At 36.6% G+C, this 133,290-nt stretch overlaps 4 protein-coding genes across 10 annotated transcripts; 1 reads left to right on the top strand and 3 right to left on the bottom strand.

Moving 5' to 3' along the window:
• The first annotated feature begins 11,813 nt into the window (after nucleotides 1-11,813).
• On the top strand, nucleotides 11,814-27,945 carry LOC149827717 (protein ROOT HAIR DEFECTIVE 3-like). 6 transcript variants are annotated; one of them, XR_016434559.1, is made up of 23 exons: nucleotides 11,814-11,921; nucleotides 12,867-13,015; nucleotides 13,449-13,515; nucleotides 13,752-13,854; nucleotides 15,451-15,521; nucleotides 15,592-15,655; nucleotides 15,734-15,799; nucleotides 15,885-15,932; nucleotides 16,004-16,066; nucleotides 16,186-16,242; nucleotides 16,440-16,598; nucleotides 16,688-16,756; nucleotides 16,847-16,938; nucleotides 19,827-19,905; nucleotides 21,221-21,383; nucleotides 24,744-24,868; nucleotides 25,006-25,268; nucleotides 25,392-25,496; nucleotides 25,581-25,742; nucleotides 25,818-25,922; nucleotides 26,957-27,051; nucleotides 27,146-27,242; nucleotides 27,527-27,945. XR_016434559.1 is itself a non-coding variant. In XM_090018223.1 (23 exons), exons 2-23 carry the CDS (start codon nucleotides 12,868-12,870, stop codon nucleotides 27,647-27,649), a joined length of 2,316 nt encoding a protein of 771 aa, XP_089874349.1. In that variant the 5' UTR covers nucleotides 11,814-11,921; nucleotide 12,867; the 3' UTR covers nucleotides 27,650-27,945. The 6 variants fall into 6 exon arrangements, 5 of the variants coding, with proteins under 5 accessions (XP_089874349.1, XP_089874347.1, XP_089874348.1 ...); XM_090018223.1 differs by having other exon boundaries at nucleotides 25,392-25,488; XM_090018221.1 differs by having other exon boundaries at nucleotides 16,186-16,245; nucleotides 25,392-25,488.
• An 11,889-nt stretch (nucleotides 27,946-39,834) lies between these two features.
• Nucleotides 39,835-52,626, bottom strand: LOC149827716 (uncharacterized). 2 transcript variants are annotated; one of them, XM_090018219.1, is made up of 7 exons: nucleotides 51,807-52,626; nucleotides 51,525-51,616; nucleotides 46,032-46,103; nucleotides 45,751-45,869; nucleotides 45,592-45,647; nucleotides 43,185-43,293; nucleotides 39,835-40,440 (listed from the first exon to the last, which is right to left on the bottom strand). In XM_090018219.1, exons 1-7 carry the CDS (start codon nucleotides 52,617-52,619, stop codon nucleotides 40,082-40,084), a joined length of 1,620 nt encoding a protein of 539 aa, XP_089874345.1. In that variant the 5' UTR covers nucleotides 52,620-52,626; the 3' UTR covers nucleotides 39,835-40,081. The 2 variants fall into 2 exon arrangements, with proteins under 2 accessions (XP_089874345.1, XP_089874346.1); XM_090018220.1 differs by having other exon boundaries at nucleotides 40,297-40,435.
• Nucleotides 52,627-62,795: 10,169 nt separating this feature from the next.
• LOC149827715 (serine/threonine-protein kinase Nek2-like) lies at nucleotides 62,796-88,414 on the bottom strand. The gene is made up of 16 exons (XM_090018563.1): nucleotides 88,155-88,414; nucleotides 86,774-86,899; nucleotides 86,600-86,666; nucleotides 84,118-84,183; nucleotides 82,556-82,602; nucleotides 82,404-82,449; nucleotides 82,213-82,293; nucleotides 82,054-82,096; nucleotides 81,907-81,956; nucleotides 80,690-80,771; nucleotides 80,544-80,593; nucleotides 73,131-73,204; nucleotides 72,385-72,436; nucleotides 65,195-65,347; nucleotides 64,305-65,009; nucleotides 62,796-63,696 (listed from the first exon to the last, which is right to left on the bottom strand). Exons 2-16 carry the CDS (start codon nucleotides 86,857-86,859, stop codon nucleotides 62,932-62,934), a joined length of 2,367 nt encoding a protein of 788 aa, XP_089874689.1. The 5' UTR covers nucleotides 86,860-86,899; nucleotides 88,155-88,414; the 3' UTR covers nucleotides 62,796-62,931.
• A 32,625-nt stretch (nucleotides 88,415-121,039) lies between these two features.
• LOC149827714 (trihelix transcription factor GTL1-like) lies at nucleotides 121,040-123,926 on the bottom strand. Its single transcript, XM_090019568.1, has 2 exons — nucleotides 123,183-123,926; nucleotides 121,040-122,481 (listed from the first exon to the last, which is right to left on the bottom strand). Exons 1-2 carry the CDS (start codon nucleotides 123,644-123,646, stop codon nucleotides 121,242-121,244), a joined length of 1,704 nt encoding a protein of 567 aa, XP_089875694.1. The 5' UTR covers nucleotides 123,647-123,926; the 3' UTR covers nucleotides 121,040-121,241.
• Nucleotides 123,927-133,290: the final 9,364 nt, after the last annotated feature.

Below are 133,290 nucleotides of genomic sequence, written 5' to 3'. Positions count from 1 at the left end.
TCTTGTCTCATGCTGGTCAAAGGAAGATACTCAGCTTTGTCCTTTCCAAATGCCTTCAATCAGGGTGAACAGTTGAGCTTTCCACTAGATAATATCCCAGCTGTTACTCCAACTTGAATAATGCTCTCAGCAGGAGTTACTGTCAAAAAAATTTGCCTGTTTACAGTGTTAAGAATTTCCCGACATGTCTGTCTGTCGAGAAGATAATACTCAGATACCTGACCATCTAACTTGACCTCATGACACACTCCCATAATTCTCATGTGGTAACAAAAATAAAACTGAAGTTACCACTGTGAAAATCCCATGGTCATAATGCCACTCTTGGCATGAAGTGAACAGGTATGTTTGGCATGATATGCTTCCGCTTTCATTGCATTTGATGTTCAGGGTAGTCATCATAGTCTCACATCTCTTACTTTCATTTTCTTATTTCAGTATAATATATTTTCTCATCTTATTTTGACATAAAGAGGGGTTGGATATTGATGTTTGTCCATATGATTATGGTTTCACAGTCTACTTTCACAATAAGGCTGTTGTAATGAATGGGAAGGCCTTTAGCTAAAAGAGTTTGAGTTTCTAATATGATACGTTCAAGCTCTCTACCATTGATTGCCTTATACCATACTTTTGCAAGAAGTCCTAGCTCCATCATACAGACCCTGGCTCTTTAAAAGCGTCACCTGATTTCTTAAACTCCTCTTCCTGAAAATCAGACATACCAACTGCATCACGGCAATTCATTTGGGTTTGAGTCATTTGACTCTCTTCATCCTCAGTATGTGGACTTTGAGAACTCGATCTCAAACTTAATACTTTAGTTGCATTTCAAAGGATCACACTTTCCTACCTCTGTTCATCAAAGGAGCATCAGTATCTAATCCATTATCCTGGCAACTTGACAGTAGTGAATTAATAATCACAAGCATGAAGTAATACATTCTGAAAGCATCTAGGTAATTGTGGCAAAATCTTCTAATACCTACGACTGGACTCAACTCACAAACCCTCTAAATTAAACCAAATAAAAAACTTCAAAAGATGTTCGTGTATGCCATACATAAAAGAATCAACTTTGAGAAGATTTGGAATAACGGAACAGGAATCAGCTTCAAACAACTCAAATATTAGATAGAAACGGGCTCAAATGAGATAGCTGGATGGTTAACTCGACCTTGAATTTGAATTTTACGGTTCTAATCTCCCAGCAGCTTGCCTATAGAGGGGGCAAGGAAAAAAAGGTAGACAGAAACCAAACTTGCCAATCCCATTAAGAAAAAAGCAAGAGTATTATGCCTCGCATGTGCATGCGTGTACACAGTTACACACACATACAAGCACATAAATGAGCAATGGACTCTATGAATAATGAGTATGCAAAAAAATGACTGTAGAGAAATTGGCTATGACTAACAGAGAGCGAAGGAGAAACCATAACAAACCAGTTGACTAACAAAAGCCAAAAATAAATCAACCTCTGCATGGCGCTCTCACAAAGAAAGAGAGTTCATTCTCTTGATTTTGTTTAATGTTAATGAAACTCTCTGAAAAAATGGTAGCTAAAAAAATAGAGGAATTGCCCCTACTAGGTCAACTTGGCCATAAGCTGCTGATACCTCATGTGGCCCCCTGAAATTCCAAGTTTTCATCTTTTAGAGATGAATTATATCAACTCTGATCCAATTGCTTTCAACAATTGATCTTTTTTCATACTTGAGTATTTTGGTCATTTGTGGACATTGGGTTCATTGAGACACAGTATTGCCACAACATTAGACCTATTTGAGCTCTTGATTTTTTCTTTTTTTGACAGTTTCATTCTGGATTTGTCACTCGGAAATTTCTGCATCATGTCCTACATCAAACATGGTCACTCATAGCACATTGCAAAGCCACAAGAAATAAACCTCCCTCTCAATAAACAGTACATCAATACCTGAAACAGTGTCCTAGTGCCTTTAAAAGGCTCTTGCTTTGAAACCCTTTTTCACAGTACATAGGATAAGGCCACACATAACCTTTTGTTAAAGGTCAAACCACATCATAAAACAACTCCAAAACAACTGTGAGAACCACCAAACAAAACCAAGATGTTTGGATTAGAACTAAAAAGTTGAGAAACTAAAGCAACATCATTTCCTATTTTAAGATTTAAAAAAATGTCATGTAAAATTTAACAGGCTTCAAAGGAAAACTATCAAACAGTTATTGATCAAACAAAAGAGGAGCACAGATCAATGAATGCAGATGGATTGCAAGTTGACTCAATAAAATCACTCTCCACACCAACCCCATTTCTCGGTCAAGTGAACCCCTAGAATCACACCGGATTGCAATATCCACCATTCTTATAAAGAAGCAACATGAATAGGGATGTGAACGGGTTGGATGTAATCCAATATCTGACCCGAATCTAATTTGTCGGATTCGGTGGCCAAATCCAGATCCGATTAATAATCAGATCAGACTCAGCATTGAGTTTTGCATCCGAACCCATGTTTGAGTCTGACTAAAATCAGAATCCGAATAGAATCTGAATCCGATTAAGTGTAAAATATCAGATTTAAGCTAGTCGGATCCAGATTCACTTTTATCTTATGCCATCCAACTGTGAATCCAATTAGGTCAGATCCGATTATGTAGGACTCAGTAATCCCTGGATCCGACCCGTTTACATCCCTAACATGAAACACCCCATCATTTAGTCCCCATTGCCCCATGAAAAACCTTAAATTTTGAATCTTTAGAAAGCCAACCAAGGAGTTGCACTCTTCACCAGTTCCACCATAGTTGCCTTGGTACTTGGTGCACCATAGTTTACTTCATCTAGTACTTGATACTGGTAGGGAACTCATTTGGGAACCTTATAAAGAGTACCAATATCCACTTGAATGGTCCTATTAGTACCATATCGGCCAAAATTAACACAAAACCGAGCTGATTCAGTTTATTTTTAAATATTTTTTAAAATGGTTTAAAATGATTTTTATATTTTAATATTATTTTTAATCTTTTGTGACACTTGTCATCTGCTGGTTAAAAATTAAAGTGTGGAGGACGCCGAACATCAAACCATAGTTATTGGAAGTGCCCCCTAAGTGAGAACCGTGCTTCTCATTTTAATTTGTCTTTTATGGTTTTGCTGATTTCTGCTTATCGTACCACTACTCCATTAGTCTGATTTTTTTTTTTTTAAGATGTGAATTATTCATTTATTCTGTGGGTTTGACAGTCATGATGAGTGGACAAAGGTTTATTTCTTTTTTCCATGAGTTCTCATAAATTCTCTTTCTTTTTTGTTTTCTTGACGATGAAGGAACCCTCATTGACAATCGAGTCACTTATTGGTTTAGCCTTCCTGTTAGGTAAAAGTCCGGGTTAAGTACACGACCTTCCAGCCTTACGTGCACCAACCCTGAATAAATTCTTTTTATTGATAATGATAATTTATTCTTGAAACCTCATTAAACAATGGCCATTTTCATCATGAGGTTGCATAAATGAGCAATAAAATATATTTTTCTTTATCTTCAAGGGCAATAAGTTTTAAGTTTTATGTTAAGTCATAATGATGAACCATTTAAGTTAATCTTTTTTTAAGAATATTATATGAAAATCATGGTGAGTCAACCCAAAGGTACATCAATCTACGCAAAGTGAGCTTTATAGACCCGTGTTCTTTCCTAAGTAAAACATGTGGTACTTTGAAAATATCCTGATTTTATCGTGGTATTTCAAAAGCTAATATAATCTTGAAAATGCACAATATTTTCAAAATATCACGTACTTCAATAATATTATATATGTTTTATCATGATATTAATGTGACAAAAGAACTTTGTTATATGCTTTCAGATTTTGTAATTTTTTATATGTTTTTATAGTTTTAGCTTTTCATATATCCCCAAGAATTTCCTAAAAAATTATTGCCAGTTTTTTCCATGTTTTTGACAATGTTCTCACTTAGGAGTACATGTGCTTCTGATTAATTAAACATTTTAGGATATATTGAATTCTATCATTTCATATGCAACATTTTGTTGGGTAATTGTCTCAAAATTATAAAATGATAAAAGGACCTAGTATTAATTAGCTTGAGATGATTTTGAGTTAGGTCCTTAATTGACTATTTGATGTGCTTATAACCTATTCAACACCCTTGCATTTCCCTTTTAATGGTCACAATGGTTCAAAATTTGTCCTCGACTCCTAGTGTTTGACATCATAGTTGACCATTAACCATTCTTTTTCTGAACTTTTTTAGTCTGTTCATGGCCATTTTTTTTATCCTATGACTACTTTTTTTTGGTCCTTTGATTAACCCTTTAACCTATTAAAAGTCATTTATTCTTAACTATTGAGTTCATTTAAAATTACTTATTAAAACTTTATTACTGGCCCTTGCAACTTTATTACTAGCCGTTAGAGATTTATTTTTAACCGTTGGGCCTATACAGATCCAAAGCCCCCTCTCATTCTCTCCATCACAATCACTCTCTCAAACTCTCTTCTCCTCTCTCTTGTTATCTCGAGCTCTCTTTCTCTCCCATATAGGTCTTGACTTAATCAAGGATCAGCTTATATTGAGCCTAGGGTCTACTTAACCAAGTCAATAGGCTATTTAAGGCGGTCTATGTTGAGTTCTTCAGTCTCACCCAGTGTAGGGTGTGAGCCGACCTTTTAGAGTAGGTGAAAGCTCTCGATTGTATCTTACAAGCAAAGTTGCATGAATACCCTTGTCATGGACTTGATCCTAAGTGAGGTAACTATTGCTTTAAAGATATCACATCTAACGTGTGTCGATGAGCGCACTTGGTTCATGATCAGTTGTCATACCCACTGAGTTAATTTTTCAACAATTTTAAAGCAATGGACTCGAACATGATGACTACATTGAATATTGAAACAAACGGTGTGAGGTACACTTTTAATTTTATATTTAATTTGTCTTATCAACTTTGATGCTTAAACAAATGCCTAGTGCTTTGGGTGGTCGTATGCTTAGTCTGCAGATTAAAATCATTGAAAATATGTTAATATATTTCCATATTTTGAAACCACTATTATATATAGAAAAAATATGCATGTTTGACATAGTTAATAGTTAAAAAATGACTAAATACATGATCTTTTATTTGAACCCTACAATGGATCTGAATTGTGTTTGAATATTATCTTAGATCTAGATTCATATCTATATCCACTTTAGGGTTTTCAAACTTCTTGAAATTATAGTTAATTTGTTTGGTTGTTAATAACAATGAGAGCTGATTTTTAAAAGTGATGTACTCACTTGAGGTCATTACTTAAATTTGACTTTGAGATATTGTTTTTTTTATCTTATCTTGAATCAGTATTCATTTTCAAATTAGATTTTGGATCAATTTGAGAATGAAATTCATATTGCTTTATTTTGTAGTTAAACATGTAAATTGATGCATTGTATTATGGCCTTTATCAGATCTTGCATTAAGTCTATTTTGTTTTGACCTATTTCTCTCATGTTTTTGGATTTGAACTTGTGATTTTTGAGTTTGCCTATCAGATCTATTTCGGCTTGAGACCATGGCATGAGCATGTTTGTGTGTAGATACTTGTTTAAAAGTAGATTGGACCCTACCATGACTCATTATTGTTGTATTTGGATCTAATTTAGATCCATTTATCTTTGTCTTGGATATCAAATATCATATCATATTTAAATTAATGTTTTAGGTTAGACACACATATTTTTATGGCTATGTGTAACTTTACTTGGTTTAATATGTTAATTGCTAATCTTATGTGATAAACAAACAATCTATGTTTGGATTAAACAAGTACTGTAATCTCTTTTGAGTAAGGATAGCAGATCCATATCTAATTGAAAATGTGTTTTCAAATGGTATATCTAAAGCCTTTTAATATATATGCTTGAATGATTTTTAAAATATTTATTTTTAAGAGTTTATTTTTTGGATGTATTGATCTAAAAAGACATTTTGCAAGATATATATGAACTTGTGAGATCTTAGGTACATTCCTAAAAAAATGTGATATTTGTATGCTTTTTTAAATTCATTGATTGAGTTATGATGTTTTTTGTATTAATGATTTCATCAAATTCATGGGAGTATGAATCTTGATTAATATTTTAAATATTTAATTGAATGCCTCAATTCTAAAGAATTTATGCATCTTAAATAATTAATTGAATGCTTTAATAAACTCAAGTGTGAAAAAAAGATAAAAAATAAATAAATAAAATCGAGCATAACCCAAGATTCAAACCCAATCTTAAGATTAATAATAACCAAAGGTCCATCAAAAGAAAATAAAATTTATTGTTATGGCAAACTGGATAGCCTCATTAAAAGTAAGCTCATTCTGATTGAATGGAATCAAAGCAAGCATACCTGATGACATCAATGATTCGAATAAAGGGTGGTATATAGATTCTGGATCTATAACCCAGTTGTGTATGTGTGATACATATGAAATCATTAGAGGACTATCTTGAAGTCAATTTATATGGTAAAGGGAATGTTGAACTTGGTTTTACCTCCAAGTTATGTCCTACCTTCTAAGATGCATATCATGTAACCACAAAGATGAATTTGTTAGCATATCTATTAATTTTGATTTTTTTTAATTCAATAGTTTTATATTGTCGAAGAACATTGTGTTTGAAAGCAAGTGTTTACTTGCTAACAATCAATTAATCATTTTGAATCTAGATAATAAAGTTAATATTATTTGTAAATATGTTTAATTCTTTTGACTCATGACGCTGCTAATATAGTATGCTAACTTTTGTGGCATGAGTTTTCTTGGATTATTTTTAATAACATATGTAACTTAGCATTGTATTCTAATTATAAAATAAATTGAGACTAAAAGTTATCAAGATTTGATCCAAGTTAAAATTTTATTAATGAAATGCATAAGTTTAGACACTCTATACCTAAGATAATGGATAGATGTTTGTGATGAGTTTATTTATTTGGCCAAATTTTATTTTGGACCAAATAATGACTATCATTTCTAATCATATGAGCCAAGTTAAATTTGAAAACATGTTGAAATAAAATACTATTAAAATAATTTATTGAGGTTGAAATTTGTGTATCATTATAGGTGATAGAAATTTGTTAAAAATAATCATTTGTAATGTGATAGTATTTTTAAAATTCTAAAACTCATTGAGGTAACTATAAATTTTAAACAAAATCATGTTTAAATTTTCTTTTATTAAAAAGTGAATCTTATGGTTGTAACTGGCGAGTTGTGAAAATTCAAGGCAATAAATTTTATTATTAAAGAAAAATATTTTTTTAAGAGATCCATTATTTTTACATAGTGATGAAATCCAAGTTGGATTCTTTTTTAGCTACTTTTTGAAAGAATGTTTGACTGGACAAAAGTTTTTATGACTATGACATAATTCTCAAAGTTTTATGAAAATTGATAAAAAAGTTGACTTAAGATTCCAATTAAAATCTTGAGAGAATATTATTTGTGAAAGTCTCGATATATTGAGAAATTTTTGAGAAAAAGTTTGATTTTTCAACCATAAATTCATTGCAATTATGTAATAACTTGGTACTATCTCCTTATAAAAATATATTTCAAGTAGAGCATACCAATATTGTAATCATTTATTTATATGTGGATGACATGTTAATTATGAGCAATAGTGTAAAATGTATGGATAATACCAAATATTTTTATTCATGAAAGATATGAATTAAGTTGATGTTATATTTGGTATTAAATTATTTAAACATGAGTATGACCATGCATTTACATAATCCCTCTACATTGAAAAGATAAAATTATTATGATTGCAAACCTCTTGTAACTATGCTTGACCCTACTATTAAACTAACTATTGGCATTGAAACAAACATATCTCATACGATTATCATTATTTGTCCCATGTATTCTATGAATGATATTGTTGTGAGGGTTAAACTCATGCACACTTATTTGCAGAAAATAACTTGTTCCATAATAAAGTTAAATACATATATTGAAAACTCATGACAAGAGCATTAAGATGTTACATATCAAATCCTGAAATACTTCAATTCAAGTATATGAGAAAAACACATTGTGCATGATAGACACAACGATGAGAACTAGAATTCCAATTTCAATGAATCAACAAGAGGATGCATGTTTAATTTTGGATTTGAAGCAATTGTTTATGAATCTAAGAAGCAAATTGTGATAACTCATTCAACAATGAAAGCAAAGTTGATAACACTAGTTTTAGCTAGTATAAAAGTTGAATGACTAAGAATCTCTTGATAGATACCTCAAAAAGTGTGATTGCTAGTTAAGCAAGTTATGTGCACACACAAAAGAACATTTAGAGTGAACCTAGACTTGTAAAGTCTAAAACACATTTGTGTATAAGGAGTAATATCAAAGAAGTAAAATTTTATCAAAACTTAGCGAATCCATTGGCAAAATAAATTTCTCACGAAATTGGCTATAAGATATCAAAGAAAATGAGACTAAAGCCTATAAAAACAATCACTTATGATAGAAACTCAACCACATGATATGAGTAAAACCAAGTTTAGTTGTTCAATGAGAAGAATAAGTCATTATGTGATTGTTTTGAGCACTTATAAAAATTTTTATTTCTAATGTCAAGTGCTCAAAACATGTGTATGATAGTTGAGTTTAAATTGAACTCTTAATGAGATCCATAAGCCTTTCAAACAAGTTTACATCCTTGATGGACTCATCTATGTGAGTGTAAGTGTGGAGATCACTTTTTATGAGACTTGAGTTTTGTCTCTAAAACATTTATACAATACATGACCCTTAATATGCGGCTTCTATATATTGACAAACACACTATGATTACTTGAAGTGAAAGTATGTGTTACTATGTCTATAAAGTCAATTAAGATTCTCAATTCAAAGCTAACACTATTGGGGTCCCACTATAACTAAATAACACTAACGTGGAGGTTCAAACCTAAAAGGTACCTTCGTTTATGCACTAGATCTTCATGAATAATTTTTTGAGTCTTTTCATAATTTTAATCCACATGAGAGATTGTTAAGTAATTGTCTCAAAATTACAGAGGACCTAGTCTTAGTTGACTTCAAATGATTTTGAGTTAGGTCTTTGATTGATAATTTTAAAATTTTGACCTATCCAACTTTGACTATTTGACCTGATCATCCAACCTTTAGTGATCATAATGGATCAAAATTTGTCCTAGTGTTTGACCTCATAGTTAACTGTTGATCATTCTTTTTTGTAAACTTTTTTAATTTTTTCAAAATCATTTTGGACCGTATGATTTCCCTTTTGGTTCATTGAGTGCACCTAACCTATTTACTTCTATCGACTAGCTGTTTAACCAATTATAAGTTATTTATTCTTAGTTGTTGAGCTCATTTAGAGCTACTTATTGTTAGTTGTTATAACTTTATTACTAGTTTTTAGAGATTTATTTGTATCCGTTTGAACTTGAGCTTATATAAACTTAATCCCTCTCTCATTCTCTCCATCATAGTCACTCTATCAAACTCTCAGTGCTCTAGCTCCTTTAAGCCCTCGAGCTTTTGTTTTCTCTCTCTCATGAGTATAGGTCTTGACTTAGTCAATGATCAACCTAAGTTAAGCTTAAAGTCTACTTAACTGAGTCAAGAGGCTATTCAAGGTGGTATGTGTCGAGTTGCTTGGTCTCACTAAGTGCAAAGTATGAGCCAACTTTTGTGAGTAAGCAAAACTTGATTGTATCATGAGAGCGGAGTTGCACGAATGCCCATTGCACCAAGGACTTGGTTCTAAGTAAAGCAACTATCACTTTAAAAATAATACATCTAACACGTGCCTCTAAGTGCACCTGATTCAAGCTCAGTTGCCATACCCACAACGTTAATTTTCAAACACATTTTACTTTTAATTCCTACTGCACAAAACATAATTGCAACTTCTTGGGCTTTGTTCTATACAACTTGCACTACATTTTTCAGCAACTTAATTTTTAGATTCAATATGCAGCTAATTTGCCTTTGTTGATCTAGCTTATAAAATAGATTTATTAAGCTTATAAAATGGTTATAATTGTGTACATCATTTGGCATATTGGTGCCAGTCGGGGTCAAAAGTGAAAACTGGATTGCATCCTACAACCAAGGGATCTTGATTTTGAAACCCACCAGGGGGCTGTTCCCAACATGGTTATCACACCAAACATTTGCCTCATATTAGCTAACTGTTATATATTTGCATCATTCAAAAAAATTTAGTGCATTTTAAGCTTGAGTGAAAACATTGGAACTCATAAACCAACACTAAACTAATCTGTGTTTATGTATATCATATAGCACAGTGACAACATTCTAGAATTTTAGATCCAACAATTTAGCCCACTCTTCCATATAAGTAGGTGGCATCCAAACTAAACACAAAATACCTTACTTCTATGATATGTCTCGTGAAGTTGAAGAATAGCTGTTGAGAGAGAGAGAGATTGAGGTTCATGAAAGCAAAGAATATTGTACGAACTCATTGAGAACCACTTTCATGAACAACAGTTAAGAAGCTTTTGGGTTGAATGACACTGTTTCATTACTGACAATACCATCATTCCCAGCAAAATCTGGGTCTAAAAATGGATCCATTAGAATGTGAGAACTGAAAATATAAGTATCGTGTGAATTGAGTTTTTTTATAGATCTTTTTTTTCTTTTCTCTTAAATTTAACCATACTAACGTGATTTACATGCTTAGTTTTTACATATAATGACCAGCTCTTGAATCATTCAAGCATGATGCATAGACAAGATTTTTTAAGGCTTTAAAATCAACAGCTCATAATTTTCATAAATATTCAAATATCAAAAAAACCAAATTTTTTATATCCAATAGTTGATTCATAACAAATTCACCATGCTAAACACATCTACATGGTTGGATTTGCAAAAAAAAAAAAAGTGTTGAAAATGCTCGGCTCATAGGATAATTCTCATATTTCTACTCAATTCTTTTTTTTTTTTTATGAAAGAAAACCTTCATGGAGAGCTGGGTCAATTAATTGTCCCACCTCACTCCAAGGTAAAACTCTGGGTTGAGGATATGACCACCCAGCCTTACGTTCCCCATGCACCATTCGGATTCGATCTAGTTCTCATATTTTATTTATTTATTTATTGATGATGAAGGAACCCTCACCGAGAATCGGGTCACCCAAGGGGCCCTGCCTCCCTGCAAGGTAAAACTCCGGGTTGGAGATAAGACCACCTAGCCTTACATGCTCCAACCGTGTAAAAGCAACAGCAGCCCCATGTGACAGTGGGGTTCGATCCTTGGCCTTCAGCTTAACACAGGACCCCACTTACCACATGGGATACCACCTCAGCGTGGAAACAGGATAGTTCTCATATTATATGGCGTATATAGAACCCAGTAAAATATTACCTTTATATTTTTCATATTGACAAATAGCAAATCTTTATCAGGTCTCGGTCAGGACACAGGTCTAGTTTAAAGTTTCATAAACCAGGTCCATATATTTCTCGAATATATATTTGGATTCCGATGGAATCCGATTCATTTGTGCTTCTTTGTTCCATTCTTCTTTTACTGGATATAATATCGCCATGCCCATTTTAATTTTGGATTCAAACCTATTTTTTGGATCTCATCCGGATCCGGATTCACACACGAAATCTTTTGCATGCAAATTGGATTCGGATCAAGCACAAATCGGATTTTATCCGATCCGTTTTGCAACCCTGGACTGCCTGGTGCCTACACTTCTACAAAGCACTGGGTTTCACACACGCGCACACACACACACACACAGAGAGAGAGAGAGAGATTGCCGCCTTGATCCTCTCGGAGAGAGAGAGAGACAGAGAGATTGCCGCCTTGATCCTCTCGTCCGCACGATCACTACGCTAAGGTTGGTTCTCCGTCATTAATCTTTTCTCCATTTCTTGATCACGACCGTTGAATTATTTCTTCGATGTGTTCAAGTTTCTTAATTGTTTTTTTTTCGACAAGAAGTCCGTGAAGCAATCGTCCTCCAAACTAGGGCGAGGAAATCAATTGATCGATCTTCTGATACCAATATTCGTAAATATCCATCTAAATTCTTACCTTCTTTTTGCCTTTTGAACTCGATGGATTAAACAAAGAAACATTCGGGTCTTATTCGAGAATTTTTGGTGTAATTCTTGAAATTTGCTCTTATTTTGATTTATTAAGATGGGGTGATGAGTATCGAACTGAAAATGTTTACAATTAAACGATCTTACCGTCACGCGTTCGATTGAATTTGAGAAGGAAATAGGATTGGCTTCCATGTGAATTATCAGAGAATAAAATTCTGTCCAAATTGAAGGAATTAGAAACAATTGGTTGTGAAATTGCGTGGTACAACGCTGTTTTGGTTGCTGGATTTTTATTTTTTGGGATTTATAAGAAAGACGGAATCAACTAACTGTGTTCAAGCTCAGTGTGGTTTGGAATTTTGGGGTATATATCTATCTGCATATGAGCTTATGTGCTTGTCCGCTCATTGCTGCAATATCTTGTCGATGTCTCGCCATCGTTTGAGCTTCAGCCTGATAAACATGAGCTTGCTGAATTGTATGTTTGCTATGATCTGTTTACTGATGATGACGCGGTGAATTGCATTTTGAAGGTGATATTTTTCATTTAATCTCCTTTATTGGTGCTTGAATGCTCCGTTTTATCCAGAAAAATTGGGATAAGCTGGGACATTCTATTAGAGTATCAGAGCCCAATATCTCAACTTTTCTTGATAAGTGGCTTAAACCGTATTAGTTAGCTTTTGGGTTTTGGTATTTGAATTTGCTGTGAAAATGTGAATTTGTTGTTCCAGGATGAGTGAGGGGTGCTGCTGTACTCAGCTGATTGATGGTGATGGTGTGTTTAATGTTTCTGGGCTCGAAAATTTCATGAAAGCTGTTAAATTGGGGGAATGTGGAATTTCTTACGCAGTGGTTTCCATTATGGGCCCTCAAAGCAGTGGTTTGTATGCATATGTTTCTTTATTTGATTATCAATTAGGCTAGTGAATTTAACTTGTATATGGTCTAAGTTGTAGGCCCATCCGTATTCCTATTACGGTATTACCTATATGTGAATTGCCATGATGCTTGGTGGAGTAGTTTCCTGATCATTTTTTAGTATCAATTATTTGTTTTTATATGTATTTCTGTTTTTTTGGTGTTGAGTGGGTGGGGCATGGGGAATGTGGAGTTCAGGTTGATCGAAGTCAGAAGGAGAGTATATCAAATGCATGTGTGTAGGAATGCAAGCGTACAACAACAACAAACAAACAACAACATAAAAATGTGCTTATTTTTTGCATATATCCATATTTTTGTGGTTATGACTCAAGATCATACCTTGTGAAGAATTTGCATCTCATGTTTCTATTAAGTAATTTCTTTCTGATCAGGGAAGAGCACGCTGTTGAACCATCTTTTCCACACAAACTTCAGTGAAATGGATGCTTTGAAGGGAAGGTGGGCTGATTTTCATCTTTCATTGTCAAAAAGTTGGTGGTTGGATGACTAAGTTTTTGGTTCTTTCTTATATATATTTTTTGGTTTGGACTATATAAATCTTCATCTTTTGTTCACCATAAAAGATAAGTTTGAATATTTTTATCTGTTTAAGCATGATTACATTATAGTTGTAGATGATGTCCTATCTTTCACATTAAGCTTGCATTCCATGAATGTACTTGCTTTTCTTTCAGGAACCAAACCACCAAAGGTATATGGATAGCCAAATGCGTGGGAATTGAGCCTAACACAATTGTGATGGATTTGGAGGGTACCGATGGGAGAGAAAGAGGGGAGGTAATTCTCTCTATATAAGTATTTCTTGGAAGATGCTTATGGAAAAGGGCTTAACAAAACTAAATTGTGTAACATTTTTGCAGATTCAATGATATTTTGGAAATGTCTGGACATTATCCTGATATTATGAAAGAATGATTAGATAGAAAAAATATCACTATTTTTAAATTGTAACAGAAAAATGTTGTGATAACATCGTGAGATTATCACAATAATATCATGATTTTCTGCTCTATTTAATTTTTATCATTCTTCTGTATTTTACACATGATTTTTCTTCTTTCATTTAGCATTTTTATATGTTAAACTCTTCTATATCTTTTATTCACAGTTTTGCAAACAGATAAATCATCTAAACCTATTATTTCTTATTTGTCGTGTTACTCATTTCTTCTTCTTCTTTTTAAGAATTTCAACTACCGAGATTTTTCTGAGATTTATCAAAAAAATTATATCTCAAGATTTTGCCTTGCCAAGATATGTCCATGACCAATATATCTGACTATCTTCTGAGATATGTTCTTTTTAGTGGCTATGAATTTTTTGGGACCAAGTAAAATAAAATCAATTGGCTGACAAACTGAAATAGATGTTAGAGGAGTTTCATTTTAACTATTTGAATTATATTTACCATGTACACATACCAATAAATTCCATATTGTCAACATCATCATTTCATCTTTTTCATCTTTTCTGCTATTGCATGAATAAGGAAGCAAAGAATGTTGGAGAAAAAATTGTTCAACTTTCATCATAAATTATTTGGTTGTTCTTCTTATATCCAAAGTTTATTGAACAAAATTTTCCTGTTAAAACCTTTCTGAAAGTAATGAGATGGTAATACCAATATTGCACCGAGTTAAACTCATAAAAAGTCACAAATTTTGTTCAAAAATTTTGAGGGGCTCAAATATCCAAATTAATGCAAAAAATTAAAGAAAAATCTATTTATTTGCTCCAGAAAGCAAACCAGGTCTGTTAAATTTTTTCTTCCTTTTAAAATATAAGATGAAAATATTGACTTGACTCTTAATTGCTGTTAAATCATTTGATTTCTTAAATCTACTGTGTTGGAAGAATGTCGGTAAATTTGGGAATGCCCTAAAACAAACTGATAGGGACCCTTTGGGCATATTAAGGCTTGTTTATAACTTTCTAATTTATACTAGGAAATAGAGGTGCTTTAAACATTCCTTTTCTGGAAATTTCTGAGGTTTTCCTGTTCTTCTCCAAGAAAGGCCATTATTTTTGTGTTTTCCTGCAGGGTCACCTCATTGATACTGTGCTCATACTAATATTGGTGGCCATGGTTCCAAGATAATTAACATGCATTATATAGAGTGAGCTAATTAAGGGCTACAAAAGCCATTATGATGGTGTAGTTTTTTCAGTTGGTGTATTTTCACGGGTATACGTGTTATTCTTCTTCAATCTTTAAAAGCTAATTGTTACTAAAACATTACATCAACTTTTTTTTTTTGTTGTAATTTGAGCAAGGTTGATTGATGTACAGACAGGTTTACATTTAATGATTGTTATGTTCTTTCTTTGTAAGGATAAAACTACAGATGGAATAAGTTTTTCCTTGCATTTCAGGATGATACAACATTTGAGAAGCAGAGCGCACTTTTTGCATTGGCAGTTTCAGATATAGTGTTGATTAATATGTGAGTCTTATTTGTACATTATTTTTAGATTAAATATTTTAATTATTTGTAATTTGTGGTTCATATCCAGGTGGTGTCATGATATTGGTCGAGAGCATGCCGCAAATAAGCCTCTTCTAAAGACAGTATTTCAGGTAATTTATTATCCATATAGCACATAACAGCTTTCATGGCACTGGTATTGTATAATGAGAAAGTTTCCCATTCAACAGGTTATGATGCACTTGTTTACTCCTCGTAAGACTACTTTACTGTTTGTCATTCGAGATAAAACAAAGGTGTGCATTTCTATCATGAATTTTAGATGTCTCTGACTTGCACACAATTAGTTGTTTAAATCTTTTATTTATTTTTTTACTGCAGACACCATTGGAACGTTTAGAGCCTATCCTTAGGGAAGACATTCATAAGGTATCTTCTAATATCATGTAAAATGGTTTTTGCTTTCCTCTTGGAAATAAACATAATATCCATCTATGCAGATCTGGGATGCTGTTCCGAAGCCACAAGCTCACAAGAACACTCCACTCAGTGAATTTTTCAATGTTAGTTGTTCAATTCTACTGATACATTTTTACTTTCAAAGTTTTTTTAACTTTTAAAAAACTCTATTGATGTATTTTTAATTCATTTTTGGTATAATTTTATAGTTCATGTCATGCAGGTAGAGGTTACAGCTTTGTCTAGTTATGAGGAGAAGGAAGAGCAATTCAAAGAGCAGGTAGTGTAGTACTTCATATCTATCTGAATATTGGTTTTCTAAAATGTGATTCCATGGCTTATTCATGTGGATAACTCCATAACTTCATATAAATGGGCCAATAAAATTAGAACATAAACTGCCTGCTGATGTGTTATTGAATTGTGCTATTTGGAATTTAGCCACTTCAATGACGTCTAGATTTGTTTCTTGTTCAGGTTGCAATCTTGAGGCAGAGATTTTTCCATTCCATTGCTCCAGGTGGACTTGCTGGTGATAGGCGGGCTGTTGTTCCAGCTTCAGGATTTTCTTTCAGTGTCCAGCACATATGGAAAATCATACAGGACAACAAGGACCTTGATCTTCCAGCTCACAAGGCATTTGAGTTACACATTTCTGTTACCTTGCTTAAATTTTGGAGATCGCTTCAGTTTACATTATAGAATCAAAATGTGCAATTTTCTAGGTCATGGTTGCTACTGTTCGATGTGAGGAGATTGCGAATGAAATGCTTGCTCGATTAAGTGCTGATGAGGTATTGATCATTTCAAAGGAACAATTAGCTATTCGCTATATGTTATCAAATGGTTACTGAGATATGTGAGCTACTCCAAACCTGCTTTAGGATTGGTTAGAGATTGAGGAAGCTGTTCAGTCTGGTCCAGTATCTGGCTTTGGAAAGAAGCTTAGTTCCATGATAAAGTCTTATTTGGAAGAGTAAGTTGGCCTTTGCTTTTGTGTTTATACTGTGTATAGTGGCAACCTGTTCTCCACTGTTCCAGTCTGCTAATTGCTATGTAACACATGGATTGGTTTCCATTGTAGAGGAGTCTGTTGCTGAGCTATATGTGCATGCATGCCCATGTTGAGGGTGTGTGTGCGTGCATGCACTGGGGGAAGGGGGTATATATAATGCTGGAGGTGTTTTGTTTATTCTTTCATATGTGCCACAATCAAACTGGAAATTTTGCCCGTCCATTTGGGCACTCTAGATAGAGTTTCTAATATTGTTAATTCTCTCTCTCTCTCTCTCTCTCTCTCTCTCTCTCTCTCTCTCTTGTGCCCGTGTCTAGCTTTCTTCACTCATGATGAAAAATGATATAAAAAGGAAAAATGAGTGTCGACATGGTAAACAAAAAAGAGATGGTTAGCATCAAACCCCAGCTCAGCTTTTACACACACACACACACACACACACACACACACACACACATATATATATATATATATATATATATGGGTGCTTCTATGGTGGTAGTATACCACCATACCTTATGGTGGTACATGCTTGATTTACATAGATCTAAGTTTCAAATGCAAAATCTAAACGTTGGATCGTGTTTAGCATGTTCAGTTTAATATTTTCATATGTTAAAGTTGGCTCAAATATGATGTTTTATACTATTTTTAAATCACCCTTATTTTCATGAATTGTGAGCCATTAATTTTTCACCATCTGAAAATAGAATCTTGTGGTGTATCAAACATGATAAAACCTTCTAACATAGTAAATAAACCATGCTAAACACATCTATACGATTATATCTATCATTTGGTGTCTAGATACATGCAAACAACAGGGTATACCACCATATGGTATCACAGTACAGAACCATCATATATTTTCCCTATATATATCATAGTAAAAAATATTGGCGATATTATCATTGTAAATTCAGCAAACGATAATATAGGTAAAATATCTCTATATTTTGAAAATATCACCAATTTGATAATATCGTGATACTATCACTAGAATATCACGATATTCTCATGATATTATCACAATATTATCAATTAGTTTTATTAATTTTATTAATTTTTTACATTTTAAATATATTTTCTTCTTTCTTTTACATTTTTTACTTATTTCTCTTATTATTTATGTATTTTTTGTCTAAACATGATATTTTCTTACTTATTTTTATTATTTTTTATATTTTTTAAGCCCCGAGAATTTCCCAAAATTTTCCCAGGATTTATCACCTAACCTATAATGTCATGAGAAATAGCCTCGCTGAGATATAACCGATACCGATATTTGTGACTATGATATATATATATATATATATATATATATATATATATATATATATATATATATATATATATATATAGGAAAAGTGGTAGCTGCTGCCTACCACTGTTCTGGCCTGCTGCGAGTAAGCAGGTGTTTTCGGGTTGTTTTTCGCAAATCTGGCCTTGCAGATGTGTTCGCCATGGTCGATTTGCTAAGAAATGACACTTGGATCATGCTTTTTCGATAAAAAATTTATTTTCTTAAGCCATGAATTTTTGAAAATTTTAGACCATTGATTTTTTAAACCTGATAAAAACCCTCCTGTGTGTCCGAATCGGACGATCCAAGAGTCGATTCCTATAAAATCAAGCATGTAGAACATATCTGTATGGTCAGATTTAAGGAAAACATTTAAAAAAAAACCCTTCAAAAGCCCAGTAAGCCAGAAAAGTTGTAGGCAGCTACCACACACACACACACACACACACACACACATATATATACTAATAGCTCTGCACTATGAGAAACTTGAGGATTGATAAATTATCCTGTCAGTGCATTATTCTGGACCAGCCTATTGATTCCTTATATATAAAGATAATTGTTTAGTTGATAATTTTTTTCTCCCTTCTATTGCATGATCATATGGAGAATTTGTTACAACATATGATTGATGATGGCTTAATAACCTGTGGTAACTTTGACAAATAGAATGTCTTCGCATTTTTGTGGAATAGGTCTTCACAAGCATCATTAAAGATCTAGAATCCACGAATCCCTAATGCTTGTTAGAGAATGCATCGGAAAGGTTCAAGAGCGTCCATGGGTAGTTTCATAATGTTCTAGGTCATCAGTGGCATTTTGGTCAATTTTCCCTTGGGGGGTGTCTGGGACAGGTGTCATGGAGTTCCATATAGTTTTTTGAGATTATATTGGTGCAGAAATTGTGTTGATTTTATAAATTTCGATATATTTTATGTTTGTACAGTGTTGTAGTAGTGGCAGATTCTAATTGTAGGAAGGACAGACACACACACACACACACACACACATATATATATATATGGAGAGAGAGAGAGAGAGAGATTCAGGTATTTATGATAGCATTACAAGAAGCGAAAGAACTACAAATTATCACCAAGCATGCAAGGATTACATACAGATTGAGGCAATTGAATGAAGAAACCAATGCCTTGCATGTGTGACACTTGGAAGCAATTGACATACCCATGGATAAAAATGTTGTAGGTTGAAAATGTGTCTACAAAGTCGAAGATAAAGTGGATAGAGGGCTGTTAATTACCTTTTTTTATAAATTACAAAATGAAATTGTGATCTAATTCACTAACTGTTACCAACCATGGTCCTTTAGTAATTTTACAAGTAGAACAAGTTAAAAGGCATTGTGGATTTCCAAAGTGCAGCTGATAAATGTGCCATTTAGTTTATTAACTGTTTCCTTGTAAAATTGCTAAAATGCCCATGGTTGGTGACAATGAAAAAATCACATTGTTGTCTTTTTCAATTAGTTCCATAATAGATGTTGCATTTGTTTATTATGTAACTATCTTCTTTTCCTTTCTAGGTATGATGCAGAAGCTATATACTTTGATGAAAGTGTAAGAGTGGAGAAACGAGGACAGCTAGAATCAAAGGCATTGCATGTAAGCAAAGAAAATATATTTGTTTTTTATTTTGTGTAATTTCAGTGCATATATATATATATATATATATATATATATATATATATATATATATATATATATATATATATATATATATATATATATATATATATATATATGACTTGGAATCAACTTCAAACTTTAAAATATTTTTTGAAGTTGATTCTGATAGATGTGGCTTTATGATAGGTTGAAATCTACTTCTCGTCTAACTGATGATGTGGCTATGGAAGTTGTTTCACCTATTATTGAAATTTTAAAGTTTTAAGCAGAGCCATCTTAGAAATGCTTTCCTGTGCTCCATCAACTATCAACAATTCTCCACATGATATGTAATGGCTTCACATTTACAATACTGCCATATTGCAATACGTGAGCTTTATTTTATATGTGATCCCATGGAATATTGAGGTTCTTGGTAGTAGTTGGCTTCTTTCATATATCTGTTTGTTCTTTTTCACTTTCAAGTGTGTATGTGATACACATTAATGTATCATTTATTCTCCAGAAGCAGCAAGTGCTTCTCAGCAAATAGGCTGAGCTGGGACTTGGTCTTGGCGTTGGGACAGATCAACATTGAAAGAAGATTTTGAATTCTTAAAATTTCCAGTTCTGTTGTTTTTTCTTAGTTTGATATCCAGTTTTTCTGCTAGCAATTAAATATTGGTAAATACCTCCTTGAATGTTAGTACAGTTCTAAATTAACTTCTTTGCTTCTTTTTTGTTGTGAATTAAACTGTGTATGTGATGCACATTAATGTATCATTTATTCTCCAGAAGCAGCAAGTGCTTCTCAGCAAATATGCTAAGCTGGGACTTGGTCTTGGCCTTGGGACAGATCAACATTGAAAGAAGATTTTGAATTCTTAAAATTTCCAGTTCTGTTGTTTTTTCTTAGTTTGAGATCCAGTTTTTCTGCTATCAATTAAATATTGGTAAATATCTCCTTGAATGTTAGTGCAGTTCTAAATTATCTTCTTTGCTTCTTTTTTGTTGTGAATTGTGATTATGTTAATGGTGGTGCTTCATATAAGGCAACTAATACCAATTACCAATGTCACAAACTTGGGTGTGGGAATATCTTGCAATAATATAAAAGTTTCTGAAAAAAACTTGAGAAAATACTAACTATATATAAAATTATACAGGAAGGTACAACAAGAAACATAAAATAATAGATGAAGTGTTTTATCTCATTGAATATTATGGTCCAACTTGGCTTTCTTCTATCTAAAACTAGTGCCAGCCAAAATATTTTTGCCATTTTTATTGACTTCACTCCTGGATTTTCTAGCTTGTGCATCCTGTCTACCGTGCCATGTTGGGACACCTTCGTTCCAGAGCTCTAGATCGATTCAAGGATATGCTTGACCAATCACTGAAAAACAGAGGGTTTGCAGCAGCTGTTCATTATTGTACTGAAGCTGCTCTTCGTGAGTTTGATCATGGATGTGCAGGTATATTTACCAAGGCAAATATTTTTTGGCACTTAGAAGTTGATAATGTTGTCCAGCCTTCACTAATCTGCTGCATGGAAGCATTTGTTCTGTTGAAATCTTCTAAAAAAATGCAGCTTCCTTTCCAAATTTATTTTAGTTTGTGCTTCCATAGTTTAGATAGTCAACACTTCTTATGTCTATTTTTGAGCATAAGGGTTGGTATTGCGTGAGGAATTTCCTAGACGAAGCCATTATATCTTATGTGTGATTGCAAATATTGACAGCTACTTAACCTGTACATGGCCACTCAATATAAGCTTTCCTTTCTTTTGTTTGTATTGAACCAAGGTCTTCAAAGCACAATCTCTAAGTAAAAACACTTCTATGACAAAGTAGGAAGAAAAAACATACAAGTAGAGAGATTGTGTTTATTTACAATGTCTATGGGTTGAGGTGACAGGCCTCTAGGTCCACACTACTATAATCTTCCTTTACCTGCTTACAAGGATGGTTGTAACAGGTACAGAGTTTTTATGACTGTATGCTGTTAACTTATATGTTTGTATATATATTATCACACCCATATACGTATATATAAATAAATATATTTATATACATGTGTGTGATCCTTTTTTACTTGTAATAGGTTATGCCCTCTAGGGGCATTTTGGTCTTTTTGTATGACTGTAATAGGTCTTGCCCATTAGGGGAAGATTTAACTTTTTTATTTTTTATTTTCCTTAGTCTTTTATTTTTTATATTTGTGCAATATGGTCTTTTGACCAGCTGTTCGGAGCTCCCCAACAGCTATATTTCTAGCAGTTGGGAGCTCCCCAACAGCTACATGGACCTTTTATTGCCCTTATGTGTGGTCTATGTAAGGGACCTTTTGTCACTCTTTTATGTATGCTTTTTCTCAAGCATTTTATGAATAAAGAGAGATTTATTTTTATGTGTGTGAGCTCTCTTGAGTGATATTTGTGAGTGCTTTTGGTGTGTACCTTTGTGGCCCGTTGTATTTGCTCATTAGTGGCTTCCGTATTATCTCTTTGGCCTTGTGTTTATGATCATATTCAAAGAGCTCATTACTACAAGATTTCATTACATTTGCCTGCTAAGTGTTAATCTTTTGTATGATAACACAACTTTTAACATCAAAAGAGGAACGAAAAATGGATTTCCATACTTGGACTTTCGTATACCAAACACCATGAGACAAATATAAGCATTCTCTTCTCAGACATGGGGTTATAATGCTTATTCTCTTTCTGATGTTCCAGATACCCAAGGAAAAACAAGTGTATGGGTGGTAACTTTGGTGAAAATGTATTTTAACCAGAGAATACTTTGGAACCATCAATCATGTTTTGTGGCCCCATATGTAAATGGGCGAGGCTTTTGGTGTAAAAGAAAATTATGGATAGGCCTGGTCTGGAAATAAATGTACAAGTTGTTAAGATATTGTATTTTATCTAATATATATTTTTATATATATATATAGTCCTATATGTATATATATATATATATATATATATATATTCATTTTGTATGTAAGCTGAAATACCCCTGAGTCTTTTCCTTTGCTGTAATAAGTGCAGTCTAGTAGGGACTGCACTGTCTTTTTACCTTTTCTTATTTTACTGTTTTTTGGTTTTATTATTTTATTTTTTTTGTTTTAGTCAAAGGACTGTTGGGGCAGTCCAACTAGCTGTTGGACTGCTCCCAACGGTCATAGCTAGTTGGACTGCCCCCAATGGTCATAAATATGACTGTTGGAGGCAGTCCAACAGCTAGCTGGACTGCCTCCCATGACCTCTCATTTTGTCCCTTCCTCTCTCTTTTGTGCTTATATATAGGGGACTTCTCCTTTGTAATTCTAATATTTTTTCTTAAGCGTTTTATAAAAGGATTATATTTTTTAGTTGTGTTCTCTTTCTCTTTGTGAGTATTGTGTGTTAGCCCTTTGTGGCTTAGTGTATTTTGCCCATTAGTGGATTTTGTGATTGTGCACCTTGTAGCTCTTTAGTGGCATTGTATTTGTGAACGCCTTGTTTCATTACACAAGTTTGGTTTTTATGCATGGACCACGTTGACCTGGGCATGTGGATTGCACAAGAGCTGAGCTGGAGACCATGGCCTTGGCTTTTCCCCGATATTGTAGGATGGATGAGCCAATGCAAGAGTTATGAGTAGCAGGGAATGCAGTTTTAGATCATTCAAGTGCAAGGTTAATCAAAGCCACATTAGCACTTAAAGACTGAACATGTTAAATACTTGGATTCTTTCTTGACCGATGTAGGACCAGATAGTTTTGTTATTCCTTTTGTAGGGTCCAGGGAATTTTGTAGCAAAAAATCGAAAGTAGATTATGCTATGATGAATCTGATCAAACTAACTTTAAAGCAATAGAAGCAGAAGGCCAACTTTCTCTGCAACAGAACAAATAATAGATCTAGTCATCTTTTACCAAAAAAAAAGCTTCTTTCTTCGAAATCAATGAATTAAGCAATTATGTTCAGAACCAAATTGCTGTTCCCATGAAACAAGAAGCCCCTCCTCTGTGAAAAACCCGTAAAATGATGTCAAAGCCCTTGGTCCCTTACAGAAGTTGCAGCATCATAAAAAATTCTGGAAACTGATTTTTTTAGTTTTTTTTCAATTGAATTTACAGATTTTTGAGAAAATGCTTATTCAATAGACCAGAAGAGAAGAAATAGAAGCAGACAAGCAAGTATTAATCACCTGAATCAATGTCAAATAAAGTTCACAAAGATCCAACTAAAAGTAACTGTTGTCATATCAATGTCACATGGATATGGCTGCGGATACAGAGACACGGCCATTTTTATGAAGTTTTTAATATGACTAGTACATAAAGTGGACATGATATGGGGGGCCAAAATGGAGTATTCATGTAACGTAGCTGCTGTCATAGATCGCATTGGTACCACATGAACTAGACAAGTTTGTGAGATAAGAGAATTCTATTCTCATCTTTTGATGGCACAAACATGTGACTGCATGAGACATCCTGGTAATATAAAATAGATAAGACTGTACTCAAAAAGTGCACTAAACTTGAACTAGAAAAAAGAAAAAAGAAAGTTCCCTTAAAACCTATGTTTCTACAAACTTTTCATGATGGTGAAATTACTAGTATTCTTGAATGCTTAAAATGCTTCTTGATTATAGTTTCTTTGCAAAGTTTGGTTTTCAAATCTTATGCCATGCTTTACTGAACTAATTTCTCTTGTACTGATTTCAGCTGTCTATTATTACCATGCAAATTCTTTACTTCATCCAAAAGGATCACACTCTAATTTCTTTGGGATTGGAGCAAGGGCAACTTATTTGCACTTATTTGGCTTTTTCTTCCAGATGCAGCAATTGAACAAGCTAACTGGGATCCTTCCAAATTCCGTCAAAAGCTTCATCGTGATATCAACACACATGTAGCATCTGTGAGGACCACAAAATTATCTGAAATTGTAGCTGACCATGAGGCATGTTATATTGACTTATCCACATGAATCCTGTTCTGAACCTCTTTAACATGTTTTTCATTTCAGTAGGTTTTTTTGGTTGCGTTGATTCTGAGCGTTGTTGACAGAACTAATGATCTAGGAATTCTTTCTAACAGACAAAACTTGCTGAAGCACTTGATGAACCTGTTGAATCTCTCTTTGATGCTGCTAATCAAGATACATGGCCGTCCATAAGAAACCTCCTTGAGCGTGTGACAGAGGCTGCTGTATCTGAAATCTCATCAGATCTTGTTGATTTTGAACTGGACTGTGTAACTTCTGATAGAATAGTAGAAAATCTTGTTGCTTTTGGAAGAAGTCTGGTTGAAAGAAAAGCCAGAGAGGAAGCTGGGAAAGTTCTTATTCGCATGAAAGATAGGTAACTTTTTGATTTACTTGTTGCCTTTCTTACCAGATTTCCCTCCTGCCCACACCACCCTCCCTCCCAGATGATCACCTCCTCCAAGTTCTCGTAACGGCTGTCAAATTTGGATTATTTCAGGTTTTCAACAGTATTTAGCCATGACAGTGATTCAATGCCAAGAATTTGGACTGGAAAGGAAGATATCCGTTCGATCACAAAGAGTGCTCGTGCTGCGGTATCACAGTGAGAATTGCATTTGTGTAACATATTGATAGTCGGTCTACTTTCTTTTGGTCATGTTTTGATATGTTGAATCACATATTTCAGGCCTTGAAGCTTCTAGCTGTCATGGCTGCTATAAGGATTAATGGACAACTAGACAACATAGAGAAAACTCTCTTTTCTTGTCTAGTAGCTAGTGGTGGTGCTAAACAGGACAGAAGTATAGTTGGAGATGATAACCCATTGGCTTCAAGTGCATGGGAAGGGGTATTTGTTCAGATAAGACACGTTCTATAAAATTTTACCAGCATATTGTTTGTCATTAATGTTTGTGTGGACCAGGTTCCTTCAAATGTAACATTGATTACACCTGTCCAATGCAAATCTTTGTGGAGACAATTCAACACAGAAATAGAGTACTTTATTACCCAGGCTGTATCTGCCCAGGCACGTTTCCTTCAGAGAAACAATATCTTCTTTTCTTCATTTTTGCAGTGAGCACCAACTGGTGGTTAATTGTTATTCTTGGTGATTTGTGGTGCATCCCTAAAGCTACACCAATTTGAATGCATATTTATTACATCGCTCTGTTATGGATTGCTTTCATCAGATGATTTTTATACTTGACGCTAGAACAAACAGTAGAACTGTGAATTTTATTTTTTCCCTATCTTCAGCTGCTAGTCTCAAATGTGCTGGCTGCCATCAAGAGAAAGTCTTTATGTATCCTATATTTCTTTAAAAATAGTAATTGCAGTAGTTTTTAAGTCAATCATAGATGACCTACTACATGATATAGAATAAACTGTAAATGAATTTGGGATCAATTTTAAAGTGCATGAGTAGTGTGTCATCAGTGCCTACACTTTAAAAAAAAGACATGTTTTGTCTGGAAGCACATTAATATCGTGAATTTAGTTCAACACTTCTATAGGTATATTAAAAAATATTAGGATTAAGGCATACATAAAATCTAGGACATCGTAGATTGCATTAGCTGATCAGTGTAATCATATACATAAAATTTCTTAACATGTAGCCTTCAAACTATTAAATTTGCATGGAGAACTGGATCTGTTGCTATAAGGAAAGATAGATTAAGAAGTGCCAGTCTCATATGAACTGATCAGTGCGATTTCGGATATAATATTTTTCAGTACATATGTAGCTGAAAATGGATGTTGGTAGCATGCGCTTTAAGTAGATTTTATTCAGTGAAGGTATTGGAAATAAAAGAATGAACAATTAAGGGAGATAGAAAGAGAAAAAGGAGAAAATTGATCAAGCACCTTTACATCAAACCCTATATTTAATTGAGTGAATTATCTTTCAGCACTTATTTATAACAGTAATTTATCCTGATACTGATTTCTGTGTTATCTGTGCTTCCATATGGAAGATATGGATATTACTTGAGTATTGTCTTGAATTGCAGCTTCTTGCTCTTTCAGTGTTATCACTTTTGCTTGATTGTTATTCAGGAGGCATACAAAAGGAATAACAACTGGTTACCACCTCCATGGGCAATTGTTGCTATGGCTGTTCTAGGTTTTAATGAATTTATGGCACTTTTGAGGTAATAAACAAGCTTGTACTGCTTTGTGATGTCTTCATTGCATTCCACAGTGCTGGTTCCTCCATGCTTGAGTCTGACTTGCATATTTGAACAGGAATCCTCTGTACGTAGGGGTGTTCTTTGTGGTTGGCTTACTTCTTAAAGCTTTATGGGTCCAGCTGGACGTACAAGGGGAATTTCACAATGGAATTGTGAGTAAAAACTGAAATCATGAAATGTTCAATTACTTATAAACCCCCTATCATGATAATTATTTTGCATATATAATGGAGCAGCAAGCTGAGCCGTCATCCATGTCCAGATGAATAGCATTGAACATGTAATGGAGTTGCTTTTGTTCGACCCTATGTGCATGTGTTGAATATGAATGAATGTTGAGGACCTCTCCATTATGTTGGGAAATGTATTCTGATGATATAAATTGCTCTCTAAAGAAAGACTTTTGAAAGTGATAATATGTCTGATCAAAATGCAGCTACCTGGAGTCCTCTCCCTGACCACAAGATTGTTTCCTACCATTATGAATATGTTAAGACGACTGGCGGATTCTGGTCAGATAGAGGGGCCGGGGATTCATAATGCAGCAGTGGCGCACTGACCCTTGCAGAATCATAGAAGAAATTACCTTTTACAATCTCAAGATGCAAACCCTCTTTGTCATCATATGTTGGTCCATATGAACACTTTTCTGTATATAAGGATGCTTTCATGCAACTGCCAACTTTGTCATGCCTGAAACCATCTGATCAAGTGAGCTTGGTCTTTCAAGAGTTTGCCAGTGGCAACCTTCTCATCCGTTTGTACCATATGTCTATCGTTCCATCTGGTACTGTGAAATGTATATGGTGTTCATCCGTCTTCTCAGTCTATTGGAGAATGCATATGTATTGTGTATATTATAGTTTCACATACTTTGTCTGACTCGCTTGTGTGAAGCGCAGGTCACTTCTCAAAATTGACGCCATAACATATAATGCTGGCGATATGCCATTGTAAATTCCTTGAATGAATTTTTTTTTTCTAGTGTTCATCTTTTTATTCACTTAAGAATGAATGAAGTGGTAGATTGAAAGATGCATACCTGCCATACCATAAAGAGGTAATCTTGCGGAGATGGCTATAGGTCCTGCCATGGACATTTTTGTAGCTACTTTCTGATTTTGACAAACGGAAAAGGTGGTTGTATGGTTTCATTCAATATTGTTCTATCCAATTAGTGCGTCAATTTCTTTTTTTTGTGGTAAATATTACTTGTTAGCCATCTTGTGATTTCAACATTCTGGCATGTCTTCATGAGCCATATTATTTTTTGGATAGTCCAAGGGAACCCCCCATCACTGACCGTACATTGGCTGACCTCTGGTTGGTAAAACCCTTGAGGAGTTTCGAACTTGTGATGTCCTGTCAACTTGGTGACATTCACAAGTTGCCCCTACCAGATGAGACTGTTGATGTCTTTTCTCTAAATACCTACTTGATGTTTATGTTCACCATTAGCACTTGAGGTAAGAGTGTCAATATGTACTGCGGATCCCCAAATCATGGCCTACGGCCCGCTTGGTTACTGGATAAATGGGGTCATCTATAGGTCTTCCAGACCAAATGGACGGTCAGATTCAGATGTCTTATTCAAGGCTGTACGGTTTCAATGACATTATCTGGATATTGTTTATAATGTTCCCAATCCCAAATCTAGTAAGGATCTGATAATCGTGTTTTTAATCTGTAAAATATCCAATTACAGGGAGTTAATCAGGAATTTAGCAGCTTGGTTTTGGTTATACCTAGATCCAATCTGAATCCAAGTCATTCTAACTCTTGGTACAATATCCAATTTTGTCCTTTTTGATATTGACGCCTGCTGGTTGAATCTGACCCAAACTCTGGTTTTGATATCCTATAGTTTGTATGATGACCATATGCTAGAACAACCCATTAGGCTAATAGATCTTTTGAAAGCAGTAACGCTGTGAACCCATTAGGCTAATAGATCTTTTGAAAGCAGTTACGCTGTGATTTTTCCAACCTCTACCGAAGTTATTAATGTAAGACCTGTAAAATTTTGAGAAATTTTTAATTAAATCGGAAGCTAGTGAGGAGTCAGAATGTAAATTCAAGTGAATTTAAAGGTTTTGAGGAATTTAAACTTGAAATTTAATTTCACAAGAAGTTAGAAATAAAAAATAAATTAGAATTTAATTCAATTTTGATTTGGATCTTATTAAATTAATTTAGATCTGGTATTTGGATATAGATATTGGATAGATCTGAATTTCATTTTAGAATTGGATAAGGAGTGGTATCTAATTCAATAGAATTGAATTCAACCTGGATCCAGGATTAAATAGAAAACTTAGGTTAGGGTTTTAATTAAAATTCTTGTAATTAAATAAATCTTAATTAACTATGTATGCATAGTGTAGATCTATGCATCTCAGTAACGATTCTTGTTGTGTTGAATTTTTGAAAGGTATATGTTGACTTTCTTAAGATCGGTGTTCTAATTTATTTTCGTTTAAAATAATTAGTGATTGTGTGTGATCGTGTAGGGAACGGGTAGGGGTTTGCCCGATCCCAGCCCACCTACCCGTTCCACCCTCCTTTCTTAAGCCAGTGTGCTTGTGACTGCACACACAGCATGTTGCGGGCTGGGGTCTGCTTGACCCCATCCTATCAGATTTGTGTGTTGGCTCAGTCCGTACCTGACTGGCCGGTCTGCTCCAGCAGGGACAGGGTCTGTTCGACCCTGATCCGAATGCCACTGGGCACTGCTGGCTGGGGTCGGCTTGACCCCAGTCTGCTGCACTGGACGCTGCCTCTACACTGGTTCCACAGGCTAGGGTCGGGCTGGGGTGCGCAACAGCACTGCACCCTGTCGGGTGCAGCAGGCTAGGGTCAGACGACCCCCTGCCTCCTTCCCTCTGCCTCTTACTCCAGCTAGCAAAGAGTGTCACCCTGCTGGTGTACCTGCAAGCCACGGAATGTGGAATGTGGCAGATAGCAGGTCTGCCACAGCCAGACTTGCCTTAAAAAAAAAGGGTAATATATTTTGTTATGGATGGATGCTTATTGCGTTGCATTGGAATGTTGTATAATTGAATCATCCAGGTTTTGTCGTATAATTTTTCAGGAAGGTTGTTCCATTTGGAAACCAGGTAAAATGATATAAGAATGGTTATTTCATGGTTTTGTCCATCATGTTATTAAAATGAGCATTCATAGGCATGTTTCGCAAAAATGCAAATTTTAATACATGCACATGAAAAAAATGTTATGTTGTTATTGAGGGTTGCGAAAAAATGAGATATCAATAATGCTATTTGTATCACAGAATTTTGTATGTGATTCACATGTGAATGTCCTAAACATGTCCAGTGTATGTGATGCAGAACATCCTGAGAGTCCGTGCATTGAAGACAAGTTGGATCCATATCCAACTCATCAGATCTGATTCGAGATGTGATATGTGGTAGATCCAATCATACAGGACCATCTGGGTTCAATTGGATCTTCGTGTACTCGGATTTGCTTTGAATATTATGTTCCAATTTTTGAGATATTTTGTTTTTTCTCAAAATTGTATTTCTATATTTGATTTCATTTTGTATGTCTGAAATCCTTTATGCTTTTTATGTAATTTTTATTTTATTTTTATTTTTAGGTGTCAGATTCTATGGATCTGGATAGTTCTAGTGCCCTGTAAGATTGTTTTGCGGCACTAGAGGGTGTATGGGGTAGCCAGGTAGATTTTTTATTTTCCTACATTTTTATTTTAATGCATTTTATAATTTTGAGTTGGATCCAGATTATTGAATGTTTGGATCTTACCCAAAATCCAAACCACTTGGGATCCAACCATAGTTGGCACCACTTCATATGGACAGCCAAGGACCCCAGTCAAACTCCAAGTTTGACTGGGAAAAGGAGCATGTGACTGTTGGAAGGCAATGGTGACCATTTTCAAAAGGAGCCCATGCATTGAGCAAGTGGGCGGCAACTTGGAGAAGCCCACCCCCCTTTGTGCATGATTGGGGCTGGGAGGGGGGGGGGTCATCATTTCACCCTATTGAGGGCATAAGACCCTCATGGTGGTCGACCATGAGGGTTGGATTTGGTTATTTTGAGAAAAAAATCTGAAAATGGAGAGATAGAAAGAGACTATTTGAAGGGTGAACATAGGCAATGATGACCATTTTCAAAAAGAGCTCATGCATTGGGCAAGTGGGTGGCAACTTGGAGAAGCCCACCCCCCTTTATGCATGATTGGGGCGGGAGGGGGGGGGGATCATCATTTCACCCTATTGAGGGCATAAAATCCTCATGGTGGTCGACCATGAGGGTTGGCTTTGGTTGTTTTGAGAAAAAAATCTGAAAATGGAGAGATAGAAAGAGACTGTTTGAAGGGTGAACACATTCTCTGTATTTTGACTGTATCTCCCTAGATATTGATCCAAATTTCATGATCTTTAGCTTGTTAGAAAGCTAAGATACTGTTCTACAAGTTTGTTGTTTACCATTTGGCTTGATTCGACTCGGTTAAGCCACTAAAGTCTCATACAAGCTTTCTACTGACAACATCAAGGAAGAAGATGATGTAAAGCCTTGTGCGGTTGTGCGTGTGAGGGTGTTGCTGGTCGTATGATTAAGGTTTGGAAACCTTGGTGCTAGTGTTTGAGACGTTGGAGATGTCAACCTGATCATGTTCATTCCATTGAAGCTAAGCTAGTTTTTGTTTTGTGGCTGCAAAGGAGATAAACAAACTTCTAACCTTGTTTTTTCTCTCATTAATTTTGAATATTATAGTTTCGGTAACTTGTGAACGTTAGTTGTTCTTTTCCTAGATTAGTTGAAAGCATCTAATGTTTTGATTCATCTAAGTGAAATAAAAATCTTTTCTTGTGTTAATCTCTTGGTGAAATTGTCTTGTTCGGATTTGAGTTTGCATCTTACCGAGTCTCGGATTTGCATTGGTTTCGTTGTTGTCATTCTAGATTGTTGGACACAGTCTCAGAGTTTGGATCATATCTCCCTAGATATTGGTCTGTTTCATGCGTTCTTTGACTCGTTGGAAAAACAAAGCACTAATATACATCTTTTGTGATGTGCATTTTGCCGAAATCTGCCTCTGAGAGCAGATAAAAATTCTGTCAAGAATTTGACTTTGGGTCATGACCCAAGTCCTGTCCAGACATTGATTTGTTCAACAACTACTGGTATTTTGTTGTATTCTCACAAATGACTAGTCAGAAAAATCTGAATCTTAGCTTGTTAGAAAGCCAACATCTGGATCTACCTTTTTTATGTTTATTAGTTTTATTGAATCTAATTCCTTACTAGTCGAAACTGACTGCCAATCTTTGCTAAATTCCTGCTCTTCGAATCTATAGTTTATATTTTATTTTCGATAAGTAACTGTTTTATCTGGCATATTTTGCTCAATTTTGTGTATTTTATGGATCTGTTTGATTTGCTTCAAAGTAGACATCCTATTTAGGGTTTTCCATGTTCAGAGATTTTGGTGATAGATTTGTTGGTGGCTTAAAAATCGTGTTTGTTTAATTGCATGTTGATTGCTCTGTTTTGTTATTCAAAACGATTAAGACAAAAAATCTGTCAAATTCAAACAAATGTAGGATCCTGTGGGATTGTCCAAAAATTTCGATCTTCAGCATTCTGAAAAGATCACGAAGTGATCTACGAATCGTCTGTTCAGAGTTTTCTGAAACTCCTCTGTCAGAGAGATTGAAATTCCTATCGAACCGACTGCCTACCTTATTCAGTCAATCTGTCAAAGACCAGTCTCACTGGTCCAGACATTCATCTGTGGATCGGATATCCCAGATTTGATTCCAATGTTCTTGGATCCATCAAAAAAGGTGTGCGTGTTGCGCAACTTTCTCATTTTGACTACCTCTACCGAATCAGAGTGTTTGCATCCCGAATTTCCGTATTTCATAGTCATGTTCGGACTCACCTGCATTTTGATAGCTTCCACGTGTGTCGAGATCCAGTTGGATCTTGGATTGACTCCGCATCAGTATGAACCGCTTGTTGTTAAATGCGTATTCTTGATAATTTGTATAGTTATGAAAATTTTCGGGTCTGGATTATGCGAAAGCTCAAAACTGAGTATGTGGTTCTAAAGAGCCCTTCTGGTGCCACACGAGTACTTTTGAAATTTTATGTGTAACATGCCATGAATGTATTATGATACTGCGGTGTGATACATGCACCTCTTTATTTGCCCAGAACTGTGCATGTGGTTGCAAAAGATTAATGGGGTACGATACGTATGCCCGAGTTATAAAAAAATTGAATAATTGCATGCATACATAACCTAAATTAATGCCTGACTGATTTAAAAGTACTTGGGCTTTCTTTCAGCACTCAACTAGATTAAATACACCATAAGTTTCACTAGGTGAGTTATCTTATTGTACCAAAAATAAATGATTTGATTACCCCACTTGTAATACTTATAGAATTTTCGTGAATAGTTTAATGAAAAACCGAGTAATTTACTTGTTCAACATTTGGTCTACACGGGTGAATTTTAAATATTTAGCAGATTATTGTTATTTACGTTTATTTAATAATTACATTTTGATTTTTTATGAAGCCTAAGAGCATTATTTGGGTTTGGATCTCGCTAAGGCATCCAAGATGATTAATCCACATAAACTTAAGTTCAAAATATCCATTTGAAACACGTAAGATCCACTGGATCTTAAAATTATTCGAGTTTGGATCTAGTGGAGATCCAAATTGATCAAAACCCACATAATTGACATTTGGATTCATTTGATAGATCCAATCCAAATTAGAATTTTATTTTCGTTTGGATCTTAGGGGAGTTCCAAATTGATCAACCCATGTAATTAGGATTGGATTCATTTGGTGGACCCAATCCAAATTAACGATATATATATATATATATATATATATATATATATATATATATATATATATATGAATTCGAATCCGATGAGATCCAAATATGTCTAATCCCCATAACCTATCTAAGTTGGATCCAAGTGGACCCAAATATGTCATGTGTTGGGGTCGGGTCCAATTGGACCCAACCCAAAACCTCCCACTCATATCCCCTTAACCTACATAGGTTGGGGTTGGATCCAAATGGACCTAACCAAAGCCTCCCATCTAATCCCCATAAACAACATGGGTTGGATCCAACCCAACTCCTACCCTACTTTGCCCCCCCTCCCTACTCCCTTTTCAAGCAGCCACATGACCCCTCCTCACATCAACCCCACTTTCCCCTACAACCCCTTCCCTACTCCCTATCACCATCTTGTCCCCCTCCTCTATTTAAACCCCCTCTCTCGTGACTCATGTGCATAGACCCCCCCCCCCCCCCCCTCCACTCTCCTCACCTCCCTGCTCCTTTCTCTTATTTCTGTTGAACTAGGGTGGCTTGGACGCCACCACCTCACTCTTCCTCTTCCTCCTTGCTAAACCAAGGTGGCCGAAGGCCACCCCTGCCACCTCGGCATCGCTTTGCTCCACTATGATGCTTGCACCCTCTCTCTCTCTCTCTCTCTCTCTCTCTCTCTCTCTCTCTCTCTCTCTCTCTCTCGGTAGAAAGGAGGGCGCCGCCAACACCCACTCCTCTCTCTCTCTCAGCTTTTCTAGCATAGAGGAGGGCACCACCTGCACCCTCTCCTCTCTTTTTTGACAGCTGCAGTTGCTTCCTTCTCTAGATTCCATTTTTCGACGACTACGAGCCACCACTGCTATCGTTCCTTCGTTGGACTTTTTCGATGATGGTAACAACACCCCACCATTGTTCGCATGTTGATCATACCACAGTGCCTCCTCTCTCCTTCATGTTGCAGCACACATGTCGAGGCAAGAACGAACCCCGCACGTGAACGCTACTTCGACATGCATCTTCAAGGAAAATCCCTACAAGCATTTTGGGATTTTCTATATTTTATGAAACTTTACCTAATATGAGGTAGGAATTTTTATGCCTTTCTACTTCAGCATTTTAATATTAAAATATTTATGTGTATGCAAAAATATACAAGAAATAATATAAATATATATATATATATATATATATATATATATATATATATATATATATATATATATGCATTTACAATATTGAAAATGTGTGAAAAATACGTAGGTACTAAAATATGCAAAATATAGTTTGTATGCACATGTTTCGATAAAGTTTTATGTATGATACTTTGCATGCATGTGTTTTGATAAAAAAAATTGTATGATAGTTTGCATGCACATTTTTTGATAAAGTTTTACATATGATACTTCACATACACGTGTTTTGATAAAGTTTTATGTATGATAGTTTGCATGCACACTTTTCGATAAAGTTTTATGTAATGATAAGTTTGCATGCATGCTTTTTGATAAAATTTTACTTATAATAATTCAATTGTATGACTGAAAATGTATGAATTGCACATGCATAATTTCTTATACTCTACAAAAATTATCTTGATTTACATGAGATTATTCATAAACAATCTTGCCCTTATACTCCTCTACAAAATGGACTAGCTGAAAGAAAGCATAGACATATTCTTGAAACTACTAGAACATTTCTTATACCAAGAAATGTTAACATATTTTAGGTTGAAGCCGCCCTTACGGCGGTTTATTTGATAAATAGAATGCCTTCAAAAACTATTGAAAACCTCTATCCTATTGAAAAATTATTTGAAATTTTGCTCGATTATAAAAGATTAAGAGTCTTTAGTTACAAATGCTTTGTCCTTACCAATAAAAATGATAAACTTTTTGCTAAAGTTGTCTATTGTGCTTTCTTGGTATATGCCGAAAACCAAAACAGATATAGGATGTTATGAAATTAAAAAGAACAAGCTATATGTTTCAAGAAATGTCACTTTTCTTGAAAATGAAAATGGGTTTGATAAAAATAAAATCTAAGAGCATTGTGATTATTCTTTCCTTTTTTATCTTGCTAATGAACACGATAAAGTTGTACATTGTGATAATGTTGATATTCATGACATGCATGGGAGTGACAATGAGGACTCTCACGATCACATGAGAATGAAAATAAAGGTTTTGATTATATAAACCAATCTCATAATGAAGTCAAACATATACTCAACGCACCAAAGATCATCCTCCATGTGCACTAGAAAGATATTGTAAAAAATAAGACATAGGTTCCTATAGCATTAGAAAATCCATGAGAATTTCAAAGGCTTCTAGTAAATTTGTATCATATGATTCATTTGAACCCAAATATAGAACATGTCTATCAGCCATACACTCATATGTAGAACCATCATCTTATAATGATGCTAAGAATCATCAAGTATGGATTAGAGTTATGAATGATGAATTAGAATGTTAAAAAATGGCAAAACTTGAGAAATTCAAGCATTACCCAAAGAGAAGAAAACTATAAGTTATAGATGGGTTTATAAGATTAAAACTAAAAGTCATGGGACACTAGAAAGATATAAAGTCAGACTATTAGCTAAAGGATATAGTCAAAAATATGAAATAGACTATAATGAAACATTTGCTCAAGTCACTCAAATGATTATTGTTAGAACCCTTATTTCTATAGCATCAATTAAAAAATAACCTATTTTTCAAATGGATGTAAAAAATATCTTTTTAAATAGTAACCTCAACGAGAAAGTTTACATGTATCCTCCACCAAAACTAGGATTAGCACATGAAAAAAAAATCGGTTACGAAAAACTTTGTATGGTATAAAAGAAAGCCTTAAGGCTTGGTATGATTGATTCAATAGTGTGATAACACAACTTGGTTTCAAATACTGTTATACTGACATTACATTGTTTGTTAAGTCTTCTAATGCAAGCATGGTAATACTACTTACCTACGTTGATGACATGATTATCTCAGGAGGTGATAAGCAGTAAGTTAATCATATCAAAGACGTACTCAAAGCCAACTTTGATATGACAAATCTTGATTTTTTGCGATACTTTCTTAGAACAAAAGTGTCTTACTCACCTCGTGATTATTTGTTGTCATAGACTAAGTATGCAACAAAAATCATAGAACGATCAGGGTTCTCAGATGAAAAACGAGTTGATACTTTAGAGGTCATCAATGCAAAGATGAAGAATGATGATGGAGAACCTCTGAAGGATCCAACACCTTACAGACAAATGATCGGGGCTTTGTCTTACCTTTCTATTACTCGTCCTGATATTGCACATGTTATTCACTTTACTAGTCAATTTTAGTATGCTCTTACTATAGTATATATGAGTGTTGTAATGAGGATTATTCAATATATAAGAAAATCTGTTAATTATGATTTATTTTTGCCATCATCTTCCCCTATTAAAAGTTATTGCATATTCTGACTTTAATTAAGGAGGGGATGTGAATGATCATCACTCAACTACGGGTTTTTATGTCTTTGTAGGGGATTCACTAATTTTGTGAAAATGCAAGCTACAAAAGCAGAGTACTGTGCTATGACAACCACTAGCTCTAAGTTGGTTTGGCTAAAGCAAATGCTAGAAGACTAGACATAGCAGAACTCTCAAGATTATGTTGTGACAACAAAAGTGCAGTTTACATCGTTGCCAATCATACTTTTCATGAGAGAACCAAACACATCGAAATGAATTGTCATTAGGTCAGAGAAGAATTTTTGAATAAGATTACTTTGCCATATGTACTATTTGAGTATCAATTGACGGACTTCTTCACCAAAGCACTGTCACCAAGGTTTTAATTCCTCCTTGGCAAACTCTCGATTATGGCACCGTGAGTTTGAGGGGGGTGATAAGATGTGCACATATATATATGTCATATATATGTGTATGTAGATACATAATAATATACATCATGTATATATACATATATTATCATACATGCTTTGCTCATTTTTTATTGGCAAATACCCATTAGGGGTATTTCTATCTTTTCATAGTGATGTAATACGTTGTGCCCATTAGGAGCACAACAATCCTTTTACTTTTATTTTTATTTTTAAAATAGGATTTTATTGTTTGTTTTAAGGGGCGTTTATGTAACTCAGCCCATAGAGTTGTTGGGACCTCACCAACAGCTCCATTTGTAGCCGTTGGGGAGTGTCCCAATGGCCCTATGGGCCTCATGTTATGTATGAATAGGGGAGCTCTCTCCCTTGTAAAGTTAATGCTTTCTCAAGCATTTTGTAATACAAATTCCTATATTTTTTATGCGTTCTCTTGGCCCTTGTGTAGGTTATGTGCATGTGCTTATGTGATTGATCCATAAGTAGTCCTTTGTAATTTGGTTGTATTCTTGCAAGCCCATAAGAGGCACTTCATTGCTCTTGTTTTTATTTTATTATAATAGCAAGCATGAATTCTTTATCTTTAGTAGAAGGTTACTTTAACATATTTTCCTCCCTAGTCAATTCTTTAAGTGTTTTCACTATGGTAGGGACTCCACCTCTATGAAGAAGGGCCGATTTGGTCTCTTCAATCTCTATCCTAAGCTCATTTACAAATTAATAGAAATGCCCCGTTTTAATTTGATTTTCATAGAGTTTTACATCTCAGGGGCAATGCCACTTAGGCTCTAAAAGAGTCAAATCATCCCACAGAAGAGAAAGATCATTATAGTATCCTCTAATGCTCATTTCTCCTTGAGTCATGGTTCTAACCTTGTTTTGCACATTATATATATGTGCTAAATCCTTTAGACAATACCTATCCTTAAGATATTTTTATGCATCACTAGTAAAATTGAATTTTGCCAAGCTTGAGCACTTCTTGATGTCAATACTATTGATAAGTCATCTAATGATTTTGGGTTGACCTATCTTCCATTCTTTTCATTTCTTCTCATATTCGGCAATGACTTTTGACATATCTTTTCCTTTCCTTGCAAAGATACTTCCTTGCCATCTTCAAGTTTGGTAAGCATAAGCTTTGGTTCTCTTTCGTTGCCATCAACCAAACCCCATAGACCCCTTTCTCTTATTTTGTATTTAACTATGGATGCCCACATCACATAGTTCGCATTATTGAGTCTCACAGGAATGGAGATGACAACTTCTCTTTATCTTTCATTTTTACAAATAAAGAGTATAAAGAAAAAGAGAAAAAAATAGATGAAAGAGAGGAGGTAGAATGAAAGTAGAGTACTCTTTAGGCACCACGCTCTCACGTCCACACGAACAATCTCTTCAATTGATGGCCCTGATACCATGTAATGAAACAAAAACAAGAACTAGAATGTGCCTCTTATGGGCTTACAAGAACGCAATATTCAAAAGCACAAGTACTACTTACGGGTCAATCACATAAACACATACACATAGGCCACTCATGGGCCAAGAGAACACTAAAAAATATATAACTTTGTATTGCTAAAATGCTTAAGAAAATATTCGTTTTACAAGAAGGGAGCACCCCTAATTGTACATAACAAGAGGCCTTGGAGGCCATTGGGATACTCCCCAATGGCTAGAAATAGAGTCGTTGTGGAGGGCCCAATGACTAAGGGCTTATTAGGCATAAGCCCTCAACCTAAGATTAAATACCTAATCTATAAAAATAAATAAATAATACAAAGATCGTTGTACCCATAATGGGTGCAACCTATTACATGACTGTGAAATAACCAAAATACCCCTAATGGGTATTTGCTTATTACAATGAATAAAACATATATAATATATATACATGATATATATATTTAATGAATCAGTAGACCAACACAAGTACCAATGATCTTGGGGTGCAAATGGATCAGGTTCAGTTGCGCTTCACTTTCTACACTTAAAAATTTTGCTTCTTATCTTCTTTTACCATATTCAATATGACCTTATGATTTTTTTAATCCAAATCCAACTACGGATATCATTCAGATCAAGACATGGGTTCAGAACTACAGTGCACACAATTTAGATTTTGATTAGGCATGACCCATTACATATTTGATACATTTGCACCCCTGATCTGGACAGACTTAGCCACAGGGTTACTAGGAATGACTGAGTCTCACTTAACAGCCAAATGCAGAACTAAAGCCTTATGAGATGACTTGGAGGATTACCATCTGTAGAATTCTGAGCTGCAAAAGCATCAACTTTATCTAGAGCTGCCTTGAACATTACCAGCAGTAAATCAGTGCTTCTACGAGATAACTTTTTAATGACACTTTTACAGTCATCCCAGGCAACTAAATCAAGCATGTCTCCTTTGCTGGTAGTCACCACAGAATTTCCTGATAACATCACTTCACTGCTATCAGAGAGGCCAGATTTACTCAACAAGCATTTCTCCAATAACAAATTGGCCACTTCTGTGGGGTAAGAGGAGTGTGCAAGAAGAATGCTCTTTGAAGCCTTTGACATCTCTTTCTTCGCTTCATCTTTCTTAACTTCATGCAAACCAGAAAATGCATAGAAAAATGGAAAGCACTCAGATCAGCACCAAATGCTTAAGAAAATAAAGTTGTGAACAAGTGACCTACAGCCTTCAAAAGCACATTCATAATTGCTACAACAGAAAGAAAAGCACTTCACTTCAAATACAAAAACCTACTGTGTAATCATGAGATAAATTCAATCTAAAAGTTCACACAAGTAAACAGGCTAATATATATCCTGAAGGAGCAAGAATAGCAATGACATCATCTGATATTGCATAACTAGCATATGGCAAAAGAATGGAACAGACAAGACAGTTACCATTATTTACAGCCTATCCTGGATTAAAACCAACAAGGACAATTTTCCAGACATTAAGGTGTAAGGTTGGCATGCAAAAAATGTGTAAACCAGAAGATGATTTGCCAGAACACAAGTTTACAGTTCTCTGCAAATTATGCATTGTCATAACAAGACCAGGAGAAAGGTTCAAATAGGAAAACGATCAAGTAACAAAGAGGATATTTTGTCAGTTAAAAGACCGGAAATAAGAAGCCTTTTAATCAATATCTCATCTTATTGAACTAATAAGTTTTAGCAGACCAGGGACTAGAGAGAGAGAGAGAGAGTATTTAGGTAATACATGTATCCCTTTCAACCATGTGGACCCTGGCTTATACTTGGACATTCTGCAATCATAACCTACCATTCTTTTGTAAAAGGTTAAGACCAGTGTTGTCCATATCATACGATACAGTGCGATACATATCGTTCCTATGGGGTGTTCCGATAGGATACACCCCCGTATCTTACGATACACTATGATATGGGGTGTATCTTAAGATATGCTATAAATGCATTTATTTCAATTTTGTTTTCGAAAACATATAAGGCCCCTTGGGGCTAGTTCATATTCATCCCTAAAGAGCTTAAGAGTGATTTAGAAAGATATTTTTTCAAACAAAAAAAGACGATGTTGATGATACTCAATGATTGACGTTATCGAATTCATTTTTGTTTGAAATTTAAAAAAAATAGTTATGTAAAAATTTAAGCATTAAAAAAACATTGTGTTTTTTAGTTTATGGAAGCACACATTATTATGAATCTTGTAACTTATTAGCTTAGATTCGTTATTTAATATGCATATTATTTCATAGTTTGCATTTTTCTTGTGATAAATGTTTCACATGTGATTTTATGGTTGTATTTTGTGCAATTCATCATTGTTTCATGTGTTAAATTTTTTTTAGAATTTTTGCTATTTTTTCTGATTTTTCTTGATTTTTTTGGAATTTTTAGATTTTTTTATTAAAAATTTACAATATGATACGGTATTACTTTGGGCCCGACCGATACGGGTAACAATATGCTTTTTACAACCTTGGTTAAGACTGTGTTATGCTTGAAGATGATTGCACTAATCCATATATTGTAGTACCAACCAAGATGAATCTTTATCTACATGATTCTAGTCCAGTGACTGAGGTGAAGAGTAACTCTTTCTAGGCATGCTTTGAGTTTTTTCTTGCAATACAGATACATATTGAAGGGCATATGAAGCTTTCCGAGTTGACAAAATTCCTGAAAACCTAGTAGAAGCCATCTGAATTCAGTTCTAGCTAGTGGCATTCATCTATGACGACATTTTCTTTTTAAAGTATCAGATATAGGGCCAGTACAGAGTTTTACCATGGTCTTTGTTTTATGCAGGTGGCACTTTCCTTGTTGAGGCTGATAGAGTTTTGAGGCCTGGAGGTTACTTTGTCTGGACCTCACCAATCACAAATACTCACAAAAAAGCACGTAACAAAGAGAACCTGAAAAAATAGGGGGGTGAGGGGGTTTTAACAAACTGCATTTTCAACAAAACCCAGTTTGTAAAAACATAGTTTTGTGCCATCCAAACTAGGGGTGGCCATCAGGTCGGGCTTCAGGTACCTGACCCAAGTCGGGTCGGGCTTGGGCTGCACTTTGCAGCCCAGACTCAAATGAAGTCGAATCAGGCCCATGTGTAAAATGCAGAGAGCCCGACAAGCCCCACCCATTAACTAGGTTGGGCTTAAAGGGCTCAGCCCGACCAGGGCCCAATTGTAACTGGGTCAGGCCGGGCCTGTCAGGCCAGGTCCAATGTCCACCCCTAATCCAAACATTGTCCAAAACAAGGTTTTTGTCTGAAACCTGGTTAACCTGATTTTGGGCATCATCCAAATGGTACCCAAGCCAATGTCAGCACCCCAAAAAAGGAAATGATAATATTCCCCCACAAACATCTGCAAAGCCTCATACGGTTGATAAATGTGCTTTTCTTTTAATAGGCATTAATGCAGTTATTATGCCAAATAGAACTACAAGGGATATTTAAATGATTTGCAAGTAGGGATACATAGCAAGTCATAAGCGTGTTGTCATTAATTCTCATAAGAACTAGAATCACACAAAAATCTTATGATAGAAAACAAACTTATAGTGCATGGCTTCCCAAAAATCAAAACAAACTTATAAACTACATTTTTTATGTTGTGAGATAGCCATGAAGTGGTAACATCAGATCCATATAGGGTAAAGTTCACCAGAAAACTAAGAGTAAACTGAAACACAGATTTTCTGAGAAACTGAAATATAGAACTCATGAAATTTCATCATCAAGTTGCTTCTTAAACCTGAAGTGGCCAAGCTGTAATTATAAATGCTTGGTAAACATACTCACAATATTTCACTATCTGTGGCAAATTAGAAGACAAATTCTATCTACCTTTTGTACACTGAGACATCTTATGTAATGAAGAACTGACGTCCTTGAAAATGTCAGGAATTTCCTTCACTTGATGTTCCCAGTAGTAACTCTTAAGCCAATTGAGAGCCTGTAATGGGCAACTTCAAACATCAGTGCCATTGCTTTTCTTTTATGTGGCCTACAGACTGGTACTGAATTTAATATAATGACGACCTCCATTTAACTAAAAGCACTTTCTTTAGATAGAAGTGCATGCATTGGAATGGAAAAAGGTTCTGTGAGAAGATGGCATCTATGAGAAGGTGGACATCAAACTACACTTGTGTGGTCAAGTTCATCTGAAATCCTAAAAGCAACCAAATAATAACTAAGGACAGGACAAAATGGCGTTAGGATCAAACTGGAGTTATAAGGGGGGCATTGACACTAAAAGGAGAACTTCAGACTAATATAATCTTTGATGGGTTACATGTTTTGAGATGAAAGGGAAAATGGAGATAGAATTCTGAATATCATTAACCAAGGATGCTTGCCAGTTCAAGACCAAGGTTGCCAGACTAGGAAGCGGAAGCAAGAAGCGATGCATTTTAAAATATATAGGAAGCGGGAAGCAAGAATAAAAAAAAAAGAAATATAAGAATTGAATGAGAATCAAAATAAAACACAAATAAAAACTAAAGTAAAAGTGAATAATATTAAATTTCATGATTTTTTAGTGTAAGAATTAAATTTTTAACAAAATCTAAAAATGATGCCTACCAATCTATGTCACAGGGATTCGGCTAGCAGGGTGCCGCACCCGCGTCGACGCGACTCAATGCGGGTGCGGCACCGGGTAGGTCCATTTTTTTTGGATTTTTTTTTTTTAAAAAAATTGCCCTATGAAATGGGCTGCGGAATTTTAAAAAAAAAAATTCTGCTGACAGCTGCTTGCTGCTCTTGTTTTATAAAGAGGCACTTTTAAAACCATCTAAAATTGAAGAGCCTTTTCAATCCAGATCCTTCTTTTTCGTAAAGGATTTTCTCTCCCCATAATAAATGATAATGATGGTGGTAGCCTTGCTGGCTATTAGTATTCACTGTTCTCCTGACGAGATGGGTGCTCTAGCTATAGCCTTGTGTAGACCTCTCTTTTCCACATGTCCAATCCAATAAATTTCTTTTAGCTGTCGTGCAGTTGTATATAAAATGAAATTTGAAGAATCCTATGGCGTGGCAGTGGAGTCGTAGGCCTCATGAAGACTCTCTCTCCAACAAACCACATCAAACCTTGTACTTATATTTTTTTTCGTGAAGACTAGGGAGTTTCACACATGATTGAATCATGACAGTCAGCAGAACGCAACAGGCTGGGTCGATCAGATTGTCAATCCTTTTGTTTCATCAATTTTGTCCCGTTGCCTCAAAGTACACAACAAACAGAACGTGGGTAACGAGTCTTCAAACAAACACACCAGCAAAAAAAATTGGACCCCCGACCCGCGTCGGGGGAACCCCCGAACCCCCTTTATATATATATATATATATATATATATATATATATATATATATATATTACATTTTTGCCCCTGCCGCACCCCTGCACCCAGGTTTTTTGGAAGTGCCGAATCCCCGCACCCATGTGACATAGCTACCAATTTAGCGAAAGCACATGGAAGTGAGTGAGAAGAGTCAGAGAAAACACAAAAAGCACGAAAAGTTGAGTAAGAGAACATATAATAAGAATAAATGAAGCGTGTGAAAAGCATAGGAGAAGCGTGGGGGAATCGAGGTTCTCATCAAGTTTCGGAAGTGAGTAGTATCGCGCTTCCGAAGCGAGCTTCCCACCTATCTAAGAAGCTTCCGGTAACTCTGTTCAGGACCATGCAGAGAAGACACATGAGTCAGCTCCAACCACTGTGGCACCTAGAAAGATAATATGATTGGCACCGGAATTGTGCATTTAAGTGAATAAAGCCTTTACAAGAACCAACTCAGCTTTATTTCATTCATCAGTGACTTGACCAACACAGCAAGGACATGTAAAGTCTGACAAACAAAACATACTTCAGAATTCAGACCAAAGCTAGACAACTGGCACACATATACACACACAAAACACATATGCATGCACACACATACACAAACACACACAAGCATGCTCACATGCACACATGTGTGCATGCACACATACATGTGCATATGTGCAGATGCCCATAGCAAGCAGAGCTAAGGACTGAGGTGTTTAGTTGCTGGCCAGAATTGATGACAGTCAAGATTGAGCTCCATTAAAGCTTACATATACACACATTTTCCCCATAACTGGAAAAAATGATATCAGCAATCACTACTATAACTATAATGATACACCTTCATTTGAATCTGCAAATAATAAACCATACATTCATGCTGCCAAGATGAAAAATCCACGAGTAACAAGTCATACCTTATCAATAGCAAAATGAAGCGACCATAGTGATGGAAGTCCACGATGTGAAGCCTCTGAAAGTTACCAATGTTGATAGGCATTATTTAATCAAGTATTCCAACTGATACCTCAAAATAAGGCAGCATAAAATTCTGTCAAAATAGGGAAAAATCACACCATGACGAATATCAATCAGTATCCGTGGAAGACCCATTTCATCAGCTGCCTTTGCCATAGAAATCCTTTTTTTATCCTTATTATTATCTTTCGACTGATCAACAAAGCCATTTACAAGCCTTCATGAACAAGATCAAGTTTTACCACCAGTAAGTTTCATCATACAAACAACAGAAACAAGATTTAGAAAAATCACATGAATGAGTTACACATTCAAATACAGCATTTAACTTAAAGATGAACTATTTGGGCATAGACATAAGAAAAAAGCACTTCCATACCTTATGATCGCCATCGAGTATAACAAGGAAAGCATCTTTTCTGAATTGAACTCACCACCTGATACGTCCTTCCTGTGCCATGAAAGAATGCAAAAGAATAGATAAGTAACACCAATCATGGAGCAAGAAGACACAAAAATTTCTGTCCAAACAACAATGGAAAATGACACATTCAAGAGCATTGTCATCGCATCTGTACAACTCGATAGCAATACATCTTGCTCTTTTTTTTACTTTCACAGTTTGAGTTGGTGACTCCATAACCATATTGACTCTTGTTCTTAGTTGTTAAAGGCGGTGCTGCCCCACCGCCTGGGCCACCAGGTTTGGGCGGTGGGGCCCTATATTACCGCCTATCCCGCCTAGGCTGGGACTGCCTAGGCTTAAGCCCAGGTCGGTTTACTTTATTTCTGTGTTGACTGTATTAAGCTTATAAAAGGGGGAAAAGGTCCATTTTCCCCCTTTTTCACCCCTCTCTCTCGCTTGGTTCTCTCTCCTCTCTTTTGCTAGAACAAAAGAAGGTCAACCTCAACCTCTCTCTCTCTCTCTCTCTCTCTCTCTCTCTCTCTCTCTCTCTCTCTCTCTCTCTCTCTCTCTCTCTCTCACTCTCACTCTCACTCTCACTCTCGTCTCTCGTCTCTCGTCTCTCGTCTCTCGTCTCTCTCTCGGTCCCCCTTTTTCTCTCCCTGTTTTTAGATTTGTTTTATGTCTTATTTGATTTTTTGATTTTTAGTTGCTCTTACACGCTTAGAACTATCAGTTAGCTATGTTTTGCTGCTTATGGATTTATTGTTGGCTATTTTTTTGTGAAAATGAATATATATTGTATATATAAAGATATATTTATACAATGATTTTTGTATTACCTTATTTGCATGATTTTTGCATTGTCTTATTTTGATTCTAATGCTCAGTTGCACACATATATTTATGTTTTCTATGTAAATTTATTGTTTTTTTTGTTTTGTTTTTTTTGTTTTGTTTTTTTTGTTTTTTTTTGTTTTTTTGTTTTTTTGTTTTTTTTTTCTAGGAAACACCGACCACTGTTCGTCGGAGAACCCTACACGATCTTCGGTTTCCATGCACTGTTGAGGCTTCCACGTATGCTTTCCTAACACAAATAGGATTTATCTGATTTGATCATTGTGCTGCATTTCTGTTTTGGTTATGATTCACATCAAGGGTTTTTTTTTGTGTAAATCATTTTTTCTCTTTTTGTTCGGTCCCAAGCCCTAATATAGGAGGAGGGTTGTGGTAGGCCAGTGACAGCCAGCATAAAAAACTTAGTCACACCCTTTGAATATGAACCAATATGAGAATTTCGTTGGGGCGTTCCCTATTGAGCGACGTGTTGTACTCTATAGACCGGGAGGCAGTGATAAATGGTCAAGGGTTGTTAGGTCATCGCCCAGGAGCACCGGATCACACCAGTGCCCGAGTGTGGTGTCAAATAGGCAAGGGTTCCCTCATTTTGTTGGACGGGTGAAGGTAAAGACGATAGTTCAAGACCATAAAATTAGGTTAGCCACTTGGAACATAGGGTCTTTAACTACAAAGTTGGTAGAGTTAGTAGATGTTATGTGTAGGAGAAAGATTGATATTTTATGTTTACAAGAGACCAAATGAGTAGGTGAGAAGGCAAAAGTGATAGACCCTTGGGGATATAAGATTTGGTATACAAGAATAAATAGGAATAGGAATGGAGTAGGGATTGTTATTAGTCGTGAGTTTATAGATAATGTAGTTGAGGTCCATAGGAAGGGTGATAGGATTTTACTTATTAAATTAGTATTAGGTACGGATATCATTAATATTATTAGTGTTTATGCACCTCAAGTAGGTTTAGATGATTCCATTAAGCATCAATTTTGGGAAGATTTAGACGAAGTAGTACAAGGAATATCTCATGGAGATAAGATTTTCATCGGCGGTGACCTTAATGGACATGTAGGCATTAGTAGGGATGGATTTGAGAGTATCCATGGAGGCTATGGGATAGGAGAAAGAAATGAAAGTGGAGAAAGAATTTTAGATTTTGGTTTGTCCTATGATATGATCTTAGCCAACACTTGGTTTAGGAAGAGGGAGTCACACCTAGTAACATTTAAAAGTGGGGTTAATACGAGTCAGATAGATTTTTTCCTACTTAAAAAGAGAGATAGGGGTTGTTGCATCGATTGTAAGGTTATACCAGGAGAAAGTGTAGCTACACAACATAGAGTCTTAATTTTAGATCTTAGAATTAGAAAATGCCGCAAAAGGGATAAACATAAGATAGATCCTAAAATTAAGTGGTGGGTACTGAAAGGAGCTAAACAAGGAATGTTTGTAGAGCAGGTAGTTAAGGAAACTGATTGGTGTCTCGAGGAAGATTCAGAATTAATGTGGAATAAGATAGCGGGTTGCATGAGAAAGGTGGCTAAGGAGGTATTGGGTGAGTCTAAAAGCGGTGCACTGCTAGGTAAGGATACATCATGGTGGAATGAGAATGTAAAATTAGCTATTAAGGTTAAAAGACTGTTATAGAAATCTAAGTAAAAGTCATGATAATGAGAATTTGGAAAAGTATATGATAGCAAAGAAGGAAGCTAAGAAAGTAGTTCGAAACGTGAGGGATAAGGTATATAAGGAGGTTTATGACAAGTTGGATACCAAAGAGGGAGAGAAAGATATTTATAGGCTTGCAAAGATGAGAGATGGGAAATCGAGGGATCTGGGTATGGTTAGATGCATCAAAGATAAAACTCAAAGGGTTTAGTCAAAGATGAGGAGATTAAGGAGAGATAGAAAGATTATTTTGATAAGCTTTTTAATGAAAGTCATGCTCAGGATCTTGGAGACTTCTCCATTCCTTCTCATGAGATGAATCGTGACTTCATGCGCAAGATTCAAAAGAAAGAAATTGCAGAGGCTTTAAAGAAAATGAAATCAAGAAAGTCAGTTGGACCAGATAGTATACCTATCGAGGCTTGAAAATGCTTGGGTGAGAATGATTTAGAATGGTTGACAAATCTTTTTAACAAGATTTGGCGGACAAATAAGATGCCTAAGGAGTGGAGGAAGAGTACTTTGGTGCCTCTATATAAGAATAAGGGTGACATACAATATTGCACAAACTATCGTGGTATAAAACTCATGAGTCATACTATGAAACTTTGGGAGAGGGTGATTGAGCATAGGTTGAGGAAGATTGTCATGATATCGGAGAATCAATTTGGTTTTATGCCTGGAAGATCAACTATGGAAGCTATACATCATCTTAGACAAATTATTGAGAGATATATAGAGAGAGGAACAAAGATTTGCATATGGTTTTTATTGATTTAAAGAAGGCATATGATAGAGTACCTAGGGATGTTCTCTGGTGCACAATGATGAAGAAAGGTGTTTCTCTCAAGTACATTATTATAATTAAAGATATGTACGAAGGAGTAGTAACCAATATCTGCACTTGTGGAGGGGTGACAAACAATTTTCCTATAACAGTTGGGTTACATCAAGGATCTACATTAAGCCCTTTCCTATTTGCTATAGTGATGGATGAGCTTACGAAATCAATTCAAGAAAATGTGTCGTGGTGTATGTTGTTTGCTGATGATATTGTTTTGATTGATGAGTCTAAAGCTGGGGTTAATGCTAAGTTAGAATTATGGAGACAGACATTGGAAGCAAGAGATTTTACGTTGAGTAAGAGTAAGACAGAATATATGGAATGTCGGTTTAGTAAGCAACGCAATAGTGATGAGAGTGTAATGAAGCTTGGCGAGCAAGAAATATCGGTGGATGACTATTTCAAATATTTGGGATCTATCATTCGAAATGATGAAGAAATTGATGGAGATGTAAACCATAGGATAAAGGTTGGGTGGATTAAATGGAAAAGTGCAACTGGAGTACTGTGCGGTCGTAGAATGTCATTGCGGTTGAAGGAAAAGTTTTATAGGACGACAATTAGGCCCACTTTATTATATGGTACGGAATGTTGGGCTGCCAAGAGACATCATATTCAAAAAATAAGTGTAGCTGAGATGCGTATGCTTCGATGGATGTGTGGAAATACAATAAAAGATAAGATTCGAAACGAGGAGATACGTAAGAAGGTAGGCGTTGCATCCATTGAAAATAAGATGAGAGAAAAGCGTTTACGATGGTTTGGACATATTCGGTGAAGGCCTAATGATGCTCCAGTTAGAAGGATGGACAAATGGAAAAATATATTAGTCAAAAGAGGTCGAGGTAGGCCTAAGAAGACTTGGATGGAGATGATAGGAAAGGATATGAATGCTTTGAACATCACCGAGGACATGGCATTGGATAGAAATGATTGAAGGAGAAGGATTCATGTGGAGGACCCAGAATGATTTTCTTTTTGGTTCATATCGCCGACCCCAATTGTTTTGGGATGAAGACGTAGTTGTTGTTGTTGTTGTTGTTTACTGTTTAGCGTTAACTGTTTAGTGTGTACTCTATTTGACTGTTTTTTTTAGTTATATTTTTTGTTGATTGTTTAGTGTTTAACTGTTTATGATTTATGTATAGTTTATGTATTTGTAATTTTGTTTATATTAACATATCATAAGTGTATACATGATTTTATTTTTTATATATTGTTCATTCACATTGTTAGTTGTATGGTTTGTTTATTCAATTGTTAATTTATTCTTAATTTGTTTGAGCAAGTTATGTAATATAATTGCTTTACAGTGTTTGACGACATATTATGTCTTACTTATTGTTGATTGATTTTATGTTGTATACATGTTTCTTATCAATTTTAGTAGTTTGTTTACATATTTTGTATGTTTTGTTTTTTTATTTGGGGTACCGCCTAGGCTCCCCTAGCGCCTATGACAACTAAGCTCTTGTTGTATCTAGTATTTGGTGCTGTAAGAACCTTGAAGATTTCATAAAACCCATTAATGTAGAAGACTGCTACTAATTGGCCATCCTAGGCATACATTGTGTAATTTCTTTAAAATGCATTAGAACTTTCTAACTATTTGTTCTTGATTTTTGCAACCAAGTGAAGCCTACACTGTCTCAATTAAACTTAGAATCTAGGATGATTGTTGAATGATTATTGCTTGTTTATTGGCATAGTTGAATGAGTGATTGTGAATACATTTATATTTTCATAGTTATATTTTGTCCCTTATAATTGCGATAATTTGAAAAAACTTATAACAAAATATTATATTTGAATTCAGAGAACTGTAGGGACATCAAACTGGTAGGGACTAATACTATGGCATCTAAACCATCTAAAACCACCAAAGTAGATTGAATGAACTTGAGGGTCCACCGGAAATCCTGTTGGGGCTGACTCACCATACTAAAGGTACAAACATTCTAAGTTATATGAAAGTATAAAATCCGATCAAATTGGATTCGCTTCTCTGAAAAAAGAAGACACTAACCAATAGAACACCAACAAAGTCGATACTATTCAATTGAAATCAAGACCACAATGAGAAAAAACCAATGTTTTGCAACCTGAAATATGGATCAGTCTGTTGCGCCTCCAATATTTCTGCGGTAATCGCGACTGGAATCGGTAGGCATCCGCGACTTTCCCATGCCTTGATCTGAAAAAATAAGAAAAGAGGAAAGAAAAGGAGCATGACCCCATAATGAATTAATTCCCAAACACAGAGCTTTCTGAAGCAAATCAGCATGAGAGAGGACGGTTGATTGCAGAGTGTAGTGACTGAAACAGAGGAATACATAGAAGGGAGGTGAAAATGAAAGATTGGTTGGTTGTATACACGTAATTACCTTATTGAGGGCGATACCCACAGACTCCGGAGAGGAAGAGAAGAGGTTCTGTCTGACCATGTTCCATTCATCCCAACTCTGCCAAGGAACCAACCAGTACCCACTTGAAGATGCCTCCTCTACAATAGTATTGTTCTCCACTATCTCCCCCACTACGTTAGGCTCCGCCATTCTTGCTGTGGAGAAAGAGAGAGAGAGTCGACCAGCGTTCCTCCTCTGCTTCTGGTTCTGCTGGGGCCTCGGGTACTGCGGCCGTAGCAAAGACTGCTGCGCCTGGGGTTGCGGCTGGAATTGTGCGGGTTGGGGCTGGAATTGTGCGGGCCAAGGGTACTCCGGCGGTAGCAAATACTGCTGCGCCGGGGGTTGCGGCTGTAATTGTGCGGGTTGGGGCTGCAATTGTGCGGGCGGTGGGTTCTGCGGCGGTAGCAAATACTGCTGCGCAGGGGGTTGAGGCTGTAATTGTGCGGGTTGGGGCTGCAATTGTGCGGGCCGCGGGTTCTGCGGCGGTAGCAAATACTGCTGCGCCGGTGGTTGCCGCTGTAATTGTGCGCTCTTCTTGCGGCACTCCCGGACAAAATGTCCCATCTTTCCGCAATGCAGACATGCCCCAGTCTCCAAGGGACAGGGACGCCCAACGCGATGCCTATGGCATTTAGGGCATACGTTCGCAGCAGGCTGTTTCTGGCAGCGCCCTCCAGGCTGTTTACGCTGCTTCTTATACGGAGCTACTTTTCCTTTGTTCTTGACGGAAGGCCTCTTGTAGTCCCTTCCCGATCCTGACTTCTCCGGGCGTTTTGAGGCCTTCTTAGTCATCTCTCAATGATCGTAGCAGCTTCGAGAGAGAGAGAGAGAGAGAGATTTGATGGGGGTAGGGAAGGGGTTAAAGGAGAGGCAGACTGCAGGACAAAGGCATTGACCATATGTACAATACGATGGATGGAAACTGGTCGGATTTCACGTCACAAAGATACGGGTACGACCCGACACGAGACACTAATATGATGCGCAAATTCCAAAAACTGTTTGAACAAATAGATCATGAGGACGTGGATTTTTTTATTTTTTTAATCAATGGGTTTTATTTTTGATATTTTAACTATATAAAAAATGCATTTTTAGTGAAGTATTATTACTAAATATTATTTTTTTTATGTGTCAGTGTCTGTGTCACGTAGACAAGCCACCCATGTAGTGCGTCTCGGATGCCGTTTCTGGGACTGCGCATGTGGCTAGTAGGGATGTCAATGGGTCGGATATTATCTAATATCCAACCGAATCGGACTATGTTCAGTAGGATTTGATAAGCCAAAACCATATCTGATTATAAGCTGATGTGATTTTGACCTTTTGCTACCGGATCCAAGAATTATCCAGACTTCACAGATATTTGAATCCGTTTACATGTTAAAAAACGAATTTGGTACGAGTTTTTCACAGTCCAAAACTGAATCTGAATCTGAATTTGAATCGGTTTAGCCAACATCCAATCAGGCTGGCCACTTTAATCCGAACCGTTTACATCCTTGCAAGCAGTGGCACTTGCTCTGCCAGCCTTATGGAGCCAATCGAGTATTGATTTTTTTTCCTCAGCCAAGACATTACGACAAGGCGCCTCCCATCATAATATTTACATATATTCGGATTCCCATATCTGTTAGACTCAGATTTGGATTATAATGTAAAAATTCAAACATCTAGATCCAAATGTTATTCGAATTTCTTTTTCTTTACCGCAAGCACTTAAATGGATGTGGTTTGGTTGGATATCCAACCCAAATCCAAATTGTTGACATCTGCAAGTATTCTTTCAAGTGGTGGTTCCAGTGCAAGTGGATCAGGCGGACCCAAAGAGCCGACCCCGTTGGAATTGGACGGAGGCAAGTCACCGATATTCAGGAGCCCAGTTGGATCTGAAGCATGGACCAAGTGGGCCCATCTAGGTCAGGGCTTGTTATTTATAGACCTAAACATGTTAGTCCAACTTGATTTGCACCTGGACCAGCACCCACACCAACTAGGATTTATAATAGAGTAGGTGCACTTATGACCAGGGCTGGGCATCATGCCTGCACAGGCTGCGGACTGCCCAGGGCCACCGTGCTTAGGTTTGGCTTAGTAACACGATGAGGGCTGGTCAACCTGCTCGTGGCTTGTTAACAGGCTAGTCAGACCAGGACAAAGTGGACCTGAGTTGGGCTATGCCCAACCGGGTCAGACTGTTTTGCTTATGGTGATTTTAATAAAATTCTGTCATATTTTTAATATGAATTATATGCTCTTCAGATGTTATGCATTTCAATATTTTCCTAATATTTTCTCAAAGAGCAACAATTTCTAATTTATCACAAGATTTTCCCTTGTTGAGGTAATCCAAGAACGAGATCCGTAATCATGGTTTACAACATTTGAGCTTTGGTTAGAGTACTTTTGAAGAAACACTTTCCTTAACCTGCACTTGTCTGCTGATAACTTCAAGACTTAATTTTTCAATGCATTAGCTGGGTCAAAAAAACTAACCCTCCCCCAAGTTTATTCCTAACAAAGATTGGTATATACCAACCGGGGCTCCGCTTGCTGGTAGGGGGTCTGCCTAACCCCAGCTTGACTTTCAAAAATAAAAAACAAAGATTGGTATGTTTAGTTTGCATTCAAATGTGATTTGGAATCTAATGCAAATGAGAGAATGAATCTCATTTGCACAACTAACCTAGCATGTGATTTGAAATTTCTTGCAAATGAGAAACAGAACGTGTTTGAAGTGAATCTCATGTGATTCCATATCACATGGTGGAACATGTGATTTGAAATCATATTTCAAATCACATTTGATTCCAATCATAAATCTATTTTTGTGAACAGGTATTTGGGGAAATTGGTTCTGGGTTGGAAAAAAATCGACAGAAAATATATGAAACCATTTGATAATTTCATGGCCGCCTATTCATTTGGATCCTCTTTCATGTTTGAGACACTAGTGAGGGAGATGAGGAATGACTGTAGGAGTACAAAATTCACAGAAAAAAAAACTAGCCACGATTTTTTCAAGAGAACAAAAAAAAAACTCACTTAAGGAATTTGCAATATCTGTTTCTAGTGCAGAAATCCACAAAAATGGATTTTTTGTCTACTTTTATAATTCAATTGATTTTCCATGTGAAACCTACCAAAAGTCAACTGGTTTCGGATATTTCATGATCCAACCCCTATCTGAATCAATTGCAGCAACAATTTGAAGCTAGACTTGAGGGGTAGCATAGTTGGAATGGGCTTCGACTGTTAGACAGGCAGTCGAGGTTCGATACACATGGGGGTTACTCCCTTTGCTTAAGATCGGCTTCCTTGGGTCAAGGGGTGCAACCGGGTTTACACCAATCTGGGGTGGTTTTCCCGTTCCTATATGAAAAAAAAAACTACCAGAAATCTATCAGTCCAACTCCATCCAATTATTTCTACCTTCCAAAAGTGCTATAAGATTAACCCCACCTTTATATGGTTCATTATCATTTTTTTTGAAAGGCAAGCTGAGGTTAGTTTGACCCCCCACCAGTTATTATTCAACTTACCACTGGGTTCTGAACCCGCAACATCCCACCACGAGGAGACATGCACTCACAGCTCTTACCAACCACGCTTTGTTCATTATCATTGCAACAGCACATCTATCAGGCTTGACTTCAATATATCGGCCTTCAATTGGAGGGCCTGTTTTGACTATATTATATATTAGCAATTGGGTACGGTCCATACCAACGGGGCTTGTCTGGTAGGAGCAGCTGATGCTTGGCACCTTGTGTTGGGACGTTCCAGGTTCAAAACCCAATTGTTGACATTAAAACATCTTTATTTGTCTCTAAATTTGTTCATGTTAAATCATTGAAAAGATAAAAAATAAAGCATAATGCGGAAGCATACCTCAGCACTGGTAGATCTTGATGAGGTTAGATCTTTCAAAACCTCTATATGTAGCATTTTTTTCTTCTTTAAATTTAAGGAGAAAATGACGGTTTCTTTCTTGATGTAAAGAAAAAAAAGAACAACCACTATATATGATTTTGGGGACCATAACCTAATTGTAACCATCCTATAGTCTTCTTTCCAATTTAGCCCATCATAAAATTGAAAATTGACATGTGAGAACACATAAAGTATCTATACATTATTATAACCACACTTTATAAGATGTCATATGACCCAATCATATAAAATCACTTTAAATGAGCCATCACCTTAGACAATGTAAGCCCACATAAAATATTTAACAATCTCCTACTTGGGCCACGTATATTACCATACAATTACGCATTATATAATAACCTTATGAGCTCAAAAATATTGTCTTACTAGATGACATCTCTAACAATTTGATCTATTGATCATGTCAACATAGAACAAAAGTGATCTTCATTATATCCATCGTAAATAGACCCATCAATGATCATGTATATTGATATAATCAATGACATAGATCAAGTATAGATGTGAAACATAAAAATTATGCCTATTTTCAATTAGTCCTCTCTTATTCTTTAATGAGATCACAATAAATGAGTATATAATGAAACTGGAACATGAGCCTTATACTGCAATAATAAAATAAAACTTTATTTTATTTCATAACATCCAAATATAAACTCTCACTAAACCAACATATCATTAAATGATACAACACTCATTCGAGCAGTATGCTTGTGAAAGACCTTGAGTGGTAAACCTTTAGTAAGCAGATCTACAATCATGTATTTTGTACCAATATGTTGAATAGATATTTGACTATTTTGCACTCTTTTTTTAACAATAAGGAACTTAATGTCTATATGTTTTAATTTTGATGAGCTCTTATTGTTGTTGGAATATAGTACTGCTGAATTATTGTAATAAAATAACTTTAACGATCTTTCAATGTTATCTAAAATCTACAGCACATTGACAAAATTTTGTAACCATATTCCATGATTGAATGCCTCATAATAGGCTACAAATTCTGTCGCCATAGTAGAAGATGCAATGAGTGTTTACTTAGCACTTTTCCAAGAAATTGCTCCTCTGGCCAACAGATAAACATAACCCGACATGGATCTACAACTATCTTGGCACCCGGCAAAGTCAGAATCAGAATACCCAATGATGTCTAACTTATTTGACTTCCTGTATCTAAGCATGTAATCTTTTATTTTTTGTAAGTACCACATAACCCATTTGGTTGTTTTCAATGATTCATTCCTGGGTTACTCAGATATCTACCTAACATCCCAATAATATATGTTATATTTGGTCGTGTACACACTTGAACATACATAAGACTCCGTACACCATATGCATATAAATTTTTTTCTGTATCCTTAACTTCAAACTGGCGTTTGGGGCACTGAACGAGACTAACCTTGTCTCTCTTAACAACATGGGCATCACCTGATTTACAATCCTTTATGCCAAATCTGTTAAAAATCCTTTTAATATAGCTCTTTTGTGATAATCCAAGAATACTTCAAGAACAATCTCAATGTATTTGAATTCCTAATACAAAAGTTGTGTTATCAAGATCTTTTATTTCAAATTTCTTTGTCAGAAATCTCTTGGTTTCATACAACAAGCCTATGTCATTACTAGCAAGTAGTATGTCATTGACATATAAAACTAGGAAAATGTATTTACCCCCACTGAAATTATGGTGTATACATTCATCAACCACATTCATCTCAAAACTAAATGAGATGACAACTTAATGAAATTTATGATACCATTGACGGGATGCTTGCTTAAGTCCATAGATGATTTTTTTTAATTTGCAAACCATTTTCTTTGCATCGCCTGAGACAAAATATTCTGGTTGCACCATATATATTGGTTCATCAATGTCACCATTAAGGAATGCAGTCTTTACATACATCCGATATAGTTCTAAATTAAAATGTGTCACAAGTGCTATCATTATTTTGAAAGAGTCTTTCGTGAAAACTGGAGAAAAAGTCTCTATATACTCAATGCCTACTCTTTGAGTAAACCCTTTTGCAACAAGACGTTCCTTATATATTTTCACATCACCCTTTGAATCCCTCTTGGTTTTAAATATCTATTTACAACCAATGAGTTTTACACCTTCAGGTAATGAGATAAGATCTCATACGTCATTGTCTTTCATGGATTTAAACTCTTCATACATGGCATCTATCAACTTTTGAGAGTTAGAACTCTGTATGGCTTGATGGAAGTTGATTGGATCATCTTCCTTTAAGCTAATATCACTCTCATGTTCTTGTAGAAAAATAATATAATCATCTAGAATTGCCCTTCTCCTCTCTCTAGTGAATTTTCTCAATGGCACTTGTTTTTGAGTTACTTGAGGTGTTTCTTAAGGTTGTTGAGTTTGTACTCCAGGAGTAAACTCTTGATTTTGGATAGAAAGATCTTGAACATTGCCTTGTTTTTTATTTTTTTGAACAATATCAAAAATTGAAATCTGATCATTGTTAACAATAACTGTAGAAAGAAAAACATATTCTTCTTCAAAAGCAATGTCTTTTACCTTATCACCTTCCCCAAACTCAGCATCCTCAAAGAAACAATCATTTATCATTTCAAAAAAGGACTTATTCAAAGGGTCATAAAGTTTATAACCTTTAAATCTTTTAGAATATCCAACAAAATAATAGCCAACCATTTTTTAGTCCAGTTTCCTTTCATGTGGTCTATATGACCTTGCCTCAAGTGGACATCCCTAAATATGAAAATACTTCATACTAGGCCTTTTGTCTATCCATATTTCATATGGGGTTTTGGTTACTATTTTAGTTGGTACTTTGCTCAGTATATAAGCTTCAGTCTTTAAAGCCTCTCCTTAAAGGGATTCTGGTAAAGTAGAATGACAAATCATACTCATTACCATATCCTTTAAGGTTTTGTTTCATACCCCTTACCATATCCTTTGAGATCATGTTTTGTCTCTCAGCAACATCATTCATGCTACAACTGACTGGCGTGGTGTACTATGAAATGTTACCACATTATTTTAGAAATTTAACAAATGACCCTGAACGTTATTCATCTTATCCATCATATCTACCATAGTATTCACCACCACGGTCAGATCTGACGGCATTAATCATTTTATCAAGTTGAGTTTCAACTTCAGCCTTAAATGATTTAAACACATCAAGTGGTTGAGACTTTTCATGAATCAAATATAGGTACTCATAACGTGAATAGTCGTCTATGAATGTAATAAAATATTATTTACTATTTCATGAAGCTATAGGGAATGACCCCACAAATATCTATATGAATAAGTTCTATGACGTTTGTTCTTTTGTCGGCACCTATTTTTTTATGTTTGTTTGTTTCCCTTTTATGCACTTAATATAAACCTGAAAGTCAGTGAAATCAAGAGAATCAAGAATTTCACTTGTCACAAGCATTTCTATTTTTTGTTTAGAAATGTGACCTAAGCGCTTGTGCTATAATATAGCAGAACTCTTATTGGCCAATTTACCTTTTATACCACATGAATTTGCATGTAAAGTTTCATGATATGAGGCAACCGTATCAAGTAAATATAGGTTATTGATCACAGATAAAGAACTAGTTTTAATAAGATTTGTATTAAGAAACAACTTAAATTGACTATTTCCAAATAAACAAGAATAACCAAATTTGTCTAATACAGAAATAGAAACCAAATTTTCTCTAAATACTGGTATAATGTATGTTTCTTTTAAATCTAAATAACAACCAATCTTTAATAATAACCTAAAAGTCCTTATTGTAGAGTACTTGTCTCAGCCTTTTTATTTTTATCAAAACGTTTTTCAATTTCTTTAAGGGAACTTCTTGGCATTAACCTCTTCAGACATAGTGCCCCTGAAGGTTTCCAGACATGCACGTTTCATGGTTATAAGACTCATGCGATTTGATCGATTTCACTTCTCATGGTTTCTTTTATCCTTAGTGAAACTCCTATCTATAAGAGCAGATGATTGATCCTCTCGAAGTGCAAGATTCAAATCCATACACCCGAGAACAATCATAACGTTCTCTTTTCAGTTTTTAAAGTTTGTGTTATTCAAAAGAGGGATTGAATTTATGTTTGTAGCTATTGTAAAAGCAGAAGAATTTACTGAATCAAGAACAAAATAAACCACAACAAGCTCACAATCAATCAATATATATATATATATATATATATATATATATATATATATATATATATATATATATATATATATATATATATATATATTCACATGCATTAACATTAATTGACATATTTAAACTATGATGAACTCTATCACAAGATACCCAGTACAACATTGACATTTAGTCTTTAGACAAAAATGTCAAATTGCAAGTGATATTCTTATTATAGTAATCAAATATAGACAATTAATTTTGTCAAACAACAAGCCTTTCTTTGGACTGACTCATTGCTTACATGAAAAACTTGATAATCCTCTCGTATTTATCATCAAATATATATTTGAACTCGGTCAAATAGTAATCTTCCTTTGGGCTTATCACTATTTGCATGAATTTCAAATATACAAACATCTTAATATTCCAAACAAGTCATTCTTCACAAGAGAGGTTACTTTGGTAATACATTGTTTTAATCAACTTATTTTAGAATATTAGACCTTTATTCTGAAGAAGAATACCAAAATTTGAATATTATATGTAAAAGCATGCATATGTATATAAAAAATTAAAATTATAATCGAAATTGGGTCAAAAATATCTGAAGTCAACCCTTTAAAGTGACCCAAATGGCATACTGGATGGCTTTGATCCAATAATAATAAAAAAAATCTTTTAAATAAATTTTTTTTATTGTCCAAAACACATGCATCAAGGGTCTTAGGCCATCAGGTCGAGGTCAGACCAAACCCAACCTGGGTCAGGCTCCGCAAAACCCAACAGGGGGGAACCCGCCCCCGCCCACCATCGGATCAGGGTCGCCTTTGTCGGACGCCGAGCTAGCATCTGACCTATCATGAGCGACCCAATGAGAGACAAATGGCCCTTCCGGTTGTCGGATCCCAATGGGGAAGGATCGATCGGCCCTCCTCTGGCCATGCGTAGCTTGACGGCATGAGAAGGGTCGTTCGACCCTCCTTTGCTTGTGCACATCCATACAACGTGAGAAGGGTCATTTAGCCCTCCTCCGTCTGCGCCCTATCGCCGAAGGGAGGAGGGGGCCATTCGGCCCCCTTCATGAATACCGTGAGAGATCAGGGAGGACCATCCAGTCCTCCCTCTCTCTCCTCTCACCCTATGCAGGCACCCAACGGTGTCTGCCCATAGCCGGTTTGCGTCTGGCAGTCCGTTCGATGCCATTCGGTGGCATGCGGCCACCGAAGGGGTGTGCCACCCCTTTCGGTTGGTCGTCGGTCCCATCAACTTTCTAAAGGTGTTGTTGACTATGGCAATGAAGTTTTTTTTTATAAACAACCCCTAATGCCGGTAGTCAAAGAGAAAAAACCCAAATCCGAAGAGATTTCAGTGACTCAAAAAAAATATTATGAAAAAATCAAATATTTCAACAATTCAACTGATACCAATTGTTGATATTTGATTTAGAGAAAACATCTTTATTCTTCCCTAAATTTGTTCATACTAAATCATTGAAAAGATAAAAAATAAAGCATAATGCGAAAGCATACCCAAATCTATCATTGCACTAGTAGATTTTGATGGAAATAGATCTTCCAAAACCTCTATAGGTATCATTTCTTTATTCTCTAAACCTAATGAGAGGGACTTTTTTTCTTAATGAAGAAAAAAAAGAACAATCACTGTATATGGTTTTGAAGACCATAATCTAATTATAATCATCTTATAGTCTTCTTTTCAATTTAGCCCATCATAAAATAAAAAATTAACATATGAGAGCACGTAAGGTATTTATAAAATGTCGTATGGCTCAACTGTATAAGATCACTTTAAATGAGCCTTCACCTTAGAGAGTCTTAAAAAACAATGAGTAATTAATTATATATAGGCCCACATAAAATATCTAACATGCATGTGTAACTAGTAGGGGTCTGCCTAACTCCAGCCAGACTTTAAAAAAAAAGTTTATATTGTTCCCCCACTTTAGAGCAGATCAATGGTGTGTCCACTATTCATCATAACAATCAATGGTGGTCAGTGGGCCAGTATCATGGGAACCCCGTTAAGGTGGGACCTACCGTTTGCACCAGGGACACTGGTGTCGAAATTGTGGGTGATTTGGCACATCACTTCATCTAATCTCCTCATACATAAGCTATGCCGACACAATAATTAAATTAGCTAATTACTATTATAGATATGTTACAAACAAGAATAAATCAATGTTATCCCTTGTCTTATTCGTTTTATTATATTTAGAGTTGGACATGTGCAATAATTTTACGAGATGTAGCAGACCGTGTTAAACGCACCAACAATGCATATTAGAAACCTTCTTGATACATAAATTTCTATGTTTTTTTTTTGTGAAAAATGCATTTCTCCTAACATTTGCACTACCGTCCACATTAACATGCTCTCAGCTGACAAATTTTTTTCCATAACAAAAAAAATGCAACATAACATAGTATGGCAACATATTGGTCACATGTTATAGCATCAAGTCCTTTGGAAATACTAAACCAATTGGCGACGCTCAACAAGCGCCTATACTGTTCTAAATTAGCAAATGCATTTGCACTTACATATAGGTCCAAAGTCCTAACAGCTTCATCACAACACTTAATCGCCATTTTCCTTTACAATCTTTTTCACTAGAAGATAATCATCAGCATCATCACTCTTATCACGATAATCAACATCATTAGCTTGATAGAAATACATGAAATTACCAACCAAATAAAAGATGAAACAAAATGTTTGAAAAAAAAACTTCTAAAGGTTCCCCTTCGAGTTCTTTTCTCCAATTCTGCATTTATAAGATCAACGTCTTGTTTACTTCTAAGCATTAAGTTCGTGCTCTAATTTCACGAAACAGTTTGCACCTTTGTTAGATTGTAATTAGCCTACTTCATAAACCATTTTGGATAATGATTCGGAGCAAAGGTGAGTAGATAAACAGATGTTCCTTAAAAACTAATGAGAGAGAGAGATGAAACATTCCCTCTCAACTCCATGTAAGTTAATGATCCAGCTTCATAGTTCCCTTGAAGCTCTTTGTCAACCAGATAGCTGTCTCCCTAGGAGAAACCTTGCCCGGCCCAAAAGGCTTCAGAAGTATCCCCAGTTCTTCAAACCTTTCCTGCTGCATCAGCTGCGCGCTGAACTCTAGCAGCCCTTCCAATGCCTCAGCCCTCTGCTGATACGACCCAGTATCCAACCGCTGATATTGTGAATCTGTAGAAGGCCCGCTGGAACACACCCCATCCCCATCGCCATCAACTGATCCCATGCAGCATGGGCCGTGCCTTATCAAGCGCACAACCTCGTCGAACCCGGGTTTCCCGGAACTCTCATGTATCTTGATCGTATGTTTTTCTTGTGTCATGGATAGGTCACCTGAGTTTGATGAAGACCCTTGCATGGATGAACTTGCGGGTTTTGCGTATTTGTTATGAGACTTGTGAGTAGTAAAGAGAGAGTCCTCGGTGGATAGTAATGGGAACTCTGCAATCCTGTCTATCCTAGGAGCATTGACAGAGACATCAGGCGAATCAATACGCCGAAGAAGGCTGATGTTGTGTTTGACTGGCTGGCATGTCTTCACAGCTCTTGTTGAAGGTGACTCGGCTGATACCAGTGGAGTAATGAACGTATGCCGGATACTTGGCGTTGCAGAACCATTGTGAATGCAAGGTGTCTGAGAAGCTGTTTTTGTGGGTAGTGGTAGTGATGCCCTACGACTGTACCTACTGGATTGATCGCCTGGAGTCCGTCCTGTCGGAAGCTGCAGCAAGAGAAAACAAACCTTCATGGCTTTGTATAGGAGCAAAAACACTAAATGAGCTGAGCACAACCACTGATTCCCACTCCAAACTCCAAGCACATTGACTCAAGCAGAGTCAAGAAATGCTCCCCGTTAAATATTTTAGTTGCTGATACGTCAGCAAGACGAATAAACTACTCACACAGGTATGTGGTTGCAGGTACAGAATAGAACAGAGTTACAAACGGTGAGACATGGAAGTTTGTAAAAAGAAGGGTACATGGGTACACACGCACACATACATTCAGAAACGAACAATGATGTTATATTTTACAAGATGCTCAAAAGAAGTTATAGACTGTCAAATACAAACTGAAGTCTAAAGCATGTCATAAGTATGTACGATGTACTTAATTAATAAATAATGATCAACATGTATACAGTTAATGCCAGGCACTTTTAGTGTCGATCAGATTGGATCATACGATGGATAAAATGGGCTGTTAAAAACCTAGATGACCCATACCCAAGAACCTAGAAACGCAATGAACATGACATCAGTACGAAGGCTCGGTACAAGTACCCTGTTACATAACAAATAAACAATTTCTAAGAATTAGATGACTTACAGATTCTCGGTTCAGGCCAGTCCTTGTGAGCTTTGGCAATGATGATCTTTGGGGTGTAGAGCAAACAGGTGTCTGAGGGTGCACAAAAGGAGTTGATCTAGGAGTTGCTGCAACATGGGAGCTCTTTGCATATAAAGGTCTCCTGGAGTTGGTTTCTTCAGAATAGCTGCAAACATCTGATGACTCACTCACCCCAGGCTTCAGAAAACTTGGACTATCATATACTTTCCTCTTAGCAAATCGAACATCATGCTCATTATCAGGATCACAAGGTTTCAAAATTTTTTCATCACTGAATGATTGCCTCTTCTCTTCACGATTGATTGGAATGTATTTGTCTTCTACCTCATATAATCTAAAATTGCCAATGTTATCTACATGAGAACACATTTCTGGACTATGATCACCACACCAAACTATCTCTTCTGTTTTAATACTTTCCACATCCTCCAGATTACTTGGACGTGCTGCAGCATATCCAGGTGGGTGAAATAAAAGAGAACGACTCAACTGGCCATATTTGAGATGGATCTTGAGAACATATGGCTGAAGGACTGGATGCCTCAGAAGATCAGCGGCCTGATAAGTTGATGAGTCAGTTGAAATCAAAGTTTGACACTTAGTTGGAACTACTATAATAATGGATAAAAGGTTCAGCTCATGAGCAGAAACCATTAGAAATCTTGCCCAATGCAAGACAAACAGCTGAACAGTCCATCCATAAATGTCAAATTTAAAAGTTCACGTCAGGCTAGTATTTCAATAGGCAGCCGTGAATGTTATCCCATCAGCATGAATTTGTTAAAATATAGCTTGCGTATGGATCTGAATCCAGATCCATACGCAAGGTATGTTAATGAAACACATGCTGTATTTTTCTCATTAATGGCATCCTTGTAATATCTATGATTATCCAGATTACTTGGACGTGCTGCAGCATATCCAGGTGGGTGAAATAAAAGAGAACGACTCAACTGGCCATATTTGAGATGGATCTTGAGAACATATGGCTGAAGGACTGGATGCCTCAGAAGATCAGCGGCCTGATAAGTTGATGAGTCAGTTGAAATCAAAGTTTGACACTTAGTTGGAACTACTATAATAATGGATAAAAGGTTCAGCTCATGAGCAGAAACCATTAGAAATCTTGCCCAATGCAAGACAAACAGCTGAACAGTCCATCCATAAATGTCAAATTTAAAAGTTCACGTCAGGCTAGTATTTCAATAGGCAGCCGTGAATGTTATCCCATCAGCATGAATTTGTTAAAATATAGCTTGCGTATGGATCTGGATCCAGATCCATACGCATGGTATGTTAATGAAACACATGCTGTATTTTTCTCATTAATGGCATCCTTGTAATATCTATGATATTACAAGGATAGTTGTATATCGGCTTCATATATAATATGGTTAGGGCTTGGAGGTCGAGCTATTGTGAGCCGCCCCAGCCATTGTGTTCTCTCTCTCTCCCTCTCTCTCTCATATTGTGTTATTGTGATATTGTGCATTTACAACGTGATGGTGGAGGAGAGTATTCATCGAACGAGTTTATTGCCTTTCTTCGGGATAAAGGAATAAGTCGACAGGTTTCTTGCTCTCATACTCCTCAACAAAATGAGGTTGCAGAGAGGAAACACAGGCATATTGTTGAGAGCGCGATGAGCATGTTACATGATAGCAATGTGCCCGTTAGTCTCTGGACAGAAGTTTTTCACACATCTGTTCATATCATAAATCGTCTTCCTATGGCACTTTTGGATCGGAAATCTCCCTATTATACTTTATTCGGGCAACATCCCTCTTACGATGATCTGCGTGTTTTTGGTTGTGTATGTTATGTACATGTTGATTCATCTCTGCGAAATAAGTTTCAGGACAAGGTTGTCAAGTGCAGATTTGTTGGGTATGCAGATGAATACAAAGGTTATCGATGCTATGATCCTACTACAAAACGTATTAGGACCTCCAGAAATGTTGTTTTTGACGAACGAAATTTTCAGGTCAATGACTGCAACGTTGCCATCTCGAGAATTAGAAGTATATGATCCATGGATGAGCGCAAATCTTTTTGCTAATACAGGAGAAACATGTCAGACAAATTGTCCTTCCTTCGGCTTGAGTAGGGAGTTGAATGACTCACAAATACATGTTGAATCATCTTTAGTTGAGTCTCCAGTTGAGTCACCCCCAGTAGAACGCTTCTCTGGGCAGATATACACTAGACGGGACAAAAATACAGAGCTGAGGAATGTGGAAAGCATCGCCAATGATCCGGCTCAAAGGCCGTCACGCATTAAGCATCCTATTCAACGATGAGTGAGTTATGAGACCTTCTCCCTTGATTTCCAGTTGTTTATGTCTCAGCTCACAAAACAGGCTGAACCCACTTGTTTTAATCAAGCTCTTCAATCCCGTCATTAGACTGAAGCTATGAATGAAGAAATGGAAGCTCTTCATGAATGCCAGACTTGAGAAATAGTCCCTCGGCCAGAAGGAAAGAATGTAGTTGGCTCAAAATGGGTTTATAAAACAAAGTATAAGCCTGAAGGAAACATTGACAGATATAAGGCACAACTTGTTGCTCGAGGATTCACACAACAATATGGTGAAGACTACGATGACACTTTTAGTCCGGTAGTCAAAACGGGTACTATTCGTGTCATCATATCCCTGGCAGTCGATCGAGGTTGGAGCCTTAGCCAGATGGATGTTAAAAATGCATTTTTGCATGGAACTTTAAAAGAAGAAGTATATATGAAGCAACCTCCTGGTTATGCCGAGAAGGATCCTACTGCCTGGGTGTGCAAACTAAGAAAATCTCTATATGGGTTGAAACAGGTGTCCCGTTCCTGGTTTGAAAGTTTCTCTATGATAATACAAAGTTATGGTTTTAGAAGATGCTCTCTGGATTACTCACTCTTTATTTTCCAAAAGGCAGACATTGTTATACTTCTTCTTATATATGTTGATGACATTGTGATCACTGGGAGTTCAGATAATCATGTGCAAGACGTGAAGCAGTTTTTAATGAAAACTTTCAAAATGAAAGATTTAGGGGAGTTGAGGTACTTTCTTGGTGTGGAAGTTGACAGACAACAAGACACATTGACACTCATGCAACAAAAATACACTCTTGACCTTCTGAAAAGAGCCGGGATGACGAATTGCAAATCAGTCAGTACTCCTAGTGTATTACATCAAAGGTTGAGCTCTGAAGATGGTCATCTTTGTGTCAACCCTACAATGTATAGAAGTCTCGTGGAAATGTTACAGTACTTGACCTTTACCAGACCTGATATAGTTTATGTTGTCAATCAGGTATCCCAGTTTATGCATGCTCCAACGGAGGGTCATATGGAAGCTGTGAAGCGCGCATTCTACGCTATTTAAAAAGAACTATAGGAGACAGACTTGTTTATCGCAAGAACAATAACTTGCATAGAGGACATGAACTCATCACTTATACAGACGCAGATTGGGCAGGGGATCCAGATGAGAGACGATCTGTCTCTAGATATTGTGTATATATTGGACACAATTTAGTGTCCTAGAGCAGCAGAAAACAAAAGGCAGTGGCACGATCGAGTACAGAGGCTGAATACAGATCGATGGCTGCAGGCACGGCAGAAGCCACATGGATTAGACACTTATTGAGTGATCTTGGGGAGACAATTATTCGATCTTTTCTTCTATGTGACAATCAAAGCGCAATAAACATTGCATGTAATCCTATCCAGCATAGCAGAACGAAGCACATTGAGATTGATCAACATTTCATACGGCAGAAAGTCGATATGAAGGAGATAGAACTACGTCATGTTCGAACAGAAGATCAAGTGGCAGACTTGTTTACCAAGGGGTTAACAGGACGTCAATTTTGGCTATTGAAGAGCAAGTTGTACATGATCCAAAATCACGTACAACTTGAGGGAGGGTGTTAAAATATAGTTTGCGTATGGATCTGGATCCACATCCATACACATGGTATGTTAATGAAACACATGTTGTATTTTTCTCATTAATGGCATCCTTGTAATATCTCGGATATTACAAGGATAGTTGTATATCAGCTTCATATATAATATGGTTAGGGCTTGGAGGTCGAGCTATTGTGAGCCACCCCAGCCATTGTGCTCTCTCTCTCTCTCTCTCTCTCTCTCTCTCTCTCTCTCTCTCTCTCGCCCTGTTTCCTGTAGATGTTGTACCAGATGTAAAATCTGATAGAATTCAGGTCCACTCAATTATCCATTGTTTAGGTAACTTAAGAGATTCATAATCCTGAGGCATGAATGTGTTGCCACATAAACAATAAGAGAGAAAAAAATAAAAAAAGCCCAAAATGGGCCTTGATTTTTGTTTCTAGTGCAGGGAAAACATTAACACTTTGACACCAGAACATGAGCGGTGGTCCATGATAATGCATGAAATGCATTATAAATTAAGCATAACATGCATGTCATTATTCATATTTTTAGAATTAAAACTCATGTTTATGTTGACTCAAGTCATAGAAAGCTACGTTTCAAATTTCGTCTAATTCTGAGTTAAATTGGTGAAGTTATGAGCTTTTTTGTGTAATGGAGTGAATCCAGATCCAGACCCATATAAGAATGACGAATTTTTGGATTAGATTGGATCACATTGACCCAATCCATAGATCTATTCACGTTTTTCCAAAAGAGGCACCCAACAATTTCTGAGAAACTTTGAGTGTTTTTGAAAACATAGTTTCATAAGAGTGTTTCTAAAATAATAAAAAGTATGAAACAAAGGAGGGGGGGGGGGGGGGGGGCTCATTCTGATTTTTGTCCAGAACTTTGAGAAATCCTCCACAACACCAGCCACCTCCATTTCTCATCCTCCATCACCGTTTCGTCGCACCGAGGAGCTTTCCGGGTGTTGAGTTGTCGAGGAGTTTTCCGGGCGTCTTTCATTTCCTCCTTTCCATGTCTTTTTGTATGTTTTATTTTTGTGTCTAGTTTCTACTAACTTCCAATTTTTGTTTGCAGCACTACAACAGCCATTGAAGGAGCTTTATCTCCGCACCGAGGAGTTTTTCGGGCCCTCAAGCGAGCCGAGGAGTTTTTCGGGCTCGTCCTTCTTTCCCACCTACTGTCCTTCGAAACACCGACCATTGTTCCTTCTATGAGTTACTGAAAGTTGCAGACCTTCTCATAGGATTAGAAGAAGTCGTGGGAGGCCTCAAATCTTAGACCAAGCGTAGATCGTCCGGTAAGATCCTCGTTTCCTTGTTTTTTTTATTTTTCTTGTATTTGGTGAAAATCGGCTAGACTATGTCTAGCCGTTTTTGATGTTGCAATTTCTTTTTGTGTTTTGATTCTTTCAGCAGTTCAAAAAACGTAAACCCAACTTTTTGATAGCCTAAGATCGAGTCTTGAAGTGTTTGATTGTTTAGATTTTTTTTTTTTCTTAGTTTGTTGTTTAGCCCAAAATTGGTTTTCTTTTGTTCCATTGTAAAGTCGAGTTCCATAGGTGTTGTCATCTTCTCCGAAGAAGATGACAACCATTGTTGCTCAGTCAAGCTTTTAATTTTAGTAATTTTAATTAGGTTTAGTAATATCTTAAATCTAGATTTAGTGCATTTAGGACAATACGTTTTTAGTAGTTAATAATTAGCATATGCATTTTCTTTAAGACAAATTAGCTAGTCATGTTTTGTCTTCTTTTCATTCCAAGTTGGTCCATGCATTAGTTACTTTAAATATCATATAGGTTAGAGTATAGTTAGTTTAGTTTAATATAATTTGAAAATATCGAATTTTTATGAAGGGTGTTTTGGGAATTTCCAAGTGTTAGGCGATTTTGGTATTTAAGAGGGGTTTCCAATTTTCGTGAGGTTTCATTGTGGAAAGTTTGAGTCTTCCTTGAAGACCCAGCCTAGAGAGGATACCACCATCTTTATATTAGGTAAGAGCATTTAAATTTTAAATCTCTTAGTATTCAATGTGGTTTGATTTTGAAAGGAGATCATCTCCTTAATTAGGAGATTAATTCAAGAAAATGTGTGGGCCCACTTGGGGCTGGCGTTTTTGGTTCAACAAAGTCAAGTATTCTCCTAAGGAAAGAATGTATGGGACCCACCTCAATCCAAGCCAGTCTAATTAGTCATTAATGACCCTTTCTCTTAGTTAGGTTAGTATAATATGCATGATTTCATATTTCATCGATTTAGGAAGCTTGACTTAGACATTTTTACTAATTGCATGTCATTTACTAATTAATCTTACATATTAGTTAGGTTAGTTAGATATTTGTAATTAACTTTTCCTTTCATTTTATTATTTACTTAAATGTTAAGTAGGTCCCACATAGGGGACGGTTCATAGTAGGTAGCATTTAACTTCCTTCTAGTGTGTTATTTAGGTAAGTGTTTTTTTATATGCATGTTTTACATTTCATATCTTTTAATTTTCGTAGTGCTTAAGTAGGATTCATAGTGATTAATATTGATATTAGTTGAAGCATGTGAATTAGGTAAGTCTTTCATTTACATTTTCTTATTATTTCATGTTAATTAAGAATTAAAATAGCATAATAGTTATTTTCTCAATTTCTTTACTTACATTGGTTATTAGGCTTTTCATTTTGAGTATAGTTTGAGTACGTCCCACATAGGGGAGGACTAACATCCGTGTGCATTCACCTTAGCTAACATCTATATTAACTTAGGTTTGTCCATTTAGCCTAGTCGTTTATTGACTTGAATGTTAGAGTTAATTTAATTCCTTCAAAATAATTTATGTTTTCTTTTTAGATTTAATTTGATAGCATATTTAAAATTTTGATTTCTATAGTTTACCATAGTTGTAGGTCTGATATGTCTATTTATTGAATTTGCATAATGTCATTAGTGCATGAATTGATTTATGTTTACTTAGTAAGGAATTGATTTTTGAACCAGAAACTTCAGTCAGTTGCACTCATCATTTTATGTAAAAATTTTCAGAGTTTTGAACTCAAACCGGTTCCATTCTCTTCATTCACGTGTCCTCTGAGTGCCGACCAAATTTCAACTCATTCGAAGTTGATTTGGTCAGGTATTTAAGCATTTTTCAAAAACTGGTTTATCAGAGAATCGCATTTCGGGACAGGCCAAATTTCAAAATTTAGGTATTCTTGAAACGCTAATATCTGGAGATTTTGGACGAAATTCTAAGTTTTGTAAAAAGGGTATGATTCCTGCACGTGTCAGGAATCCAACAAAACAAATTTCATCAAATTTGGATTCCATTTGACCCCTCAAATTACCTGTTTTCTAAAGTCTGGCAGAAAGACGATTCTGCACTATAACGAGGGCAAAACAAACATTTCAGTAGTTAATGAGATTTATGTTGCTTTTTGTATTTTTCTGCAGCTTACATAGTTTAATTGTATAATTTAGGGTAGCCAGTATTAGAATAAATTAGTTGTTTTTATAAAATTAGCAGAGTAGTATTGTTTTTATTTAAATTACAAATTAATTGTCAGAATTATTGTTAGAATTAATTTTAGTTATAGTTTTGAATTAGCTGTAGTAATCTTATTTTCTAATTTTAATTTATTTATTTGTCTTTTTATAGGTTTACAAGCATACTGTAGGTCAAAAGGCATTTTTATGCCAATGGATTAAATGCAATACTTGCAAAAGGACAAAAATACCCTTTTGGACTTGAAGGAGTGCTCGAGCAGCGTAGTTTAGATTTAGATGTTCTTAGTTACTTTTTGCTTATGTTATTTAGCTTTTTACTTGTATTGTAAACATTTTAAAGTATTAATAAAGTGAAATATTTAAATTTGCATATTGAATATCATCTCGTTCCTTGTGGATTCGACCCGTACTCACCACAACTGTGGAAGTTTGGTTTTTATATTTGGTGGCCAATTTTCCAAAACATTTATTGAAAATTATCTTTTTAAAATCATTGCCTAAAAAGGTCCAACCAGTCCACATCAGTAAGATGTTCTGAGTCCTTAAAAGCATTTACGTGCATGGACATGAATGTTCACTTCAGACTACTATAAGGTCTTTAGTATAAGAAAAAAGAAGATACTGTAAAGATGAATTCAGTACATACACTTGGCCGGTGCTCTGGGCTTTTCCTCAGCATGCTTTTTATGAGGCCCCTACTGAAAAATTCACAGAAAATGACATCTCAAATATACTGAGTGCAAGGCAAGCATAACATATCCATATCATCTCATAAAGCGAGTAAATCAAGATGAATTAGAAGTAAAAATCTGAAAATATAATGACTGAAAATGTCACTTTTCTTTCCTTTTCCAAAAGATAAAGGAGATAAAACATTAGTCAGCAGATAACTCTTTACATTCTAAACATCAAGGCTATCAGATTTATAAGAATTTGAAGTCCATGGGTACTACTGTAGAGGCTTGTAGCAAAAGTTGGAGATAAAGGGCAGCATATAACTCAATATTACAACATGAAATAATAAATTAGAACAAATCTGAGAAATACGAAATAATCAAGGAATTTCTAGCAACATGTTCAAAGACTCCAAGCATGTAATTTCAGAACACAGGAATATGATACCTAGAACTTTTTTTTCAGAATAAGCCAAAATCTTATTCAAATTGGAATCCAGACGAGTACAAGTAATGAGATGTCACTAATCAATGATATCTAGAAACATGAGGCTCCTAACAAAGTTTAACATATTAAATGGTTAAAAAGTATATTTATTTGAGCATCCACCAAGTGAAAAAAGTGAACTAAATTCACATTCATGTTCAAGGCTGTGGCATGCATTTCAAGATTGGTGATGATGACAATCAATATAACTGATAGAGGTATAAGACTTACAATGCACCAGAATACATGCTTGGAAGGGGAGACACGATCGACTTGTTTATTTTATTGATCAGTGCTTGCATATCCTGCAAGGATAGGATGCCAATGTAAATCCATGAAGAAAGCTAAAAGTATCTGCCACATATACAGACATCTAAAAAGTACACTTCTTGATAAATGAAAAGCCATGCACATGGGAACACAAAAGAGAAACTACAAGGGTGATAAAATGTAAGCAATCACAGAGCAGATAAAGATGTTGTGGCATCCAAACAACAACGTTACTATCAGAATAAGTAGGCTCATGATTGTGCAGTGTGAGGACTTCTTTAATTTCTTTCATACAACTAACCATTTCTTAAATCTATTTTGTGTTTCAGACAAACTTAAGATCTAATGGGGCCATGCTGGATAACATAGAGGCCATGTTGGCCAAGTGAGATGAGCTAATTTATCATATTCATCCAAAATTTGATCATCAATAAATCTGTGTTAATCAAGGAGTTGGCCATTTACCTTAACTGAAAGCTAGTTATTGTTAAATTGTATCTCGTTTTATTGTACACACACACACACACATATATATATATATATATATATATATATATATATATATATATATATAAAGAGAGATACATATACATATATCATACATATATGTATATGTATCTATCATTATATATATATATATATATATATATATATATATTATTTTCACATCATGTAAACCCCCAGGGGTATTTTTGTCTTTTCTTCTTTTTACGCATATCCACATTAGTGTATATGTTTGTAACTTTCTTTTTTCTTTTTCCTTCTTTTCCTTTTTTTTTATTCCTTTTTCTTTGTTGACTAAGTCAACTTGGAGGGGGTCCAAACTAGACGTTGGACCCCTCCAACAATTAGATTTCTAACCGTTGGAGGGGCTCCAATGTCTAGTGGGAGCCCCTCCAAGGTTCTCTCTTCTTATAAATAGGGGAGAACCCCCTTCTTAAATGTTATTCAATGCTTGGAGCATTGTTCTCCATTGTTCAATAAAATTCTTTATATTTTTGCATTTGTGTTCTCTTTTTGTACCTTGGGTACATTTTGTTCTAAGTGTTCTTGTGCCTTTGTGAACATTTCCCTTTGTGGTGGTTGTGCTTTTTATGCACATTATCTCTTTTGAAATATTTTCACATGGTATCAGAGCAAGGTTAAAGCTTGAAGATCGTGTTATTCCTCGTATTTGCAAGTGCCTCAAAAAGTGTGCCTTTGGTGTCTTGGTGAAAGGCGTGGGGGCTTCTCTTCCTTCAATACTTTTGGAAGTTTTTTACGCCAAGTAAGATTTGAAAGACCCTTAGTGGTACGTATTTTTTCTTCACTCTTTCTTCTCTAATGGGTGAAAAAGAGTCTCATTTTTCATTTAGTTTTAAATTAAATGACTCCAACTACCATGTTTGGGCCGGGAATATAGAGGCTCAAATTAAGGGGAAAGGTCTTTGGGGATACGTCAAAAGAACCATTCCCGAACCTAAGATCACCATTATTGAGAGTGGTGAAATCAAAGTTCTTGATGGTGAAGAGAGAGAAAAAGCCTTTGAAGAATACAATAAAACGCATGAAGAATGGGAGATGAAGAACTACAAAATTCTTTCATGGTTCTTTTCTTCTGTTGAAACGAAAATAAATGCCAATATTTTGAAGTTTAAAAAAGCTTTTCAAGTATGGGAGTATCTTGAAAGAATGTATACTTCAAGAGATTTGTCTCATAAATACTATCTCCAAAAGAAGGTTTTAACCCTTCAACAAGGAGAAATGTTCGTTAGAGAATATTTTGCCGAGTTATCCACTATTTGGGATGAACTTGCTCTCCAAGAACCTAAATGGAGTGGAGAGGCCATTGAATTGAAGGCCAAACAATTAGAAGATGATCATTTCTTCAACTTTTTAAATGGGCTTAGACCCGAGTTCGAACAAACTAGATCCTCCCTCTTGTCCTCTTTCTCTTCTCCTCCGCTGGAAGATGTGCTTACCAAACTAAGTGGAGAAGAAACTAGATTGGGATGAATAAAACCAATCTAAGTGTGTTGGCCGTTCCCTCTCAGGATGAGGATGAGGGTGCTTATACCGTCTCAAGACCGGAGAATAATGTTAAAACTTATAAATTCCCTCATTTCAACAAAAATCAAGGAGGAAGAGACAATGGTGGGCATTATGGAAGAAGAGATTATAGTAAAATCATATGCCACTTTTGCAAAGAACCAGGACACATTAAACCGGTATGCCCTAAATGGAAAAAGATGGTGGCTATGTCTACAACTTTCCAATGGGTTATCTCTCAAATGATTTCAAAAGTTATATTGAAAATAATGAGATTGTTCATCAAATGTCTTGCCTCAAAACACCTCAACAAAATGGGTTAGCCGAACGAAAACATAGACATATAATAGAAACTACAAGGACTTTGCTTATTTCTCAAAAAAATCCAAAAAGATTTTGGGCCGAAGCGGCTCTTACATCGGTTTACCTCATAAACAGACTTTCATCCAAAAATTTGAATCAAATATCTCCATATGAAACCTTGTATAAAAAAGAATCCGACTACAATAGGTTAAGAATTTTTTGTTGTAAATGTTTTGTCCTCACCGACAAGAATGACAAACTACCTTCTAAAGCTATTCCTTGTGCGTTTTTAGGATATTCGAAAACACAAAAAGGTTTTAGGTGTTATGATATTAAAAATGATAAACTATATGTTTCAAGAAATGTAACCTTTTTAGAAAACATGAGTGGTTTTGAAGAACACAAAACTCATAAAGATAATGTTGATTACTCTTTCTTGTTTGAACTATTATTTGGAAATGAGGACTTTTTTAGCGATGATGAATTGAATGAGAATGAGGATATAAGTGAAAGTATTCCTCAACCCATCTAACATGAAGAAGAAATGATTGTTGAACCAATTACCTATACACAGAGATAAAAGTACTTTTAAAAGTGCGATAGAGAAATATAGTGACCTTAGTGAACCTTCCAACCATTCTCGAAGAACTGAAAGATCTAGGAAAAATCCTTCTAGATTTATATCCTGAGTTTTTTTCTCCAAAAACATAGGGCATGTCTTAGTGCCATTCACTCATATAAAAAACCTAGAAATTTTGAAGAAGCTAAGGAAATGATAGAGTGGAGGGATGCCATGGACAACGAACTTAGAGCCCTCAATAAAGCCAAAACTTGGGTCTTTCAATGTCTTCCAAAAGGAAAGAAAACAATAGGATGTACATGGTTTTTTAAAGTCAAAACCAAGAGTGATGGCACTCTTGAAAGATATAAAGTTTGCCTTGTCGCAAAAGGATATAGTCAAGAATACAACATTGATTACGAAGAAACCTTTGCCCTTGTTGCACGGATGATCACTGTAAGATGTTTGATCACCATTGCATATATTAAAAAATGAAACATTTACCAAATGAATGTTAAAAATGCTTTTTTAAATGAGAACCTTAATGAAGAAGTTTACATGAATGCTCCTCCTGGCATGGTCGTGCTAAAGGGAAAAGTTCTTCGCTTGCGAAAAGCGCTCTATGGTTTAAAACAAGCTCCTAAGGCTTGGTATGATCGATTTAATGAAGTAATGGTTCAAGATGGTTTTACATCATGCTATACTGACATTGTTCTGTATGTCAAAAAGTCTAATGCAGGTATTGTGATTTTACTATTGTATGTTGTTGTATGCTAATGATATGTTGATAACAGGTAGTGACATAAAGGGCATCAAAAGTATTAAAAACACTTTAAAAGAAAGGTTTGAAATGTCAGACTTGGGATATCTGACATACTTTCTTAGTATCGAGGTAGCCTACTCTCATAGAGGCTATTTTTTGTCTCAAACTAAACTTGTATATGAGATTCTTGACAGATCAGGTATTACTGATGATAAAATTTGTAAGACCCCTGAAATGGTGGGATAAAAAATGAAGATCGATGATGGGACACTTTTGGAGGATCCCACTCCCTACCGGCAACTTGTGGGGTCCCTAATGTACCTTAGCATCACAAGGCCAGACATCTCACATGTCGTGCACACTATAAGCCAATTCCAGCATGCCCCTACATCCGTCCATATGGGCGTCGTTCTACGCATTGTTAGATACATAAAAAGAACTTTAAACAAGGAAGTTTTTCTTTCCTCATCTTCTGAGTTAAATTTAATTGCATATACTGACTCTGATTGGGGAGGTGACCCAAATAATCGTCACTCCACTGCAGGTTTCTGCATTTTTTTAGGTGAATCTCTGATCTCATGGAGATGCAAGAAACAACAAAAGGTGTCTCTATCATCCACATAAGCAGAATATTGAGTCATAGCCTCAACAACCATGAAAATTGTGTGGATTCATCAACTACTACAAGACATGAGGATTCAAGTCCAAGGACCCACAAAATTATGTTGTGATAATAAGAGTGCAATCTACATTGCTAAAAATCACACGTTTCATGAACGCACAAAGCATGTTGAGATGGACTGCCACTACGTTAGAGAAGCATATTTGCAAAAAGTTATAGATCTTCCTTACGTCACCTCAGAATATCAATTGGCAGACTTCTTCACCAAAGCGCTTTGCTCACCAAGATTCAACTTTCTTCTCGGCAAACTCTCGGTCATTGCGCCCTAAGTTTGAGGGAGGGTGTTAAATTGTATCTCGTTTTATTGTACACATATATTTATATATATATATAAAGAGAGATACATATATATATATATATATATTATTTTCACATCATGTACCCCTAGGGGTATTTTTGTCTTTTCCTCTTTTTATGCATATCCACATTAGTGTATATGTTTGTAACTTTTTTTTTCTTTTTTCTTTTTTATTTGTATCCAAGATTCAACTTTCTTCTCGGCAAACTCTCGGTCATTGCGCCCTAAGTTTGAGGGAGGGTGTTAAATTGTATCTCATTTTATTGTACACATATATTTATATATATATATATATATATATTATTTTCACATGTTCATATCGCCGACCCCAATTGTTTTGGGATGAAGGCGTAGTTGTTGTTGTTGTATATATTATTTTCACATAATGTAAACCCCTAGGGGTATTTTTGTCTTTTCCTCTTTTTACGCATATCCACATTAGTGTATATGTTTGTAACTTTATTTTTTTCTTTTTCCTTCTTTTCCTTTTTCCTTTTCTTTTCCTTTTTCTTTCTTCTTTTTTCTTTGTTGACTAAGTCAACTTGGAGGGGGTCCAAACTAGACGTTGGACCGCTCCAACGATTAGATTTCTAACCGTTGGAGGGGCTCCAACGTCTAGTGGGAGCCCCAACAAGGTTCTCTCTTCTTATAATTAGGGGTGAACCCCCTTCTTAAATGTTATTCAATGCTTGGAGCATTGTTCTCCATTGTGCAATAAAATTCTTTATATTTTTGCATTTGTGTTCTCTTTTTATACCTTGGATACATCTTGTTCTAAGTGTTCTTGTGCCTTTGTGCATATTTCCCTTTGTGGTGGTTGTGCTTTTTGTGCACATTATCTCTTTTGAGATATTTTCACAGTTATTTGGAGAATTCTAGCAGCCAACCATGTCTATTCAGATATTCGGTGACACCAACACTGACATGTTGGGCACTACAGTTGATCTATGTCACATGGGTGCGGGTGCGGCACTTTCAAAAACCTTGGGTGCGGGGGTGCGGCAAGGGCAAAAATGTAATATATATATATAGAAGGGGTTCCCCTCGGCGCGGTCAGCAGGCGCGGGGGGGGCGCCCCTAGCGGGGGGTTATAGGGGGGCAGCGCCCCCCCCCCCCCCCAAGATTTTTTTTAAATTCTGCGGCCCATTTCATAGGGCAAAATTTTAAAAAAAAACCAAAAAATGGACCGAAATGACCCTGGGTGCGGTCAACGCACCCGGTGCTGCACCCGCACCCATGTCGAGTCGCGTCGACGCTGGTGCGGCACCCTGCTAGCCGAATCCCTGTGACTTTGATAGTTCATTCAGTGTTCAAGTCCTATTAGGCTTTCAATTTTGGGAATTTAACATGCTTTGTTATGATTAATCTTATTAATTTGGCATCAAATCATGAGCATCCTGATGACTGAATTATCACAACCATATCTTTAGGATTATATTTTAATCATCAAATAAAGAACAACGTAAAATACTATTATGTTATTTTCTTCTTGTCTCATATATTATTACTGGTTTAACACCCTTTCTTTGTAGTTCATAGGACAAAAATGCATTTCTCCTTTTAGCATGCATATTATTCATATGTGTATGTGTACATTCCCATGTCTAGCATTTTAAGCCTCAACCTGTCCAAAGCTGACACATGTATCCATGACTAGGTAAGAAACTGTGACGCAGTCATCATTTGTTATAGAAGAGGCAATGATGAAGGCGATCCCATATGGGAACCACCAGTCTCTTAACATGTAGAGTACCTTCTTTCTCTATCTCAGGACTGGCTGGCAACCTCGCCAAAAATACACACTCCACTGATACTATCAGTAAAGGAACCTTCTGGACATTGAAGTGTTGAGCAAACAAAACAAAACAAAACCTGCCGAGACCAACACATGCCTGTCTCCCCAGACCGAGTATTCCCTTTACTGGACATGTTCCATTGTTGAGACAAATCCCTTGACACTCCAGATTTTTGTTATTGCATGACAAGATCTTACACATCAAAAACCTACAATTCTGTGATTCTCAAAAAGAAAAATAAATGGTGTAGAAATTCTGTCTCCAATTGGCACAACAATCCTCAAGTGTGGTTGTTACTGTCTATAGCATTCACAAGAGTCCAAAACATGCAATTCACTTTTATCTCGAACAAAGACGGCATAACATGAGCTTGACATCATCAAACAACATCTAAATGTCCTGAAGCATTAGCAATATTTTTGTAATATTTAAACTATATTTTCTCATTCACACAAAAAAAATCCATAAAAGGCAACCATCAACAATGTTCTTTGTGAAAACAATATTCTCTAATCAATTGGCATTCATCTGAATCAAACTAAACAGTAAATATTCTTTGAAGGATAAACAGCAAGAGACACAGGAATTGTGCCAGTTTTGCAAGGGCAAATGAAAACTTTGACATGTCCAACTTACTGTCAGAAACATATTTTCTTTGCAATATGCCTTATACATCATACAAATATTATCATGACACCTTTTGTAAGTGTTCTTGAAATGTTATTACGAACATTGGAAAACCTGAACTTCATTTTGATACTAAAATAGTTCATATTTATTTTGGGCATTGCATCCAAAATTTGAATCCTTGCCACCAAAACATTTTGGTCAACTTTCTTCTACTTAACACAAGAACAATTGACTAGAAAAATTAGGTCAGGAAACCGTCATAGAAGAAAAAAGCAGTCCTTAATAGAGTGGACAATTGAGAGCAAGTAAACTTACAAATGCTTTAAATGCTGGCTTATGGGCAGTCATTTCATAGATGCAGCATCCTGGAAGCATGTATAATAAGCATCAATATTTAGGATATGACACAGACATGAAGGAAGAGCCAATGAATCCAAAGAGATGATAAAAACAAAGGATACCTAGCGACCAAATATCAGACTTAGTGCCATATGGAATATCAGCAAGAAGCTCCGGGCACATATAGCTGGGAGTTCCAACAACCTACAGTTTGAGCACAAAAGTCCAGGAGGAGAAAAAATGAAACAACAAGAAAGCAGCTAGCATTTGTCAGCTATAATTATCATTTTTTATCGTTTCCAAAAGACAGACAAGCAGACAATTTTACATCTGAAAAAGAAAGAACTTTTTACCATTTTACCTTCAAACAGACAACGCCAGAAAAGAAAGAATTACTTTTTACTATTGATTAAGGCAAAAATTCATTGAGGCAAAGCTATGTCACAGGGACTTGGCCAACTGGGAGCCGCACCCGCGTCGACGCGATGCAGGTGCGTGTATGGGTGCGGCACCCGGTGTGGTCAACCTGACCCTGGGTGCGTTGACCGCACCCAGGGTCATTTATGTCCAACTTTTGGATTTTATATATATATATATATATATATATATTTTTTTTTTTTTTTTTTTTTTGCCGCACCCCTGCACCCAAGTTTTTTGAAAGTGCCGCACCCACACCCATGTGACATAGAGGCAAAGGAAATGGTAGGTAGTGTCAAAATTTCCACCAACACCAAAAAAGTGAATACATTAGCTACTATGTCACATAAGTGTGGGTACAAAGGGTGTGACATGGCAGTTTCAAAACACTTGGGTGCACGGGTGATATATATATATATATATATATATATATATATATATATATATATATATATCGGGTGTTTGTCGAACGATGCCCGTCCGTTGAAATTTTGAAAAAAAGGGAATTAGTGGTGGTCCTTGACCGCCGCTAATTCCCTGAGCAGAAAAAATGCCTTTAGCGGTGGTCAGTGACCACTGCTAAAGGTGTTTTTACTCAAAACAAGTGTGCGCTGCTGATCGCACACGCGATCAGCAGCGTGCGCTTGTCCGACGTTACTATATATATATATATGTGTGTGTGTGTGTGTATGTGCGTACATATTTATGTATATAATATTAGACCAAACTGGACGTGGTTAGGGTTAACTGAGTTCAGTTTTGGACAGAAATGGACCCCGGTGCGGTTGACTGCACCTGACACTGCAGAAGCCGTGTCCAACTGTCGTGCCCATGCGGACGCAGGTGCAACACATGTGCATTGGCCTTCTAGAAGAGTCTGTGTTATATAGATTAGCTAAGAAGTTTGATCAAGAATACTTACCGAAGAAGCAAGATCATCAGAAGTCAACATTTTAGCAAGTCCAAAATCACCTGCACAAATTCCATGTAAGCAACACATATACTTGTGCACACATCTGCATATTAACAAGACTGGTCTGGCAGCATGCTAGTGAGGAGGAGATTTTACCTAACCGAATGTCTTGATCCTTCGTTAAAAATATATTTGAACACTGCAGCAATTGTGCAACACTATCAGTAAATAACAGCTTCAGGTCTCTCATACAATGAATAACAATGGCTAACAAGTTCAAAAACTAGCCACAAGATGGCCAGGAAATTTAAGTACCTTCACATCACGATGAAGAATGTGATTTGAATGCAAGTAGTCAAGTGCCATGAGAAGTTGTGTGAGCCATTTGCATAGTTTCTATTGCAAATCAAAAGTACAAGGATTAGTCAATAACTTAGTCAGTTGATTAGGCCAATCAGCTCCAAATAAATGCAGTCTAAACTGTAAAGGATACTAAAACAAGCTACCTCTTCTGGAAAGTGAACTCCATTTGTCTTCTTTATGGCTTCAGCCCTACATAAGTAAAATAAACAAGTTAAAGACTGGTAAGCAACCCATCAATGCTTGAAGCATCCCAATCTAATGGAAACGGAAACACATGAAGCCAGTGAGAACGTACATGTCTCCACCCTCACAATAACCTATAATGATGCACACGTAGCAACCCTGAAGAAAAACGAAGCAACAGGATATTAACTGAATATTGTAGTCAGGATCTGATTACATATTTTCAGTATGTGCATAGAGGACAATGGCCATTCTATACAAAATAAAAGCTTAGCATGGGTAGGAAGAAGAACAGAAATAATCAATTAAAGATGCTTGAATAAATGTTGCATGAGTAAAAAGAAATATAATGGTGCTTAATCTTTTAGCAGTAAAATATGTCATATGAAAACAAAGACAGAATCTAACACATGTCATCATAAAAATGAAAAAAATCCATGTACTACAATTAAAATCACCTATTTTATAACTGGTAGGCCAAGAAACGGTTTCATATTTTATTTTGTATTACATACCAAGGTAAGGTTAGTGATACATGATGAAGAATAATTTCGTATTCAGGCAAACACTGTGGTTGTCTCATATGTGGAAGGTCAACAATATTGAGGAAACAAACAAAAAGGTGAAGGACGATTTTGAAAAAAGAAACAAGAAGATATGCCTACAAAATTATACATGCAGCAGCAAACCAGATGACATTTTTCTCAAACATGACTACTTGGTATTGCAGCCAATAGATTTGCAAATCTAGGGTTTTCAAACTGTTCTCCTTAGACACCAACTGTGTAAGTTCCAGTATTTGCAACCAAAATTTATCCTCATTTTCATCCCAAATAATGGTCTATTATCTCAAGTGTACTATGCTAAGCAGTTCTCCATATCCATACTTCATGCAAGTGCTTCGCCCTCAACAGAAACTCGAACAAAAAAGGCCAATATAATGAGTTGACTGTGCAAAATCTTTATTTTCTAACAGTGTAAAGCTAACAAACCAGAGTTACCAGTCGAGGAAGCGGGAGCGGGAAGCGATACGGGAAGCGGGAGCGGGAAGCGAGGCACTTTCAAAAATTTAGGAAGCGGGGAAGCGTGGGACCACTTAGAAGAAAATTCTGAACCGTCTCGGAAGCGACCTAGGAAGCGAACCGGAAGCGACCTAGGAAGCGAACCGGAAGCGAGGGAGAAGCGAAAAAAATGAAAAAAATGGGGAAGCGAGAAGGAAGCGTGGGGGAAGCGAGGGGGAAGCGTGGGGGAAGCGAGGGGAAGCGTGGGGGGAAGCGCGCTTCCCATTTATGGGAAGCGCGTTTCCCATAAAAGGGGGACGCGCTTCCCATAAAAGGGAAGCGCGCTTCCCATAAAAGGGGGACGCTTCCCCTCACGCTTCGGAAGCGCGACGTTTCGCGCTTCCGAAGCGCGCTTCGGGGAAGCGCGCTTCCCCTTTTGCCTAGGCGCTTCCGGTAACTCTGTAACAAACCACAAGATGGAACAAGGTTATAACCAAAGATATGCTAGTGAAGCCCATTAGATTGTGCATTTAGAATGTAATTGCAACAATTGCAGGCAAACAGTGATCTTGTACAAAATGAATATGGTAAGAATTATAAAAAAAAAATCTAAGAACTATGGACAACAGGATAAGAGTAACAAGTGAACAACAAGATCTAAATTGATACTGACCTTTTCCACCCAAGAATCTCTATATTTCACAACAAATGGGTTTTGTACCCTTGAAATAAGCTCCATCTACAAGAACCAACAAATTAATTAGCACATCTTGCAAGAAAAACATAAAGAATACCAACTTCTATCTTTGCTGCTATTTAATGAACTCAAGGGCCATCCAACTTTTATCTTCCAACTTCCAGGTTCTCTATTTTGATTCACATCCCATAACCAGCAACCAGTGTTATTAAAAACGAGCCTCAAGGCGCAAAAAGCGTGCCTCGCCTCAAGGCGAGGGGCTTTAAGCCTTGAGACGCACATACAAAGTGCAAAAGCCCCGAGGCATGCGCCTCATACGCCTTGAGGTGCATGCCTCGAGGCGAGGTGCGCCTCACGCTGAGGCGTACACGCCTTAAGTTTTCGTGGTCAAATGAGGGTCAAAGCCCTCATTTGACCACAAAATAGGGTATCGGCTAGGTTAAAAAGCAATTTTAACCTAGTTCCTCCTTCATGAACGCTCTCCCTCTCCTCTCCCACTCACTTTCCCTCTCCTCTCCCACTCGCTCTCCCTCTCTTCATGCTCCTCCTTCGCCACCGTCGCCCACGTCGCCACCACTTCCACCGCTGCGCCCGCTCGCTCTCCCTCTCCCGGAGGTCAGGTGTGCTCTTTTCCACTGCTGGGATGAATTGATATCTTAATTATTTTGCTTGGGATTCTTGTGATTAATGTATCTATGAAAGTTAAATTGAAAATGGTAGCTAACCATATTGTTAAGTATGTGTTAGTCATCTTTTCTACTTGCTAGTTTAAACTCTATAGAGACACTTTATTTTCTTAAATTTCTGTAACTGCTAAGTTGAAGGATACCCTTGGATGAGATTCAACCCTGAGAGCCTGGGTTAAAGATAGTGCGACTGCTGGAAGCTATCACATGAAGCCCTAAAAATTATGTAGTTACTCATATGCTTATTTTGGTTGAGTTATTTTATTTTTTTCCCTTTGTGAAATTTCTGACGTAAGTTTTCAGTTTATGATTTCAATTCAAGAAGTTACCTGTCAATGTGTGATTTCACTGACTGTGCACTCCAGGATGTTCAATAAGAACCTTCAAAATTTGACACGGTCCTTATTGAACACTGATTTATATCCATTAATCACCTTTCCGTTTCCATTAATATATAAGTAAAACATGACACAGTCCAGCATATATATATATATATATATATATATATAGTCTTGTTTAAAGTGGGGATGTCAATAGTTTGAATATGGGGTCAGATACCAGCCATATTTGTAATGGGAATGATTATATGTTTTATAATCAGAGACAAAGTCATTAATTTTCTGTTATCAGGAAAGTAGAATTGTTATTAAGAGACAAATATATTAGCATTTGGTTGTTAATGCTAACATTCATTTTCTAATTATGACATGATGTTGTTAATGCTAATATGCATTTTGTTGTTAATGTTAATTTTTTATTGAATGAATGCTCATATTTTATTTCTTAGATACTTACATAGATCGAGTTGTTGCATTAATGTTACTTTTACATGTTAATCTCATATATTTTCAATATTTATTTGAGATTTTTTATTTCTTATTGGTTGTTGCTTCCTCAATAAAGCATTTTTTATTTATTTATAATTTTAGATATTTTAGATATTTTTTATAGTTTTTTTAAGTTAATTTTTTTTTAGGCTTACGCTTTACGCCTCGCCTCAGATTTTGGTGGAGCGCCTCGCTACGCCTCAAAGCTTTTCACAACACTGCCAGCAGCACAACAGATCAGGGCATCTGTCGCCAAATCAATGATCAGAAAATACCAAGATCTCTCGCTATCCACTTTTCACAAGCCTGACACAGGTAAATGGCATGCCTAGGTCAAATGTTTAACTGAGTCCATCTGGACCGATTTTGGAATCGCTTGTTAATTCTCATATATCGTACTAAGTGTATCTGAATTGTGTCCCGCTCCCGCATCTGTATCCATGTGGCATAGATTCTACTTTCTCATATTATGCCTATAACACAAAATATGTTTTATTTTACATTCCTAGCCTGAGGATTCGAGGTTGGTCATTGCTCTTACAAAACTTGGGCTCAAACATTAAGGACTCAAATACAGGCAAGTGGATAGTTTCTGACCCAGCTATTAAAGTTTCTTCAACACAAATGGACATGTTAAAGTCCATACAATATCAAAGAACACGAAGAAACAAGTATCTCCCATAAGCACGAATTAAAAACTATTAAGGCATATAAATCCCAAATAAGAGTTACAGAATGCAGTGGTACATCCCAAGGCACCACCACCAAACTTTTTTTGTTATGCATCCAAAGAATACACAGTTCCACCTCAGGAAACTGCAGTTTGTTACCCATGACCCACGACCACAACCTTTTTTCCAGTATTCACATGATCCCAACTAGTGAAACATCAATTTCAAACTTGAAACAAGCAAAGTAATCTTGCTGGTAAGGAAAAGAACCCACCTCTTGATGAGCAGACCTCCTGCAGCGATCAGTCTGACGAGCAAGACGAATTTTCTTCAACACATACCTTTAGAAATAAACATATAGATATAAATAAGTAAAAATTATGTGTCTCAGAACCAACGCAGAGAAGGAAAATTAAAACTCGATTAGCGGAAAAGCTGGAACTCTCACTTTTTCTTTTCTTGTTTATGTTTAACAAGCAGGGCAGAACCAAAAGCCCCCTTACCAATCTGCTCCAGTACCTCGTATTGATCCATTTTACCTCCGACCCAACCACAAAGTTCAGGCAGTTCAACCCTGACAAAAGGGCAAGCAGGAAAGTTAAACTGAAGGATACAGAGAGAAGGAAAGACTTACTACCAAAGGGGCATCCATATTTCGAGAACGTATATATATATATATATATATATATATATATATATATAGATAGATAGATAGATAGAGAGAGAGAGAGAGCAACAAACGCCTTCATCAACGGATCCCTCGAATGAAAAAGCAAATTGGCGAATTTGATGAGAGGAAAATGCTGAAATCCTTGGTTCACGAGATGGCATCCACACACAAAGTAACGACTTTCTTCAGAGAATCAAAAGCAAAACTCTAGCTATGTCTGTGGATCCCCCAAAATAAACAGAATATCTTAATCCCCAAGCATTTCAGGAAGAGACACTCACTTCGCCACACACAGACACGCAGAGAGAGAGAGAGAGCAAATCAACTAGAAAATGTAATAAAAAATGACCAAACCGAATCAACAAGGAAGAAAATGTAAGAAAAAAGAGACACCTCATAGAATAGAACATAAGAAAAGAAAAAACGAGAGCATTCACTCCATCAACTGCGAAAATAAATGAGCAAAAATCAACGAAAAATTTGTAGGGGGAACTGGATTTCTCCCTATTCCATCAAATATACCAAAAAACGAGCTAAAAAAGAAAAACAAATGAAATGTAAATAAGAAAACAAGAAAACAATTCATAAAACCAACAAGAAATTGCCGGAAGAACAAGATTTCACCTTATTCCATAAAAAAAGAGAGAGAAAATCAACAAGAAAATATAAGAAAAAACAAGGTTTCTCCTCAATCTTTAAGAAATACTTAAAAAAACTAACAAAATGCAGCAGAAATGATGCTGCTCTTTTCATCGAATACAAGGGGGAAAATGCAGAATGCATTAAGAAAACTAAAAGAAAAAACAAAATTTTCCGGATTCACTCAACCAAAAGAAGATGGAGAAAACGCATAAGAAAAAAATGCACAACCTAAAGAAACTGTGAAAAAAAATGAACATCAATCGACAAGAAAAAAAAAACTGGGGAGGTGAAATTTCAGCTATTTCCATCAAATAAACGAACAAATAGGAGAGAAAATGCAAGAAAAGTCACCGACACTATTCAGGGATCGCGATAAAAAAAAAAAAAGAGCACGTAAACCGTGACACAGGCGCAAGAAGAAAACGAGAGAAACGACGGAAAAAGAAAGGGAAGGATCAGGAGATCGCAATCTCCGGGAAGACAACCAAACGATAACCCAGAGAAAAAAAATCCGTACCTCCGTCGTGAGATCCGCTACAACCAGGGCTTCCCTCGCTCCATCCAGCGAAGCGAGATCCCCAACTCTCTGCCCGTGACGAACCAAACGCAGTGGAGAAAACAGAGCTTCTCCCATTCCTCCTCCTCTCCCTTCTTCCTTCTCCAGAGAGCGGCAAAGCACCGGAGGTAAAAAGCGAGTTCAAACTTCAAACCGTATTCCGACTTTTTGTCGTCGTCTTTTCCATCTTTTTCCTCTTTTTGTCGTCGTCTTTTCCATCTATTTCTTCTTTTTGTCAAACTGTAAAAGGACTCGAATTCTTTCACAAAAACGGTAAAGCGATTTGTTCCGTTCACGGGGTGGGGAAGGAAGTGCACGCCCCTCTGTTGCCCGCATTTTCGTAGGAAACTACTTTCTCAGCATGATCACGATTAAACGGGGTCGAATTCGGTCGGATATCGGATAAAATCCGATTCATTGACATCCCTAGATGTATGGACTGGAGTCCCCCAGCATCACGAGGTTCAATTTCCCCCCTAGGATAAAACCTGCAGCAGGTACGGAACAGGCTATTTCGGGGTGGATCACTCTCTTGTGGTTTACCGCTAAAGGGTGGGGCAAATTAAAGCTTGGTCTTGGCAGGTTCTTTGTCCAAAAAAAATAATAATAATAATAGAAACACTAGCATCAAAAATCTCAGTGTCGGCAACATCTTAGTGTGGAAATTTTTTGCAATAAATCAAACTTCTTGTTTTTGAAAAAAAAAATGAGAAAAATATAAATTTTAATAATGAAAAATGTACATAAAATACAAAAATTTGAAAATTTAAAAGTATTTGATTGGGTTATATCACATAAGTTCATAGTATTCAAATCTCATGAGGGTTGTCCCCCACCCCAGTTTTCCATAAAAGAAAAGTGATCCTTTGAGTTTTTTAAAAGTTAGGTTAAGTTTAATATATAATTGTTAGCATTTTTTTAAAGTAAAACTAACCTTACAGATATAATCTACATGGTCTCTTTGGTGGGCATCAACTCTTGACTTACCAGATTCTGATACGCGTACATGTTTATTTGGTGATTAAAAAATCAATGGCAGTAAAATGCACAAAATTTTGACCACGTAAAGGTATTGTGTAAAAAAACAGGATTTAAAGGTTGATATCTAACAAATTGACTATGCTGAATAACTTTTGCACCTATGACTTTCAATTGATACCGTAGACATGCACCAAAGACATATTTTTTTTAATAAATAAGCAATATTTTGAGCATGCCATGACTCGTGGTTTTCAAGAATCATAAGAACAAGTATTGATGGCCCCCATCACGGATCTCACATTGGCTGACCTCTGGTTGGTAAATCCCTCGGGATCCCTCCTGCCCACTAGAGACTATTTTTTATCTACTATTTCTAATGAGAAATTGCACAAAAATGGTCTGTCTTGCAATTTTTTGGACGTGAGTTGCACATCATTGTCCCGCTATTTTTTTTTTGTTTTTGAAAGACAACCTGAGGTTAGGCAGACCCCTACCAGATATCTCTTAAGCAGGGGTGGCAAAATCTGACACCGCCAACCCGCTTTTTAGCTGGGTTGGGGTTTGGCTTAAACGGGTTGGTGTCATAAACAGGTCAACCCACCTAATCCGTTTATTAAACGGGTCGGGTTCGTGTTAGGGGTATGCCAACCCGTTTAATAAACTGGTTAGGCAGACGGGTCAACCCATTTACTCGAACCCGACCTGCCAACCTGCCTGTTAACCCGTTTACCCAAACCTGACCCGCCAACCCATTTACCCGACCCAACCCATTTATTAAACGGGTTAAGCGTGTTATGTCCGGTTACACGTTTAATAAATGGGTCGGGTTCATGTTTGTCACAACCGACCCGTTTAATAAACGGGTCGAGTTCGTGTTGAGGTATGCTGACCCACCAACCCGACCCGATTGCCGCCCCTACTCTTAAACCCCATGCAGCAGAGGGATTCGAACCTCGGCCTTCAGCTTGGCACAGGACCCCCTCAAAAATTGGCCGGTCAAGCAGGGTTAAGTCCAACGCTTATCGGGCTTCCGCGGTTGCGGCAGCTTTTTCCGGGTCCATTTTGAGCGTGGCAGAACCACAGAGCTGGCTTGATCTGGAAGTACATAAAAATTGCATTTAAGCAGACTCTTTTCCAAAAACATTTTGCCTAATAGAACGAGAAAATAGAAACAACAGAAAGAAATGCCGTACGACTGGCGCTGGGCTAGCTTTTGCAGAGCGAAGGGCCGACCAAATCGGCCCTCGATCGGTGCGACCCAGTCACGAGACCCACTGAGGGTTGTCCCCAAGAGCATTCGACAAATTACCCAAAAATTCCCTGTCCTTTTACCCATATGACAAGCATGGTTTCGTCTTGGAAACTGGAATGCCCCCCCCCCCCCCCCTGTCCTTTTACGACTCGGTTTTCGTCGCGAGAACCGGTTCTTACTCTTTTTAACGATTTTTTTTAACGGTTTGTCTTAATGGATGCTTGCATCGGATCCAAACGATGCTGGTCTTCATGAATTTTGATGTAATAAGAAGAGAGGCCCGGTTTGAGTTAGGCTTGGGACTAGGGGTGCCAATGGGTCGGATTTGGTTGGGACCCAGGCAGAACCAGACCTGGCCCCGATGTTTGGGTGTGGTATTGGGTCCAGACCCGGGTCTAATTGGGCTTACTATAAGAAAAACCATGATAAGAATTACATGAGCTAGACACGGACCATACCCAGTAAAATAATATTTTTTATCATTTTTACATTGAAAAATTGCTTGTGTTAATAGGAACTCAGGTCGGGCCCGGGTCTGGCATAAAATTTCACAAACTATGCCCGGATCCATGTATTAATCAAACTTTCAAGTCCGGATCCAGGTCTTATTATTTATCACCATACCCGAACCATATAGGGTTTGGTCCGGGTAAACCCGACCTGTTGACACCCCTACTTGGAACTCACTTCCGTATGCCCTACATATGTCAGACCCAAGTCAGTTTGGTTCCACTCATCCCCTATGTCATCCCCCATCTTCATAACCATAGTGACAAAAGTAAAAAAACTGCAAAATATCGAACAGCCAAAACTAGTGGGATTTTTTTTTTTTTAGTTTCGTGTTCTTTGAGAAAACCTTGGCAATAAAAAATACATCTAAAGCATAAAAAAATCACAAGGAAATATAAATAAAAAATATTTTAAAATAAAAACCACGTGTTTTACTATAAATAAGCGATAAAAACATAAATATCGTGTCTAAAATGTGATATTTATGATTTTGACAAAAAACTCACAAGAAACTGAAAATCTAAAAAATATTTTTAAATAAAAACCGCATGTTTTTTTACTATAAATAACCGATAAAAATATAAATATCCTGTTTAAAATGCGATATTTATGTTTTTGACAAAAACCTTACCAGAAATTACCATTTTTAACTCTCAAGTAATTTCACGTGGTATTTTAACTTTCAAGTAATTTCACATGATATTTTCATAAATGTCACACGAATTGACACTATGTTCATAACCCTCTTAAATCTTATGATGCAAATTGTTTTGATCAAATCTGGCCCTATAAATGGATTCAGCACGGTCGATTTAATAATAATAGGCCTTTGGATTGTATTTTTTAATAAAAATATAATTCTTTAAATTATAAAATTTTGAGTTTTGTCAACCGTTGATTTTCAAATCGCAAAAAAATTTTACACACAAGTCAAATTTAGGTGATTTAAATGTCAATCTTCACTAAAATGAATGTGGAGTGAAATTAAAAGCAAACCTCAAAGAAAATAAATTGCTTCGGATGACGAATAAAAGTGTAAAATTATGTAAAATTCGTCTAATTACATGGTTATTTTAGTCCAAAAGACTAATTTAAAAGGTCACATGCTTCTTATGGAGTTTTTTTTTTTACCTTTGACGTGAATAATCAGGATGCCGTTTGATCACGGATTCCTTGCAGAGCTTGGATCGAGTTTAGTTGCTTCGATCCAAGATCCATTTAAGGTGTGGTGGACGCAAAACAGTATAGGTTAGAGATGGGACACATCTTGTGATCTCATATCCAAGTCAATCGATGTCTGACCCTTTTTTTTTCTTTTTTAAATTTATAACCCAAAAAAAACCACACCCAACATGAAGACCTGGTCGCGCTGGCTCAGCCTACCATACCATACCTACGGTCGTCGTGCCGATAGCGTAAAACTTCAAGACTAGGACTCCTGATCCCAGGGCCTGTTCTATGCACTGGCTTGCGCAAAGGGGTGATGTCCATGAGAATCAGACCTTGACTGTTCGTCTAACAGCCAAGGCCCCCACCCCACTAAGCCAACCATCTCTGACCCTCTTACATTCAGCATTTGAATCTGATCCAAATGCAATGCATTTTTGGGTCATGGATCCTGAAGTAGAATCCAAATGCATTTTCGGATCAGTTTGGTACTCATACGGGCCGACCTTTTTCCTTTTTTATGTATTTACATCAATCTTTTGAGGCGGATATGCATTTATTTCAGATAAAATCCAATCACATGTAACTTACATGTTTTGAACCTATTTTTTACTGGATCCGTATATCAAATTCAGGTTCAGGTTCAAATATAGTTCATTCGACCTATTTTGAATTTGGATTTGGACTTGCTTAATATTTGGCTTCAGACTGAGCATGGTCTTACCTGTGGCTGTATATGATCCGGGCTTGCCCCCTTGAGCCCCTCATCATAATGATGATGAACCTTGAAAATGGTTAATGGGTCCGCTTATCTAGATCCAATATCCATGCCAACTGGTGGAATGTCTAATGGTACTTGAGATGGACCAAGATCCAACAATTTACGTTTAATATCCACATAAAGGTATACTAGAACCTCATTGCTTGAGAAAACATTAATTCCATCAAATTTTCCTTTTTATTTGCTAAACAGTACAGCACTATCCAGTCTGCTGTGTCTTGCGTTTTAAATTTTAATTCTAAACCAAAACGGAAAGTCGTCTAACTTTGGAATGCACTCATTGGGTTTGGGTTTGGGTTCGGGTCAGGTCAGATCCATTTGTCGTTCCTCTATCTATTGTTTTGGTGCGTTTAATGGCCACACCCTATTCAATGCAATTCGTTTGGTTTCACATTGGACTCCTAAATATGTGTTTTGTTAATCAGGACCAGAAATGGGAATCAGATCCATGTGGGGTCCGTGTCCTTTAACCTACCGACAAATCGCAGATAAAGAACTTAATAATTCGTTCTAGCATAACCAACAGGGACTCCGCTTGTCTGGCAGGAGCAGTTAATGCAAGTTTGAACCCCCAAATGGTATGGTTGTATAACCGGTAATGAAAGGAGGGTCCATGCTCTATTTATTTTATGATACCGCAACCCAGTGGAGCTGGATATGTAACCTAAAATATCTTGGTCCGATACTTCAGTCGGGAATCGGGTCTACCTAACCGGACCTCCCATATAAGATGGTTCTACTACATGTCCATGAGGCATCCGCTCATATGACAGGACTGACTTGTTAATGTTTTCAAGTTGACAGGATATCACAAGTTTCAAACCCACAGGTGTGTTCCAAATCTACTGATGAAGTATGTTTGGAAGCAAGAAAAACTTTACTAAAAAAAGGAATTTTTTCCTATGAGAATTTTTGATACGATAACTTTTCTAAATAAAAAGTTTTAGCTCAGTTAAGTAGCATGAAAAAATGACGAGAAAGAGACCATCAGCTCCCTCTCTGAGAGAGGTGGTTGACCATGTTTTCAGAGAGATCTGAAAATAGTAGTGGGTGATTCTTAGAGAAAGGTGGTTCGACCCAAAAGAGAGAGAAAAAAAGAGATCTGAAAATGGTGGTGGCAGGAGGAAGAGAGATCTGAAAATGGTGGTTGGCAGGAGGAAGGTGAAGATGGAGGAATCTCTTATTGTGGTAACCCATGGAACGAGGTGTGTTGTGGGTGAAGGGTTGCCCTAATGCAAAAAGAATTTTTTATAGAAAAAATTCCTTCACCGGCCAGGTGAAGGATTTTTTTTCTATAAAAAGACAAACTTAAAAAAAAAATCTTTCAAGAACTCTCTCATTTGAAACAGTTGGAAAAGTTGTTATTTTTTCTTTTCTACTTTCATTTTTTCTACCTTTTTCTTGCTTCCAAACGTGCCCTTAGGAGGGCAAAGGAGACCTGAGGTTTTAGGCTAATGAACCTGTTGCGCGAGACAGTTTTTCCCTAATTATCTGAAAAAAATCTAAACTACACCTATTTTATGCCACGTTCATTTTATTTTTTTTTGAAAGGCAAGCTGGGGTTAGGCAGACCCCTACCAGTTAGGCAACTATACCATTGGGTTTTAACCTGCAACGTCCCACCACAAGGTGACGTGTACTAGCTGTTCCTACCAGACAAACAGAGCCCCGTTGGTGCAACATGGTCCAATTACGCTTGACACAAGTGATCCGGTCCGAAAAGCAAATTGTTGCCAATAAACTGGGTCTCCACTTGAACCAATCTGGTAAATGTATATTGATTTATATATGTCAATTGTCAAGTATATACAAATAAGTCTTTTGGGCCATATCTCATTTATCGTGCTAGGATTTAGGGGTGTCAATGGGTTGGATCTGGTTCGGAGCTAGGTTGGTCTAAACCCAAATCTGACTTTGAGGTACTGGTACCAGATTTAGACCTGATTCCTATTTGGTCTACCATAAGAAAAAACATACTCAGGTCTTATAAGGATTACATGAACTAGCTAAATCCGGTCCAGACTCGGCAAAATAATACATTTTAAAAGATTTCACATTGAAAAATCATGAAATTTGAACAACCATACTTAGCTCCATATATTAATAGGACCCTTCGTGTTCAACCCGAATTCTAATCAAGCCTCCCCTTTTTATTACCAAACCTTGACCCTATAGGGTTTAATACTAGTAGGGTACAGGTCAATCATGAAACTTTCTACCAAAACAAAACTACCCAATAATTTCATGTACCATAACCTTGATTTTAGTGTTCAACTTTTTCTTTTTGTGGCCTTGCCAAGAAAACCCAACCCCCAAATCAGTGATGGCAAATTGGCAGGCCTCTAGTCTGTAAAACCCTTCAAGTCCTCCTGTTCACTGGGGAGTATACCCAGCTTCGAGCTTGCGGGAAGGAATGCCCCTTGTGAGTTTCGAACTCACGATGCCCCGGTATTGTTAAACTTTTAGTTAGGCTTAGAGCAAAAATATTAAGCACTTTTATGGTGCCCAAAAGACAGACAACTCTTTTCTTTGTCACAAAAGACTTTCTTTTTTCTTTTTATGGAATTATTCTTTTCCAAACACCCTAATCCTTATTATTATGACCCAATGGAAAAAAATTGCATTGGAGAGCATGCTTTATTAGCTCTAACATAGGTAATTTAGGCTTCTAATCATTGATATACCAATGAATGCACGGACTAGTAAGCAATATATCATAGGTGCAAACTGTCTGAACTTAATCTGGTAATGTAATGTACTCAGCATGCTGTCTTGGCTAAACTTTGGAGCTTGGATCAAGTTTTTACAATGTAAAGAATCTGATTTTTGGGGTCATGAAGACTTGGTACATTGTGGGTCGTTGATTTTTGAAAGGAACTTGCTTACATGTATGATCAGATGATTAAAACTCATTTCTCACTAAACAAACCGTGTACATCACATCGTCTGCAAAAAAATTGAAAAAATATGAAAAGAAGATGAATTTTACTCAATAGTTTCATACATTCTCTCTCTCTCTCGAGCATTCATCATTCAACATTACCAAAATACATCCAACAGAATATTGGATGAGAGAGGAACATAAGAGTAAGACAGCCACCATCTAGATGGTGACTGTGCACAGTTCAGAGTACAAGTAGATCCAACCCCCGTCTCTACTATGTAATTTAAGAGCCCGATACACATCAGACATAACCCGCTGACGCAGCCTTCCAGTTCACCCACCATGCTGAAAACAACCATACCCACCACAATAATCTTCATTCTGGCTTACTGTACTCTCTATCTAAGACTCAGGTGTAAATTTTATTCCATCTATTTGACTACACAAATGCATTCAACGTGATCCACATACTAATCAGGAATGCACTTTTTAATTTAGTAGTTCTGATGTAAAAATATGATTTTCTCAATCATGAAACTTTTAAACATTGTGGACTGTTGAATTTTGAAATCTTAAGAAAAATCTGCTTATATAATGTAATTGTCCGATATAAGACATGTTTTTATCTAAACAAACCATATAGATCTTATCTGTATGGCTTGATCCATACAAAAATCAAGAAATATGATAGAACGGCTGTTTGTACTAGAGTATATGGTACACTCGAGGGTAGCCAATATATATATATATATATGGTTTACATTTGGTACAATGATTGTACCTACAATCCTGTTTGAATCTTACAATGCAAGTTATTTTGACACAATCTGACCTCATAGCTGTGTGCATCATGCTTTATTTAGTAGGAATCGATCCTTGAATCATGTTTTTATGAGTGGGAAAAAATCAATGCCTTCATAGCCATTTATTTTTGGTTCCCCAAAAAAGCCTTAACATAGTTTGGAGTTGGGCCATTCAAAAGCTGGTTCCCACTAAACAAAACATGTAGATCACATCTATCGTGTTAGATGTGAAAAAAATCCGAAGGGGTTCCGCCCCATTTGCTAGGCTGTTTTCACATACAAATTATTGTAGCAAATCTTTTTATATATATATATATATATATATATATATATATAGATAGAGAGAGAGAGAGAGAGAGAGATGTAAATGGATCAGATATAGGCATTACAAGGTCCTTCAAATCGGGATGTGGCCTAATTTGGATCTGAGATTGAACCTGGAGCAGATTGGGAAAAATTTACCTAACCTAGATCCAGTTAACAATTTGGGCATATTGGTTGCAGCTTTACGTGCACTCCAGTTTTGGATAGTAATGAGACCATATTTTCTGGTCACCGACATGAAAACCAACTGCAAATCCGACCCATTTGGCCAATTGGATCCAAAAGGGCTTTACCAAAATCTGAGTAAATTGTAACCGGTCAGTTCACTTTAGAATTTATCCAAATCCAAATCCTTGACATGCCTACTTGATGTTGGTTGCTTTGCATCGATTTGGACATTCAGAGGACCAAACTGAGATTTGGTTTCAGTAATGTATGGATGTATAGTAACACAGGACAGCCAATTTTGGTGATGAGCATCAAATAATTGAGTTCAATTATGTAGAACAATGGTGGGGTCCACCATATACACCTTTTGTATGTGGAGCACACTGTTCAAATTGCTTGGATGGTCCCACGGATTTAATACCCAGATCCAAAATTAATGAGGGAGGAGTTGAGTGCTGCCTCAGAATAGTGTTTGGGTCCCATGGGAACCTGACTGCGACCAATGTATCATATAGATCATGAGGTGTCCTACTGTAAGAAATTACAGATCCAAGTTTGGACCAGTTGAAGAAATGCAAACAAGTTCCATGAACCCCAAAGTTTTCTGCCTGTGGTGGTAAAAATATCCGATCATGCACCATGAACTTCATTGCACCCTATATGATCGATGCCTACTAGAAGCATTTCCTTATCTTCGCCGGTTGCCCTATTCTTCTTGTAAAGCTGGGGGTTTACACCTCGACCCTAAGCTATGCATATTTTTTTATTAATAAAATTGAGTTTCCTTTTTCCTCCAAAAAAAATGAACTAGAGTTATTGTCCAAACTTTTTCCTGCTATAACCTGAATTTGCAAGATGCACAGCGTACGTAGGCAGCTCTTTTTACCTCCTGGTGTTTCTTATAGGCATGTATATGATATAAGTGAGGATATTCATTCATAATCCATTTAGACTACTCATGATCATAATCACAAATGTTACTTTTTAGGATTTTCCCGGCAAGGGATAATCAATATATTTTAAAGAATTTGTTTTTCTATGGAAACTCTTGGTAAAACATGGGTATATTCAAATTTTAAAAACATATGAGAAAATATATAAAAATAAAATGAAAACATTAAAGGTATAAAAATGTCTACAACAAGTTAATAATGCAATGATGTCATGATATTTTTGAGTTTTTCCTATATTTTGAAAATACCATGATTTTTTTTTGGGTTCTATATATTAGGTTTTGAAAATATCATGAAAAAATCCATGATATTTTCAAAATATTGCTGATATTAATTTGTTATTGTGGTTATGATCATCATTTTTTCATGCATCTAGCAATGTAGGAAGAGTTCCTATGTTTCGTTTTGCTTGGAGAAAATAGATAAGATTTCCAACAACCAAACACGATAATAGTATGGATACACCAAGGAAAGATCAAAAAATAAGAATTAATTGTTAAGCAGAAGGATCCAGCTCCAGATAAGGGCAAGAGTTAGCCACAATGGAATGCCTTTTCAAGCCTCATATGGATCAAGTTGGATCAAACGATTTATCTCGTTTGGCGATTTCAAATTGAATCCGTAATGTTTAGTCAGGATATGTTGAAATATGTTGATGGATATTCGTCCACTCCTCCAAATCAGTTCAATGTTCAAGGTAATCTGATGCACTGTCGATCCCGAGAGTGCAAGAAAAATCTACACTATTCTGCTCCTATACTAGAATCAAAGCAAGCAGAAAATAACGGAAATAATAAATAAATTAATGCAAAAAAAATTAAAAATTAATAAAGATCAATCATACATCTATCCTATCACATAACAAATATTTATAAATAAGAAAGAAAACTCTAATCCTACGTTTAGATCTTGAATAAATCCAATGACAAAAATTAACTCTAAAACCAATAAATAAATAAAACCCTAACAAATTGGATCCAAATGGATCTTGAGTCGTCAATAATCCACTAATTTTCTTCTTCCTCTTCTTCTTTTTGTCTTATCATCCTGGATCCAGATCCGTGGGTACATTATCCTCCTTGGGTTGGAAGGGATTCGTCTCCAGCGAATCATAGTAAGTGGCATTGGCATCTCCAAGGGCAAGGGCCAAAAGATCATCTCTATCGAAATAGATTGTTTCTTCCTAGTGCTCTGCATCTTCGTCATTTTATGCATTGTCCTCTTCATGTTCTTCATGCTCTACTAATTGGACCCGCTTCTTTAGAGTCGGACATTGTGTTGCCAGATGCCCGACTGCGTTATAACGAAAATACCTGTGCCCATCCTCTTCGGCCCATGTATTAGACCTGGTATTGAATGAGGTCCTAAATCCTCACGTGGTGGTGGTGGTGGTGGTGGTGGTGGTGGCTTCAGGTCCTTTTGGTTGGTGACCGTAGTATCATGGTGGTTTAAGTTTGCTCATCAGGTTGGAAAAGTGTCCTTAGACCATGGTGCCTGTGCATCATTATTTGATATGCCTTAACAACTGATAGAATTGAAACACAAGTAAAATTACCAGAAATTGAAGATCAAAGTCCAAAAATATACCTGGATACATGCTGCTCATAGGTCTCACGTAACCCACTCCTTAGGCTCAGTCAGTGAAAGTCCTCTGTATACTCGGCAACAGATCTTGATCCTTCGTGGTAGGGATGCACACGAGCCGAACTCGACATGTTCAAGCTTGGTTCACCCACGTAAACTGGTACTCAGGCTCAGCCCGAGCTTGAACCACTGGTGTTCAGGCTCCGTTCATGTCAAGCCTGGGCCAAGCTTGGCTAGGTTCGGGCCAAGCTCTACTCGTTTAGCGATTCAGGCACTGCAGGGAGAGTACATCCCAAGGCTCGGGCTCAGTCTGAGCTTAGAGAGAGAGAGAGCCGAAAGAAGATCAACATTAATACTCATGAAGATCAACAAAATGTTGAACCCATGAACCGAACAAAATAGTATACAAAACTAAAATATAGAAAAAACAAAAGCTAAAGAAAAAGAAACTACATACAGCTAGCAACAAACAACAAAGTCAGCTCAACCACGATCCGCTAGATTAGAAGAAACCACCGTTGAGTGAATGTTGTTCAGATGAAAGGAGAGGTCTCTAAGATGCATACGTAAAATCGCATATACGTCAACCAGGATTTTATGGACAAGATGATTAAGGATGACCAAAATTTGACGAAAAGTAGCATCATAGCTGAGAGAGAGAGAGAGAGGTGGTGATGGCGACCCTCATCGGAAGGGGTGGTGGTGATCCTCGATGGAAGGGGTGGTGGTGGCGACCCTCGATGTTACCAACAAAAGGGGTGGTGGTGGGCCTGGTGGCGATCCTTGGAGAAAGGGGTATTCTGGCTGGTGGTTGCCGGTTGATTGGAGCTTTGGAGAGAGGGAGATGGGAGATGGGAGACAGGGAGAGACGAGAGATGGGAGAGAGAGAGAGAGAGGGAAAGGGGTTGAGGTGGATGGGAGCTTGAGGCTGAGCAAGGAGCAAATTTTTTTTAATTAATATATATTTTATATTATATAAAATATAATATGAGCTAAGCTATATTGAGCCTACTGAGCCTTATTGAGCTCAGTAGGCTGATCAAGCTTGACTCATTTATGGGACGAGCCAAGCCTGAGTTGAGCTTTATCGAGCCGAGCTCGAGCCAGCTCAGCTTGTTGTGCATCCCTACTTGGTGAGGCTGAAGGTACCATTTATAGACCAGTTTAAAATAATCTATTTAATCTTTGTCCATGTATGCCTTCCAATCTCTGGTCATGTCAAGTCTATAGCAAATTTGTCCACCAAAACTGCACTAAACCTCATAGATGAGTCATGGCTAGTGCCACTCTACGATGCTCAGATACATGATGGTAATCTAAGTGTCATTGCATGCCATTCCAGGAAAGCATCGACATCAAGTTGACTCGTGAACTTGGGTAGGTATCGAAGCAGGTTATATGTCCCCCCCCCCCCCCCCCTGAAGATGGTCATTAGCTACGTCTTGTGTTCGGAGGTCCCAATGTGCGCCATGTATAAGATCATGCACAACTTGTATCCCTGTGTGTGTCAGCATCAAATAGCATCGTAGTTGCAAAGACTTAAGTACCCTTTACGACCATTCTCATCAAGGAACGAACAAAAATGCCCTCCATCTAGAAAACTGAAACGTCGGTTCGAGAAAAGGACAAAACTGCCCTCCATCTAGAAAAGTGAAACGACACATCGATTACACACCAAAATTTGCAGAAAAGTTTGCGTAGGAAGATTTATCTTAAAGATTTAAAAAGTCCTAACATTTTGTTTTTGCCCTAAGCAACAAAGTCTACCGGAGCATCCTTTGCTTTCTTTCACTGCCGCCGGAGCATCCTTTGCTTTATTCTATTGTCGCCGAAGCATCATTTTCCTTCTTCTGCTACCGCCAGAGCATCCTTTGTTGTCTTATGCGCAGTGGCAGCATCATTGCTACCATTTGTTGCATCTACCTTTTGGGTGTTTCTTACTCCATTGTCAGATTACCAAAACTTCTATCATTTCAGTGAGTTTTGTGTAAGATCGATTTGTAAATCTGAATGCTAAATCTTACAATTTAGTGGTCGTCTCCATGCTAAATAACACCTATTATCATACAAAAACAAATTGATTTGTACCTATCCACCTTGTGGGCATCGAAAAACTGTTAGCATGATTGGTTCTTACGAAGGCCAAACATTTCAACGATATGTACTTATGAAGGTTGTGATTTAAACAATGATTTATAAGTTTGAAGCAAAAACTATTTATACATTTAAAGCAATAGTGGTGTGTATTTATGAAGTTACCTCGATTTGTACTTAAGTTTGCTAAATCTTACAACGATGTTTACTTATGAAGCCAAATATTGCTACGATTTGTAATGTTGATGATCGTTTAACAAATGGGATAATTTATATTATTATATAGTTGGGGAGGCGATTGTAACCTATAATGATGCAGTTAAATATATGTTTTGTGCAGGTTAGCAATGTCTGCAGCTCGTCAGAGAAGAAATATCGCGGTGTTTTATGGGATGAGTATTAGAGAAGTTATCCGCCAGTCCCATCTATCTGAGTGTTATGAAAGGTACTAAAATATAATGAAGATTGAGAATGATAAAGACAGGGACAAAGTGTTGGAATTGTATTATGCGTAGGATTATCCATCAAATATTGAGGCTAAAGATCAAAGGAAGAATGAGGAAGAACTAAAGATGAAGAAGAAGGATGATAAAGAAAAGAAAAAGCAAAGGAAGAAGGAGGAGAATGAAAAGTAAAGGCAAATGAAGAAGGTGGAGGAGAGGGAAAGGCAAAAAAAGAATGAGAAGGAGGAGAGGGAAAGACAATTAAAGAATAAAGAGGAGTTTGAGAGGGAAAGACAAAAGATGATCAAGGACTATTCAGCACAGCGAGACAAAAAAAATAAAGAAGAGGAGGTGAGGGAAAGACAATTGAAGAAGGAGGAAGAGAAGGAAATGAAGAAGCATCAGGATGAAGAAAAGAAGGAAAGGCGAATGAAGGAGAAGGAGGCTAAGGAAGAGAAGGAAAAACAAAGGAAAGAGAAGGATGATGAGGAAGAGAAGGAAAGGAAAATGAAGGAGGAGGATGAGGAAGAGAAGGAAAGAGAAAGGAAGAAGCAGGAGGAAGAGGAGGAGGAAAGAGAAAGGAAAAAGTATGATGAAGAGAAGGAAAGGGAAATGAAGGAAGAAATTGAAAGGCATATGACAGAGGTGATGGAGCAAGGGACGATAGTAGTAGAAAAGCAGTGGGAGGCAGAGGTTGGAGGGATGGGTTGAAGAGGAGAAAAGTGCAACCAAGGTACATAAATTCATCCTGTCTGTCACAATTTACTGTGTTAGCGATTACTATGTATAGTGATTTTTATGATAGCGATTAATGTATAACGATTACTGTGATATGTATTACTATGTATAGCGATTACTATAATATTGTGTGTGCAACGATTATTATTTATAGCGATTACTATCTATAACTAGGTGTATAAGTACAAATGGAACTAATTTATAATTGATACGAATAATATGCTATTTTGTGTTATAGGAAGGTCAGAAGAGAAGTAAAGCACTAGGTGAAAAGCTCAAAGGGCGGTGTCAGTAGCCTGTAGTTCTGTCGTGGTATGGTCAACTGAGTGCATATCAGAAAGATCAATTACGAAATATGCACTTCGGTGGCCTTCTGGACCAACATTATTTTGAAACGTGTTGGAACACCATGACCCACTTGGTAAATAAGTTGAATAATCAGACGAACACATTCCAGTTTGATTCTTTTGAGATCACCATGACCCTAGAAGATGTAGCACGAATCACTGACCTTAAGTGCTATGACAATGTTGTCTTATTACGAGATTCAAACTATAATGCAAAAGAAAAGTGTACGGCGCTTCTAGGAATATCGATGAACGACTGGAGTCAATGTATTTCTGGTAGGAGCAATTCTATATCGATGAAAGTTTCTTCTTTTTATAATAAATGGGAAGGTCGGTCCGCTACATGTGCATCTGAAAGAGCTGACCAAGAGTTGCGCAACTTTCTTCTTTATTTTTTTGGTCTTTATTTTTTGATTGTTTAGGTTTGAGAATAAGTTACTTGCGGTTGCAGTACCTGGAAGACTTAGACGAAGTCGACAACTATGCATGGGGTGTTGCCATGCTCGCACACTTGTATAGTCAACTTTATCGTGCAAGTAAAGGTACGAAAACCGTCTGGGGGTTTTGGCCATTTATTTAGGTATTTTTTTATTACATATTTAGTACTTATAGACTAAGCTCGTTGAAGATTGTAGTGTTACTAAGATATTATTTTTGTAGGCGTGGGAGCATATTGTCGCGTTGCGTCCTTAGTGTGGCCCTACGATTTGTGGTTTTCCAAAGATCGCCCTAGGAGGATAATGCTAAGTTTATTTTAGATGGGCTCCAACTAAATGAGGTAAATGGTCTAAAATTGTTTACAATCGGTTTAACATTTATCATTCAGTAGTATAAATCGTTGAAGTGTTTAATATTCTTAAGTAATCATCATTGTAGGATTTTGTCTTCACTAATACAAATCGTTGTCGCTTTAGCATTTATCTTTTAGTATTGTAAATATTAATAATCGTGCGCATTCTTAGCAACAATCGCTGTAATATATTTAGTACTCGTTATTAAAAAGAATTACCAGTATACAGGTTGTGTGGAAACCGTATGGAGATGGGGAGGACGAGGACCAAGAGCTTGTTGTCGAGGATGCGAGATTGTCTGACCGCGATATTTGGCCGTTTAGCAATTATGAAGCTGAGTCGAGTTCTCCTATAATCTGGCTTGGGACAGTCTATCCCAAAAAAGTCTGTGGAAGTGAGAAGGGAGATGAATAGTGGTGGGGCCAGGAACATGAATTGACACGAACGCTACAAAGAACAATTGGATAGCTGGAACACAGGAGGTGTCCATGCCATAGCGTATGATTATAAAGAACGACAATATGATCCCTTCTATTTCCAAAAATATTGGGAACCCATGCAGCAAAATCTAGAGATTGAGAAAATTGAAAACCCATGTCTCCCACCTGTCCCCCTTCATGTCACATCTCAGCATCTACAACACGTCCATGATCTGCCTCTGGCTACAACAACGATTCCCTCAGTAACAGTACATGATGAAGAGCAAACACAACTCACAAAAGAGAACGTTGTCTCCGATGCAAGGTTCGAGCTGTTTGAGAGGGAGAATAAAGACTTACGGAAAGAGGTAAGTAATATAGGGAGACAAATAAAATCACTAGTAGAGATGATGACCAATGTTTATAATAAGATCGAAAGAACCAAGAGGCCACCGAGGATAGACAGTCCACCAAGAAAAAGAAAGAGGCGATTTGTCTGTCATATTCCATCTGAGTCGTCAAGTGCCACTGAATAAACATAGCTATTCTTTTTATCCTAATAATTATTTGTTGTAATTCTATAAGTATTTTTTGTATATGGTACATTCTTTAATTCTTTAATTCTTTAATTCTTTTTTAATACTTCTAACATGCTTGTAGACTGTGTACATAGATTTTGTACATAGATTTCTAACACGCCAGGATTAATATGATGTACATAGATTTCTAACAGATTTTATAGACTGTGTATACCAATTTTTGTATGCAAATTTTGTAAGACTATATACAAATTATGTAAATCTCTCTAGGTTGAAATAAAATTTCAATTTTACTAAACACACTTGTAAATCATTGTAATGCTTACCCTACGTAAATTAAAATTGCAAAATGGATTAGCGATGTGTGCAGTGAACAAATGCTTGTAATGTTCATCCGTCGTAAATAAAATACTATAAGCGATAAGAGATGTTTGATGTTTTGAAATCGTTGTATAGCTCACCCTCCGTGAATGAAAATCGCAAAATAGATTTGCATTGTATGCGGTCAACAAAGGCTTGTAATGTTTGCCCTTCGTAAATGAAAATATTCTACAGCGATAAGAAATGTTTGCTGCTCAGAAATCGTTGTATTACTCACCCTCCATGAATGAAAATCGCAAAATAGATTTGCGATGTATGCGGTTAACAAAGGCTTGTAATGTTCGCCCTTCGTAAATGAAAATAGTCTACAACGATAAGAGATGTTTGCTGTTCAGAAATCATTGTATTGCTCACCCTTTGTGAATACAAATCCCAAAAGAGATTTAAGATGTATGTGGTCAACAAAGGCTTGTAATGTTCGCCCTTCGTAAATGAAAATAGTCTACATCGATAAGAAATGTTTGTAGCTCAGAAATCGTTGCATTGCTCACCCTTCGTGAATTAAAATCGCAAAATACATTTGCGATGTATGGGTCAACAAAGGCTTGTAATATTCACCCTTCGTAAATGAAAATAGTCCACAGCGATAAGAAATGTTTGCTACTCAGAAAGTGTTGTATTGCTCACCCTCCATGAATGAAAATCGCAAAATACATTTACGATGTATGTGGTCAACAAAGGCTTGTAATGTTTGCCCTTCGTAAATGAAATTAGTCCACAACGATAAGAGATGTTTGATACTCAGAAATTGTTGTATTGCTCACCCTCCGTGAATGAAAATCACAAAATAGATTTGCGATGTATACAATCAACAAAGGCTTGTAATGTTCGCCCTTTATAAATGATGATAGTCCACATCGATAAGAGATGTTTGTTGTTAAAAAATTGTTGTATTGCTCACCCTCTGTGAATGAAAATCGCAAAAGAGATTTGCAATGTGTGTAGTCTACAAAGGCTTGTAATGTTCGCCCTTCGTAAATGAAAATAGTCCACAACAATAAGGAATGTTTGCTGCTCAGAAATCGTTGTATTGCTCACCCTCCGTGAATGAAAATCGCAAAATAGATTCGCAATGTATGTGGTCAACAAAAACTTGTAATGTTCGCCCTTTGTAAATTAAAATAGTCCACAACGATAAGAGATGTTTGATGCTAAAAAATCGTGGTATATAAGAGATCACGATTTGTTTTTCATAGAAGATGTTCTATCACGATACATTACAATGACATTCATTTACAGAAGTATTTAGTTGCAATACATCATGACCAATGATTTGGCTTAGATACAATACATTACCATCATTTTCATCGAAGAAAACAAACATCATCATCAACGTCAACCCACGTCCAAATAGTGATGTGCTTCAAAACAGACATCATCAACATCATCATCATCATCAGCACTTTCAGTTTACTCAGTGACCTTTGCTAGTCACTAAAAACGATTGAAGGCAAATCTATCTACCAATGGAGGCCCTTATCTGTTTGCAAAATTTTTTTACGATGAATATTGGAAGCAAATAAAGGTATGGATCCCAACAGGCAGAGAAGATGCATCCCGCATGACTAACATATTTGTCATGAAGTATATCAAAGATTAGGCAAATATTTTTCCAACAAAAAAGTATGGTATGCGAACGATTGAGAGTCCGACAGTAGGAATCGATTAAATAGATGGTCATCAACACCCACCAGTCTATCATGCAGAATATATGTGCTTGTTTTGGTATGGCGGCAAAAATTAAGGATGATTATGGTTGTTATATACTGCACAAGCTTTGATATACTTCATGATAGATACGCCATAATTGTATGTGTCATGAATATATTGATGTATCCACACAAGATAACCACTATAATTATCATCAAAGATTATACATCTCTTTCAGCATGGTATGAAACAACTACGAAATCAGCATCAAACACCATCCATCAAGCAAAGGTAGAAGGAACACAGAAGAATAAAGAAGAAAGAAAAATAAAAGGAAGAAAAAGAAGAAAGAAAAGAAGAAGACGAAGGCGTAAGAGAAAAAAGAAGAAGAAGTTGTGATGCCGCAGAAAAGAAAGATGAAGAGATGCTAAATAGATTAGGGATTTATACTTGGACAACGGGTCGGATCGGGTCACTCCCCCACCTAAACTCATCACACAAAACGAGATGTTGTTCAGACTACAAAACTAGCTAACTTAATAAATACAAATATAGGTTACTTAATAAATACAAACCGACTTACAACCACAATACCTCGATTTTTAAAATTTAACAATATTTGTCCAATTGCGATTTATTGTTACGAGCTTTTTCAATGTGAACGATATATCCTATCACAATTTACACAATGACTGATTCATAAATGATGGAAAAGAAAATAATAAACCAATTGACATGATGTTTAGACTGATACGTCATATCACGTTGACTAGTTTTATAATAGGCAGTTGAAACGATATTTTTTTATTTAATTAAAGCGCAATGCAATTAATTTGTGTGCAATTTTTTAACATGGGTGGTAGGTAAAATGACGTTTCCTTTATATAGGAATGACACATCGAACAAATTTGATCGGTTGTCCATTAACTTTCCTTTAGAATGGCGTGTCCATAAAATGAACATATAACCTACTTCATCGTAAAAGGGTATCAATATAGATATAGGAGACGACGACGGCTATACGTCCAGTGATGGTGCCAAAGAAGACGATGATAGCTAGATGGTCGACGTTGGTGACGAAGGCGATGACCACAGTTACATGACCAACGATGGCGATTCAGGCATATATTTTCTAAACCTCGTAACTAGTTTAAGCAATATTTGCCTTTTTATGGCGTATATTTGATTTGTGTTGTGTACTGTAGAAAGCAATTTCAATATTGAATACTGAATATTATGCTCATGTCAGTAGGACATCCACAAAAAAATGTGAGCAACAACGCTATAAAGAGCTCAAAGAGAATATCAATCGGATGCAAGATGAATTTGTAGAAGAGAACAATATCAATAATTTTATACGTATGAAACCACTATCGGTTTGTATGCCATGGGTATGTATGTTAACAAGTTCATATTTTTTGCAAACAGACTATATCTGATTTCGTCAATTATATTCAAAGCAACGCAACAAGCAATACTAGACGCATCGTCACCCCATATTTCATGGTATATCTGTACTCTTACTGGTTTATTTTCTTTTATGATTTACTCTTGTTGCTTGGTGGTTTAACCTTACTATTATCACTATTTTGTTCAACAGACTTACGTTCGCTGAAAGCCATATACCATTGGATTTCAAGATGCACTATCATGTTGGAGTAACGATGATCACTGCAGAGACTTTTGGACTAGTGAAAAGGTAAGTGAACAAACATCTTGTCTAAGGTTTAGGCCTAACATTCCTAACACGATTTGTCTATCAATTTCTAATATATTGTATCCATTCGCAGATTTTGAATCCTGCACTATGGCAAACTGTTGAGTATTGGGTCTTATACGTGATGGATTTACAAGAAAAACAACTATGGTGCTACAACTCATTAGACTTTCACACTGGTGTACAACGTGACATTATGCATTTGGCAAGTTTTTGTCTATAGGTGTATCGTATTTTTTACGGCGGCCTAGATTTTACTATATTCTGCATTAACCACAGGCAGGATTCCTAAAAAACGTTTTAGTTGTCAAAATTGGCGAGTGGATCTTGATCTGTGATGACCATGCTCCTTTATAAAGTAATGGGGCCGATTATGGCATATTCGTAATGAAGTATATTGAAGCAATATACAATGGACGAGAACCTGTTTTCGACGTTATATGATATTTTTATCCTATGTTATTGGAGACTGAATTTATATATTGGTTTCACATTACATTTTTGTTTCAGGAAGATATATCAGGATTTTGCACTAAACTATGCCAAAAATTGAGTGAGTTTATAAATACGAAAAGGAAAAATAATAAGCCAGCACGAGTACTTATAAGGAAACGAACGACGCAATCCAGCCAAGATTAATATGATGTATATAGATTTCTAACAGATTTTATAGACTGTGTATACCAATTTTTGTATGCAAATTTTGTAAGACTGTATAGAAATTATGTAAATCTCTCTGGGTTGAAATAAAATTTCAATTTTACTAAACATGCTTGTAAATCATAGTAATGCTTACCATACGTAAATTAAAATCGTAAAATAGATTTGCGAAGTATGCGGTCAACAAAGGCTTGTAATGTTCGCCCTTCGTAAATGAAAATAGTCCATAGCGATAAGAGATGTTTGTTGTTCAGAAATTATTGTATTGCTCACCCTCCATGAATAAAAATTGCAAAAGAGATTTGCGATGTATGCGGTCAACAAAGGCTTGTAATGTTCACCCTTCGTAAATAAAAATAGTCCACAGCAATAAGAGATGTTTGATGTTTAGAAATCATTGTATTGCTCACCCTCTGTGAATGAAAATCGCAAAATACATTTACAATGTATGCGGTCAACAAAGGCTTATAATGTTTGCCCTTCGTAAATGAAAATAGTCCACAACGATAAGAGGTGTTTGATGCTCAGAAATCATTGTATTGCTCACCTTCCGTGAATGAAATTCGCAAAATAGATTTGCGATGTATGCAGTCAACAAAGGCTTGTAATGTTCGTCATTCGTAAATGAAAATAGTCCACAACGATAAGAAATGTTTGTTGCATAAAAATCGTTGTATTGTTTAGGGTTTTGGGTTTAGGTAGCAGGGTTTATTTTATAGGAAGTAGGGTTTGGATAATAGGGTTTAGGTTTTGGGTTTAACTTTTACTATATAGCATACCAACTTATTTATCGTGTTTAGTGAAATCAAATTTTTTATTTCTACCTATAGATATTTACATAATTTGTATACATAGACTTACAAATTTTTTATACATAATTATGTCGTAGAGTATATAAAATCTGACAGAAGTGGAGATGGATACCACAATTGCAACGAAGCAGGTTATAAGTTCGATTCATGAACACGTCGTTTATGAAGGAATCGTCAGTTTGTCGGTTCCTTGTTCACGAAGCAAATCGAACCACACCATCTAGAACTTGTGTGATGTGTCATTCATATATAAAGGAAACGTCATTTCACTGACCGCCAATTTTCAAAAAATAACGTAAGTTTTTAAAAAGCGCAAGCCAATAAATTGCATTCCGCATTAATTAAATTAAAAAATGTCATTTCATCTACCTGTATATAAAACTAATCAACGCGATAGGATGTAGCAGTCATATCACAATAACACATCTCGGGTGGATTTGATATTAAAACTCTTTTTGGTCTTTTAAATGTCTGTGTAAATCGTGATAGGAAAATCCTTACCTTGGAGCAAGCTCGTCAAAACAAATCGTGATAGGATAAATCATTGCAACGATATCGATTTACAACTGTGACAGGATATATCATTCACATAGATAAATCCCATCACCCTAAATACTTAATCCCAATACCTAAACGCAAAACCCAAAAACCTAAAACACAAAGCTCGTCAAATCACAATATTATGTACTGCTATCATTCACAAAAACAATAATTGAAATATCGTTGTCGCGGTCGATTCTTAAAACCTAAAACCCTATACCCCAAACACTAAACGTTGAACCCTAATCTTAAACCCTGATCCCAAAATCCTAGACACTAAAGCCCATACCCAAAACCTAAAACCCTAAATCCTAAACCATAAACCTAAACCATACTACCTATACCCTAAACCATAAACCCTACTACCTAAACCCAAAACCATAAACCATAAACCCTATTACTGAAACCCTAAACACTAAACCCTAAACCTTACTATCTAAACATTAAACACTAAACCCTACCACCGAAACCATAAATGCATACTATCTAAACCCAAAACCCTAAATCCTAAACCATAATACCTATACCCTAAACCATAAACTCTACTACCTAAACCCAAAACCATAAACCGTATAACCTAAACCCTAAACCTTAAACCCTACTATCTAAACCCTAGCTACTACCGAAACCATAAATGTATACTAACTAAAACCTAAACCCTGCTACCTAAACCTAAAACCTAAACCCTACTATCCAAACCCTAATTCTTAAAACCTAAACCCTGCTACATAAACCCTAAACTCTAAACAATACAACAATTTTTGTGCAGCAAACATCTCTTATCGCTATGGACTATTTTCATTTACGAAGGGCGAACATTACAAGCCTTTGTTGACCGCATACATCACAAATCTTTTTTGAGATTTTCATTCACAGAGGGTGAGCAATACCACGATTTCTAAACAACAAACATCTTTTATCGTTGCGGACTATTATCATTTACGAAGGGCGAACATTACAAGCCTTTGTTGACCGCATACATCGTAAATCTATTTTATAATTTTCATTCACGGAGGGTGAGCAATTCCACGATTTCTGAACAACAAACATCTCTTATCGCCGTGGACTATTTTTAGTTACGAAGGCTAAACACTACAAGCCTTTGTTGACCGCATACATCGCAAATCTATTTTGCAATGTTCATTCACAGAGGGTGAGCAATTCCACGATTTCTGAACAACAAATATCTCTTATTGTTGTGGACTATTTTCATTTACGAAGGGCGAACATTACAAGCTTTTGTTGACCACATATATCGCAAATCTATTTTGCGATTTTCATTCACGGAGGGTGAGCAATACAACGATTTCTGAACAACAAACAACTTTTATCACCGTGGACTATTTGTATTTATGAACGACGAACATTACAAGCCTTTGTTGATCGTATACATCGCAAATCTCTTTTGCAATTTTCATTCACGGATAGTGAGCAATACAATGATTTCTAAACAACAAACATCTCTTATCGTTGTGGACTATTTTCATTTACGAAGGGCGAATATTACAAGCCTTTGTTGACTGCATACATCATAAATCTATTTTGCAATTTTCATTCACGGAGGGTGAGCAATACAACGATTTCTGAACAACAAACATCTCTTATCGCTGTGGACTATTATCATTTACGAATGGGTGAATATTACAAGCCTTTGTTGACCACATACATCGCAAATCTATTTTGCAATTTTCATTCATGGAGGGTGAGCAATACAACGATTTCTGAGCGGCAAACATCTCTTATCGCTGTGGACTATTTTCATTTATGAAGGACGAACATTACAAGCCCTATTTTTTTTAACATGACTTTTTATAAGTGTATAAATCTATTTTAATCAGTGTAGCACGCAAATGTCACTAAACAAATAGTTGTAATGACCAACCTTCATAAATTAATAGCGAACAAGCGCTTTTATAAGGCTGAAACGATTTACACAAACATTCATAAAGGAGATCATGATTTGCAATGAGGTCTATCTTTAAGACAGCGAGCATTGTCTAAGTGAACCATAAGTGCCATCGTGGTATACACAATGACATATGAAGGCTACTTGCTATCGCGATTTGCTTTTACGGGCAATGTCTATATCAACGCAATTTCCTAATCGCTTTTACGAGCGATTGGTGTAGAGCGTTTAAGGATTTTGGGTTTTACTACAATGATACAAAATGATTTAAATTCTTAAATACAAATTGATTTCATTCACAAATACAAACAGAGTCATATCGTTCTCACTGTAACTATGAAAGTATAAATCCACATGATTGACGTGATTTACAACCACATTCATATAGAAAAAATATTAGTATTTAGTTACATTATCAATGGGAGGACAATTCCATCGAACACTTATCTATCCTTTAGAGACTCAGATTTTTACAGAAGAGAGCACCAAAACATTTGTATTGTTCATCATCATGTCCTTCTATGCTGAGGATACATTCTATGCAAGCAAACGAGCTTGGGGAAATTGGCACCCCACAACACCGTTTTCATCGGACTGAGGCTGATTCTTAGAGAATCCATCATTGGTGCGGTCTTGACAATAAGCTTCAAAGGTCAGTAACTGTTCCCTTAAAAGAGCCGAGGGGCTACATGATAGATCGCTCCCCCTACATATTTGTCATGAAGTATATCGAAGATTAGGCAGATATTTTTTCAACTAAGAAGTATGGTATGCGAACAATGTAGGGTCCGACAGTAGGAATAGATCAAATAGATGGTCATCGACATCACCTCCCCCCTCCTATCAAGCACAGGTAGAAGGAATATAAAAGAACAAAGAAGAAAGAAAAATACAAAAAACAAGAAGAAGAAGTAGAAGAAGAAGAAGATGAAGGAGAAGGCATATGAGAAAAAATAATAATAAGAAGAAGTTGCGATGCCGCAGAAAAGAAAGAGGAAGAGATGTTAAATAGATTAGGGTTTTAGACCTGGACAATGGGTCGGGTCTGGCAGGGTGGGGTTTTATATATAGATCTATATTTGGGTTTTACATTTTGCAAGGTTTTAGGCATGTGTATAGGCAACAACACGATGTGTAGTCTTGGTAAAGTACAAATCCAATTAACAGTTGCAACATATTATGAGTAAATCGCTATATTACATATCGATATCGTTCACATAGACAAACAAAGACATGTCTTTGTTTAGTGTTTAGGGCTTACTGTTTAGTGTTTATGGTTTATGGCTTACTGTTTATTGTTTAGGGCTTAGGGTTTTGTGTTTACAGTTTATGGTTTAAGAAGCTATTGAGACAATGATATATCTTTGTTTGTCCTTGTTAATGATAGCGAGATTTACTACCACGATTGACAAGCTTTGTGTTTAAGGTTTATGGATTTTTGGCAGAGAAAATTGGATTTAGTGTTTAGGTTCATAATCGTTGTCTATGTGAACGATATAGCTTATCACAATTTATAATTTCATGCCAATTTAAATCATAGTTTCAAATCAATTTTCGCTACTACAATTTGTCTGAGCGCTATTTTTGTTGACAAGCTTTGTCTAGTTAAGGATTTTCCTATCGAGATTTATACAATCATATATAAAAGACACAAAAGATGATGAAAAACAAATCCAAACGAGACTTGCTATCTTGATTTGACTGATTTGTCCTATTGCTCTGATCTGATTAGTTTTATATAAGGAAGATGAAATGACATTTTTTTAACTTCATTACTGCAAAATGCAATTTATTGGCGCTCGTATATGGTAACCAGCATTATTTGTTTAAATAATGGCAGTTTGTGAAACAACATTTCTTTCATATATGAATGACACGTCGCACACGTACTGGATGGTGTGATTATCCTCTGCTTCGTGAACAAGGAACAGACAAACCGATGGTTCCTTTATAAACCTCATGTTCGTGAAGCGAACATATAACCAGCTTCATCACAAATGGGGTATCGATATCGATGAAGGAGATGAAGAAGAAGACGATGACAACTATAAGACCAACGATGGCGATTTAGGCATATATTATCTAAACATAGTGTCCATTTTCTTTAAAAATTGTCTCTTTTATGCCGTTCATGCAATTTGTGTTGTGTAATGTATAATGGAATTTCAATATCGTCTATTGAAAATTCTGCTAATGTCAGTGGAACATCCACCAAAGAAGTTGGGCGAAAACTCAACAAATCACTTCAAGACAACATCAATCGGCTGTGAGATGAATTCATAGAAGGGAACATGATCAGTAATTTTGTTCGTATGAAACCACTATCAGTTATCTATTTACGTATGCCATGGGTATGTATGTTAACAAGTTCATATTTGCTGCAAACATACTATATCTGATTTCGTCAGGTATATTAAAAGCAATGCAACAAGCAAAACTAGAAGCATTGTCAGCCCTTATTTCATGGTATATCGGGTCTCTTTTATGTTTATTTTGGTTTTTGATTTACTCTTGTTGCTTCGTGTTTTAACATTGCTATTATCACTATTTCGGTCAACAGAATATCGTACGTCGATTGCCATACTCCATTGGATTTCAAGATGGTCTACCATACTGGGTTAACGATGATCATTGCAGAGACCTTTGGCCAAGTAAAAAAGTAAGTGAACAAACCTCTTGTGCAAGGTTACGACATAACAGTCCTAACACCATTTGTATGATCGATTTGCAGACATTGATTCCTATACTCTGGCAATCTAAAAAGTATTGGGTCTTATACATGATGAATTTACATGAAAAACAACTATGGTGTTATAATTCGTTGGACTTACACAGTGGTTTACAGCTTGACATTTTGCATTTCATAAGATTCCATCTATAAGGGTATTGTATCATGTACGCTGGTCAAGAATTTGCTTTCTTCTGCATTAATCACAGGTCAGTTTCGTCAAAGATATTTTGGGAGTCGACGTTAGCGAGTGAATCTATCGCTTTGCACACCATGCTCCTTTATAAAATAATAGCGTCGATTGTGGCGTATTTGTAATTAAGTATATTGAAGCGATATACAATGTTCGAGAACCTTATTTCGATGTTGTATGCTCCTTATTACCCTTTGTTATTAGGGACTCAATATATATATATATATATATATATATATATATATATATATATATATATATATATATATATATATATATATATATATATATATATTGGTGCCACATTACATTTTTGTTGCAGGTTGATATGTCTAGATTCCGCACAAAACCATGCGAAAAATGACGGTGTTTCTAATTGCACAAGAGAAAATAACTCAACCGGCAAGAAGAACTAAAAGACAGCGAACAACGGGACCCCCCACACAAGAGTAATTTGATGTGCATCTACTTTCAGTAGATTTTATAGACTGTACAACCAACTTTTGTATAAACAATTCTTGTAGACTATGTATACAAATTATGTAAATATCACTAGGTTCAAATAAATAAAATTTCAATTTCACTAAATACGCCAATAAATTAGACTGTTATATAATAAAAGCAAATCGTTGTTATGTTTTCCCCTCATAACTAAGAATCGTTCAAGCGATTCGCGTTGTGTAAATTGAAAATGAGCTATTTTTTTGAATGCGAATTTATATAAGTGTACAAACATTATTTGCAAAAATATTAATAAACGGTGAAATCGATTTGCACAAGCAATCACAGTGCGCCTTTACCATGATTTGTGCTCATGAACAGAGTGATTGCCATCAAGTTGTGACCGACATAGACATGAATTTGTAAATCGTTATACCATAGCGATTTACAAAATGACGTATGTCTTTTAGACAGTGAGCTTTGTCTAAGTGAACGATAAAGACAATCGTGATTTACACAATGACCTATGAAGGCTATATGGTGTAGCGATTTGCTAGTACAGGCAATGCCTATGTCATCAATTTTTCATAATCGCTTTTACGGGCAATTGGGAAAGATGGTTTAAGGATTTCAAGTTTTGCTTCAACGATAAAAAATGAGTCAGATTCTTGAATACAAACAATTTCTTTCAGAAATAAAAACAAAGACATATCGTTGTCGCCGTAACTTTGTAACTATAAATTCACATGATTTATATGAATTACATGATTTACAACCACTTTTGTATGTAAAAAATATTAGTAGTTGGTTACAATGTTTATGAGCAGCTAAGGATACATTCTCTCCAATGTAAAGGAGCTTAGTAGTAATGGCATCCTACTGTACCCTATTTCTTAGTAAACGATCTCTGCTGCTTTGTTAAATTCTTAACAAATCCGACAATGTGGAAATTGGGTCATGCAAAGAGGCATGACAACTAACTTGATGGTAATACTTAAAAATAGTCCACACGCGATTCCTGTGTTTCATAGCTCACTTTTGAATTGATCTGAGCCTGTCATGAAATATAAAATATAAGACACTGCATTAAGTTTCACAAGAAATGCAAACCTTCTCCCAACATTGATTACGTACCAAAAGACTTGTAAAACTGAAGCTATCATTCTGGGAAATTTGGTCGGGAGGATAAAAGGTTACAACGTTGAAAATTATGTCTGTAGGATATTGATGCATGTTGAAAATTACACAAGTTAGATATTGATAAGCTTCACATAATGCAATTTACATGAGAAGCAATATAATGTCTTACATACCTGTTCATGCAAAGGACTTTGTTGCTTTTGATTAGAGGTTGGTTGTTTCTTAGACCTTTTCTTGCCAACCAATTTTAGTGCACTCTTTGCCCTTCGACGACTGCGATCAGAGGCAGGTTTTCTTTTGATACCATTCACTTAGTGAATATTTCCATCATAATCAACAACATTCACTACTGACTTGTTTAAGATGATGTTTACGCTTCGGCGCAACTTCTCAAGAGTGTCAAGGGAAGCATGATTTTCACCTACGTTGTTTGATCCCATTATCTTGGACTGATATTCATGAGCTGCAATGGATTGAAGGTGAATTAGCTACACATTTTCAAGTAACTTCCTTGATGCTTTTCTCATACTTACATAGCCTTCTTCACTTTTCGATACCAAATCTGCAACATGCATAAATGACCTACACAATTATTGGTAACGGGAGGCTATGTGGCACTTCTCATCAATACCAGATTGACTGACATTAGCCATATCCAACAGTTTAATCTTTGCTTGTCTCCTCCATCTTCGCATTAAATATGACTCAGGTATTTCTTGTATCTTCTCTTGATTAAGTGCCTTTAATGCATGATGACATAAAATACCTTTAAATTCATACATTTTGCATGTACATTCAACTTTTTCGTTGTCAACATTGTACATGACATTTGCTTCTTGCATTTTCTGATGCTTTTTGCCCTCCTATAAAATATGATATTTATGCATATTCTCGGTTTATATGAGTCCTTCTATGTTGAAATTCATGACATATATAACCTCTTTCTTAATCCATTCAAATGCAGTTAGTGCATACGGATCTGCAAGTCGCATCAATATTTTCATGCTCAAAGTTACAGGGCATATATTGAAGCATTTCACGTCTTGTTCAAGCTCATTTTGTCTTAGACCGTCTATAAATAATTCATATTGTTCCATGAAGCGAAACATTGTTAAACATGAATACAAGGTTTTCTTCAGCATGGCATGCATAGATTCAACTCTTTGTGTGCTTATCATACATGCACAAAAGTATTATCTTTCATATGCCAATGCTCACTTCTCTTTTTTTGCATATAAATTTTGTAACCACAGACAATCTTCATGGTCGTATATCTTAATCTTTTCCTCCCAATCTGACATAAAGGTGACATCATCTACGCTCTCAAGTATACACCTTATAAACTTTTTGTCAAACCTTGTCTTCTGATTAAATATGTGTCATATGTTCTTTGCTGCATTTTAAAAGATATGCCACAAACATAGGCGATGATGTGCATCTGGCCACACATGAAACACTACACCCGTAATTCCATAATCACTACCTATAAGTACAGTTTCAGGTTGCTTCCCATTCATTGCCTATGTAAATACTCAGAACAACCACTCAAAGCTTTCCTTGGTCTGGTCATACAAAAAAGCGTCGCCTAATATACAACTCTATGAGTGATGGTTCACTCTGACAAACTGCACAAATGACCACTGTTCAGTATTAATCTTCACTGTCGTCTAAAAAACAAACACATATTTGAAGCATTCATAATCTACTCTTGACTTTGAATCTGCCAAAAAAAAAATGTGTCTTTGAAACATGTATGGAGTGAATGACTTCATGAGCTAAAATGAATAATTCATATAGTCTTCTACCATTGATGAATGCATATTGATATAGAACTGTCATAAATCTTCCCATAGCTCTTGGCAATTTGGCATTAGAGTGAAATTCTTTCAAAAGATCACATAGATCGTTCTTACTCGTGTCCCCCAAAGCCCTAAAAAACTTAATAGAAAACCATTGGGACCCCGAGCCTTCACCCATTGCATGGACTGCACAACATCATGAATTTTAACTTGAGAGAAAAGCTTCACAATCCCTTCTTTTAGGGCATTATCCAATGTCTTGAATTGCATACATGACAAACTAGGGATGTTCCATTTTCTAAAAGTGTACCGTGCTTCAAACACTCTTGAAAAAAGACCCAAGAGTGCATCACCTTGCACTTGGCCATTGCTAAGCATGATATAGGAAATTTGATTTATCCTTCTTCGATTGGCGGCAAAAAAGTGAAAAAATCTTGTGTTGAGATTCCCATCCTTGAGCCAATTTATTCGAGCACGTTGCTTCCATCTAATTTCTTGCCTAATCCTCCACTCTTCAATCTTTGAGACTAGGTGCTTATGCCTTTCTATTAAGTCTGACTTGAATCTTCATCTACAATCTTTCCCATGTCCTTCTTAAGCACCACAAGTTGTTCCTCCCATCATTTAAGTTGTTGGAATTTTGCAACTCCAATTTGCTTGGCCCATGAAATGAGATTATAGTTCTCACATAATTCAACTTCTTGATAATGTGTTGACCTGCCCAAGTACCTTGTTGCTCAACCCTCCACCAAGATGAAATCATATCCACAAATCCTGGTTCATGTAGCCACTATAATTCAAACCGAAACTGATCTGCCCCCGTCTTCCACTCGTTACTCCAATTCAAAACAATGGGGGCATGGTCCCAGACCGTGAAAGACCCAATAAGAGATCTAACATCATGATGCAAGTTCAAAAAATCTTTAGGACGAACCGGTCTAGAAAATGCATAGTTAGGGGACATTGCTTATTAATTCAGTGTATGGGCCGCCTTCCATATCAATAGCATGCAAGTCATTGTGAAGTAGGAAATGGTTGAATCTTCGCCTCACATCTCACTTGGGCATTTTACACGCCTGACTTTAGAGGGGGGAATAGACGTCCACCGAGAGAGATGTGCGGTGGCAATTGAATATAATCGATGAATCGGTAAGTCTATATATATCACCTGATCAGTTCTTGGATGCTTGAATATGAGCCACGAACTAATAAGCCTAAGTTTCGTACCAGAGTACACTTGCAGAGTCACATCCGGCATCGTATTACCAATCATCATTTACATTCAATCTCCACCTCACATCTCACTTGGTCATTTTACACGCCTGACTTGAGAGAGGGAAAATAGACGTCCACCGAGTGAGATGTGCGGTGGGGATTGAATATAACTGATGAATCTGTAAGTCTATATATATCACCTGATCGGTTATTGGACGCTTGAATATGAGACACGAACTAATAACCCTAAGTTTCGTACCAGAGTACACTTAAAGAGTCACATACGGCATCGCCACTGCACTAAAGTCTCCTTGGGATTCCACCATACTGGCTGAACTGTTTATTACTTCTTTTCCACTGGCAACAAAATGAATTATTGAAATGGAATAATCTGCCTCCCAAAAGTATTGTCACTCAAATACCAATTTGGGCAGGTCCATCAGGTAGATCGAATGTCTAAAAAATACAAGTCGGTGTTGACGTCGATTAAAAATGTAAAAGGTCAAATGCACAACTTAGTACATTAAACTCTAGCTATATATGTTTCATGGAGCTATATGTATTTCCGGAGCAGTTACTGGCTTATGATTGCAATTTTATCATATTTAATCCATCTAAAGATTTCCTAAAAGTTAACCACCGATCTATAGGCTCCGTTTGAGAGGTGAGGTTAGGAAATCTTTGCTGTAAATGATAAAAAAAAAAAAGATAGACAATCAACTCCAGAATGTATTTTTCTCCAACAAGAGTGTTGCTCTCTCTCTCTGAGACACACACAGAAAGTTTAAAGAGAATGATGAAGGGGGTCATAGCCCACATTCCCCTATATATACGCGCATTGGAGGTGCAAGCAAATTACGTGAAAGCAACCATGAAAGCTGAGGTCTAACTACTATATTTCCAATGTTAATAGCTTACCAATAAACACACATTCAAAGGTTTTTCTTTGCTTCTGTTCCTTCCAAAACAATGCACTATCAGCAAGTCTTAACACTAAAATATCACATATTATATCAGCACTATGTAGTGCCTGAGAGAGAGAGAGAGAGAGAGAGAGAGAGAGAGAGAGAGAGAGAGAGAGAGAGAATTCAGCCGGCGCCATTGTAGTCAGAGGAGAGCTTGCACACCAACTCCATCAAAGCAGACTGGGCCTCCACACCATCAACGTTGTCACCACCACCCATATGCATCATCCCCCCAACATATCCACACTCCGATGACTCTGCCGCTCCCACGGATCCGCTATCTGCCATTTGATCTTCCGGGCGGTTTTCAGGTATGTTCAAACTGTTTTCCGGCACCTCTTGCCTTTGAGAAGGAAAGGACAGGACCCCATTCTGGTAAAGGCTGCTCAATTGGTGGAAGTAAGGGCAGGTCTTGGAGTCGGGTGGCCTCACCTTGGCAGCATCCTTGGACTTCCTAAAGTACTTATTTATGTTCTCCCACTTCTCCTTGCACCTCTTTGCACTCCTCATGTACCCCATTTGCACCATCTCTCGGGATATCTTCTCCCATAGTGACCCCTTTGAATTGCTCTCCTTGAAGTTCTCTTCATGCTTGCATCTAAGTTTTATTAGGGCATATACCTCAGGCCTTGGCCACCTTTTCAATTGGGCAACCCCCATTTTACCATTAGCATCTCCCAAGTTTGTCCCCTCAATGGAATTGGAGTTAGGGTTAGGGTTAGGGTTAGGGCTAGGGTTAGGGCTAGGGTTTCTTTCTTCAACCCCTGGTAGGGTACCCTCCCCATGGTTCTCTTCTGTGTGCTTCCTCAAGATCCCAATGATTGCAGCTTCTCTACTGGACACAAGGGCATGCTCTTGTGACCTCATCTCAGTCTTCCTACTAATTCTTGCCATCTCCTGCCTCTTCCATGCCTCCTCTCTCTGGATCCTCTCTTGGTCCCTCCTCTCAACAGCTTCTAGAAACCTCCTTTGTAGTTCCTCCTGCTGCTCCATCATCTGCCTCACCATCTCCTCACACAAGCCCTTCATCTTCTCGAAGCTTTGCCTATTTTTCCTCTTCTTTCTTGTGTTCTCTACCACTGCTGCCTCTGCAAGTGATGTGTTCTCTTGTGTCTCATCCCCTGATGTCCCCTCACTGTTCTTCTCAACACCCATCATCATCATCATCATCTTCCCCTCATTTGAAGGATGCCCACCCTTGGGGTTACTGTTACTGTTGTATAGAGCCTGAAGCTCCGAGTAGAACCTGTAGTTCTTGCCATCCTGCCTCCCATCCTTTGTTTTCTTGTAGTACTTGGTCACATTCTCAAATTTCTCCTTGCATTTCTTTGCACTCCTATTAAATCCTAGTTCAGCAAGCTTCCTGAATTATACACAAAAATTAAAAGGGGAGTCACAATCCATTGCCATGTTTAGTAGCTGTTACCAATCATCTACACGTGTGGCTTAAAACAAGGCGCAGACCACACGTGTCAACTGAACATCTGAAATTTTAAGTAAATGTAGGTGATAGGTGAAAATAGCTATAATTGAACCAAAAATCATCTTTTCGAATAGAGTCCACACTCTACTCAAAACCTGCAACTCTCTGGCATGTGATTCTCACAAAACTCTAAATCCCAAATAAAAATCTCTAGATAATATCAAAACACAAGCAGTGTTTTACTTAGAGAAACCAAAAGATGCAGCTTCCCATGGATTTAGGGTCCACAAATTGAGAAACTGAGTTTCCAAGAAAATCCATATTGGTTTTCTTCACAAAACCCCAGATCTCAAAAATTGCATCCCAAGATAATGTCAGAAAATAATAAACTTAGCTGTTACCACTAGTTTTGCTCTACTGCATAGCTCACAGAAAAATAAATACAAAAGTACCCAATTTTGGGTTTCGCACAAAAAACTCTTGATCCTAAATTCAAAAACCTTAGATGTCAGATGCACTCACTTTTTAGTTAGTACTAATTGTCCACTGCACACACCATGTGTACTAAAACCACAACCATTAACGCTATTTTTTTCAAAATTCAAAACGATAAGAGAAGAAATTATAATGGAGAAGCTTACCTTGAAACATGCTCCCAAATGGGTCCTTTGAAATTTGAGTCCTGGATCGTTGCTTCAATGTGAGATCTGATCTTCAGGAGTGCTAAGGTCTCCTCCCTAGGCCACCTATTGTTGTGCTCATGCACAGGCTTCCCCCCTCCAATCATCTCCACACCCATAACAGCAACCCCTCCTTCCTCTTCTCGCTCCCCATCCTCTCCTTCTTCATCCATGACTCCAGCAAGCTTCTCATGGTGCTCCCCAATTGTGGACTCCTGGACCAGGCCATGCTGGTGGTGGAAGTGGTGCAGCAGATGCAGCTCATGGTTTGCTGGGCTATCAATCTGGTGCTGCTGTACTGGTGTGTTAATCACAGGGTTGATGCTGAAGAAAGGCTGTGGAGGTAGGCGGTGGAAGCCAGATCTGGTTGATATGATCTGCTGGATGTGATCAGGAAGTGATGCATACTCCAACCCTGACTGCATCCTTTACCTCTCCTTCTCTTTATCTTTTCCTCTCTTTACTCACAGTCAAAAAGAAATATAAAATAAAACTCATGCAACAAGTGAGAGAGATGGTCACTCTCTTACTCTTTCCTGACTTCAGATTTCTATTTTTCTGCAAAAGACCATTGGAAATGGTGAGTTACCATTGAGGAACAGGAGCATGAACAGTCAAAGAGCTGAAAAAATAGAAAAGAAAATTAAGGTTTTCAAGAGAGAGAGAAGCAAGAGGTCAGGCACACAATGGTATGGTTAAAAAAAAGAGTGGTGATGACGATGATGATGATGAGATGGAGAAACAAATGAGGATCTTTCAGGGGAAACAGCCAATCAAAGCCTCTGACAGCTGTCAGCATCTGGTTTACATACAGCCAACCCTCTACACCTGTCTCTCATTTTTTTTTCTTCCCCTCAAGTTACCGCTAACCCTCTGCTCATTTAAGTTACTAGATTGCCCTCTATGGATTTGTGGATCTCTCTCTTGGTCACACAGTCCATGGTTCGGCCCAACTAGACCTCAACCTCAGTTACAAATCTCGTTATCGGGAAAATGTTGGCGACGGAAAATCTCGCGATGTTTTTGAAATAAACGTGTTTTTCTTGAAAGAATCTCGAGAAAATATCAGTTTGTATAAATAAAATATTAACATATTAAGCAAAAATGTGTTTTTTGTCACATGATATTTTCAAACAAGGGATCTTCTGAAAATATCGTGTGTTTCTCTGTATAATATCACCTTTCGAAAATATCATGATTTTATCAGAATATTTTCAAAAAGTTGGAGATATTTGTGATTATGGCCTGATCAATTACCTTAGCAAGGAATGGAATAGCTGGGCCTACTTAAGTATGATATAAATACGTTGTCCGTGTCAATGAACTTATATATATATATATATATATATATATATATATATATATATATATATATATATATATATATATATATATATATATATATATATATATATATATATATATATATATATATATATATATATATATTATTTCGTAAACTTTTTGATAAGTAAGTTGGGGGATAACTCTGATAAGATTGGATACATAAAAAAAAAAAAGATTGAAACTTGAGACCCCTCGATTATGATAGTGCAACCTTATCATTCAGCTATCTCATTTGACCCCGAGTCGATGAATTATTTCATCCTTAGTTAACAGTAGAGTTTTTTTTATTCTTATTTTAGGGATCATAAATCAAATGTTTTTTTTTATTTATTTCTGCATCTTTTTCTCCCTCTAAAACAAACTTTCCTTTGCATTATAGTTTAATTCTAAGGCTACCATTGATATAACATGAGATCAGAAAATGATCTATAAATATAAAAAGGTGCGACCTTCCTCTTGTAGGACAAAAAAAATGAGGCATTTTTTATGTACTGCATTTGTTTTGAAAGTAAATAATCAACTTATTCAAATTTGTCTTCATGTTTTATCAACCATACTAGACTATATCACATGAACACGGCTAAAAGTTACGAGATACGCTTTCTTTTTTTAAATGTAATTTTTACATTAAAACTAGTATCAAGGGGCATGACACGGAGGTAGATTGGAGTATCTCAAGGCATAAGAGTATAGGTCTTGACCTATGCCACAGTGTCAGAAGTCAAGTGGGTTAGCCACAGAGTCTTTACAGAGAATTTGGCATTGACCAACTTGGTCTACTCTATGGAGCCCATGGGTCAGTCTTCAAGTTCTGTCCTATGTAGTTCAATCATTAATCGAGCCTAGACCCACGTTGACTTGCCTAGGATGGTGCGGACGAGCCCACTGTAGTCAGCTCAGAGTTTCTAGGAGAAATTTGCCACAGACTTTAAGGATCCAAAAATTGGATCGGGTCTGCTAAATGGGGTCAGACTTTTGTGACTGCAAATCAACAACACTTCATCACAGTGATTTTACTTCTACTAGGTCCACATCTGAACACCTCCGCCCATATTTGGTACTCCCATTTAGAATTTGGCTCAAACTCACAGATCCAATTTAGGCTTACAAGTAAATTTTGGGAAGGGAAGACCGGCATCTACTCAATTAGGTTGGGTCCAGGTCAGTGTCGTCCCTGTCAGCTGGATCTATCTATGCGATCTAGTTGGATCTGGACCCACATGATGGGTAGGCGTACAACATTTACGATGTGGACATCATCCAACCCACCAACTGTGATAAATTCACATACGGTCTCGCACCAACCCCAGGTTGGATCCGGCTGTCGCCAACCAAACCAGAGCCGTTCTCTAGCCTGGTCCAACTCGGACCAGATCGGGTAAGGCGTCTCATGCTGCATGGTAGATGTCTATTTTTGTCTTTGACTTCAGAAGAGGGATATTTTCTGGAAATCAACCTTTCCGGGGTAAGGCATCGGGCCTGACCAACTGACATATTTTATAGCATTAGATTCCGACAGAATAATCCCTCCCACGTGCCACATGAGCTCTTTGACTCTTATGACCAAATGTGTGGTGGAGACTAGTTTTGGTTTGAAGAAGAGGAAGCTTGGGGCATTTTAGTAACATCGTACCAAGTCTAGGGCTCCCTCACTGAATAAGGGCCAAAAGGCCCTTGTCTTCTTAAAATGATATTTATGTCCATTTAATGGTCTCACCCATTCTTGTTGATGACGATGTCGGTGGGTTTAGGGATGGCAATGAACCGGGGCGGGGGACATGGTCTCCACTCTCGTCCCGTCTCAAAACCCGAATCCCATCTCCACACGGGGGACGGATTTTAACCTCCGCCCTTCTCCATCCCAGTTTTATGTCCTCCATTCCTGGTCCAAACAGGGGCAAGGCGGGGCGAGGCCCGTTACTCTTGGGTCTATTGTCATCTCTTAGAAGGATTGTGGATGAGGCAAGGTGGGGATCAGGACCGAGAAGGGGTGAGGTGGAGAAAAGCGTAAGTTCATCCCCGTCTCCATTCCCGCACGAGGATGGATTTTAACCTTCATCTTCGCCTCCATCCCCGTTTCATGCCCTTCATCCCTGGTCCAAACGGGGTGAGCGGAGGCGGGGACGGGTCCACTGCCATCCCTAGGCTGGTAAACTAGCTGAACGAATAGAACTCATTTATTAGTGGATTGAACTCATGACTTGGCTCATGTTTGTGTTTAGCCGAGTTCAAGCTCGACTCCTCTTTGAATTAGACGAGCTGAACATGAGGTGACTTGTGTAAAAATATTTTGTGTTATTTATATATAGTATATATATTTTTATATATTATACTTGAAAATATATATAACTTTTTATAAATTTTACATAATAGTCTATATTATATTTTATGTATATATTTTTCATTCATCTTCTTTTTTATATATATTTTATGTATTTTTCCTTTTATATATTACATAAAATATATATTATCTATAAAAATATATATATTTTATCTATACAAGTTGAACCGAGTTGAACACCATGTGTTCGGGCTCACTCGTGCTGCTTGTGGCTCGGCTCATCAACTGTACGAACCGATCACAAACCGAGCCGAGTCACAAGCGGTTCTGATCGTTTACCAGGCCTAGTTGGGACCCGTTATCCAATCAATTGATTACTGATTCAAAAATTTCACTCATAGTAACTAGAATTTATTTATATATATATATATATATTTATTTATTTATTGAAAGGCAAGGTGTTAAGCAGATCCCTACCGGTTATACAACTATAACATTGGGTTTCGAACATTCAACGTCTCAGCACAAGGTGACCTGGACTAGCCACAGTCACAAAGAGACAGAGAGGTAGGTAGGTGGACCTTGTTAATGTCAACTCCCAAACAAGAAAAGAAAATATAAAGCATTTTGGAGAGAGGAGAAATGAATACTTGGAGAGAGGCAGGGATGTCAGTGGTTCGATTCATGCCCTATATCTAACCGGGATCAGCGTTGAGTTTGATTCGGTAACACAAGTAGTTCGATTGATAATCGAATCCAGATCCAGTATCTCCAATTAGGAATGAATCCAAACCAAATCTGAATCTAGCAGATATCCAAATCTAAATGCATTAAACGCTTTATCCAACTCACTTAAGCTAGTTTGATCTAGACTTGGTTTCAGCTTTTTCCATCTGTCTCCTAGTCTAATTATGCAATATCTGATTAGGTCGGTGGTCAATAATGCTTATATTTAAACCAAACCCAACCCGTTTACATCCTTGGATGTCATAAGAGGGGATAGGAATATGATGGTAGTGATGGCGACCGGTTTTGTTGGCCCTTTGTATATCCAATATCCAATTGGCGAAGAAATCGGATTCAGTTTGGATCCTTCCTAACGAAAATTCAAAATCCAAATTTGATCACCTAGGGCATTTTAGTAAAATTTTTAGCTTCCAAACAAAAACTCCAAGATTGGCTTTTTAGGTGCGCATTGAGACAAAATCAAAATCTTTTGATACAGGAAATTACCTAATTAACCCTGATAGAGACAAAAGAATGGGGGGATTCGCGTGAGGTTTTAAGTTAGGCCATCGAAAAATGATAAATTATGACATTGCCACTCATGTACGTGAGGCTGCTGCCGACATTCCCGGCATTTACGGCCACGAGTTATTTTGTCCTCGCGCCCTCAGAGGATGGCTCAATCGTTATTTCATGTGAGATGCTGTCCTAGAGTTTAAATTCGATGATAATGAGCAAATCTTATTTTATATGACGAAAATACCCTTAGACGGCAACTGGGTTCATCTTTTTCAGAGAAGTGGGGCCACGCGTTGTAGGGCAGGAATTTACCAAAATACCCATTCCATGTGCTATTCTTACCAAGTTACCAACAGCTCTCTCGTTCATTCGTTGGAGATATATCCGTTATTATGGATTGTACGTAAGGTTCCACCTAGTGTTTTATATTTTATATTATTTTTAATATAACACAGAAGATGTTATTCTAAAAAAATATATATATAAACTGAAGATGTGATCTACATGGTTTTTTTAGTGGGAATCGGCATTCGGGTTACCGGATTCCAACATGAGTAGGTTTATAAGGATGATCCAAAAATGCACCAAAATTTCTTGATTCGGGAACTTATATCTTATTGAAAAAATATGATCTAAGAGCTGATTTCTATCCCTATCAACTTAACACATGTAAAACACATCTAAGATGTTTAATCGAGTTAAAAAAAATATATCTTGCACCCACAAGATCCGATGACAATTGTACCTAAAATCAACAACTGTAGCAAATGACTAATCTTATTTGTAGAGGTTAACATTTTGTCATGAAAGTGGTATTATGTAGGATGAAAACAACATGGTACCTTTAGTAGGAAATGCATTTTAGACAGTGGTATTGACATAAGCTTAGGCCATGTTTGGATGACAGGGCCGGGCAAGTTTACGAGAAACTTGATTTTTGTCGCAAATCAAAATATTGCTGGCATTTTGATTTTTTGAAGCCCTTGAAAAACATGTTTAAGAATTGCAATTACCTAGTCATCTATCTATCTATCTATATGATGGGTTTCGAGGACCAGAGTGTGCGAGATTGAGGTTAACAGTATGCTTTAAGAGGATGACTCGATCATCTTATCGATGATGTCCTACTGAGGCGGGTTGAGTATATATCCATCTCTTTTGGGTAGCTATTTCCCAGCCTAACTATCCTCTTGGATCCTGTAACATGTTGAAAATCCAATGAGTTGCGGGTTCATCACTATTTCAGTGACTCACATTTCAAGGGTCTACTACGTAAGTGGGTCATAGGATTCCTGTCCCACTACTCTGGGTCATTAGATTCTTTTGTGAAATCTAATGACCAACTCTGGATCCAATACCTGATATGAGTTTCATACTAGAGACCATAGTTTATGGTCAAAACTATTCTAAATACTTGTAAAAGCATATTTGCATGTGTTTTAGCCTAGTCCAAGTCTATAGATGTGTTTTATATCTACTTATTCACTAAAAAGCATGCCTGAACCGAATCCATTTAATGAGAAACCTTGTTTTTTATGTTATCAAGTTTTGATATAATATTTGTTGATTTTAGATTACTCTAAAAACATATCTAAACATGAAAAATGCCTATTTTATCACATGTTTTCTATCAAGTAACGTATATAAATGAATCTATAAGCTCAAATTAAACGAACACATGAAACTTTGTCCTTTAAACCCAATTCTCCCTCTCATGAAAATTCCAATGGCTTTGGAAAACTTCTGAACCACAAAAAGATAACCGCTAGAGTCCCCATAATATACATATCATCTTATTAATAAGCCTGCATGAGTCGAGTAATGTACACAAATGCACACGAACCTGGCATGAAGCTAATGAATATAAAGTATACGTTCATAATGTTGATTAAAAAAAGTTCATCATTTTATACATATACACGTGAATACAATTAATACATATGTGAATGAGGGATTCTCAAGTAGGTCTAAAGTTGGTCCAAAAATCCAACTCAATATGATGAAGGTCCAGGATTGGTCGAGTATGGTATGAATACATTTTGATACTTGCAACTGATGTTGGATCGGGTATAAAACAGAACGAGTATGGAGTATGGACATATGTGGGTTTAAAGAAACGCGTTTTTCGTTCGAGTGTTAAATGTAGAACCAAAATCAAAGCGATACAGTAACTAGACATGTAAACAGAGAATTGTCTCCAAACAAGATAGGACAACAAATGGAATTGGTAACATGATTCCTCGCAAGAATTACATGGTGTTGCCAAGCAAGATCAGTTTCTTTACTTCTTTCTCAAGTTCATTTTTATTTATTCCATCCAGTTCCTTTCCATCAAATCCCAATTACCACATTCCAAAAGTTCCTTATGGATTTGGAAAAATGGAAGCTATCAATTCTGGAAATTGGCAGCTACCACCTTTAGGATGCGGTAGTTGTCAACTCCTATTTTGATCAGTGAAAATACACATGAGAACTGTCATCTCTTTTCTCATTTTCTTAAACTAGCTTCTCAATGTCGTTCTACAAAACAACCATCTCAGTAACTCTCATTTCACATACCAACTTCCAAACAAAGAGCGACATACTGTTTAATGTGGTTAGGTTAAGACTAACCTACGTCCATGATGAAACTCTCTCTAAATTACGTTGAGAGGAGGAGTTGATTTCATTATACAATGAGATACATACTGAAGACCTTGATTATGGACTTTACAATTTTCCAGCAGTTTGACTGATCTTGATGGCAACTTGGTTATCACCCAACTTCATCTCATGAGGACTCTTCATGTCGTGGAGAGATGTAGATCCAGATCCAAATCAATACCCAGATCCGTTATCTTTACAACCTTCAGGCAGCCCAACAGGAGATCTTACCATTTAGGCCACTTATGTTTAGGCGGCAAGAGATGCACAGCTCCATAATGGAACTCGTGACATCTTTGGCTTCAACATCTTAAGCCGACCTACCTGACCAGTTGTGCACATAGTGACAAATCTAGCAAGATTTATGAAATGCATACCTCCAGTTGATCGGAGAAATTTGTGAAATTACCCGAAAGTTAAAAAATGATAATTTCTCGTGAGTTTTTCATCGAAAACATAACCGATATTTATGTTTTTATAGGCTATTTACCGTGTGTGGTTTTATTTTAACTGTTTTTTATTTATATTTTCTTATAAAAATATTTTATATATTTTTAATTTATTTTTTATTGCTGAGATTTTGCCTAAAAATGGTAAATTTTAAAAAAAATATTCAATTTCTCACACTTTTTCGGCTGCCAATATTTTTACCGTTTTTAACTTTTGTCAATATAGTTGGGCGGAGCCCTTGTATTTTGGAGATATCATAGCCCTAAAAATTTGGTTTGGCAAGACGAAGCCTTTTTTTTTTCATTATATTGCGAAAAACGATCCATATAAGTTGAGGTTATTTGGGTAAATTCGGCATTCAAAGATGGCGCTTAGCCATGTCAACTTTGAAAAGTCGTAGGGGTCTACTGTCATTTTCGCTTGGAGTTTGTGGGCCCCACGTTGGAATCTTCATGACAGCCATTCCACGTGGAGTAAACTGGTAACGTTTTTTATGGGAGGTGAAGACAAAACTTAGGCAAGGGGGTAAGGGCCACACAGGCATTCAATTTTCAAAGCTAACCCTAACCCTAGCCCTCCCCTATTTGTTTTCTCCGTGAAAATATTAAAAAATTGGAGCTTTGCTAAGTATGGCTGAAAAATAACCATTCCTAGATGCAAACGAGTCGAATATGGTTTGGGTCATGCTTAGCAAGTTAGGATGACCCGATATTGTATCGGATTTTTGAAAAGTGCGTCTGGTTTTGAATCAGGATCCATTAGGATAGCATAATGTAGACCTGGATTCAGATCAGGTTACCCATCTTACTGAATTTAGTAAAAATGGATTAAATACTAGTAGATTTAATGCAGAAAAAATGTTAAGCGAATTGTGTTAGACCCTATTCCAACCCGGATCTGACCACATTTGTTTACCGAACTCTAGACCTATATCGTAAATATCTGCAATATTCTTAAGTCATCCTAATTTTATCACAATAATTTCAAAAGAAAAACACTCGATATTTCCAAATTGCCATGTTTTTTTATCATGATATTAATTATTTTAGAAAAAACATTTATGTATTTTCCCTGATAATTTACAAGAATCCCCAGACTTATCAAATTATCATGAGATTTTTTGCAAGAATGAGGCTGGTAACATTTACAAACCTAGATCTGACAAGAACTGGACATATATGCTCTGATTTCATCTCGGATTTGGATATGTAATACCCAATCTGAAAATCTAGGTTTGATCTTAGTCAAAATTCAAACCAATTTGTGTCCAAAATAACCATTGCCAAAGATAAAGATGAAAACTAAAAAGTAAAAAAAAAAAAAAAACTTGAATGTTGACATATGATCCAAAAGGATGTGGTTCAATTTGATTCATGCTAAGCATTGGCCACATATGATGTGGAGATTGAACCAAGATGGATGTGCCCCATACCTATTTAGACCACAAACACAATCACAAACCAAGCATTCTTTAGCAGTTTTGGATCTTCAACGTCTAAGCATGTTACAGGATCTGGAATCTGGACCCATCTGATAAGTTGTGGATCAGTACTTGGAGTAAAAATGACAAATGCATGTCGCAATTGCCAATATATATATATATATATATATATATATATATATATATATATATGATGAGAAACCCTTGCTGAAGTGAGGAAAACCCCAGGTGGGGGCTCACAACCACTCTGCCTTACGTGGCCCACCTCTGAAAGCTACAGACCAGTGGGCGAGTGGCGTTTTGATTCGGTACCTTCATGATCTCAGCACCTTCACAACCACCCCGCTGGCCAGGCGGGCAACCCCGTGGTGTTTTTTATTGAACTATTTTGAAAGGTTGACATAAGTGTTCAGAAGTTCAAAAAATATTCCCTATTTTTAAAATATCTAGTTTTTTGGCAATATCGACATGATAAAAACATTTTTGTAACAGTCTTTGGTTATTCATGATTTGATTACCAATATTATCGTAATAAATACCAGATTTTTTTAAATGTCATGAGATTTTCTATCACCATGATTTTGCCATGAACAACACATGGAAGGGCTTGCTCATCTGGTTGGAGTGAATTGTAAATGTCATCAAGCTGAAGGGATGTCATG

This window comes from Nuphar pumila, chromosome 10 (genome assembly GCF_984573655.1).
Source record: "Nuphar pumila chromosome 10, dmNupPumi1.hap1.1, whole genome shotgun sequence".
Classification (NCBI taxonomy): domain Eukaryota; kingdom Viridiplantae; phylum Streptophyta; class Magnoliopsida; order Nymphaeales; family Nymphaeaceae; genus Nuphar; species Nuphar pumila.
This window is presented reverse-complemented; position numbering and strand designations above follow the sequence as displayed.

Coding starts and splice junctions, on each gene's coding strand:
- LOC149827717 (XM_090018221.1), top strand. CDS start 12,868: ATGAGTGAGGGGTGCTGCTGTACTCAGCTGATTGATGGTGATGGTGTG. Junction 16,599..16,687: donor TTGATCTTCCAGCTCACAAG/GCATTTGAGTTA, acceptor GCAATTTTCTAG/GTCATGGTTGCTACTGTTCG. Junction 19,906..21,220: donor TAGAATCAAAGGCATTGCAT/GTAAGCAAAGAA, acceptor TGGATTTTCTAG/CTTGTGCATCCTGTCTACCG.
- LOC149827716 (XM_090018219.1), bottom strand. CDS start 52,619: ATGACTAAGAAGGCCTCAAAACGCCCGGAGAAGTCAGGATCGGGAAGG. Junction 45,870..46,031: donor TACTCGATGGCGATCATAAG/GTATGGAAGTGC, acceptor TTGTTCATGAAG/GCTTGTAAATGGCTTTGTTG. Junction 43,294..45,591: donor TTCATTTTGCTATTGATAAG/GTATGACTTGTT, acceptor TGCCCATTACAG/GCTCTCAATTGGCTTAAGAG.
- LOC149827715 (XM_090018563.1), bottom strand. CDS start 86,859: ATGGATCAATACGAGGTACTGGAGCAGATTGGTAAGGGGGCTTTTGGT. Junction 80,772..81,906: donor CTGATGATCTTGCTTCTTCG/GTAAGTATTCTT, acceptor CTCAAACTGTAG/GTTGTTGGAACTCCCAGCTA. Junction 80,594..80,689: donor GTCTGATATTTGGTCGCTAG/GTATCCTTTGTT, acceptor ACATGCTTCCAG/GATGCTGCATCTATGAAATG.
- LOC149827714 (XM_090019568.1), bottom strand. CDS start 123,646: ATGCAGTCAGGGTTGGAGTATGCATCACTTCCTGATCACATCCAGCAG. Junction 122,482..123,182: donor ATTTGGGAGCATGTTTCAAG/GTAAGCTTCTCC, acceptor TGTATAATTCAG/GAAGCTTGCTGAACTAGGAT.